The sequence below is a fragment of the Oncorhynchus gorbuscha genome, linkage group LG05, assembly GCF_021184085.1.
Source record: "Oncorhynchus gorbuscha isolate QuinsamMale2020 ecotype Even-year linkage group LG05, OgorEven_v1.0, whole genome shotgun sequence".
NCBI lineage: Eukaryota > Metazoa > Chordata > Actinopteri > Salmoniformes > Salmonidae > Oncorhynchus > Oncorhynchus gorbuscha.
Window position 1 is genome coordinate 60,754,750 of NC_060177.1, and position 144,179 is coordinate 60,898,928.

The 144,179-nt window shown below is 44.2% G+C and overlaps 4 protein-coding genes, 1 long non-coding RNA gene, 1 other non-coding gene and 1 pseudogene across 19 annotated transcripts in view; 3 read left to right on the top strand and 4 right to left on the bottom strand.

Moving 5' to 3' along the window:
- Positions 1-714: 714 nt before the first annotated feature.
- Positions 715-30,735, bottom strand: LOC124036233 (E1A-binding protein p400-like). Of its 9 annotated transcripts, none has more exons than XM_046350524.1 (54): positions 30,647-30,735; positions 28,197-29,550; positions 27,962-28,069; positions 27,718-27,799; positions 27,539-27,598; positions 27,342-27,455; positions 25,211-25,596; positions 24,812-25,111; positions 24,479-24,664; positions 24,237-24,377; positions 24,052-24,130; positions 23,906-23,955; positions 23,758-23,812; positions 22,756-22,845; positions 22,485-22,598; positions 22,135-22,325; positions 21,756-21,933; positions 21,521-21,657; positions 21,099-21,268; positions 20,707-20,881; positions 20,317-20,453; positions 19,920-20,106; positions 19,544-19,713; positions 19,202-19,374; positions 17,732-18,001; positions 14,598-14,771; positions 14,191-14,331; positions 13,995-14,050; positions 13,567-13,856; positions 13,173-13,375; positions 12,851-13,020; positions 11,838-12,034; positions 10,154-10,265; positions 9,204-9,470; positions 7,490-7,564; positions 7,224-7,358; positions 7,061-7,105; positions 6,639-6,792; positions 6,306-6,538; positions 5,926-6,099; positions 5,786-5,833; positions 5,554-5,690; positions 5,290-5,425; positions 4,998-5,177; positions 4,841-4,886; positions 4,633-4,745; positions 4,242-4,443; positions 3,927-4,063; positions 3,451-3,675; positions 3,071-3,245; positions 2,775-2,920; positions 2,424-2,582; positions 2,223-2,300; positions 715-1,924 (listed from the first exon to the last, which is right to left on the bottom strand). In XM_046350524.1, the coding sequence occupies exons 2-54, from the start codon at positions 29,511-29,513 to the stop codon at positions 1,631-1,633; spliced, it is 9,372 nt and encodes a 3,123-aa protein (XP_046206480.1). In that variant the 5' UTR covers positions 29,514-29,550; positions 30,647-30,735; the 3' UTR covers positions 715-1,630. The 9 variants fall into 9 exon arrangements, with proteins under 9 accessions (XP_046206480.1, XP_046206483.1, XP_046206482.1 ...); XM_046350527.1 differs by lacking the exon at positions 30,647-30,735 and adding an exon at positions 30,384-30,536 and having other exon boundaries at positions 14,607-14,771; XM_046350526.1 differs by lacking the exon at positions 30,647-30,735 and adding an exon at positions 30,384-30,536 and having other exon boundaries at positions 6,306-6,535.
- LOC124036797 lies at positions 12,569-12,698 on the bottom strand. The gene has a single exon (XR_006839046.1). It is a non-coding gene; the product is annotated as a small nucleolar RNA SNORA49 (small nucleolar RNA).
- A 3,720-nt stretch (positions 30,736-34,455) lies between the features above and the next one.
- On the bottom strand, positions 34,456-56,795 carry LOC124036235 (serine/threonine-protein kinase ULK1-like). 4 transcript variants are annotated; one of them, XM_046350533.1, is made up of 27 exons: positions 56,226-56,795; positions 56,016-56,108; positions 55,887-55,928; positions 48,606-48,638; positions 48,445-48,481; positions 46,994-47,167; positions 46,602-46,675; positions 46,395-46,496; positions 45,151-45,209; positions 43,371-43,453; positions 41,826-41,876; positions 41,537-41,628; positions 41,244-41,376; positions 40,893-40,953; positions 40,632-40,718; positions 40,149-40,271; positions 39,886-40,040; positions 39,729-39,799; positions 39,483-39,616; positions 39,056-39,171; positions 38,588-38,719; positions 38,243-38,400; positions 37,934-38,118; positions 37,644-37,762; positions 36,722-36,879; positions 36,332-36,467; positions 34,456-36,202 (listed from the first exon to the last, which is right to left on the bottom strand). In XM_046350533.1, the coding sequence occupies exons 1-27, from the start codon at positions 56,313-56,315 to the stop codon at positions 36,144-36,146; spliced, it is 2,757 nt and encodes a 918-aa protein (XP_046206489.1). In that variant the 5' UTR covers positions 56,316-56,795; the 3' UTR covers positions 34,456-36,143. The 4 variants fall into 4 exon arrangements, with proteins under 4 accessions (XP_046206489.1, XP_046206488.1, XP_046206492.1 ...); XM_046350532.1 differs by having other exon boundaries at positions 38,243-38,403; XM_046350536.1 differs by lacking the exon at positions 40,632-40,718 and having other exon boundaries at positions 38,243-38,403.
- A 301-nt stretch (positions 56,796-57,096) lies between these two features.
- LOC124036236 (adhesion G-protein coupled receptor D1-like) lies at positions 57,097-99,756 on the bottom strand. 3 transcript variants are annotated; one of them, XM_046350537.1, is made up of 26 exons: positions 98,723-99,178; positions 98,590-98,629; positions 98,106-98,222; positions 97,254-97,352; positions 96,372-96,494; positions 95,972-96,148; positions 91,990-92,247; positions 90,854-90,921; positions 90,100-90,255; positions 89,916-89,972; positions 89,192-89,321; positions 88,633-88,740; positions 86,956-87,031; positions 85,388-85,529; positions 70,691-70,764; positions 69,835-69,958; positions 61,452-61,555; positions 61,149-61,260; positions 60,821-60,974; positions 60,165-60,231; positions 59,867-59,933; positions 59,623-59,714; positions 59,360-59,486; positions 59,200-59,241; positions 58,980-59,072; positions 57,097-58,873 (listed from the first exon to the last, which is right to left on the bottom strand). In XM_046350537.1, exons 1-26 carry the CDS (start codon positions 98,774-98,776, stop codon positions 58,778-58,780), a joined length of 2,757 nt encoding a protein of 918 aa, XP_046206493.1. In that variant the 5' UTR covers positions 98,777-99,178; the 3' UTR covers positions 57,097-58,777. The 3 variants fall into 3 exon arrangements, with proteins under 3 accessions (XP_046206493.1, XP_046206494.1, XP_046206495.1); XM_046350538.1 differs by lacking the exon at positions 97,254-97,352 and having other exon boundaries at positions 57,098-58,873; XM_046350539.1 differs by lacking the exons at positions 97,254-97,352; positions 98,723-99,178 and adding an exon at positions 99,672-99,756 and having other exon boundaries at positions 57,099-58,873.
- Positions 99,757-102,451: 2,695 nt separating this feature from the next.
- LOC124034913 lies at positions 102,452-107,692 on the top strand (annotated as a pseudogene).
- A 23,346-nt stretch (positions 107,693-131,038) lies between these two features.
- On the top strand, positions 131,039-131,771 carry LOC124036238. Its single transcript, XR_006838892.1, has 3 exons — positions 131,039-131,286; positions 131,415-131,491; positions 131,608-131,771. It is a non-coding gene; the product is annotated as an uncharacterized LOC124036238 (long non-coding RNA).
- Positions 131,772-134,831: 3,060 nt separating this feature from the next.
- LOC124036237 (RIMS-binding protein 2-like) overlaps positions 134,832-144,179 on the top strand; it is a 139,518-nt gene continuing 130,170 nt past the window's right edge. The window contains exon 1 of the mRNA XM_046350540.1: positions 134,832-134,974. The gene's annotated coding sequence lies outside the window, so the exon portion shown is untranslated. The remainder of the gene's footprint in view (positions 134,975-144,179) is intronic.

Here is a 144,179-nt window from a genome sequence, read left to right on the forward strand (position 1 = left end):
AGCGCCCAGCATAGTACCATATGCACTGCCAGAGGATCTCCCCTCCATTTTTCAACAGAAGTCTTGCCAACATCCACTCCAAAGGCCTGTGAAAGCCCTTCCAAACAGTTCTCAAATACCAAGTAACTCAGACCATTTATTGGCCAACTTATTAAAAATCATTCATTGCATGTATTTTCTGTCTTATGTGCTCCCCCGTTAACAAATCAATGACAAAATAACTGGCTTTTTAATGTTAGCAGTGATTGCCACATTAACTATGGTGGTGTTTGTATAGCTAGCTCTTCTGAACAAGGTCTGATCCAGATGGTCTCCTGACACTGGCGTGCTCTCTGAACTATGATCTGAGTGGCTGTAGGCCTGAGCTCTCTCTGCCCTCCTATCTCAATACATTGCCTCTTCAGCATAGGATAACTGTGTGTTGAGAGCTTTGTCTCCCTCACTGCTAAAACACAATTGTTATCTATTGCAGCATATTCAACATGAGTAGTCCCCATTAATTTCAAACGGTCATATAAAAAGTCAACCTATGAAACTGACAGACATCAGCTGGTTGCCGCTATAGATAGCTAGGTTATGCCGGTGCACAATGGTAACACTGCCTGCCATCACTTATCCAGGTGCCAAAGACACAATCAAGACAATATGCTTTCTTGAGCTTCATAGCTTTTAAGAGTCCTACATATCTCACTCATATACTAAGGTCAGCGCAGATAGTGTATAAAAACAAGACAATTTATTACAATTAGGCTGAAAAAAAATCAAATAAACTACTTTACAAGTACAAATGTTTTCCATTGTTATTTACATTTTTTTTTTACATCAATACAAAATGACACGAGAACAAGATACTTAATGTTTACAGTGTTACAATGGACTAAAGGAACGTGCATTATTTTCCATAGAGTATCTGCAAAAATCACATCCAGATTGTATTTTATTTGTGTATTGAGTGGTTTGTTTAACTGCGATACAATGACTATTGGGGCAGTTTGACATGGCAAGCTTAAATGAGCTAACTTTTAAGGACACCTCTTTCAATGTTAAATTGGTACTGTGAATGAGGACTGAAATCCTCACTTATCCTTCTGGTAGGCAATGCAGCTGTAGTACTGATATGTAGTTACATTACTTGATCATGATATGATTGGTATGTTCTATATCTATAAACAACTAGGAAATTACAGACATAAAAGGTAAGCATGAGGACGCCAAGGAGGGCAGTGTATGAATATACAAAACATTCAAATGAACATTCCCCCAAATTAGTGATGCACCAGCCCATAGGCTTCAGCCACGTAGTAACATTAATATATTAATCAATATGAAATGCATGAATATGCTTTTCAGATCTTTATTAGATTGGTGCAGGGGGAGGTTGCCTCCAGGGGTGACCTTCTGAAACAGTTACAAAACTGTTGTAGAAGATTAACACTCTTGAAGACATGCCATTCCTTTACATGGAGCAGTTCCTTTAGCCAGGTTAGATTCAACACAGCCACCTCAGTCAGGACTTCACCACTCTGCCAAAGTGAAAGCATCTCTTCATGTCATTGTGAGTGCATTTACACTGATGATATGGGCTCTTTGGCCTAGCTGAAAGGGGAGTGCTAACTATTCCTGTGGGCTCCTAGCTGCTGCCCCCGCTGGGCTTGACCTGGTTCTTGCCCCTCATGGCCCCTCCGCGAGCCTGGCCCTTGGCTGGCTGCTGTAGTACAGGGGACTCGGCTGCAGCAGGCGCTTGGGCCTGCTGGGCCGGGCTGTGAGGAGAGGTGGTCTGGATCTGAGGCGAGGCGACTGCAGTCACCACCTGCTGCTGGAGAAGCTTCTGCTGAACCACCTGGGATGTGCCTGATGGAATCATCTGGACCTGGGGCTGGGCTGAGGATGCAGTCTGGGTCAAGGGCACAGTCTGGGAGTGGATCTGGTACGACACAAGAGGGTCACATTAGACAGACGACAACGTTACCAGACTATACTGCCCTCTTGGTAGCTATATTCACTGTCATGACATTTCACAAGAGTTTGAAGGGAATGACCGAAATGACAAAACGCACGAAAGCATTGTGCAATTTAAGCAAGCTGACTGGTATTTGAGTCACATGCATGGAAGACGTGAAAGGTCATGACGCACAGTAAGCAAAACCTGTTACTTCTCATTCCTTATGCCTCATAAGAATCCTGTATAATTCTGCCCTTCTGTTGGGGCATAGTGCTCTTACCTGCTGTGGAGGTGATACGATCTGCTGGATGTTGGCGACAGTGGATTGCCCCTGCACTATCTGGGGGAGCTTAGCCACCTAATATACAAGGGAAAACAGTTAGCTTTCCTCACACCTCTGGATAATAGCCCTCTATACATGTATGACCTAGAACCTAAAGGCCAGTGGGTTGAAGTATCTGAGTAGTAGATGAGTGCATACCTGGATTTGCTGGGCCCCAGTGGGTTTTCCAGCCTGGGCGATGGAGGTAGTGAAGAACTGGGTCTTGATGCCAGTTTGGAGCTGGGTGGTGGCAGCATAGGTGACCTTCTGCTGCTGGGCGGCCTGGGGACCCTGCACTGTCACCTGCTGGGTGCCCAACTGAGGGAGAGGACAGAGCAGAACTAGGTTCACAACATGATTCTTCTGACAAAAATGCATGGCAACTATTGACAGACTGGATTGTAGTTTCATAAGCGCCACTTTCAGTTCAGATTAGAAATGCACCTCTGACCAGCCCATACCCTTATGGTAACAACGAGAACACTTAAATATTTGTCTCTTGAGCCGCACCTTCTGCTGCACAGTGGCCGGTCCTTGCTGTGGCTCCACTGCTTTCTGCTGGGCTGCTGCTGCCTGCACGGCTGCCTGCTGCTTCTTCATCTGGAGCAGCTGCTGCACCTGCATCTGGGGGAACGGGGGCGGCAACACCGGCCCACCTACAGGAGCAGAAGAGAAACATAGTGACTCAGGGACAGGACAACCTCAACCAACAGAGGGAGTGTGGGGGTATGTGTTTTTGTGCTAAGAGGAAAATATTCTGAGTGCTTCAGTCTAATCAGTTGCTGAGAATAGGAGGGCTTCCCCACCTGTTTTCTGGGCCTGGCCAATGGCCACACTGATACCAGCCACAGAGACGGGCAGTGTGGTGACGCCAGTGGAGGAGACCACAGCGGGCACAGAGACTACGGGGGGCTTAGTGAGGGTCACCTGGGCCGTCTGCCCTGGCTGGGCCTGGATCTGACCCTGGGTGGGCACCCGCGTCTGGGGTGGCAAAGACAAACACAGTTCTAAACACTGTTTCAATGGATCATTAATTCATCACGGTTAAATGGACACGTCTCAGCAGTGACATTGTGTGGCATTTACCAGTCTGAAAATAATAAATCACAACAGTGGTACTAATCCCCTAGACCAGGCTACATACTGTGGAAAAAAAACAAGAGCAGGGGATAAAGTTGGTCCTCACCAGTCTGGCCAGCTGCAAGTTGGCTACGGTGGAACCAGCCAGCACGGCCCCGGCTCTGGGAGCAGCAGCTACAGCAGCTAGCTGTGGGTTGGCCTGGGCTGCCTGGGGGTTAGCCAGCTGGACCTGGGAGGCCTGTTGGCCTGCCTGCTGCTGGCCCTGGGCTGCTGCCACTGCCACCTGCTGCTGGGACATCTGCATCTTCTGCTTGTGCATCTTCAGCAGCTCCTACAGTCAGAGAACGAGTTAAAGTCAAGTTATATCTCAAGTGCTTTAACATCTTAGAATCTGAAATATAGTGCAGTGTGGTTCGCTGACAGATGAATTTTGCAATCCTACGTGAATCCAATTTAAGTGCATTCACATAGACTTGCAAAGTGTTAAACTTGCACTGCTTTGAGAAGGGGACTGAGCATCAGTAGCAGCTAATGCCAGGAGGCCATGCAGTGAATGAAGGGCTTCTCTGTAGAACACAATACCTGGGGTTTGCCCACAGCCTTAATGCCTTGTGGAGATGAAACCTGCTGTTGTTGCTGCTGCTGGAGCTGCTGCTGGCGGAGCATGTGGAGGTGGGCCTGGGTTATGGGCTTCCCCTGGGACAGCTGCATGCCTGTGGCTGGGGACAAAGAGGGAGAGGGGTCAGATCACAAAACCAGGCAACAGGGCACTTTAATTATGTTGTATGTTTTCTTTGACGGGTTACTTTAAAGTTGGTGTTAATCAACTTTAATATCTAAATTAATTTGATAGATGAATTGATTGTATGTGTTCAGTGTGAATAATGTGTCCAGTACCTGGTGTGACCTGAGTGACCAGGGAGCGGGTCTGAGACTGCACTGGGGTCAGAGTGGTGGACACCACCGCAGAGGCGGTCACCGGGGTAACAGCCCTGACACCCTGACCTGTAGCTATGGCGATCACCTCTCCAGGGGTGGCAGCAGCAGGTACGGCTCTCTGCTGGGAGTGGACCACCTGGGCTCCTGCTGCACCGGCAGGCTGGAAGGGGGACACGAACACAGGACATCATGTTTGACCAACAGTCAACACCTACTAGGACCATTCACTTCAGTCAGCAAGACTGAATATTTCTCAAACAATGGTGATTGTGTGTTATAACAAAAACTGGGAAAGATTCCCTAGGAGTTGAGGGAAACAATAACAGGGTAAATACATAGAGTGACTTACAGACAGTGTGCCTGGTATGACTTGACCTGGTGATGCCAGCCGTTTGTTGGCCTGGAACGGACTTGGAGGAACTCCAGACACTGTGTTCACAATCACGTTCCCCGCTACGGTGCCTGAAAGGGACAAAAAGGAAAGTATTTAAGAAGTGATTATTTCATTACAGACCAAATGTTTTGTAATGATCAATGACTGTGCCATGAAAACCCACCAGTTTGAATGGTCGCCCCCCCAGCAGCATTCTTAATGGCTCCAGCCTGAAATACACAAGCAACGTTCTCGTAAAAACATTTTCTTTCCCCAAAATAAATCTATATAGACAGCTCTTGGTCTGACATTGAAAATGGTCTGGTTTTCCCCATTCTCACCAGGACAGTGGTGTTGGGTACAGCGGTAGCTCCAGTCGCTGCAGGGGCCTGGGGGACTCCCGGGGCCTGGGCTTGGCTTAAAGCAGGAGCCCCAGCCTGGGGTTGGGCAGCACCGGCCACGGCCTGGGGGGCTCCAGCCTGCTGAGCTAGCTGCTGAGTCCTCTGCTGCTCTGCTAGGGCCTGGCAGGACACAGACAGATAGGAATGTTGAAGATCAGAGCGCGAGCACTGTCACACTGCATACTTAGCCATTAATCCAAAACCAGAGAGAATATACAGTAACAGTACACACCTTCTTCTCCTTGGCAATCCTTTCAGCACGTTGTGATGCCACCTGAATGGGAGGGAGGGGCTTGTCGTAGCCGATCCCACTTTCTGCCAGGACGGAGGCATGTTTGGGGTTCTTCTGGAATGGGTTCATCCCCAGACTTTGAGGATGAAGCAAACATTCCATAGAGTTAATTGATAGTTGCACACTAAGCATGTTTATCAAGAGGCTGATAAAACAACATGCATTACTTCATGCTACAGAGGAATGGTCATGTTGAGTGCTTACAGGGGTTTGATGGGGGGACTCCTCTTGCTGGCGATGATCTTCATGAGCTCAAAGCGGCTGTTGTAGAGCTGGATGTGTGTAGCGTTGTCATCCTGGGTGTAGATCTGACAGGTCCGGAGCGGCCGGCTGTTCTTAGACTGGGGAAGGAGAAAGGAGGGAAACTGTCCAATCAAGAGAGCTCTGTGAATCCAACAATATGACCACTGTAAAAGACAAGAGTAGGGCAATGGACCTTGTATATGCTCTTGGTTTTCTTCTTGGGGTTCGCCTCATACACCAACTAAAACGAGTAACAAAAACGGTATGGGTTAATTATCTGAATCCTCAAAACAACCGCTGTCATTCAGGACTTTAGTAGTCATGGCTGCTCACCTTGCCCTCCTCCCGGGGGATGATGACGTTCTCGTAGCGGTTGCGACACTGCTTGGGCGAGCGGTAGATCCGGCTGCAGGAGTTGACCACGTCGCTGACCAGGTCCCAGTTGGGCGTGTGGGCCGGAGACATGATGGTTAGGTTCAGAGGGAGCTCCAGGAGCTGCTTCAAAGCCTGCCGCGGACAGAGAGAGGGGACACTTCACTAACAGAACACATCATACTAACTTAACTACAACACATTTCACCACAATTACAAATAGCTTAGCTTCTAAGTATATTTTAGTTCACCTCATCTGAGAGTACCTAGCAAACGTACATTATGACAGACATTTCCACCGTGGGAAAAACAAGCCATTTCAGTAGCAGCCTTCTCAGTACCTGTAGCAGGGCCCAGTCTTCACTGATGAGCCACTCCGGATTGTCCTGTCCGGCCTCCATGGCAGGTTTGACCAGCGAGGGCAGAGGCTTGGCGAAGGGCGCCTGCTGCTTCAGGGAGAAGTTCTTCTTTTGGTCCTTGCCCTCGCGGCGGACTTTGAGCATGCTGGCCTTCTCAAAGAGGGAACGAGGAGGAATCACTGTCTCCCCATGACCCTTCTTCTTCTTCCTGCCTGCTGCGGAGCACAAGCACATGGGTTAGGACAGAGCTCACACGTGCATCACACACACAATGTACCATACTGTAATGCTTGTTACAGAAATACAAAGCCTTACCCGAGGGGTCCATCTTGAGTCTCTTGTGCTCCTTGCGGATGTAGACAGGAGGCAGTTTGGACTCCGGCATGGGAGCAGAGTCGTACATCAGACAGATGACAGAGTCGATATAGATGTCGTTGTCATCCTGCGGTGGGGTAGGTGGAGTCCACAGCTGCAACCAGAACCATAACATACAGTTGACAGGCTCATGGATCATATGAGGCTTCACTATGACATAACTCAGGTACTGTCATGTCTTGCTCGTTCTGATAAGTCAGTTTTTTGTTGATTATGTGTGTATCGTTATTGTATTGCTAGATATTGCTGCGTTGTTAGAGCTAGAAACATAAGCATTTCAATGCACCTGCGATAACATCTGCAAAACCGTGAACGTGACCAATACCCTTTGATTTGATGTAGACATTGTGTGACTGACTTACCGGCATGATTTCCGTTTGGCCATCTTCTCCATCAAACACATACTCCTGTTGAAACAGAGACAAGAGCTAAGCTCCCATTACCACGGAGTTACAATGAAAACTCCCTAAAGGCTCTGTTCTCATCTCAACACCGTGACCACCAGATGAGAGAGTGAAAGCCTACCATGTTGTAAGCATCCTCTCTGGTGTAGGTGAACAGGTTCTCCTCGTCCTCAATGATCATCCTCTCTGAGTCTTCAGCCTTCAGTTTCTGGAGGTGCTGCATCTCCCAGCCTCTCTTTGCACACAACAGTCGCTCCTGGAATTCACATTAGTCTTGAAATCATTTTCAACGTTGTTTTTAATTGTGGTCTGGTGCTACTTGAGAATGCAAGGTCTTCCGAGTTAGACATCCAGAGGTACTACTGAGAGGACTGTTTTGAGTCTTACCTTGGCAACATGTTCGTCTTCACTGACATGAAGATACTCCAGGTATTGCAGGGCATATTTTTCAATCGGCGTCAGCTGATGGAGTATAAGTTTAAGACAATTCAGCTCTAGTTAAAAATGATGTGTTAGCTCCCTGGTATGTAGTCTACAAGACCATCCAGCTGTAGTTAAAACTGATGTGTTAGCTCCCTGGTATGTAGCCTACAAGACCATCCAGCTGTAGTTAAAACTAATGTGTTAGCTCCCTGGTATGTAGCCTACAAGACCATCCAGCTGTAGTTAAAACTAATGTGTTAGCTCCCTGGTATGTAGTCAACAAGACCATCCAGCTGTAGTTAAAACTAATGTGTTAGCTCCCTGGTATGTAGCCTACAAGATCATCCTGCTCTAGTTAAAACTAATGTGTTAGCTCCCTGGTATGTAGCCTACAAGACCATCCAGCTGTAGTTAAAACTAATGTGTTAGCTCCCTGGTATGTAGCCTACAAGACCATCCAGCTGTAGTTAAAACTAATGTGTTAGCTCCCTGGTATGTATACAAGTCCAGCTGTAGTTAAAACTAAAGACCATCCAGCTGTAGTTAAAACTAATGTGTTAGCTCCCTGGTATGTAGTCAACAAGACCATCCTGCTCTAGTTAAAACTAATGTGTTAGCTCCCTGGTATGTAGCCTACAAGACCATCCAGCTGTAGTTAAAACTAATGTGTTAGCTCCCTGGTATGTAGCCTACAAGACCATCCAGCTGTAGTTAAAACTAATGTGTTAGCTCCCTGGTATGTAGCCTACAAGACCATCCAGCTGTAGTTAAAACTAATGTGTTAGCTCCCTGGTATGTAGCCTACAAGACCATCCAGCTGTAGTTAAAACTAATGTGTTAGCTCCCTGGTATGTAGCCTACAAGACCATCCAGCTCTAGTTAAAACTAATGTGTTAGCTCCCTGGTATGTAGCCTACAAGACAGCTGTAGTTAAAACTAATGTTTTAGCTCCCTGGTATGTAGCCTACAAGACCATCCAGCTGTAGTTAAAACTAATGTGTTAGCTCCCTGGTATGTAGCCTACAAGACCATCCAGCTCTAGTTAAAACTAATGTGTTAGCTCCCTGGTATGTAGCCTACAAGACCATCCAGCTCTAGTTAAAACTAATGTGTTAGCTCCCTGGTATGTAGCCTACAAGACCATCCAGCTCTAGTTAAAACTAATGTGTTAGCTCCCTGGTATGTAGTCAACAAGACCATCCAGCTGTAGTTAAAACTAATGTGTTAGCTCCCTGGTATGTAGCCTACAAGACCATCCAGCTGTAGTTAAAACTAATGTGTTAGCTCCCTGGTATGTAGTCAACAAGACCATCCTGCTCTAGTTAAAACTAATGTGTTAGCTCCCTGGTATGTAGCCTACAAGACCATCCAGCTGTAGTTAAAACTAATGTGTTAGCTCCCTGGTATGTAGCCTACAAGACCATCCAGCTGTAGTTAAAACTAATGTGTTAGCTCCCTGGTATGTAGTCAACAAGACCATCCTGCTCTAGTTAAAACTGATGTTTTAGCTCCCTGGTATGTAGCCTACAAGATCATCCAGCTCTAGTTAAAACTAATGTGTTAGCTCCCTGGTATGTAGTCAACAAGACCATCCTGCTCTAGTTAAAACTGATGTTTTAGCTCCCTGGTATGTAGTCTACAACATACTGTAAGAAGGCACTTAATGACTGTTGATCACCTGGTCCATGACAGCACTGAGCTCCTCCAGCTGAGAGGGCCTTTCTTTGACTTGTGCCTCTTTCTCCAGGTCCTCCTCCTGACCCTCCTCCCCCTGCCACTCTGGTGGTGGGGCATCCAGGCTGATGCTGTGAAGGGCCTGGATGTAGGGCCTGGCCACGCGGGGAGAGATTGCCTCAGAGGGAGACGGCTCCTGGTGCAGAACAACAAACTCCTCAACCTTCTCCCCAGAGCCGGTCTCCACCTCAAACAGGTCCTGGATGGTCCGCTGGACAGAGACACAGCATATGTAATAATATAGTATGTGGTTTTAGTCAGAGTGGGGCTGGTGTTTGGTTGGTGTGAGGGTAAAAATCCTACCTGTGTGAGTGGGGCTGGGGGCTGGTTGGAGTGAGGGTAAAAGATCCTACCTGTGTGAGTGGGGCTGGTTGGTGTGAGGGTAAAAGATCCTACCTGTGTGAGTGGGGCTGATTGGAGTGAGGGTAAAAATCCTACCTGTGTGAGTGGGGCTGGTTGGTGTGAGGGTAAAAGATCCTACCTGGGCTGGTTGGAGTGGGGCTGGTGGGGCTGGGAGTGAGGGTAAAAGATCCTACCTGTGTGAGTGGGGCTGGTTGGAGTGAGGGTAAAAGATCCTACCTGTGTGAGTGGGGCTTGTTGGTGTGAGGGTAAAAGATCCTACCTGTGTGAGTGGGGCTGGTTGGAGTGAGGGTAAAAGATCCTACCTGTGTGAGTGGGGCTGGGGGCTGGTTGGAGTGAGGGTAAAAGATCCTACCTGTGTGAGTGGGGCTGGTTGGAGTGAGGGTAAAAGATCCTACCTGTGTGAGTGGGGCTGGTTGTAGTGAGGGTAAAAGATTCTACCTGTGTGAGTGGGGCTGGTTGGAGTGAGGGTAAAATATTCTACCTGTGTGAGTGGGGCTGGGGGCTGGTTGGAGTGAGGGTAAAAGATCCTACCTGTGTGAGGAATGCCAGGGTGTAGTCAGTCCCCTGGGCAGCCACCTCTCTGATCAGATCCTTGGTGCCGTTCTTCAGCAGCTTCTCTTCAATGGAGTTCCCACTCTCCAGTCTGGGATACAAAATACCAAGTTACCAACTTCAAACTGACTAACATTCCAGATAGTCATCCTGATATGGTATGTAGAGTTACAGTTGAAGTCAGAAGTTTACATACACTTAGGTTGGAGTCATTAAAACTTGTTTTTCAACCACTCCACAAATTATAGTTTTGACAAGTCGGTAAGGACATCTACTTTGTGCATGACACAAGTCATTTTTCCAACAATTGTTTACAGACAGATTGTTTCACTTATAATTCACTGCATCACAATTCCAGTGGGTCAGAAGTTTACATACACTAAGTTGACTGTGCCTTTAAACAGCTTGGAAAAAGCCAGAAAATTATGTCAATGCTTTAGAAGCTTCTGATAGGCTAATTGACATCATTTGAGTCAATTGGAGGTGTACTTGTGGATGTAATTCAAGGCCTACCTTCAAACTCTGTGCCTCTTTGCTTGACATCATGGGAAAATCAAAAGAAATCAGCCAAGATTTCAGAAAAAAATGATAGCCCTCCACAAGTCTGGTTCATCCTTGAGAGTAATTTTCAAACGCCTGAAGGTACCACGTTCATCTGAACAAACAATAGTGCGCAAGGTTAAACACCATGTAACCACGCAGCCGTCATACCGCTCAGGAAGGAGTCTCCTAGAGATGAACGTACTTTGGTGCAAATCAATCCCAGAACAACAGAAAAGGACCTTGTGAAGATGCTGGAGGAAACAGGTACAAAAGTATCTATATCCACAGTAAAACGAGTCCTATATCGACATAACATGAAAGGCCGCTCAGCAAGGAAGAAGTCACCTCTCCAAAACCGCCATAAAAAAGCCAGACTACGGTTTGCAACTGCACATGGGGACAAAGATCGTACTTTTTGGAGAAATGTCCTCCGGACTGATGAAACAAAAATAGAACAGTTTTGCCATAATGACCATCGTAAAGTTTGGAGTAAAAAGGGGGAGGCTTGCAAGCCAAAGAACACCATCCCAACCATGAAGCACGGGGGTGGCAGCATCATGTTGTGGGGGTGCTTTTCTGTAGAAGGAAATGGTGCAGTTCACAAAATAGATGGCTTCATGAGGGAGGGAAATAATGTGGATATATTGAAGCAACATCTCAAGACATCAGTCGGGAAGTTAAAGCTTGGTCGCAAATGGGTCTTCCAAATGGACAATGACCCAAAGCATACTTCCAAAGTTGTGGCAAAATGGCTAAAGGACAACAATCCTATTGAACATTTGTGGGCAGAACTAAAAAAGCGTGTCCGAGCAAGGAGGCCTACAAACCTGACTCAGTTACACCAGCTCTGTTAGGAGGAATGGGCCAAAATTCACGCAACTTATTGTGGGAAGCTTGTGAAAGAAATAAAACCTGAAATAAATAATTATCTCTACTATTATTCTGACATTTCACCTTCTTAAAATAAAGTGTTGATACTAACTGACCTAAGACAGTGAATTTTTACTAGGATTATATGTCAGGAATTGTGAAAAACTGAGTTTCAATGTATTTAGCTAAGGTGTATGTAAACTTCAGACTTCAACTGTATGGCAGAACATGTCTTTAGCCTGTGTGTTACCTATAGATGTGGATGTCCTTGAAGCGTCCGATCTTGTCGCACCACTCCTGGGTGCGGGCGTCCATGCTGGGGTTGAGGTCTGTGTCATAGAATATAATGGTGTCTGCATCGAACACGGTCCCCACGGCCGAGCAGCAGCGGTTAGTCAGAATGCTACAGAATACCTGTCTGTTCCTGTTGAAGGTCTTCATATGCTCCTGATGGGAGGGAGATATCAAGAGAGAGACAGATTAGTCCTACGGAGAGGGCTTCAGAGTTGTATCCTATCCCAATACTCCAATTAAGATAATTGTATAGGTAGCATTACGTCTTGTGACCCTGACCAATACTTGTCTAGCATCTACAAAACACATGGTATAGATGGTTGTATGGTTTATGATAAGAGTATATGCTGCATCAGTGACTGGTGTGCTGAAACTGAGGAGTTCGTCACAACTATACTTTGTCTTTTAGACAAATGAAGACACGCTTCCTCTGCTTCAAATGTTACAAAGGAAAAACACCTCCGGTATAGTTCCCTCAACTAACCGACAGAGAGACGGAAGGAGAATTAAACAAGAGGTCGGTTAGACAAGAGGCAGACACATCTGATTGGACAGCCAAAAAATAAAAATAGCAAGTGTAGCAGAAACAGGTTTTTCTGACAGAAAATGAAACGGCAAGGATAGCAGAAAAGTAAATAGTACAGCACTAAAAAAGCCCAATAGCCCCATAGGTTCTCTAGAGTTGTCACTGTGTGCTTCTCTTAAGGCCCTAGGAGGAACAGAATCCAGTAGGGAGGGAAGAGAGCGTAGTACTCTGTCCCCTTATAGTGCCAGAACACTGCACTGAATCAAGAGGTCCCAGTGTTAGACAGGGAGAAACAGAAAGAGAGGCAGGGCTGTCACTGAGTGAGTGAACTACAATTAACCCTAGTCATGCAACACAATAGAAGTCTCTGTGTGTGAACTCCCTATAACACAGGCACCATAACTGGTGCAGCGGATTACTTCCTTGGTACAAAGGTGTTTTACCTGGCGTTCCTCTGTGGTCAGGCTCTCATCCACGCGGATGTATGTGAGCTGCCGGTGGTCCAGGAAGGCCTCCAGGATGTCCAGCATCTTCACCATCTGTGTGAAGATGAGGACTCGATGATTCTCCGACCTCAGCTTCTGGAGCAGAATGGCCAAGGCCTCAAGTTTACCTTCGGCGGGGGAAAAAAGAAGCTCATTTTTGCGTAATTCGAACAATGTGTGCAGCCCACGCAGCAAATGGACTACCTATGTTGAGCCAGGCTTATAGGAGAGCCTAGAGCCCTGGCACACAAAGCTAAATATAGTCTTCTGCTGAGCTCACCTGAGTCCATCTGCATGAGCTGCAGGTCAGGGAACTGGAGCTGGCGTCCAGAGGCCAGGCGGTGTATCTCTGTGCTGTAGGGGGCTGCAGCCTCCCGAAGCCTGCGACTGATCGACTTCTGCTCCAGGCTGTAGGGAGCTGGGGGATTGGCTGCATACAGGTGAGGGGGAGGAGCTACTGCGACAGGGACAACACATGATAACCTAAAGAGAGGAGAGAGTTTTTAATGACTGTAAGAAATACCAAAGGCTATATGAACTCAAGTAGGCTTTAACTCAATTCACTATACGCAAACATAACTATATTTTGAACCAGGGTGATCACGTCTATCCTGAAATAAAAGTTTAATCTGACAGTGATGTGAGGTGATTGACCATCGTGGGAAGTTGGATACCTGCTGACTAGGTGGCTGCCGGCATCCTGGCGGTGTGTGGAGGAGAGCAGGGCAGACTGGAGGTGTGTGGTGGTGGCCACAGGGGTCCTCTGGGCCCTGAGGCAGCTGTCCCTGCCCACCCACCTCCAGCCCCTGGGGCTCAGGGCAGAGTGAGGAGCCCCTGGGGTCACAGAACAGGCTTGGAGCAGGTCAGCCCCATACAGGACACTGCGGCCACAGCGCCGCTCGTTGGAACTGAACAGGCGGCTCAGACGTTCCTTCAGCAGACGACTCCTCTCCTCTGACGACTCCTTGTACATGACACAGAAGAACGGCATCAGTGACATTTCATCGTGTTGGTGAGAATATGGATCATGGGACTACAGAAATATAGGTATGTAGTTTCGTTTCATTTTCTACTGTGTACTACCGGTGCCAGTTCTACCTACCTGAGGGGCAATAGGAGCAGCAGGAGCTGGCTTGACGCTCACCCCTGAGGCTGAAACTTTACAAGTAAAGGGAGAAAGACCAAGGCCATTACGGCACAACCACTGTCAGAAAGGTGACTAGAGTTGTAAGCCATGACAGTGATGTAATTCTTCAGGCACTATCTGCATTATTCACAGTTGAAGGTGGATGGCTTACCTTGGTGGGTTGGGGGGGATGGGGTGCCAGGTGTGGAGGAGTTGGAGACGGGTACAGCCTGAGGTACCGTCTGCATGAGCATGGAGCCCTGAGGCCGGAGGATCTGCTGACCGGGGGCCGACACTATCTGCAGGATGTTACCTGTACCACCACACAACCAGGCACACAGACAACACGGAAACCTTCAAACAGCTATTTAGGGTAATAACCATTTAATGTCATCACTCTCTAAGTAAAAATGTCTATACATGTAACATTGGTTATCCAACTCTAAATATTTATATGATGGGGATTTGGAATAAATTACATGGCAGAGAGAAAAGTAACATATTTGTTGCAAGTGATTGCAATATATTGAAGGGAAAGAGAGGTAATAAGGAGAGTATGAAATGTTGGGTGTACATTACCGAGTGTACCTTGGAGCTGCAAGGGCTGCCCTGTGGTGAGCTGTCGGAGCTGGCTGGGGGACAGGGTGAACTTGTTGCCCTGGAACTGCAGCGTGACGGGGGTCTCAGGCTGGGAGATCCGGTTCTGACTGCCTGCTATGGACGCCAGCTGGGCTATTTTCACCACATCTCCACCTTCAGGAGGGAAGACACACACACACCTCTAGTCAAATAACACCACAGACCAAAAGAGGACTGCTGTCAGAAACAGTCTAGCAGTGCATCACCAAAAATACAAAATAAAGACGTTTGATATTTCAGTTAGTTGAAGGGTGAGGGGGACTAGACATGCAGAACCAGGGTGGGTTAATGAGTGGGACGAGCGTAGGTAGCTGCACTCTACAACACCAGAACAATTGTGGTTGCTAATCTCTACCAGAACCTGAGGGGGATTTTTTTTTTAAAGAACAAGTCATCTTCAGGTGCCACTGCTTTTTTCAGTTAAAGTGGCTTGCAACAACAACACCTATTGCAGGCATGCAATTACACAATGCACCTTTATCCAAATGATTGCCCAAAAAGACCTGTATGCTCTTTTAAAGATACATTTTTTGGCAATAATAGTTTTAAATGCTATAATTTCTGAGTTGTGTGTTGAGTCACTATTGAAAAGGTAACTGTGTGTTCTGTGTGTGTTCACACTGGGGGTAGGGACTGGCCTGAGGTCAGCAGTATGTGCGACCATTTACACATGCTTAGCAGTGCACACCTTCAGTGTAGAGGTCGACCAATTAATTAGGGTCGATTTCAAGTTTTTATAACAATCGGAAATCGGAATTTTTGGACACCAATTTGGCCGTTTAAAAAAAAACACATTTATTATTTAATCTTTATTTCACTAGGCAAGTCAGTTAAGAACACATTCTTATTTTCAATGACGACCTAGGAACGGTGGGTTAACTGCCTGTTCAGGGGCAGAACGACAGATTTTTATCTTGTCAGCTCGGGGATTGAATCTTGCAACCATACAGTTAACTAGTCAGTTAACTAGCTCTAACCACCTGATTACAATGCACTCCACGAGGAGCCTGCCTGTTACGCGAATGCAGTAAGCCAAGGTAAGTTCCTAGCTAGCATTAAACTTATATAAAAAACAATCAATCAATCATGATCACTAGTTAACTACACATGGTTGATGATATTACTAGTTTATCTAGAGCGGGTCCTAATAGATGCGGTGCGTATTCGTGAAAAAGGACTGTCATTGCTCCAATATGTACCTAACCAAAAACATCAATGCCTTTCTTAAAATCAATACACAGAAGTATATATTTTTAAACATGCACATTTAGCTAAAATAAATCCAGGTTAGCAGGCAATATTAACCAGGTGAAATTGTGTCACTTCTCTTGCGTTCATTGCAGAGTCAGTGTATATGCAACAGTTTGGGCCGCCTAATTTGCCAGAATTTTACGTAATTATGACATAACATTGAAGGTTGTGCAATGTAACAGGAATATTTAGACTTATGGATGCCACCCGTTAGATAAAATACGGAACCGTTCCGTATTTCACTGAAAGAATAAACGTCTTGTTTTCGAGATGATACTTTCCGGATTCGACCATATTAATGAGACCAAAGGCTCCTATTTCTGTGTGTTATTATGTTATAATTAAGTCTATGATTTGATAGAGCAGTCTGACTGAGCGGTGGTAGGCACCAGCAGGCTCGTAAGCATTCATTCAAACAGCACATTCGTGCATTTTGCCAGCAGCTCTTTGTTGTGCTTGAAGCATTGCGCTGTTTATGACTTCAAGCCTATCAACTCCCAAGATTAGGCTGGTGTAACCAATGTGAAATGGCTAGCTAGTTAGCGGGGTGCGCGCTAATAGCATTTCAAACATCACTCGCTCTGAGACTTGGAGTAGTTGTTCCCCTTGCTCTGCATGGGTAACGCTGCTTCGAAGGTGGCTGTTGTCGATGTGTTCCTGGATCGAGCCCAGGTAGGAGCGAGGAGAGAGACGGAAGCTATACTGTTACACTGGCAATACTAAAGTGCCTATAAGAACATCCAATAGTCAAAGGTTAATGAAATACAAATGGTATAGAGAGAAATAGTCCTATAATTCCTATAATAACTACAACCTAAAACTTCTTACCTGGAAATATTGAAGACTCATGTTAAAAGGAACCACCACCACCAGGAACCACCACCACCATATGTTCTCATGTTCTGAGCAAGGAACTTAAACGTTAGCTTTCTTACATAGCACATATTACACTTTTACTTTCTTCTCCAACACTTTGTTTTTGCATTATTTAAACCAAATTGAACATGTTTCATTATTTATTTGAGTCTAAATAGATTTTATTGATGTATTATATTAAGTGAAAATAAGTGTTCATTCAGTATTGTTGTAATTGTCATTATTACAAATAAAATAAAAACATATTTTTTCTAAATGTAAATCGGCCGATTAATCGGTATCGGCTTTTTTTGGGGATCCTCCAATAATCGGTATCGGCGTTGAAAAATCAGTATCGGTCGACCTCTACTTCAGAGTCAAAATAAACCAGAAAAAACGACATCAACAAACAGAGGAACCAAAGATTTAGGATCCCTTCCTGCAGCTGAGCTGATAAGAGGCAAAATATTAGTAAAATGGGAGAACCAATATTTAGGGGTGGGGGAATATAATTTTGGGTTAAAACAGTCTTGTGTGGTCTATCATGGCAGCAGACGTTGGGTTGTGGACATGCAGGTTTCAGAAGAGATACTGAGGGGGCTGTTTGGGGATGCTGCTGACGTGACTGTAGTTCTCATTTTTAAAGTGCTTTTTATCTTCACTCAGTGATACGCTGCAGTAAAATAGGACAATGGAAATGCCATAGCTGTAAACCTGAATATGTTTTCTACCTTTAAAACTATATCAAACAATACTGTTAACATGATAATAATATTATAATACTATAATTCCACAATGACATAGATTTTTGTATTTACACAGAAAGAAGTGCTGTTTCTTTAAAAGCTAAGACCCAAACACACATCAGCAGTGTCCCAGAGAGAGAGAGAGGCCTGTTGTCAGAGCAGCCCTATCTGTTGAGCCGAAAGTGGAGGGAAACGTTGGAGGGAGGGAAGGGGGCCACTTACTAGGCAACCTTGCCTGGGCCTGGGACGTTAGAACCAGCCTCTGTGGAACCAGGCTGGGCTGGATGGCATGGGTGGGGCCTAGGGATGGCCTGTGGACCTGGACAATGCCAGGCAGAGTGGGTTGGGCTGCGCCACACATAGCCTGTCCCAGGGCCACAGTCCCCACCACATGCTGGCCAGTGGCAGCGCTCCCAGAGGAGCCTACAGCAGACCCAGTGGTGCCGGTGGCTGCAGAGGTAGTCTGGGCTTTCTGAATAGCCGTCCCAGCCACTGTGAAGTACAAGGGGGTTTGGAATGGGCTAACTGTTAGGAGGGGACTGAAACAACGTGTCAGTTAATTCAACAGCACAACCCGAGGGTGGTGGGTCCATCACATAGGTTTGGTTTATACCGGTCTGGGATAGATAGGTCCAGAACAGGGATGGGCAACTGGCAGACCCCCCTTTGTAGGCCCGCAGATCAATTTCCAATTATTATAATTTTTTGATTATGGAACTCAGTCGGTGTCTCAACGTACTGTGGAGAGTTAGAATAGTATAATACACAAAGTGCAAGTTTAAAATGTGGTTGTGAATCAGAAGTTTTTATCTTGTTATGTCAGTCACTGACAGTCAAATAAGTAGCCCATGTCAGTAAAATGTGTTGACTTGGAGGAAATTAGCTATAAAACTACACATTTTTCTCTCCGCCATCATGGCAAAATGAATAGAATTGCATGAAATTAGTTATAAAATTGCTAAATCTTCTCTCCGCTCCATAGCAAAATTGCAGCAAACTTTTTTTTTTTTTTAAATGCGTAGATTTGCAGGAAATTGACTATCTCACCTTACCTTTTTTCCCTCTTCACTGTCAAGGAGCCACCTAAAATATGTTGCTTGCAAAATTTCACTTAGTGTCCCCAAACAGTTAGGGCCGGCTCTGACCTCACGTATGCACACCTGCGAGCCACGGCATCCCCTCATGGAGAGTTCCTATTTTTGATGGCCCCCACCCCCATCAAAGTTGCCCATCCCTGGTTTAGAGTCAAAAGAGGATGTCAATATAATAACATATTCACCTTCGACTTCCCTGCTTCAGAATACATTTGGAGCAGTAAAATGTTTTGTAGATTTTTTCCAAAATTACGTTGATGACTCCCATCTTTTAAAGTTACACGTGCATAAACCAGACAATTTCTAAATGTAAATGGTGGTAATGACACAATATGCAGTTAGTTTAATTAACTTCACTAAAATGCAGTTTTTAGTGTCATGACAGACTAAAATCACACATGCCATTACATGGTAGTATCATGCGATTATCTGTGTGATACATACTGCAAAAATACTGTAAATAATCAACTGCAATTATCAAAACACATTAAGATAAATGTTTGATTTAGGTCATCAAGTTGTTCAACTTGAAAACCGTGTGAACCCCTGTGCATACCAAGTTGCACCCTTGTTATAGGGATCTATAGTGAGGTCTTACCCTGTGTGGCGGTAGTGGTGGTGACTGGGGACTTGCCCCTGGTCTGGGCTGACTGAGGGGCAGTGGAGGTGTCGGGGGTAGTGGTGGCTGGAGGACGCTGCTGACCCACAGTACTACTCATGGGCACTAGACGACCCTCTGGCTTGGTACCATACTGCACTGGCTGGAACAACCTGTCAATCAAATCATAGATTCAATGAAAAGGTCAAGCAAGTAAGCCTAGCGCTGTGAGAATTCAAAAATATACTTAATTCGGCATTTTCGTCAGAAACAGAATGTAATCATCCATGTCATGTGGTGTGTATTATAGTTTCCATGTGATTTGAAAGGCAGCGCACAGACCTCATGGGTTTGATCTTGCAGGGCTTGGGCCTGGCCGGTGGGTCCGGGGTTCTGTGGAGCTCCTCGATCAGCTGACGGGTGACTTTGAGTTTAGGTAGAACCTCCTCCGTCTCGTAGCGCGTCAGTCTGTTCTCATTACTGATCAGGTCAAACAGGGACAGGTCCAAGCTCTAGAAAAGGACAAAAGGAAAGCGTGTTCTGAATGTAGGTGGAGACTAAGTTGTCAGATAAAGACCTAGAGATAAATCAAAATCAATCTAATCAATTTCATTGTACGTCATTCAGGTGAGCAGTACTAATGAAATAAAATTATCGGAATAAAAACCCTCGGGAGTTTTTAGCTGTGTGGTACTGGCACCCTCCTAGTCCTACCTACCGTGCGTTGGTCCTCCTGCAGGGCTCCCAGCACCAGGGAAGGGGTGTTGTACTGCAGAGACGAACATACGTAGGAGCTGCTGATCTCCCTGATGTTTACCAGGTCTGGGTGGTTACAGATCCTTTGCAGCTGCAGCAGCACCTGCAGCACACTCACAAAATGACCCGGCTTCAACGCCTCCTGAGCTCTAGGGGCAGACAGAGGACAAGACATTCAGAAACATGGCAAGTGAATTTAACATCTGTGCAACCATGCTCTGTTAATAACCAAAGAATCATCATGCATTTCTACCGTTGAACCTGTGCTCAAATATTCAGTCTACAAGAATAGGACAAAATGCAATCAGGTTGTCCATACATTAGGCTGAGGAACTGTGGTGTCTGGAGGCCCGACTCACCCTGGCTGAGTGAGGATATCTTCATACATGCTCCTCTGTCTGCTGGACAGGCGACACTTGAGGATGTGTTCATACTTCTTAGGGAGCTGCTTCTCCACGTCCCTCTTACAGCGCCTCAGAATGAAGGGTTGGATCATCTGGAGAGGAGAGAGGATGCCAGATCAATTGGTAACTAGGTATGAACAGCTATGCCCTGGTAAATGGGAATCATACTGACCACCAATGTTAAGCGAGATGTCTTCTTTAATGATGAAACACACACATTAGGAATGATAAACAACTTCACACCACAACTAAACTGCCATCGAGATCCATGATATCAGTGACTACTGACAACCTCTAAACACACAAGGATTAGAAAGATGAGTGTTTGGTTGTACCCCTACTGACCCTGTGTAGGCGAATGACCAGTTTGTGGCAGTAGTCCTGGTTCTGGTCTGTGCCTGGCTTGACAGGGAAGTCTGTGTAGGGTCTGGTGATGCCTGGCAGGAGGAAGTGGATCATGGTCCACAGCTCCTTCAGTGTGTTGTGTAGTGGAGTGTTGATCAGGAGGATCCTCTGCTGACTGGAAACACAAACCACAACAACACATCATTAGTTTTAGTTGTTTCTCTTAGTCGCAAACAATTTAAAATGCATGGAAAACCACAAGGTAAAAAAATAACACATTTCAGAGTTTAGCCTTCATTTCATGCTAACTAAGCGGTCACCGAAAAGCTCTCGGCAGACCAGTCTGTGATTGGGTGTAACCACAGAGCTAATCTAAAATAAGAGTTGTTCACCTCTTGAGAGCAAAGATGGTTTCCCAGTGTTTCTCAGACATGTTCTTAATGAGCTGCACCTCATCCAGGACCAGGTGTTTCCACCTCCTTCTCAGGAAGTGGCTCTGGTCCTTCAGCAGCAGCTTGTAGGACGTCACACACACATGGAAGCTATTGGCCTCCGCCCACCACTGGAGACACATCAACAATACGACAAGTTACGGACAGACAAATACAAACGGGTATACAAGGGCATTTGAAATAAGACAAAAAGAGAAGAAAATTTACATCTTTATGGCACTGTATTCATGAGAAGTGTCCATGGTTTACTGTGTCACATTTGGTGCTGCTGTCCTGCCCAAAGTCTCTCTGCTGGAATGGACTCAATCTCATGGGTCTGTCTAATGAAAAAGGTCCTATTGAAACAGATCATTAGTAGTTACCCTTCTCTTTGCTCTGCATTCATGTCTGTTGCCAAGGTAGAGGAGGATCTTGAGGCCAGGACACCAGCGTTTAAACTCCATCTCCCAGCTCAGCATCTTACACGTCCTCACCACAACTAGGTGGGGGCCCCAGATACCTACATTAAAAAAAATGAAAATAAGTCTACATACATGGTTACATACAGAAACATAAAAGAAGCATTGAATAACCTATTTCAGCATTAGGTTAGATTACCCTCTTGACAGGCCAGATGGGCCAGGTAGGCCACAATCTGCACGGTCTTGCCCAGTGCAGTCTCGTCTGCTAGGATGCCGTTGAGGTGTTTCTTGTGGAGGCTGGCTAGCCAGTCCACTCCGATCTGCTGGTACTCACGCAGTGATCCATGCAGCAGGAAAGGAGCCTGGCTGCGGACCTGAGATACATAGCAAAGGGTCATAATGATTCCCTGTTTGTACATAGTAACCCACTAACTGTCCTCTTAACTGTAAATTAAGTTTATAAGCAATTTTGTTATTTAATTAATCTTGCCAAATTCCTCTCATTCTCAAACTGGTTATATGACACCCAACAGTGAACCACTGGGTCAGTGTGAGGCTGAGATGTGAGGACTCACAGAAGAGGTGGTCCTGGCACTGCCCTTGGGTAGGATGAGTTCTGTGGCGGCTGCCACCTCTGCTATGTCCTTCTTAGGCTTCCCGTCAGCACCAGGGGGGCAGGCCTTGTCAGAACCTCGATACTGGTCCACACTGAGCAGAGAGTCTATCACTACAGCCTCATGGGGGCTGTCCACAGAGGACTCCATCTCTGAGATGGAACAATAACCACATCAGCACGACAGAGAGAACACCACCCGTCCACAAATCCTTTTGCTTTGAAACTAATCATCTTGGCATATCAACAATCACACGGCACCGAGCAAGACGGGTACACAGAGATGGAGTTACATGTAGAGTTTAAATGTACCTTCAGTCTCCTCCCGGTCCTCCTCATCACTCGGTGAGACAGGCAGGGGCCAGTCAAAGTTGTCAGTGTAGGCACCAGCATACTGTTTCACCAACGCATCCAGAGGCATCTCAGCTGAGAACGGTACAAGACAGAGAGAAAAGGCTCAGCATAGACAAAACCCAAGGGGCACTTATAAACATGACACGTTTTAAAGAAAACACCATTAAATAAAGGTCATCGGGCTAAATCCATCACTGGTTCTGGTGAGAAAAAGGTGTGTCATGCTGACCATCTTTAGTCAGATCGGCCAACTCTGCCCTCTGATCAGCTGTCACCTCCATCGCTTCCTGCTCCTCTATGGTGCTCTCCTCATCCTGAACTATAAGAGAGAACACAGCCATAGACAAGTTACAGGATAACTTGTGCTCAAACAACTGTTCAATGCAAGAGGGCACCTGTTGGCACCCACCTGCTCAAAGCCTAAACAAAATTACATCTATACTGAACACAGATATAAATGAAACAATTTCAACGATCTTTCTGAGTTACAGTTCATATAAGGAAATCAGTCGATTGAAATAAATTCATTAGGCCCTAATCTATTAATTTTATATGACTGGACAGGCGCACCCACTTGGGAGCCAGGCTCACTCACTGGGAGCCAGACCCAGCCAATCAGAATTAGTTTTTCCCCACAAAAGGGCTTTATTACAGACATAAATACTCCTCAGTTTCATCAACTGTCTGGGTGGCTGGTCTCAGACGATCCCGCAGGTGAAGAAGCCGGATGTGGAGGTCCTGGGCTGGCGTGGTTACACGTGGTCTGCGGTTGTGAAGCCAGTTGGACATACTGCCAAATTCTCTAAAACAACGTTGGAGGCGGCTTATGGTAGAGAAATTAACATTCTATTCTCTGGTAACAGCTATGTTGGACATTCCTGTAGTCAGCATGCCAATTGCACACTCACTCAAAACTTGACACATCTGTGGCATTGTGTTGTGTGACAAAACTGCACATTTTATAGTGGCCTTTATTGTCCCCAGCACAAGGTGCACCTATGTAATGATCATGCTGTTTAATCAGCTCCTTGATATGCCACACCTGTCAGGTGGAAGGATTATTTTGGCAATGTAGAATTGCTCACAAACAGGGATGTAAACACATTTGAGAGAATAAACTTTTTGTGCATATGGACAATTTCTGGGATCTTTTATTTCAGCTCATGAAACATGTGACTAACACTTTACATGTTGGGTTTATATTTTTGTTCAGTATATTTTTGACACATACCTTCTTCAGCCAATGAAGTGCTGGACTTTCGCTTCCTTGATGACATAGTGGGTTCCTGTGAATAAGATACATTTTAAATAAGTGTCATACCACCCCCAAAAAATATTAATAATTTGGACAAGAGCCAGGAAGTCAATGCAGCACCTACGTATTTTTCAGCTTTATCTGCTGTCGACTGAGTAGGTTTAACATCTTGTCCTGTGACACAAGGAACAACCAATATATTCAATAGATATTATATGAAAGTTAGCTTGTAGTAAAACCATTTCAAAAGGCTCTTAAATAAACTCTCACCCTTACTCGATGCTCTCTGCAGGCTGAGCATTTTCAGTCTCTTCTCATAAATCTCAAACTGTAGTTTTATTTCCACAACCTGAGAGAAACCAAATGGAACAAATTAATTAGGATGGACAGAGTGGATCACACTCTTGAAATTAATAAGGACAACAATGGAACAGTTCACATCAAGAGAAACTCACCTGCTCAATGTTGGACCAGAAGAACTCCACCTCTCTAGCGATGGTGCTAGCAATGTGACGAAGCCTCAGTTCTTCCTCTTTCTTGAACTTCGCTTCCATTTTCTTCTGCTCGTCATGGTAACGGGAACAGGTGCGAACCAGCTGGGGAATGGGGAATATGTCATATGCAGTTATGATCGTGTACTGAAATCTTAACGACAGTACTGCAGTAACAGTACACCAAGAGGACTATGGCATCATACCTTCTTGGCAGCAGCCATCTTCCACCTCCTCTCCTGGGCAAAGTCAGCTGCCATCCACTGCATCTCCTCCAGTAGGTAGTCCCAGTGGGACTTGGGCCGAGAGGACTCCATGAGCTTGGGCAGCCTGCTGGCTGACCACTGGCCCTCTTTCCTCAGCTCAGATATACGCTGGTGCACCTGGCTCTCCTGGGGGGGTCAGAGGTCACATCATGAGCTGTCTGAACACTGAAGCACCTGATCAGTCTGAACATAAAAGCACCTGAACAGTATGAAATGCAGTCTGAACACAAAAGCTCTTGCAGAGTCATAGGTTTTTCTGAACCAACTCCTCACCAGTTTGGTCTGCTCAGCTTGTTTGTCCTGTGAGCTCCCTTCTGATGACTGCATACCTGAGCCCTGAACAAAGCCACCCATTTTGATAGTGGAAGTGCTGTTGGGCCCGGCCAGTTTGGACTGTGTGGCAGGGGTGATGTTGGACCCGGGATGGCGGAGGGGGCTAATGGTGTGGGGGGAGGGGAGTGAGTTGGGAACATTGAGGGGGGCAGGAGACATGGAGGGGTTAGACAGGGAGTTGATCATCATTCTTTGGCCAGGTTGGTTGGACTCTGCTCCAGGACGAGCAAGAGCCACAGTCTGATCAAGGGAGGAGAGAGAGAAGGCAAACTGTTGATCTACAAACCGATGAACAAAAACAAAAACATGCAATATTTGGGAGTTATCCTTTGGACTCACCGCCTGTCCTGGCTGCAGCATGGGCTGAGGCTGCTGTAGCTGCTGAGCCTGCATCTGGAGGTGAAGGCCAGACTGCATCTGCTGCTGGAGCTGTGTGTGGTGGTTTACTGGAGCCATGATGGGGCCGGCCCCCTGCACTTTCACCTGGGCCTGAAGCAGGTTGGTGGCCTGGGCAGAGCTCTCCAACAGCTGTGACTGCTGAGAGAGAGCCATGGGAAGGCCTGCCATGGGGAGGGCGCCCTGTGGGAGGCGACCTGGCAGCTGGGGGGGAGGGGTGTGCAGGCTGGCAGCGTTCTGCACCGGAGGCCCTTTAGACGGGTCATAGAGCGGCTGGTTCTGCTTCTGCCCGGGGATCTGAACAGACTGTGGGTTGGGGGGCATCCCGCCTGGTGCACAGTAACCAAGTCATAGGGAAAACAAGGAAAGGAGCAGAGAGAGGGAAAGAATAACAAGGTGTGGCTGTGAGTTACTGTTTCTCTGTCCATACCAATCCTGCTCTCTCTAAAATAATGGCCTGTTAAAAACACTACACTCTGCACTGGACTGAGATTCAGGTGAGCACTAAAGGGGGACTGAGCAGTACTCAGGCCAAAGGGAATTTTGTGCCTCATTCTTAAGCCAATACATTTCAGTACTGACTGAACGTGATCATCTGATTCTAAAACGATAGTGTTTACTGCTCCATCTATGGTACCAGCGACCCAGTACGTCTCAATTGGATGTACTATGAGTCAACAGCAGTGTATTTCTTACTGTTGACGAAGAGAGAACATTCATGAAAATTATAAAGAACAATGGTTACAGAAGAAACAAATCAATGTGATCATCTACATGTCCTACAAATAAAATACTACTTTTGTTAATGCAAAAATAAAAACATTATCTTTAAAATGTTAAGAGAAGAGAATGTGATTAAAACAGCAGAACTAATCATGCATAAACAGTTTCAGCAGAGGGACTGAGAAGAAAGGGTTCAAAATCAAATTAAACAGAAAATATTGAAAATATAAAACAGAGGGGAAGAAAAAATAAAATAAATTGAGCAATCACCATCACAAAAACACCATATGTTCAGCATGCATGAAGCAATGTCATGCCTAGCTGGAATGCTGGCAAATACTTGCCTCTAGTTTTGTGGTCACAGACCATAGCAAAGCAAAGCAAAGGAGTGAGCAGGAGGACACACATGTGATCTGGCAGACAGCAGGGCTGAGCGGAGCTGTGCACACAGACTGAGCAGCACCTGTCTTACCTCCCTGACCATCACTCACATCATCCCCTAGACCACATCAACACCTGGCCCTGACATACACCACGCCAACCTGTGACATGTCATGACTGCATCAAGCTTCCTCCACACGGCTCCCCTCCTTCCTACTACAACTGGGGGAAAGAGGCCAAGTCAAAACGGTATGCCATGGAAACAGATGGGGGAAACCAACAAAGGATGAGCATGATGGAACAAGAAAAGGAAACAACGGATGCTCTTGATGACTGATAACTGAATTTACTTTTGAAATGCATTGTGAATCCATGTTGACAATGCAATGACGGACAACGGAGAGGGAGGGGGGTGCAGGAGACAAAGGGATGAGAATGATGAGTATAAAAAAGGAAGAACAAAAAAGCAATCACCGAATGAGCAAACATGCCCCACTGGAAAGATACATTTGTTTTTTTCCCAGGGTTCCTCCTTTCTTACTTTCCGTGATCCGCTTGCGAATTAGCCAAAGCTCCAACGGCACAGGAAAGTCCGTCCAAACAGACGCTTGAGAAGAACACATTTGACAATAGAATCGGATGGAGACGGATGATCAATAAAACATAAAAGTCAAATCATAAGACATGGCATCTTCCCAGTGAGGCTACTCCTTTCTTCAGACTTGTTTTTTTCTTCTTCCCCATTTTATCCCTTGTTCTAGAGAGAGAGAGGGAGAGTGCTGGGAGAGCTATGCCTGAACTTCCTGGGGTGTCTGTCCAGCGGATGGATGAAGATCGCTTTGTTGATGCTGCTTTGAGGTTTCGTTGGAGACAATGGGACGCTGTTGGAATTCAGTTTGTCTCATAGGATTGATGACACGTCCAGCAGCATTGAACAGAACACATAACGGCCTGGTAGTAGCACTCCTACCTTGCGCTGTCGGCATAAGCTGCTGGAGTGGAACGCCAGGTGATCCTAAAACACCAGGATGCTGGAAAATCATTCTATGGCGACCAACTTCAATCCGGGACCTCTTAGCCTGATCTGGGATTTAAAACACACAATACCCTCATAACGAGAAAAAGACACTCGGCAAACAGCAATTACTTTCTGTACACCATACAGACCACCTCTCCTTCCTCGGGTTAAGACTTCTACACACAGCGCTAGTAGAAGATGCCAAATATCTAAAAGCAGAAGCAATTTGAGGTAAGAAAACAAAACAAAAAACAACAACAAAAAGAACGAAAAGGGGGAGGAAACAAACCAACAAAAAGGCCACGGGAGTGTGCTGTCCTTGCCCTACCTGCGTGTGCCATTGCCTGTTGCCTCTTAAAGGCATCCATGTCCCCTGGGTTTGTCATGCTGCCTGATGCTCCCAGGTGGACCTGAGGAGACATATCCAAGGGTTAACAAGAGCTTGGATACAAGAGATCAAAAATGGTCTTCCAAGATATAAAAAAGGAAACATTTAAAACAACGATAAATCCGTTCCATCCGCTCTGGTTATAGAGGTTGCAGTCACTTGGTGCCCCATCACCGTTCTTCACCTGGAACTGCTGCTGGGAAGAGAATGCTGCTGAAACATTGGGTGGAAGCTGTGTAGCTATGGCAACTGGTGTCCCCGCCTGTCCATCCTTTCCAGTGACAACCTTGACCTGGGAGTGGCACAGAGATTTGAACTAGACTCATGTAGCCTAAACACAAGATAACAAGTCGAGGGGTTCTGAATATAGGACTTTAAGACACAATACAACAAGATATCAATCAATTCTGTAACGGTACCTCGTCATTGATGACCTCTGACTGCTCCTCCTCTTCCGATTCCTCCTCAAGGTCCAGGTCGTTCTGCCTCAGGTAAGTGAAAAGCGGTACGCAGGGCTTCTTCTTGAAAGCCAAATAGTCCATCATGTTCCCCTGGAGGTGCTGGAGGAAGAACAGCTCAATCAGGTAGTCTTTGAAGACCTCCTTCAGACCCTCCATCTTCTTAGTGTGGTGCTCCAGACACTGCTTCCTCAGCTGGGCCACTTCTGGGTTGGAAGGTGCAATCTCCTCCAGCTTTTTGGGTATCTGTTTCTTGATGGAGCCCATGCTCATGCCGGTAGGCGTGAGGGGGGGATTGGGGATGCCTTGGGGAGGGTTAGTGAGGGAAGGGCTGGAAGGAGGAATGGTGGAAGGCATATTGAAAGATGCTGTGCCAGCTGTCCCCACTCCAGCTACCACACCAAGAGTCTTCTCAAATATCATGGGACGCGCCAGCTGCCCCTGGATGATACTGCTGATTTGAGGTGGCAAGTTGGAGGTGGTGATGTGGCCTGGGCTCCCCAGTGTGGGCAGAGCAGTGCCACTGACCACAGGACTCTGAGGTCCAAGGTGGTGGATGGTGCCTCCAGTCTGTAAATGGGGCTGTGACAACCTGCGTTCCCGCACAGAGCCTGGTGCCCCTGGGGAGGACAGTTGCAGCTGCACCTGCCCAGCTGTGGTTGGAGCCAGCTGTGTCAACCCTGTCCCCTCTTGGTAAACAAAGTGGCCACTTCCAGATGGGCTGCCAAGACTGATTTGTCTCACAAGCATGCCAGTATCAACAAAACGTGTTGGGCTCTGTCCACACACACTCAGTCCTGCTCCGGGTGCCCCAGGTCGATGGAGTGGTACTGGGTTGTGCTGGGTGGGACTTTGGGGCTGCATGGATTGGGGCAGGGGTGAGGTGACTTGGATATAGGAGGACGGGGCATGCTCAAACCTCCATTGCGGAGCTGTGTGCTGGAAGCCGGGAGAGCCTGGGTTCTGGAGGGGGAGCGGGGTGAGGGTGATCTGTTGGCTGCCCGTCACCATTTGACTGACATTTTGTAAGGTGATGTTCATGTTCTGGCCTGTGACAGGGCTGCGGCTCATGATTATCTGGTAGTTGGGTGACTTGGGGGCTGAAGGGCTGGCTGCAGATGCAAACGTGGTCACAGGTGATTGTGGGTGGTTGGCTGTTGCCTGCTGTTGAGTAACTGCCATGGTCTGCTGCTGCTGGTCTTCTGCTTCAGATCCAGTGATGGACTTGGATCTCTGAAGTTGCCGTTGCATATGCTGTTGTCCACTCCCATGGTGCATTGCGTAACACTTTATGTTACTTTATGGGAAACAATACCTGCAGCGGGTAGACATTATCATCAAATCATTTAGCCAATATTGGTTTCATAGTTTAATGGTCAAAACTATCCAAATATGTATCATTCAATCAAACATTGACATATTCTTGTATCAATGTCAACTATGAATAATTCTGTACATAATAACTGTAGCTATTTGACGCTGTAACATTACTTTTCATTTTGACAGCTATGGCAAAGATCAGTGAATGGCTTGGCAAAGGTAGCCTTTCATGAATGAGTTCCATCATGCAAGCTAGCTAGTTATATTTGACGTGTTTTATTTGGTAAAGAAATAAAGAAAGACATCCACTGACAGACGCAGTTGAGCATCTAGCTAGCTTACTAACAATGTTGTTTGCAGAATTTAAGACAATGTAACAATGCTATTTGAGCTCGCTAACGTTAGCTAGCTTGGTAATAATAGCTGCCGAGCCATTTCATATTATGCAGCTACATAGTTAACACCACCTTCATAACCAGCAGCATAATAAACAATTAGGCTGCCTATATTTTAAAATGAGCTGTAGCTACAGTAGCTAGCTAAACTATGCTTATGTTTTTGCACGGCCTTGTCCTAACTCAGATGTGATACAGCTAACTATAATGCTACGGTCGAGCATTATATTAGCCAACTATGCAGCGTTGACCATGCATTAATGAAATGTGTATTTACGTTGCTTACAAAAAGCTTTTGAGTCAACTAGCTAAATGTCCAAATACTTGGCACGCGTAAGGCCGATATTCCGCTCCTTCCCTCGGATAGCGTGCTACAAGCTCGCGCTAGCTAATACGTTAGTCTATGGGTAAATAGACGGAACTAGCTACTTACAGCAAATACAACTCACGCTGTAGTGTCATCAACCAAAAAGTATTATTTCAAAATAAAGAAAAATGTATGAAATGTAAATACTGCTATACGAAAATATTACATGTAATGTTTTGGACATATTTCATTCTGAAACATGGCGGTGGCCACCTTAAATTTTTCAAGGATCGTGCTATCTGGTATCCTTGGGACGTCGCGACCCTAAACCTTAACCCCTAACCTTAAACTAACATTTACCATAACCCTTACTTAACCCTAACTCTTACCTCAACGCAGGGATCATCAACTAGATTCAAGCGAGGGACGATTTTTTCCTTAAGCGGCTGGTCCGTGCGGAACACAATTACAATTTTGTAGATTGACCGCAAGGAGCACAAACATACATCATATTTAAAGCTGCGTTTACATTTGTATATCATCATCTGTCTCTCTATTATGTGTGGAAATACTTAAGAATTGTGGAACAGATTTCCACAATTAAAATCACTAGGAGCTTGGGGGCAAATAAAACCGCATTTGGCCTGCGGGCCGCTTGTTGGGGTACCCTAACTTCGTTTTTTTTTAAATATATATATATTTTAAATTATTATTCATAATACAAAAATCAACTTACTACTACTTACTTACTACTAACCTCCTTCAAACATGTCTAACAAAACAAAGCACAGGTATTAACAAGAAAATACTCAAACATACAAAAAGTATCAATGAAATCATTTAAAAAAAGAAACCATTTTAGTGCAAAAAAATCGAATTCTAATGATTCAGGAAGATGTTATTCTAGTTGTTATTTACTAGGGATAATGTCTTAACAAGATAATTAAATTAAATCAAAGAAATGTGTAATTTTGGTATAGAATTTTTGTTTGTGTATAAAGTATTTGGCAACAAGAATTTTAAAAATCACAATCATTTCATTTACATTTACATTTAAGTCATTTAGCAGACGCTCTTATCCAGAGCGACTTACAAATTGGTGCATTCACCTTATGACATCCAGTGGAACAACCACTTTACAATAGTGCATCTAAATATTTTAAGGGGGGGGGGGGGTGAGAAGGATTACTATATCCTATCCTAGGTATTCCTTAAAGAGGTGGGGTTTCAGGTGTCTCCGGAAGGTGGTGATTGACTCCGCTGTCCTGGCGTCGTGAGGGAGTTTGTTCCACCATTGGGGAGCCAGAGCAGCGAACAGTTTTGACTGGGCTGAGCGGGAACTGTACTTCCTCAGTGGTAGGGAGGCGAGCAGGCCAGAGGTGGATGAACGCAGTGCCCTTATTTGGGTGTAGGGCCTGATCAGAGCCTGGAGGTACTGAGGTGCCGTTCCCCTCACAGCTCCGTAGGCAAGCACCATGATCTTGTAGCGGATGCGAGCTTCAACTGGAAGCCAGTGGAGAGAGCGGAGGAGCGGGGTGACGTGAGAGAACTTGGGAAGGTTGAACACTAGACGGGCTGCGGCGTTCTGGATGAGTTGTAGGGGTTTAATGGCACAGGCAGGGAGCCCAGCCAACAGCGAGTTGCAGTAATCCAGACGGGAGATGACAAGTGCCTGGATTAGGACCTGCGCCGCTTCCTGTGTGAGGCAGGGTCGTACTCTGCGGATGTTGTAGAGCATGAACCTACAGGAACGGGCCACCGCCTTGATGTTAGTTGAGAACGACAGGGTGTTGTCCAGGATCACGCCAAGGTTCTTAGCTTTCTGGGAGGAGGACACAATGGAGTTGTCAACCGTGATGGCGAGATCATGGAACGGGCAGTCCTTCCCCGGGAGGAAGAGCAGCTCCGTCTTGCCGAAGTTCAGCTTGAGGTGGTGATCCGTCATCCACACTGATATGTCTGCCAGACATGCAGAGATGCAATTCGCCACCTGGTCATCAGAAGTGGGAAAGGAGAAGATTAATTGTGTGTCGTCTGCATAGCAATGATAGGAGAGACCATGTGAGGTTATGACAGAGCCAAGTGACTTGGTGTATAGCGAGAATAGGAGAGGGCCTAGAACAGAGCCCTGGGGGACACCAGTGGTGAGAGCGCGTGGTGAGGAGACAGATTCTCGCCACGCCACCTGGTAGGAGCGACCTGTCAGGTAGGACGCAATCCAAGCGTGGGCCGCGCCGGAGATGCCCAACTCGGAGAGGGTGGAGAGGAGGATCTGATGGTTCACAGTATCGAAGGCAGCCGATAGGTCGTCCCATTTCAATGGTCTTGTTATCATTGTAATAGTAACATATTATATCTATCATGTCAAAAACATGAGTAGTGTTCATCATGTTAAATAAGTATTTTGCAAGATTTTCCAAAAATTCTGACACAAATCTACATTCAAAGAACAAGTGAGACAGATTCTCACCTTATTTTTCACAGAAAATGCAGATATCATCAATATCCACAAATTTGGATATCATAGAATTACATGGATATATCTTTTGTCAAATTTTAAAGTGCCTTAACTTTGTTTGGTATACAATATTTGTAAGGCCTTAACCATGCATTTTTCTAGACAATGTCAGGAATAAGCATGTTGCAGAAAAATGTTCCTCTTGGTGTAAGTTGGTTTTGTGAATGAAGAATTTGTCTTATATATTTATTATAATAAGATTTCTCAAGTAAGCCCACTTTGTAATCATTACCAAAGCTAAGATGAGTTTTCATTAGTGTAGTTAGACTACTGGGAACGGCTTTGATAACAGAAATAAACTCTCTGAAAGGTATTGGAAACTCTTTCAATGTTATAAATTGTTCATATGTGAGAACATTACCTTTGTTGTTGAAAACATCAAGAACAAAGTCAATATTGCTCTCATGCCAGCTGGGGTAAAACAATGACTTATTCCTTACAGTTATGTCTGAATTATTCCACAAAAGAGCTTTATATGGGGAAGAATTGTGTATGGAACATATTTTCCAGGGCATTAAAGCTTGTTGGTGAAACCTAGCCAATTTAGCAGGAAATCTTTCAGGAATATAATTACATTTCAGTAAAAATTGAAGACCTCCCAACTTATTAAATACATTATTTGGAATGAAATACCATATTGAATCAGTATTGATCAAACATCTTTTCAACCAGTCGATCTTGAAAGTATTATTTATGACAACAAAATCCAACACTTCCAGACCACCTTCAGCTCTTTTATTAGAAAGGACTGACTTTTTTATTTTGTGAGACTTATTTTTCCAGATGAAGTCAAGAAAGGTCTTATTGATCTCTTTACAAGTAGCAGGATTTACACATAAAGATAATGAGGGGTACACAAAACGAGACAGTCCCTCTGCCTTGGACAGAAGTACTCTCCCAAGTATAGGAAGATCTCTTTGTAGCCAATTATTAACTATATTTTAGGTTTTCTTAATTTTAGGAGAGAAATTCAAATGTGGTCTGACTGAGTGTTTTTTGACAAATGTATTCCTAAATATTTAACACAGTCCTTTACAGGAATATTTTCTATTTCTTTATCATCAGAGTCAAATAAACATAAGATTTCACATTTGGGTACCCTGCCTTGGTGTGCCCTGCCACTTCAATGGAGTGACGTCAGGGTTGGCCGCCCCGAGGATCCCTTATAGAAGTTTCCATCTATTCTTTGAAGAACCGGAAACAGTTCCGTTTCAAAGGACCTGAACGACCCTGGACCGAGGTTGATTGACAAGAATTTAAACCAATCAACAGTTTTAAATAAAATACGATCCTCTTTGTACATCAACAGAGAATAGAGGGAGAGTTTCTTAGTAAAGGCGCTTTCTAGTACCTCTATGAGTGATTATTCTTAAGTTCTTTAAAAAAAACTAGCTATAGCCAATTGAGTATCTCTCATGCTTCTTTAAAATATTGAGTGTTTATATTCTTTATTCCCTAAAACCAAGTGTGAAACCTTTCTATGAGTCACACAATAATACTTAGTGATGAGCTATGACTATTCAAAATATCATAGTATATTTTACCTCTATCTCTACCTACTAATGCCTCACATCAAAACATGCCTCCTCTATACTGTAGATCTGCATTTGTTCAAATGTTCTGTGGAGCAGCTGGCGTGTGTAGGCTAGAGGACAACAGAAACATCCCACATAATGTAACATATATTTTAATAATTCTTACACAATATTTACATTTACATTTAAGTCATTTAGCAGACGCTCTTATCCAGAGCTATTCTCATATGAAACTGATTTTGGCAGCTCGGTTTTGGTGAACAAAAATAACATACAGTCAAAATAATTACAATATTTTGCAATATAATTGCAATATAATTATAATTTAATATTCAAAAGGTGCCTAATCAAAAATTAATTCAGAAAACTGATACCATTTTCATTGAATGTAAAAACAGAAATAGGTTCATTCAAATGTATAGCCACAAGGCAGTCATAAAAAAAATGAAATATTAAAACCAACCACTCCACACAAAACAAACCCCCCAGATTTATACAAAATCTTACTAAAAATATAAAATACAGGACATGTTTTCTGTACTGAAGTTTAACCTATTTCAGCCATTTATTTGCCTCATCCACAAGCCTATACATTACTGATCATTCACTAATATTTGTGCAAAAACAGACAAAAAGCATGCAGCTCGATGTGGTGCTCGCTGAGTAAAATGACCATCTTGCTGGGAACACTGGGAAAGAGTGGCTTGAAATTTGACACTCTTTACAGAAGATTAAGATCTCGACAATACAGTAATGACATTCTCTGACAAGTTCCTAACAGTTTATGAATAAGTCTATCATAAATGTATTTGTGCTACAGTGGCTTGTCAAAAACATACACATTGCTAAAAGCAGTTTAAAAAAAAGACAGTAATCCTTTAAAAAAAAGAATCTGCTACAAATTGGCAATACTTGGTCTTCACTTTCTTTTACACAACTTTCCAACTCCCGAAAATAATGCATATTTTTGCCTCCAGTTTAAAGCTGCAATTTGTAACATTTTGGGCGAATACCAAATTCACATAGAAATGTGTGTTATAGATCTGTCTCACATTGTCATTGAAAGCAAGTCTAATACGCAGTAGATCTGTTCTATGTGCGCTATTCAGCCCGTTCTTAAATTTCGTTTTTGTGTCTTTTATTTTTGGTTTTGTACACCAGCCTCAAACAGCTGAAAGTACAATATTTTGGGTTATGGAAAATATATTTCACAGCAGTGTAAATGGTACAATGATTCTCTAGACTATACTTGCTTCTTTTATTCCATAAACTGAAATGGTGGAGCGATTTCTGCATAGTGCATCTTTAAATATAACACCAGCTGGTACCAAAGATATTTACCGAATTCCCTTCTATTATTGAGTGCCACCTTCTGTACATTAAATTACACTCTCAGACATCTATTTACTCTCAAACAACTATTTCAAGTAAAATGAGCTCATTTGAGATGAAAATAATAATTTTGTCCAGTGACACCTGATAAATCCAGTAGATTAACAGTAACATACTATTGGCCTGGCATAACATACTGTAGCATGAAACACAACACACACTGCTCTCAGAGTAGAGTCCGACAGAACCAAACCCACTCTTCTTCTCCTCTCTTCTGGTACTAAAAATGTTTAGTGCTAGGCTGTGGGTTGAGAGCAGCCATATCAGTGGCCTTGTTACTGAGCATGTTCAGTTCAAAGTGCTTATGTGTGTCAACAGTCCAAGGAGCTCCATCTTCACATAGGACAGAGGGACATCAGAGGGACATCAGAGGTCTGGAGGTGCTCTAACCAAGCTCAGAGGTTCAGCTAATATTGTAGCTATAGTCCACAAGCCTTAAGCTCAATCACACTGTGCAGTCTGCAGAGCAGAGAGGAGGCGTCTCTCAATACACTGTTTACCTGAGACCAAAACAAAGGGAGAAACACAGTGAGAGACATTCCTAATTCATATCTTCAAATAGATGTGTGTGTGTGCACATGTTGGCACGTGTGTGTGTGTGTGTGCGTGTGTATCTATAAGCTACTTACATTTACTTATGTTGTCGATGTCTGCCTGCTCTGTGATGGTAAGGGACAAGCCCTCCATGAGCAGAAGGGCTTTATGGTATCTCTGGATGGGCGCCTGGCCACGGTGGAACATCTCATCTAGGGCTGCTGACTGCACCTGGAAAATAGCAACACACACACTCAGCTATTAAAACTGCTCTTACAATATTATAACCACATCATAAATACTGCAGTAAAAGTAATGTCATAAAATGATATTTACTCTATCTAATATTCATCGTATATCATACAATATGCATGTCCAATGAGTATGTTACACAATACTGAAGACCACTAGACAGAGAAAGAATGGGAGCACATAGAGAGCACCGAAATGTACAGTACTGTGCAGTGAGAGAGAGGAGGCCTTACCATGGTCACGGTGTGACTGTAGATGAGTTTCTCTGCAGTGATGTTGCTCATGTGGTCCATCAGTCTCTGCTTGTTGAGGAGGAAGCTCTGCAGGCGGGCGTTGAGGGACCGACAGGACGTCACACTGCTCTTATACAGCTCATTCATCTTCTTCATCACTACATACAGGAGAAATGACTTTCATTTAATACACTTTATAAAGCATGATCATTAGCCTCCTACAGTCTAAACCCTGTCAAAGCTGGGGAATCAAAAGGAAGTTTGTTCTGAGGTGTCTGTCCTATATCTGAGAATTCTAGGACACGATACATTTCTTGGGGGGGCATGTATTTATTAACCCTTTATTTTTGGCACTAAACTATCTCCATAAAAACTGGTACCAGGGGACCTTCAGACAAGTCTTGTGAGGCTTGTTGGCGTCCTAGTGCAAAACAACTGACATGGACGTGTTCGGGAGAGACTCACCTTTCCACAGAAGGTGTGTAGCCCAAATTGTTCGGACACTACAGACAGAAGTTGGAAGATCGGCTGTACCGATTTCAAAAGAATCCCAAGACGCTTGTGGGGGTCGAAGAACAAAACGGAGAAACACCATTGTGATCGTGAGAGTCTCATCTTTCCAATAGTCTGTAGGCCAAACCGTTCGAATGCTACAGACGTTTTCGCAAGAAGACCGATCATCTAGCTCTGCAGATGTGGAAGTGCAACATCTGCAGATGTGTTGGATTGAGACGCATCCAATGCAAAAAACCCCAGATATCTCTAGTTTAAACTGACAGATTTTGATGGGGATTTTTTAAATGATGCTGATTACATTTCCACGGGCCGCGGGGAAATCAAAACTCTCGGGATTAACAGGATTTAATGGCCATTTTTTTTGCACACATCAATGAGAAGAGGAACATATGGTCTCATGTCTCACCTTGCTTGACTGTAGAGGAGGGGAACAGTCTGCCTTCTCCGATGTCCTCCATAGCAGTGTGTAATGCAGACGAAAGATATTCTGCAGCCTTCATGTACAGCACCAACTGCTCTGCATAGCTGTGATAAACACATTGTGAGTACCAATGTTAACTTACACAAAAAGATTACTCCCCAAAATAAAATAAATATATCTTGAAGTACTAAGAATACATCATTACGCTGTGATTTTAAAAATAATTGGTCCAATTTAAAGCTCAGGGAATCAATAACAGAAATGCATCCCCTCACCCCCACTCCCGACTTAGAAGACTGATCTGATCAGCCACCAGGCTTTGCTGCAGGAAAGACACATCTGGAGCGTCCTCACTGGTCTCACTCTCAAGCCCAGTGTCTTTAGAACTGGCTATCTCCATGACACAGTGGACAAAGGCAAGAGTGAAGCGCAGGTTTCTCAGGCCATCCGTATGCCACTGCTGTGAAGGAGAGCCAGAAAGGATTGCATTTTGTCAACAGTCTAGTTTCTGGCAATGTGCAAACTGATGAATCCATTCATGTACAGAGATCTAATATATTATAAAGGAGTGTTTATGTGTTTACCCCCATCAGTGTCTCCTCTGGGAGCTCTGGAGGGTCAAAATCTATGGCCCTGTCTGGGCTGGCTGTCATGGGGTGGGTAATATGCTGGTAGTTAGGTACATCTCTATGGGTTCCTCTGCTGATTGACCAGGATGGGCTGACATAGCTGGGGGAACCCACTGCTAAGAGGAAATATCAAATATGAAAAATGTATTTAATAGGATTCAAAGCATTTCTCCCTCTGCACATCCCATTGCATAGACCCTGATACCATGCTGGAATTCTGAATGTCTAATCAGACTATACTGATCTACTATGAGAACCAAATAAGAAACCCTTCTAAGGTAGTTGAAGATCCCTATGTACCTGAGAACGTCCTGGTGGGATTTGGTGGGGTCCCGGCATTTCCTCTGGATGGAGATCCCCCAATGAACACGACTGAGGTGGGACTGCCTGAGGCTGAGGTTCCTGTAACCCTCAGAGCACCACTAGTTGGAGCTGTAGAGACACATCAGGGGGGGAAATGGTGTCTACTGGCTGAAATGTCATGGACATTAATCATAGACCTCCAATGCAAATGTATGGTCATATACCCACTGACTTGCAGTCAGGAACATTATCAAACATTTACTTTTCTTGTCAAGCCTCACATGGGTTAAGGCTTGTCCAGGATAGATTAAGACCCTACCTAATATATGAAAAGAGTGGGCAGTGGCACAATTACATAACGTCTAACCCAAGGGCAACAACAGGCTTACACAATTAGAAACAAACAATATATTTTTCCACAGCTCAAAATCCAATCCCCTTGGTTTGCCCATGGTGCCCTGGTACCTGTGGTGTCCATGGACCTCTCAGTGGGAAGGCTCTCGTTACTTCCTCCATCCAGAAGCTGAGCTCCAAAAGCAGCCTTTAGCATCATGTCAGACAGACGGTCTGCACTCAGAGACCTAGAGATAGGACACACACACACACACACACACACACACACACACACACACACACACACACACACACACACACACACACACACACACACACACACACACACACACACACACACACACACACACACACACACACACACACACACACACACACACACACACACACACACACACACACACACACACACACACACAGATACCTTCAGAGGGCATCAGCAGACACGTTTAATCATTAATCAATCATACCTTAAGATAGAGCCCACTACCACACTTATGGATATCCGATAGCCAGTATCTGTAGAGCTGGTCTTAACCTTTTGAAGGGGCCCTTCCTCTTCCCTGTGGCCCTGCTGATGTGGCTCAAGTCTGATACTGTCCGTGTTCGGGTGGGAATGATGGGCAAATCCTCAAAGCTGATGGGCCGGGGGAATTCATGTGGAGGCGTGGCCTAAGCAGGAATCAGGAAAATAACAACATGAGAATGTTGTATTACAGAGTAACTACTTTACTCTTGAGCTTGCAGAAGAGACCACTAAATGTGACATTGTTTAGTGGATGACCTGAGGGCTCTGTTGTCCTGTCCAGGTGCTGAAGAGGCCAGTCTGCTCTGGGGTCTCTGGGATAGTGCCCACTGTGGGAAGAGAAGTGAAGAAGCACATGTTACAGTGAGTATTGTAGTAATGCAGTAATGGAGGTGTGAGGGAATTCTTACTGTACCTTGTGGAGAGGGCTGGTAGGGTTTGGCCCCTCCAGCTGACAGCCTGCGGTGGCTGAGCACTGCCCCCCCGGGGCCTGATGGGAGAAGGGAGGCTCCAGTCTTCCTACTCCCTGGGGAACTGCCACTACTACTATCAACACAACAAAGGGTGGCCCTGAAACAGATGTGTAACGTGTCATCAACAATTTCCAGAATACACCCCCACGGTAGAAATGCCCCACAGAGAGAGAAGGGAGAGAGTGAGAGAGATAGAGATATGTACCTGGTTGAGCCATGCAGGCCAGCGTGGTGTAGGTTTTGTTCTATGCGCTGGTAGTTGTGGATCTGTGTTGGGACAGGAATGGGTACAGACTGGCTGTAGTTACTCCCATTGAACTCTGCAGGCCTGCTGCACAGATAAAAAGGGAGGGGTGAGAGGAAAAGGATGAGTACACCTCAGTGATTTGGTAGGATTGAACACAGCGGGGGGTTGAAGGGAAACAAACACAGTAAATGCCTGTAAAAACACTACTTGTTCCCTCATAGATTTGTATCTATAAGTTAGGACAGGTCCATTCTCCCACAATGTTTGTAGTATGACAAACACTAAAGGATGTTATGATTTGATACCTATCAGTTAAACAGGAGTGTGCTTTATACTAAAGTCTGGTCAGATTAAATGAGGGTGAGATGGACAAATGCTGTGAAACTTCTAATAGCCCAGGTTTACTCCCCATCTGTCCCCCTCAGTCAGCCCTGCTCTTACCTAACAGGATTAGGGGGGCAAAGGGGTGAAGAGGGGGGTGGTGTCCTGCCTAGACTCCCAAGTACCCCAGCAGCCAACAGAGAGCTCCTTTATCATCAAGACAAAGGTACAGGACAGAGTCAGTCAGTGTTACCCACTATCTACTTGCTGCTATAAGGACCTCTCATAACCATCTCCATTGTACAGATTTCTACAGTAGGACTATACATTTCCTGATATTAAATACAACAGAGTTATATCATTCTCCTGTGCCCAACTTACCCACTGTACAACATGCTGCCCTGGACAGGTGACCCATCTCCCATGTCACATGTGATCTCACCTGGTGGTAACAAAACAGGATCCAGGGACATATCAGTCACATGCGTTTACAGCATTAATCAAACCCATATCAAGAACACAATGCTGGTAATGTCAGAGCTAGAGAGACAAAGAGAGAGAGAGAGACAGAGACAGACAGACAGACAGACAGACAGACAGACAGACAGACAGACAGACAGACAGACAGACAGACAGACAGACAGACAGACAGACAGACAGACAGACAGACAGACAGACAGACAGACAGACAGACAGACAGACAGACAGAGAGCGATAGATAGGGTGTCTTACTGGGGAACTGGGCAGGCACCATGACAAAGTCATCCATCTCAGAGGAGGTGTTCCTGCTGTAGTGGAGGGCTGTGTACCGGGAAGGGGTGGGCTCGGCCTTGGGCTGGAGTCTCTGCAGCACCGCATCGGAATGCTGAAGGGGAAAATATCTAATATTAGACCCTAGGTGACTGGTATTGGTAGCAGATCATTTCCCCTTCACATTATAAAGCATTGGGCTGAGCACTTGGAAAAGTGCTATATAAATCCTACTCATCATCGTTATCACTCCCCAGAGAGGAGGGGGGACTCACTTGAGGGGAGGAGGCCAGGTGAAAGGTGGAGGAGCTGCTAGAGGAGCTGGCAGACCCAGAGCTGGGGAAGGAGGGCATGGGCACCGGAGAGGCTGGAATGATGAAGGACACGGTCACTGTGGTACTAATCCCAACCTCATACTGGGGGCATGCCATGGCTTTGGTACTCTTTATTTCGGTACTAAATAACTTTAGTTGTACATTAGAACTCATTAATAATTCACACCTGTCTAAAATGCAGTTCCAATCCACAGAGCAATTTGCCTGTATGGCCTATAGGGATACTCACATTTCTTTGTGGATGAATTTGACTCCAGGAAAGAGTGATGGAAAAACTCATCTGTGTGGGTAAACAATGTCAAATAAATTGAAATAAGACTGACATTGCGAGGACTGATTGCAGTTCCATTCCAGTGAAAAAGGCATCATATCAGACAGGGCCACAGTGTCTCCCAACCCCTCCTCTCTCAGCCTCCAGTATTTATGCTGCAATAGTTTACAGTGAGGGGGAAAATTATTTGATCCCCTGCTGATTTTGTACATTTGCCCACTGACAAAGAAATGATCAGTCTATCATTTGAATGGTAGGTTTATTTGAACAGTGAGACAGAATAACAACAAAATAATCCAGAAAAACGCATGTCAAAAAATTTATAAATTGATTTGCATTTTAATGAGGGAAATAAGTATTTGACCCCCTCAATCAGAAAGATTTCTGGCTCCCATGTGTCTTTTGTACAGGTAACGAGCTGAGATTAGGAGCACACTGTTAAAGGGAGTGCTCCTAATCTCAGTTTGTTATCTGTATAAAAGACACCTGTTCACAGAAGAAATCAATCAATCAGATTCCAACCTCTCCACCATGGCCAAGACCAAAGAGCTCTTCAAGGATGTCAGGGACAAGATTGTAGACCTACACAAGGCTGGAATGGACTACAAGAACATCGCCAATCAGCTTGGTGAGTAGGTGACAACAGTTGGTGCGATTATTCGCAAATGGAAGAAACACAAAAGAACTGGAGTATTTCTCCTGTCTTAGCCGGTGTCCTGTGTGAATTTAAGTATGCTCCCTCTAATTCGCTCTCGTTTCTCTCTTTCTCCTCTGTCTTTCTTTCTCTCTTCTCTCGGAGGACCTGAGCCCTAGGACCATGCCTCAGGACTACCTGGCCTGATGACTCCTTGTTGTCCCCAGTCCACCTGGTCATGCTGCTGCTCCACTTTCAACTGTTCTGCCGGCGGCTATGGAACCCTGACCTGTTCACCGGACGTGCTACCTTGTCCCGGACCTGCTGTTTTCGACTCTCTCTCTCTCTCTCTCTCTCTCTCTCTCTCTCTCTCTCTCTCTCTCTCTCTCTCTCTCTCTCTCTCTCTCTCTCTCTCTCTCTCTCTCTCTCTCTCTCTCTCTCTCTCTCTCTCTCTCTCTCTCTCTCTCTACCGCACCTGCTGTCTCTTAACTCTGAATGATCGGCTATGAAAAGCCAACTGACATTTACTCCTGAGGTGCTGACCTGTTGCACCCTCAACAACCACTGTGATTATTATGACATCTTGGCCATGTTCTGTTATAATCTCCACCAGGTACAGCCAGAAGAGAACTGGCCACCCCTCAGAGCCTGGTTCCTCTCTAGGTTCTTCCTAGGTTCTGGCCTTTCTATGGAGTTTTTCCTAGCCACCGTGCTTCTACATCTGCATTGCTTGCTGTTTGGGGTTTCAGGCTGGGTTTCTGTACAGCACTTTGTGACATCGGCTGACGTAAAAAGGGCTTTATAAATACATTTGATTGATTGAAACAGCAGTGCAAATGTTAGTGAGTGAGAGAGTGAGTGAGGCTAACCAAAGTCCATGCGCTCCTTATGGTTCCTTTGCAGCAGGCCCAGGAGCAGGTGTCTCAGGTGGACTGACGTCTCCCGTGGAATGCTGGGAGAAACACAGGTTTACAGGTTTCACTTTGAAAACATATATCTTTAATGACCTTAAGACAAAACAAGCTGTGTGTTCAACAAGGACACAGAGTAATATCACACATTGGACTGTTTTGTGTTTGTGTGTATTGACTATTTATAAGATTATGTTTTGAGATAGTTTATAATAGCAATAAGGCCCGGGGGTTGTGGTATATGGCCAATATACCACGGCTAAGGGCTGTTCTTAAGCACGACGCAATGGGGAGTGCCTGGATACAGCCCTTAGCCGTGCTATGCTGGCCATATACCACAAACCCCTGAAATGCCTTATTGCTATTATAAACTGGTTACCAATGTAATCAAAGCAGTAAAAATAAATGGTTTGTCGTACCCGTAGTATACGGTTTGATATACTAACGCTGTCAGCCAATCAGCATTCAGGGCTCGAACCACCCAGTTTCTAACGTGTCGTGGAACACACCTTCCACGTCATGCATTATTTTCCACAGAACGCATAGCCCTCATTGATTATCCCTTACTAAGCAATGTATCAGGTTGTTATGACACCCTGAGCTGTAATGTGGTGTGTGGTTGTGTTTTCCTAGCACTAAGAGCAAGACTGTGGGGTATGATACTGACTGAGTGTGGCCGTGTGCCTGTGTTTATGTTTGAGTGACTCTGGGAATTTTGACACCCTGACCCTTACAATAAAAGGTTGCCGTTTTGAAACTGCAGTGTAAGTGCAGTAACTGCAGTCGACTGTGGTATTTTGGACGCAGTATTTGCAGCATACTGCAGTTAGACTGCACTCTGAACGCAATCTTTTTTTGTAAGGGGAGCCGTGTGTGTGTGTGTGTGTGTGTGTGTGTGTGTGTGTGTGTGTGTGTGTGTGTGTGTGTGTGTGTGTGTGTGTGTGTGTGTGTGTGTGTGTGTGTGTGTGTGTGTGTGTGTGTGTGTGTGTGTGTGTGTGTGTGTGTGTGTGTGTGTGTGTGTGTGTGTGTGTGTGTGTGTGTGTGTGTGTGTGATATATCTGGGTCATGTGGAAAGTGATAGCGGTGCAGTAGCAGGCAGCTAACAGCTGTTATAAATAGTGAAAAGCAAATACTAACCCACACAAACATCCACATCACAGGCTTTATCAGAGACTAAACTGGTATTCCCCTGAGTGACACAAATACACAAGCTCACAAAGTAAAAGATTAAAATATAACAAATGCATATGGCTGTTTTGCACTTCAAAGGGGATGGATAGGGGGATAATATTTGTGACCCTGAATAAGAGATACACAATTCTACAGCTGCACCATCAAGAGAATCTTGACCGGTTGCATCACTGCTTAGTATGGCAACTACACCGACGTCAATCGCATGGCACTACAGAGGATGGAGCGGACAGCCCAGTTGGTTGGGAATGTTGGCGAGGTGTACGTTTGGACTGTGCATCCCCCACAGATGGTGGTCTGAGAGCCGAGCTTACAATATAGCTCGGTGTTTGAATTATTTATTTTATACAGTCTTTTTTGCTCATCTTTATCAAGGGGGCCAATCATTTTGGAGGTGACTGGACATTATAGGGTTACCTAAAGTAATCTGCCAGTAAGCTGATTAGACACATAAGACAGATCTGCCTGTTTATGCTATCCTCACACCTAATCCTGTGTGTGTGTGTTTCGACTCTCATAGCAGAGGCCTGCAGGTCTCACTACTAACCTGGGCTGGAGCTCCCTGTTTCTCTCATAGAAGAGACGCAGCTCCTGGGGGCTACTGGCCTGCATGACGAACACACAACACAGGACACACACACACATCCTGTCTGTAACTGTCTGTTACAGCTGGAATACACACCTACCTGTTCACTTACAATCACATGCAATCACTTTATTTATGAAATGTTTAACGCTTTGCCGCAAAATGAAATGATGAATGAAAAACAATTTGCAATAAAGAAAATCAACTGTGATTTTACACTTTGGGTCAAAGGACATACAAGTTGTCATTTTATTAGTTCTCTTTTGTGGTTGATTATACACTGGATGTTTAGGACTTGTAAACTAAAACCAGGTGACATGGACAGTCTAAGTGAACACTACACCATCACATGATCACCCTGCCACTGACCCTGTCTGCTCTGAACTCACTGGCCTGTGCTGGCATGCTTCTCTCTGGGTAATTGCTATTCAAATAATTTAATGCAGGAATAGCCCTATACCAAGTACAAAGGTTCAAATCTTCGAATTTCAGACAGCTTCAACCTAAAGCTAAATCATTGCTGACTTCCTAATAAACAGGCAGATCACTTAGCCTTTCAAGGAAACATGAACATAAGTCAAACTATTCTTGCTTGGCAAACTTGCTGACAGCTCTCTAGAACTCTCTCAAAACATGATTCAGCACAGCATCAATCAACCCTAACCACATATGCCACAGTCCACCGCATAGAGTGGCCTCCTAGATGGTAGGGTGATAAACCCCCTGCCTGCCCTGGCTGTTGTGAAACAATGTTTACCCTGGTCTCAGCCATTTCCTCATCCACCTGGCAGCTTGGCTGTTTGTAAACAGGGATCTTTCGGAACAAGTGGACACACTGTTCAGACCCCCAGGGGTAACATAACAGCAGGGGAACACACAGAGAGGCACACAGTGTGCTGTGTGTGTGTGAACATGCTGTTTATCACAGGCTCGTGATGTGTTCTCGTACTTTATGCGAACAGCTGTCTTTCATATGATCTATGGTCAGTTCTTTCATAATATAACATGAACCACGGTAGTCAGCCTGTTCCAAAAGGCATTAGCAATCATAAAAGACCTATTAGAAGTTTCTTATGCAAGAGCATTCAGAGATTTTAGAAAACATTTTAGATTAGCATGAGTAAGTCATGTAACTATAAAGAAAACTATATGTTTCCTAACATTCTTGTTTCCTAAAATTGTGAGAGTGTGTGTTTATCACTCACCTGAAAGGGAGCTTTCCCAGTTAAACACTGGTACACTATGGTTCCTATGCTCCACAGGTCGGCCTTGGCATCATAGTTCTGGGACATGATCACCTCCGGGGCCTGTGCACAGACAGACACAACACAGTGGGTTAGGGTCACATGTACAGTATTTGACCATAAGGTGGGTTAGGATGTGTATGTGTATGGGCAATAGGAGTTTCTCACCATATACATTGGGGAGCCACACAGAGTGGCTGCCATGGTGTTACACTGGAGGTGACGTGCAAAGCCAAAATCAGCTGGAGAGAGGGCAAAATCATCAGCCAAAAACACATCTCAAAACACATGTTTTCACTTATTTTCATTCTCTAAACCCACGATGAGAAATGTTTCTTTCTTTCAGAAGGGAAAACTGGAGCATAAATGATGGACTCTTTCCAAGTGAATAACTTAAGAGACTAGGGTAGCTGTATCCTTTAAGTGGCAATATGACAACTAACCGTCATTGATCAACAAACAAATCAGTTCCCGACCACACCCTGCAGCAAAAACTGTCCAGCTTCTCTTTTGTGTACTTAATGTACAGTATATTACCCAAAACATCCCAAAACACAAACCTATCTTGATGCAGGTGTTGTTAGGGCTGGACTTGCGTCCCTCGGGGTGACAGAGGAGGATGTTCTGAGGTTTGAGGTCTCTGTGGAGGATGCCCTTTTCTTTCAGCACCTTCATGGCCCCAGCTATCTGCTGGAGGAAGATCCGGATGGTGTCCTCACTCAGAGTAGCCTTAGCTGCAGTCACGTCAGAGGCCAAACAGGAGAACATACATGGGAAATAAAGTTATTAGGACAAGGGTCATGAGATCTGACAGTAGTACGGTTACGAATATATAGCTAGCTGTAGGAACTTCTTCCAAAATGTGTAAAGGACAGGAATAACTAACTGACACCATAATCCCTCAAGCACCTCTGCTGTATTTTTAGCCTCTGTGTTTTTCCACCCTAGGAGAGGAGATAAGTCAGCGACAGATGGATGAGGTCATGTTGGTACTACAGGAGCCTTGCAAGGCGTGTCTGGGTGTTGGATGTGCCAACCTAATGGCAAGGGCGAGCAGGCACAGGAGATGCAGGCAAATGTCTTGTCTACAAAACAAGACAGCTTGCACGAAAGCAAAATCACGCCACAACAGGCCTTCGATCTTTAAATAGACTCATCGACCTACGCACACATGGTAAATTTAGTCAATGAGACATCTGCATGCCCTCGGTCTAGTCACTGTTTCTGAAGGGGAGAGAGTGCAATAGAAGGAGGAGATTGTCCGTTGATATTCTGCTAAGAGTATGAGAGGAGAGAATGTTTTATTCTGTTGATTTATGATGGTGTCAGTGGGACGATTATTATCCATTTTGGCTATGAGAGAGCAGGCAAAATAGGGAGGTATATTCATTGCTCAATATTGTTATGTTACTCTAGGTCTGTGTGTGAAGGAGAGATATATCTTCAGTGGCCTTGTGTTTCTTCAGTGAGTGTAGGGAACCATTCATTTAGGTGTTAATCACAAAGAAATCCTGTTCTCTATGTTGGGCTTAATTTGGGCCAAGCATTTGTTGTACAGGCCTAGGCATTGTGTCAGCATGTAACCCACATCTAAATGATATGTCACATTGTTTTTCCCAAAGATGATTATGGGTCTACTTTTCATGATCTTTCAAAATAAAATGATTACAAGTACTCAACAAAGGCCGCAACGAAGTCCCCAACAAAGTCTCTGGCAGATTGTATTACTATAACAACAATAGCTTATCACAATAACCTGCAACCAAATCTTTGTTAGGTTGGTCTTTCGTTTGACCCTGTTTCACACTAGCCAATGGTGTTTGGTTCTTCACTCTAAGCAATACAAATGGGTATTAATACAGGCACCTGAAACCCCTACAGTACAATCACAACGAAGGTGCTAGAATGATTAAGATGTTAAGATGTTTCAATTCCTTTTGAAGTTCAAACATGAGTTAAGAGGAGAGACACATTTGTCAAAGCTCTGATTGTGAGGTGACAGTATACTCACAGTGGAGGTATTCTGCCAAATCTCCTCCATTGCAGTACTGGGAGCAGAAAATAATGGAACATTTCATTAGATATAATTGAATTGTTTCTTTCTACAACCACTATTAATCCACATACTGTATACAGTAGCCTATACATAAAGCAAAGCCGACTTCATCTTACCTCCATGACCAGATACACACACCCAGCCATTTCCTGTTGGAGAAAACATCAAAATCATTGATTGTGGTGACATAATATATCCATATAGATTTTTAAGATCGTAAACGTTGACTAAAACTGTGTATGTTCAAAATACATTTACCCGGCAACAAGGGGAAAAAAACCTACAGCCTTTGCAATATATAATTATTACTTTTGTTCTGTTCATTTTCCCCCCAAGGCAAATTAATTCCATCCACGGTTGTTTTCAGTTAGATATGCACTACAGTCCCAAGTGGGATGGGCACATGTAGTAGGTTTGAATAATGCATAAATGTAGAGACTACCCCATAAGAAACAAACGACACCACTTCATAATTTAGAGTGGGCTGGCTCCCATTTGGCCGATCATGCAGGGTTGAGCTGGCAGCGAGGAAGGTGAGAGGGTTAGGCTGTCAGTCCAAGCTGACTGCTATTGAATGTATTATAAGGGTGTGACTGGGAGGGGAGGGAAGAAGTGGATTCAGGTTCCACTTGAATTTAAAAGGTTTTAGTAGAAACCAGTATCCTTTATCCCCACTGGGTACAGACATCAATTCAACATCTATTCCATTATGTTTCAATGTAATTTCATTGAAATGACATGGAAACAACATTGATTCAACCAGTGTGTGCCCAGTGGGTCTTTTAATAATTAAACAAATATTGCTCAGTTACTCAGCAATTGGTCCCATTTAGAGATACAATACATCGTATCAATCAAATGTCACCCAAACAAAATGGAACTGAGATAAAAATGGGCTGAGTAAATGTTAGATACATTACATGACAGCTAGCGACATTACAGTAGGACAAAAGCCCTTCCTTTCATGTCTCCATATCACCTAGCAGGTGTCAGGTCATTAATGATCATTACTCATTAAGTTGCTGAAGACTGTTCCTGGGGAGATTTCTGCTGACTGAGCTCCTTGTCTGTTGTCTTAAGCCATTATTTAGCTTGCAGGCCGGCTGCACCCTGCCATCTGTTTAAGACCAGTGAACCCAAACAGATCAGCAAACCATCTAATGTCTGTCTGGTGACGGGATCATTTTACAACCACATAGGGCCTTTAAGGGAGGACAGACAAATACAGCTGCAGCTGAAGCCCCATACAATACCTGAGATGGGAACATTGAGATACTCACCTACACGCAAAGTTTATTCATTAACCAGATGCCAACTGACAGTAACGGATATGTTATAACAATGTATCAGATTAGATGTCTCCCATTTACTGGGATTGGATTGGCTAGTAAAGAAATATATAGATTGATTGTTCTGGTCCAACAGCTGGCTTCAGCAACAGCTCTTCTTCTAAGGCCAGCTGCAACTTGGGACAAGAAAGTCTTACCTAGTGTACGGTACTGTAGCACTCAGCCATAAACTGGTCTACACGTGAAAGTTGTTCTTCTGCTTCACATGGGAATATTTTTTACAGAAACCTCTAGGCCCCTCAAACTCAACTCTGGACCTCAAAGCCAGTTCCACTGTGTTTTTTTCAATGTTCCCCTCTAATCAGGGACTGATTTAGACCTGGGAAACAAGGTGTGTGCAATTAATTATCAGGTAGAACAGAAAACCATCAGGCTCTGGACCTCGTAGGGCAGGGATCATCAACTAGATTCAGCCGTGGGAAGATTTTTTCTTCAGTGGATGGTCAGGGGCGGAACATAATTACAAATAATTGTAGATTGCAAATTGACTGCAAGAAGCCCAAACAGATACAATATTTCAAACCTTGCTTACATTTGTATATCCCTTCTCTCGATAATGCGTGGGAATACTTGGGAACAGATTTCCAAAAGGAAAATCACTTGGAGATGATTTCCTGGTGTTTTTACAATATTTTATGTCCAAGAATAAATATACACTGCTCCAAAAAATAAAGGGAACACTTAAACAACACAATGTAACTCCAAGTCAATCACACTTCTGTGAAATAAAACTGTCGACTTAGGAAGCAACACTGATTGACAATAAATTTCACATGCAGTTGTGCAAATGGAATAGACAAACAGGTGGAAATTATAGGCAATTAGCAAGACACCCCCAATAAAGGAGTGGTTCTGCAGGTGGTGACCACAGACCACTTCTCAGTTCCTATGCTTCCTGGCTGATGTTTTGGTCACTTTTGAATGCTGGCGGTGCGTTCACTCTAGTGGTAGCATGAGATGGAGTCTACAACCCACACAAGTGGCTCAGGTAGTGCAGCTCATCCAGGATGGCACATCAATGTGAGCTGTGGCAAGAAGGTTTTCTGTGTCTGTCAGTGTAGTGTCCAGAGTATGGAGGCGCTACCAGGAGACAGGCCAGTACATCAGGAGACGTGGAGGAGGCCATAAGAGGGCAACAACCCAGCAGCAGGACCGCTACCTCCGCCTTTGTGCAAGGAGGAGCAGGAGGAGCACTGCCAGAGCCCTGCAAAATGACCTCCAGCAGGCCATAAATGTGCATGCATCTGCTCAAACTGTCAGAAACAGACTCCATGAGGGTGGTATGAGGGCCTGACGTCCACAAATGGGGGTTGTGCTTACAGCCCAACACCGTGCAGGACGTTTGGCATTTGCCAGAGAACACCAAGCTTGGCAAATTCGCCACTGGCGCCCTGTGCTCTTCACAGGTGAAAGCAGGTTCACACTGAGCACATGTGACAGACGTGACAGAGTCTGGAGACGCCGTGGAGAACATTCTGCTGCCTGCAACATCCTCCAGCATGACCGGTTTGGCGGTGGGTCAGTCATGGTGTGGGGTGGCATTTCTTTGGGGGGCCGCACAGCCCTCCATGTGCTCGCCAGAGGTAGCCTGACTGCCATTAGGTACCGAGATGAGATCCTCACACCCCTTGTGAGACCATATGCTTTTGCAGTTGGCCCTGGGTTCCTCCTAATACAAGACAATGCTAGACCTCATGTGGCTAGAGTGTGTCAGCAGTTCCTGCAAGAGGAAGGCATTGATGCTATGGACTGGCCCGCCCGTTCCCCAGACCTGAATCCAATTGAACACATCTGGGACATCATGTCTCGCTCCATCCACCAACGCTACGTTGCACTACAGACTGTCCAGGAGTTGGCGGATGCTTTAGTTCAGGTCTGGGAGGAGATCCCTCAGGAGACCATCCACCACCTCATCAGGAGCATGCCCAGGCATTGTAGGGAGGTCATACAGGCACGTGGAGGCCACACACACCACTGAGCCTCCTTTTGACTTGTTTTAAGGACATTACATCAAAGTTGGATCAGCCTGTAGTGTTGTTTTCCACTTTAATTTTGAGTGTGACTCTAAATCCAGACCTCCATGGGTTGCTAAATTTGATTTCCATTGATAACTTTTGTGTAATTTTGTTGTCATTACATTCAACTATGTAAAGAAAAAAGTATTTAATAAGAATATTTCATTCATTCAGATCTAGGATGTGTTATTTTAGTGTTCCCTTTATTTTTTTGAGCAGTGTATTATATATAATAATACTAATTTGTAGACTGCAAATTGACTGCAAAAAGCCTAAACATATATAATATTTGACTAAAACAATCATTTCAAACCTTGTTTACATTTGAATATGATCACATGTATCTCTCTATTATGCATGAGAATACTTGGGAACAGATTTCCAAAATTAAAATCACTTGGAGCTGATTTCCTGGTGTTTTTACAGTCTTTCATATCCAACAATGAATTATTATTATTATTAGAATTATTTTTGCTCAGGAAACATGGGAGGACAAATTGGCCCACTGGCCTCCAGTTGGGGAACCACTGTCACGCCCTGACCGTAGATTGCTTTGTTTGTTTCTATTTTTAGTTTGGTCATTGTGTGGTGGGTGGGTATTCTATGTTGTAGGTCTAGGTTTTCTTTTTCTATGTGTTTGGCCTGGTATGGTTCTCAATCAGAGGCAGCTGTCTGTTGTTGTCTCTGATTGAGAGCCATACTTAGGTAGCCTGCTTTCCCATTTTGAGTTGTGGGTGATTATTTTCCGTTTCAGTGTTTTCACCATACGGGACTGTTTCGCTTTTCCTTTATTATTTTGTTAGTTTGTATTCAGTGTTCAGTTTATTAAAATAATGATGAACACGTACCACACTGCATCTTGGACCTCACCTTCTTCCACCAACGGTCGTTACAGAACTACCCACCACCAAAGGACCAAGCAGCGTGATGAGGAGCAGCAGAGCTATCTGGAGAAATGGACATGGGAGGAGATACTGGAAGGCAAGGGACCCTGGGCACAGGCTGGGGAGTATCGCCGTCCGCAGGAGGATTTGGAGGCAGCTAAGGCTGAGCGGAGACAGTATGAGTTAACACTGCTGGCAAGGAAGCCCGAGAGGCAGCCCCAAAAATGTCTTGGGGGGGCACACGGGGGAGTGTGGCTAAGTTAGGTAGGAGACCTGAGCCAACTCCCAGTGCTTACCGGGGCGAGAGGTTGACCGGGCAGGCACCGTGTTATGCGGGGGGGGGGGCGCACGGTGTCCCCAGCGTTCACGCATAGCCCGATCCGCTACATCGCAGCTCCTCGTATCGGCCGGGCTAGAGTGGGCATCGAGCCAGGAGGAATGAAGCCGGCTCAGAGCATCTGGTCACCAGTGCGTCTCCTCGGCCCAGGTTATATGGCACCAGCCCTACGCACGGTGTCCCCGGTTTGCCAGCACAGCCCAGTGTGGTCTGTTCCACCCTGCCACGCTTGCCGGGCTACAGGGGGTATCCAGCCAGGACAGGTTGTGCAGGCTCGGTGCTCGAGACCTCCAGTGCGCCTCCATGGTCCGGTCCATCCGGTGCCTCCTCCACGCACCAGGCCTCCTGTGGCAGCCCCACGCACCAGGCTATCTCTCCATCTCCTCCCTCCAGGTGCTCTCTCCTGTCCGGAGCTTCCAGAGCCTTCCTCCTATCCGGAGCTGCCGGAGCCACCTATGTTTCTATTTTTAGTTTGGTCAGGGTGTGGGTATTCTATGTTGTGTCTATGTGTTTGGCCTGGTATGGTTCTCAATCGTTGTCTCTGAGAGGCCAGTGTTTTCCTTTATTCTTTGTTCGTTTGTATTCAGTTTCCAGTCAGGACACGCTGCAACCACGCTGCGCTTTGGTCTACTCCTTCTTCCACCAACGCAAAACCACGTTGTCACGTTCTGACTATAGTTCTGTTATTTTATTCTTTGTTTTAGTATGGTCAGGGTGTGAGTTTTCCCATTTTGAGTTGTGGGGGCAGTGTCTGTTTGTTTTTCTTTATGTTGTATTCAGTGTTCAGTTTATTTCATGAGTTCTTTGGCCTTCCACCAACGCAAAACCACGTTGTACGTTCTGACTATAGTTCTGTTATTTTATTCTTTGTTTTAGTATCAGAAGTCTGTTTGTTTTTCAGCTGTCAATCAGAAGCAGCTGTCAATCGTTGTCCCTGATTGAGAATCATAGTTATGTAGCCTGGGCACTTTTGGTTTGTTCACATCGTTTATTGTTTTGTATTTCAGTGTTCAGTTCGTTTTGAATAAATCATCATGAACACTTACCACGCTGCGCTTTGGTCCGATCCTTCTTCCACCTCTGAATGCTGTTACACACGTTGCAGGGTAAGAGTTGAACAGCCCTGCTCTAAGCCAAAAGTATTCTCTGGATCTTGTAGTTTGTGGACATAGGGTACGAGGGGGTAACGAACCCCCCCCCCCCCTAAGAACAATTTCTAATTGCTGACACAAAAAGCAATGTTTTGAAAGAAATGGTATGTGGATCAAGGTCATGCTAAGGCGACTAAACTATAAAGGGAAATAAATGCTACATTAGACTTTTTTTTGTTATTTCATGAAATGTTGTTTTTAGAAAAGGGGCTTTTTTAAAGTCCCGGGGTAATTGGGGGTGCCAGTTACCCGAGTAGAGGATTATGGCATAGGGTTTCACACAAGTGTGTTAAAATCCATTTAATCAGTTTTATTTAGAAATGTCTTTAGTTGTCTAATTGTAATTATTAAAATATGGTGGGGGGGAGGGGGTGTTGCACATATGACCATTAATATCTGCACTATGAGATTTGATGTAGTCCCTCTTAACTCACCTGCACATTCATTTCCTTTGTTCTTTGTTGTTCATTTTCCATACAATCCATTATGTACAATTGCACTAAATATTATTTGAACAACGCAGGATTTTTAATCCCAGCAGTCTTTAAAATGACATTCAGGAGCAAAAAGTTTTCAATAGCTGTTTTTAATATAATATTGGAATAGAATATAACATGAAATAACATTGGAGTGTAACATTGATGTGGCAACTCTCTTATGCTCTGCTATTGCATGATTCTAATCTGTACGTAGGCCACAAAAAAAGCTATCCCCAGTAAAATTGGAGCACAACTCACTAGCCCACCGACTGCACTGCTCACACCTACAGTAATTCCACCTGTGACTGAAAATAGGGAGAGATGCTCATTTAAAAGCTCCCTCATAAAAACGTAGCTAGCTATCCAGCAGTATGACATAAAATGCTGTGTAAAATAGCTAAAAGGCTATAAAGTAACATTAACTGTAAAGCTATCAGCCACTAGTGGAAACATTTACAACTGCAATTAAGTTACGTTATCTTTTATAATGTATTTTACCTCAGACGATCTGGTAGTAAGGTTGCCCCAACACACTCATCCAACATATTAATACTTAAAAAGTAAATACATTTTTCTCTCTAAACAGGTGGATTATTTATCTTAAGGCTTTCCTAATTGTATATATTTTTTAAACTTGGTGACATCTTGTGGTCTATATGTGAATTACAGGGGGGGGGGGGCAGCTACTCCAGGGGGCTAGTTACCCCCTAGTACCCTACGTGTTATCTATATCAGTTCTTAATAACATACACGCCTATCAACAGAGTATGAGCGAATGAGATGCAATGTTCTGCACATCGAATGTCAACAATTGCGCACGTGACAGCAGGTTTAGGAAAAGCTGTTAGTCAGCTTATTGTGTAGAACTAGAACAGTGTGTGATGATACCGACATGTACAGGTAGGCTCCATGTGTGTCAATAATACATAACGATGTTGAAAATCGACGCATATGTAACGGATGTGAAACGGCTAGCTTAGTTAGCGGTGCGCGCTAAATAACGTTTCAATCGGTTACGTCACTTGCTCTGAGACCTTGAAGTAGTAGTTCCCCTTGCTCTGCAAGAGCCGCGGCTTTTGTGGATGCTTCGTGGGTGACTGTTGTCGATGTGTGCAGAGGGTCCCTGGTTCGCGCCCGGGTATGGGCGAGGGGACGGACGTAAAGTTATTCTGTTACACATACCTGGAAGTCAAGTAGTCCAACGATATTCTCATGTTTCAGTTCCTGTGTAGGGGAACAACAATTGAATGGTTTATTTGTCTAGGTCTGGATTTACAATAATTGAATAACGTTTCGTCGTCAAATTATTACCTTTAATATTTTAATCTCTTTTCCTAACAGGGAATGGGATTTTGCCAAGTTCTTCTTGTTAATACATTTCACAGCTACTTCCATGTCATGCCTCTGAAAAAGGCAAAGGGAAAGACAGAAGATGAACGGTTATACAATCTCTCAATACAAAATGTATATAGGACTTATCTCACCCTGGTTATAACATATGTATAATAGCATACAAATTACCTCCTTATGTCTCCCTTTGAACACCACGGCAAAGGCACCATGTCCAATCAGGTCTTTCCTGTTGAACTCGAATTTCCCAATAGTCTCCATACTGTTCAATAATAATAACAACAGGTGCTGTGTATATCCAGGTGGAATCAGGATGTTGAGGTTACCACCGGAACAATTTGGAAGTCGCCACAGTTCAACTCCAGACAGCAAGAAAGGTGTCTAGATCCTTCAAGTCTCTCCCCGATTAAAAACCCGAACACTTCTTGAATCATGACGGTTTCATTTAAAATATCAATATCCTATATTAGAAGTTGGTGTCACCATTATGCCTTTATATAAAAAGCAAAATGACAGATCTCATATAGAACAGACCAAAAACTGTTTACAAAAGAGAAGAGTCAATTTCCCGTCGTTAGTTGGATATAAGCTCTAAAGTAGTCTATATGAATTCTCAAAACGTACGTTTTCTTTACACATACAGATAAGTCACCTTTATACAGACACTGTAGGCTATATTGGTTACATTTGTTGCGAGTCTTCACCTATCACGAACAAACGATCCCACTGTAGTTATTCATATCCCTGGGTGTGAGCATGCGCAACAGGAGTTGTAGCAGTGTTCACCTAGTCAGAAACATGAGTGCCACTGACGCGCAATAATAACTTGTCTAATCATCATGGCCACAGGTTGCTTAACCCAACGCAACGTAATATCAGTGTATGTGTATATGTCATTTTCACACATTAAATAATGCCTTGTCTACCACATCCTTTTCTTTATTTTAGCATTGCCACTTCTTAGGCCTACTGCAGTTTCAATACTTCCAATAGATAGCGCAGGTGAGACGGTATTCTTTTTATTCATTTTAACATACAGTAGGAAGGATACTGGGGTCTGTTGTGAGAGGAATTACATACAATACGTTTTCATGTTTGTCTTTTTATTCAACAAACTTGAACACAGAAAGTACCTTAGAAAACAAGCAAAAGACAGGCCATAAGATGATGGTCTGTTCTGAAATACTGAAAAAAGACAAGTAATGGGAAGTGTTTTTAAATGATTTCATACAGCAAATCCTATTGTAGGAGACTAAGTGTTGGTACAGTGTCAGAACCATCAACATCTCATCAGACATTTCTCTCCAATCTCACAGTGAAACTCAACAAAAGAAAATTTGTTGTGCTCAATTCAAAGTCCCACTCTTGTGTTTGAAAGACATGAATATGCTAGCCTATAACTATGTATCCTCTACTCAAAGATAAAGCATAAAACATCTAACGATCTACGTAATTTGAAAAGTTAAATGGAACACTGATAAAAAAATTCACAGAATTGTGTCTAACACAATTAATAATTCTCGATTTTTAAAAAAAAAGCATGAAATACTGCAGCTTACAGAGACATGATGTACATGATGAAATACCATTGTCAACTCATCTTCATCGTGAGAAGAAACAACACGCAAAGAAAACATCAAAAGAGAGACAGGTATCAAACATTGTGAGTATTTTGAGTGACTTTGCAAAAAAAATTAAGAATCACAAAATCCATAAATAAATACATTAAACTGTGTTTTTTTCTTCTTCATTTGATTACACTTTTTACATTAGTGAAAGTATTATTTATTGTATCAACTATCCCTACACTAAGGCACATGTTTATTTGGGGCTAGATTTAATGTTCTGCACTTTCTGGAAATTAAATATTTCAAACAGAAAATAATTGTAATTTATTATTTTCATTGGTTCAACACATAATGTTTAGTGTGCCATGCAGCCAGGAGCCTGTGATAATCATGTATTAGAATAACTATTCTGAACCAGAAGTAACCGATTACCAGGCAGCTATTAGCCTCTTTGTCATAACCATAATACATACCGAAAGTAACGATAGCACTCAAAAAAGTAAAAGCTACACTATGTTTACATATCACAAAATATACCAATGCAAAACATTGGATAGCCTCTGGTCAAATGGATCATTATTCATCAAAAATACTTGGGTAGAAACATTTCAAGACATTATACACAATATGGTGGACAAAAAAACAGTTAATGGCATGCTTTAAATCCTCAAGGTTAACAGCCAATATAATCTCACTCTGTTCCCTAACCATGGGTCCCCTCAGAATTCCCTTCTCTAAATGGGTCTGGCCAGCTGTCTTTTATAAGAGAAAGGCACAGTCTGAGTCTGTTTGTCATCAGGGGGAGATTACATTATGTTCCATTTGGGGTTACAGCATTACATCAAATCATTGTATAGTGGAGGAGTAAGGGAGCGGGAGGCTGTGGGCTATGGAAGCTAAGCTCAGAGATGCCTGTAAGAATGGATACTCACTGTCATTGTGTATAGAGGTCTGAATGAAGACACATGACATCCTGACTATGCAGCTGAACCACAGCATACCCCCTTATCTTTTCCTTCTGAGTCATATATCACATATAACAGTGCACAACAGCACAATGCTTTAGCCAGTGTCTGTCAATTAATCTACACTAGTCAACCTCTGGTTGGCATGGCATCCTATTTCCGCCCTTACTCGAAGTGATACCCTCCAGTTTTAGACAGCAGAGAGGTCGATCCGATTGGCTGAGTTGGTGCTTTTGTCCCATGTGTTCATCTTTGTGGGGCTCGCCCCTCCCCTGTTCCCATTCATCTAAAAGAGAAAAAGGAGAGCACACACTTGATCTCACGATCAAAGTTATAAGTTTAATTCACTTCATTCTTCTTAGCCAACTAGACACCTCTATATTGGTACTCACAACGTCAGAATTGAAGGGTTTCACATTGATGTTGCGAATGGAGCTGCTGGTTAGAGACCACACCTTGGTTTTGTGCTTAAAGGCAGCTCTGACCTACCGCAAAACAGCACAACCATGAGTAGGACCAATAACAGATGCAATGTTTCATAAACCTCCCCAGACATATTAGAAACAAAACAAACTATATCAACACTATAACAACATGAGGGGTGTGCCTTACCTCAGAGTTGAGAAGGCAATGGAACAGGAAGATAAAGAATCCCTTTAGAGAGAAAAATCCACATGATTGTATTCAATTACTGTAAATAAAGGCTATTGTGAAAGATATTTTATGAAATGTATTATATTGCATAATGGCACATTTACAGTACGCTACTTACCTGTAATGAGTTGAAAACAGCAAACATGTACTGGAACATCAGTGCGTGATCGTTGATGGCCAGTACCCCAAAGATCCAGGAGATGCCCAGAATAGGAAGGAGCACAGCCACTGCCTTTGCAGTCAGCCTATACACACAGAGAGACACAGAAACACTAAATGTCAGCATTCTATAGTGTATTAATGTCAGTCTGACTGAGTCAGAGTTTGGATAGCATCATCACCATGATGGTTTCAGCCCTAAGAACAGAGATGATGACTCACTTGACTGCGTTGGCATCGCCATGAACCTTGTAATTCTCTGAACTAATACGAGAGATGATCCTCGTTACAGATATAAGAATCACAATATTCACCTAAGTAAGAGAGAAACAACACATATCAGTTAATGTCTTTATCACTTTCATGAACAAAAAAGCTTGAGCTCCAGTGATTAATTCGCTGTAAATTGTAAAGTAAAAAACGTAAATAAACAAACAGTTAGTGGTGATTTCTTCAGTTCTCTTACCACAATGACAAACAGTGCTGGTGCCACAAATGCCCAAATAGCCCCATTCTTCAAGGACAGCCAACAGCTGAGGGAGGGAGGAGAGAGATAACAAGCTTGGTCGACATCTCTCACATTATACTTCCCATCTCCGTTTACTCTGTAAACTACTTATACATAAATATGCTTAGATACATATCTCTTAACTCATGGCAGTTTCATGGCACCAGTATTGATATTTTAACTATATCCAATGGCACAAAGTGCTGCCAAGGGGTTTTGAATGTCCAGGTTGGAGTGTGTTGACTCAGTGACTTACTTCCCAACCTCTCCATAGCTGTCCAAGGCTGATGTCATAGAGACCACACATATCACCAATGGAGACCCTAGGAGAAGAGAGGACATGTTAGTTACAAGATAAAAATATATCACACACATCATGACATCTCTAACATTACATTGTTTAGTATATGCTTCCTTATACAGTATTGACTTCAGTCTAATGTTTTCTAAATCAGGTTTGGCAAGGAGTATGAGATGAAAGTTAGCAAGACCGACAGTAGAGGACACCGGATGTATTTTAATTCCCACCAACATCGTTCTAGTCTTGCTCATGCTTTCATCTGTTTTAATGAGTTGCTAAGTCCACAGCGATTTACAGACTTCCCCAGCAAAGAACAATTCAACTGTTACGCTAAAGGAGGAAATGAAGAATTAAGGGTCAGGAGCCTGATTTCACTGCTAACAACAGGAGCTGTAAATGACCAAATGGCAGTGTTAAAAAAAACTTAAGCTGGACACATCTACACTCCTTAATTTGCTGTTGGCCACAAATCGCAGCATTACTTTAACCAACAAACATAGGAAATGATAAAAATGGAAACCCGATTGATCCAGTTTGAGATGAATAAAAACATGTGGATCATTAAGACATTTGTGCCTAAAAAGGACCATTGATACAGTTACAAGATGTACCCCAGCCAATCCCGTAGTAGTAGAAATGCTTGCTGCCCTCTGAGCCGAAAACCTTGATGACCATGCTGTAGAGGTGCAGGCCCTCCACCAGCATCCAGGCAAACGCACTCAGGAAGAAGAAGTGGAGCAACACAGCCATCACCTTACAGGGCAGCTGGGAGATGAGAGGGGTTAAAGGTTAAAACTAGGGCACAGTGTGCATCATTATCTCTGTTGGCACGCTCTGCCTCCTCTTCTTTATCATCACCATCATCATCATACAGTAAGTGCAAATCACTTCCTGGTTCTAGCCAATGAGATCCTCTGACTCTGGTTATGAGGTGCTTACCGTGCCTGGGTCAAAGCAGAAGCTGATGAGCAGCAGGATCTGGGCCACTAGGATGGCAAAGGACAGGTTGGCATGGATGTGGTAGCGTTGGTTACGGATAGTGCTCACTGACCTGCAAGGCCAAACACAAATAGAAACATTGAATATTGCAAGAAATGTATAACATAAGTTTGATATAACATTTCATCATAATGGGGCGAATACCACTCACAAAGAGCATGTGTGACACACAGCACATGTGAGGTGGATTGATACGTTTATTTTGATTGAGTCAGTGAACAATAAAGATGGAGGGATACTCACGACAAGATTGCAAATGTCACCAGTGTGATGGTCAGACAGAAGATAGATATAGAGCAGCCAATGTAACTGATGGTTGATAACGCCACCTGGTGGGCCTTGGTTAGCTGTGCAAACGTGAGAATCATCACAATTCAGTAAAACATTCCAGACACAAGTTTGATGTTTAGATTCATGTTCGGGCTGATTCATTTCAAAAGGATACAGACCAGAATACATTGCATTGAACACATTACTAGAGAAATAATGTAAAGCTGAACTGAGAAGAGCATTAAAACAAAGTAGTGATTCTCTAGAAGGGACACTGTGTTTAAACTGAGCTGAGTTTCACTATGAACCAACACTGCCCTCTGTGGGATATTTATGGTAAGTAGCCAAGTTTGTGGTCATACACACATCCTTTAAAAACATAGGTGCTAATAAAGAATACTTGTGAAGAACAGGAAAACCCGCACACTGTTTATGCTCCCAATTCACCGCTTTATTGACGACGTTTCAATCCAAAACTGATCTTTTTCAGGTCTAAAAGACGGAGCTCTGTTATACACATTTCACCTCACATGACCATTATGCACATGATGGACGTGTGGAAACAATTCAATTAACTTTTGTGCACAGTCAATCATAATTAATCACGGAGGTACATATGGTCATAAGGGATTATATACATACAAATTGGTCCGTGTTAAAAGCTAGGCAAAGGTTACAAAAATATTACATTGGAAACTTTTGGAATACCATTACGCGCAGCACACGCGGTAGCCGGAGATATAAATACAGTGACCTATTTCAAAACAACTTGTGTACCTCTAATAATTTAATATCAATGAGATGGGCACATGTATTAGTTCCAGAAAATCTAATACATGCATATGTACAAAATTAACAAGTGGCGAACTGCATGTCAAGACTATTCAAGACATATCCATGTAATAAATGGAGACATGATGGACAAACGGTGAATCCAATACAATTATATTTTCAGTGGAAGATTATCAGTATCTCCCTTTCCTAAGAGCCTTGACGTGTTCGATAACAGCGTATCCCAGAGAGATGATGTTGTGACTAGCCTCCATGAAATGCGCAGCCCTGAAATGACTCCTGTGTTCTGCTATCCTTGTTTTCAGAGCATAGCATAGACCACAAATACACTTGATCAGGTATACCATTTATTCTGTAGAACACGTAATGATGCCTTTGCCCGTGATGGGGTGATTGGACGTTGTGCATGTGTTCGTAAAGTTACAATGGGTACATCTGCCACATATGTATTTACCTTCCGGCACATTGTCGGAAGGTAACATTGTTACCGGCACATTGTGCGCGTCTGAAGACTACCCGCGGGTCAGTGATCATGATGTGAGAGTGTTTTTGAATGATATGGAGTTACACCGAGGTCTTCTGGAGGAATTCCAGACATTGGCAGAACGCCATGACTCTGCCCTGAATACATTGCTGGAGCAATTCCAGAGGATTATCTGTGAGGCCGCCGGCCATGACAGGAACCTCCCAGCCCCCCAGTAACACCGCTGTCAGGAGTGCGTCTCTCCAGGGCACCCAGGCTTCCCAAGAACCCCGCTTACCTCCTCCGGAACGCTTCGCTGGAGGTTCAGGAACCTGTCAGGCATTTCTCTCTCAGTGTTCCTTTATCTTCGAGCTGCAGCCCTCGTCTTTCCCCTCGGACTATTTGAAGATAGTGTATCTCATAACGCTAATGTCCGGGAGGGCTCTCGCCTGGGCTACAGCAGTGTGGTAACCACAATCTGCCATGTGTTTCAGTTTGGAGGAGTTCGTGGCTGAGGTGAAAAAGGTTTTGGATTCTTCGTTGTCCGCGAGAGAGGCTGCCCGGAAGTTACTTAAGCTTCGCCAAGACTCCCTACAGTGTGGCGGCCTATACAGTTGATATCTGCACATTGGCTGCCAAGAATGCCTGGAACCCGGAATCCCTGTTTGACACATTCCTTCATGGATTATCGGAGGAGGTTAAGGATGAGCTCGCAGCCCGGGAGCTGCCTACGGCTCTCGATTTGCTCATCGCCTTGACCATCTGGATCGATGGGCGGCTACAGGAACGTAGGAGGGAGAGGTCTGATTCTGGTTCCAATCGCTCGCCAAAGGATCCCACCTTGCCTCGGAGGTCTGCCGACTCTCCTTTTTTGGAGCCAATGCAACTCAGCAGCACTAGGCTGTCACCCGCCGAGCTCTTACGCAGACATACCACCCAGAGCTATCTGTATTGCGGAACTGCCGGTCATTGTGTCTACCTGTCCTTTAAAGAGGCCAGGCTCATCAGTAGGTATGAGTACTCTGGTGGGCCTCCCCTTACTTGCACCCCTCTTCATGTCATCCTGCTGTGGGGCGACCAGTCTAAATCTCTCCGGGTTCTCGTTGACTCTGGGGCTGACAAGAGTTTCATGGATGCCACCCTGGTGTCTGAGCTGGGCATCCCCACTCAGCCCCTCTCCAGTTTCCTGGACGTTAGAGCCCTGGATGGACGCTCTATAGGCAGGGTTACCCACAATACTACTCTTATCTACTGGCGTGTGTCTGGGAACCACAGTGAGTCTATGTAGTTTATGCTCATCAAGTGTCCTCAGGTCCCAGTGGTATTGGGGTTGTCTTGGGTCCAGTTCCACAATCCCCTTATCAACTGGGCTGCTGGTACTATCGTGGACTGGAGCCCGTTCTGCCACGCCCATTGCCTGAAGTTCTCCCGGGCACTACACCACCCCGGGGACGGTTGTATTCACTGTCGGGTCTGGAGGCCAAGGCTATGGAGCAGTACATCGAGGACTCCCTGGCTGCAGGGGGTATCCGTCCATCTGCCTCCCCCACCGGTGCAGCATTCTTCTATGTGGAGAAGAAGGACAAAACTCTACGCCTGTGCATCGACTACTTGGGGCCTCAATGACGTCATGTTTAAGAACCGCTATCCGCTACCACTCATCTCCTCGGCTTTCGAGCCTCTCCAGGGGGGCACTATCTTCTAAGTTTGACCTGTGGAATGCCTACAACCTGGTACGGATACGGGAAGGTGACGCCTATTCATCTTTCCCTGCTCAGCCACTGGGCTCTCGTCCTTCGAGTGCTCCATGGGTTACAGTCCCCCGCTCTTCCCAGAGGAGGTCAACATACCCTCTGCCCAGATGTTCGTCCGCCACTGTTGGCGTACCTGGAAGAGAGCTCGGTCCGCTCTTCTCAAGACCACCTCCAGATATCGTTGACAGGTGGATCACCCCCGGATGCCGGCTCCCCGCTTTTGTCTTGGGCAGAGGGCATGGCTGTCTACTCGGGATCTGCCCGTTTGGGTAGAGTCCCGCAAGCTTTATCGACCCTTTCCCTCTGCTGTTGCCGGCACCCTCCGTATACATACCACATTTCATGTATCAAAGATTAAACCTCTGACTCACTGCACAATGTTTCCTCTTTCCAGGCCCACCCCTCCCCCGTCTCATCTCCTGAGTGTTCGACCTCGGAGTTGGGCATTCTAGCAACTGGTTGACTGGTAGGGTTATGGTTCAGAGGAGAGGTGCAGGGTCCCCGCTAGGAACATCCTGGACCCAGCCCTCATCGCTGAGTTCCACCGCTAGCATCCCGATCAACCAGGTATGTGCCCGGGTAGGATGCCACACCCTGATCTGTTTCACCTGTCTTGTGCTTGTTTCCACCCCCTCCAGGTGTTGCTCATTTTCCCCATTATCCCATGTGCATTTATACATGTGTTTTCTGTTTGTCTGTTGCCAGTTCGCCTTGTCCCGTCAAGCCCAAAACCTTTTTTTCCCGTACTCCCGTTTTTCTCTCTAGTTCCTGTTTGGACCATTCTGCATGCCCTGACCCTGCCGTTCTATACCTTGTGACACTACCCTGGATTACTGACCTCTGGCTGCCCTTGACCTGTCGTTTACCTGCCCCGTTTTTGTAATGCACTTTTACTTCGAACGGTCTGCATCTGGGTTTTATCCTGAGGTCTGATAGATGTTGAATCCCTTCATACAAACATCACCCATCTAATTTATATCAAATAATTATTAGAGGTACACAAGTTGTCTTCAAAATAGGTCAATGTAATTATACTGAAGAGAAAAATAACATACAACATTTCACAGTTCATATAAGGAAATCATTAAATTTAAATAAATTCATTAATCTATGGATTTCACATGACTGGGCACCCCCACGGGTGATGAAGCCAGATGTGGAGGTCCTGGGCTGGCATGGTTACAAGTGTTGAGGCCAGCTGGATGTACTGCCAAATTCTCTAAAATTACATTGGATGCGGCTTATGGTAGAGAAATTAACATAAAATTATCTGGCAACAAGCTCTGATGGACATTCCTGCAGTTAGCATGCCAATTGCACACTCCCTCAACTTGAGACATCTGTGGCACTGTGTTGCGACAACTTTTTAGTGCCCTTTTATTGTCCCCAGCACTTGGTGCACCTCTGTAATGATCATGCTGTTTAATCAGCTACTTGATATGCCACACCTGCATGCATTCTTAGCACAGGATAAATGCTCACTAATAGCGATATAAACATGTGTGGACAAAATCTGAGAGAAATAAGTTTTTGTGTGCGTATGTAACATTTCTGGGATCTTTCATTTCCGCTCAGGAAACATGGGACCAACAATTTACATATTGAGGTTCCATTTTTGTTCAGTATAGATCTACAGCCAACGCGCGTCCTGGATGTAATGGGAGTGTATTCCAACAGTTTTTTAAGTTTTTTTTTACTGTTGCCTATGTTTTACCGATTTTGTATGTACAGTATACAATCCTTTATGTCCATATGTACCTCTGTGATTAATTATGATTGACTTTGCACAAAAGTATCTCTACTTGCACATCATCTTCTGCTCATTTATCACTCCAGTGTTAATCTGCTAAATTGTAATTATTCGCTCCTATAGCCTATTTATTGCCTACCTCGTCATGCCTTCTGCACACACTGTATATAGACTTGATTTTTTTCTACTGTGCCACTGACTTGTTTATTGTGTTATTGGCTTGTTTATGGTTTATTCCATGTTATTCCATGTGTAACTCTGTTGGTGTCTGTGTTGCACTGCTTTGCTTGATCTTGGCCAGGTCGCAGTTGTAAATGAGAACTTGTTCTCAACTAGCCCACCTGGTTAAATAAAGGTGAAATAAATAAAACATTTGTTTCCACACCCACCATGCGTCGTGTGTGTGTGTATGTGTGTATATGGTCATGTGAGGTGAAATGTGTATATTTTGGGATGTGAGAACTCGAAAATCCGTTTCGGATCGAAACGTTGTAATAAAAAAAACAATGTGAAGGCCTTCTTGTTCTTTACATGTTCATGGTAAGTGACATAGTTACATTTAAAAATAAACGTCAGACACTCAGAAGATCCTGAGCGGCGCAGTGGTCTAAGGCACTGCATCTCAGTGCAAGAGGTGTCACTTACAGTCCCTGGTTTGAATCCAGGCTGAATCACATCTGGCTGTGATTGGGAGTCCCATAGTTGGTGCACAGTTGGCCGGGGTAGGCCGTCATTGTAAATGAGAATTTGTTCTTAACTGACTAGTTAAATAATAATAAAATATCTTGCCCATACTTCTGATCATGCCACTCTTTTGAATGTCATTTTATGGCTTTTATTGCATGGCTCTACGGCAGGAAGTTACTTCAATATGTCTGACCTCCTTAGTGCTTAGTGTCCTGTCCAACCTCCCTGGCCAGTGCCAGTCCCAGTGCCAGCCAGTAGAGTGGTGTGATGTCAAGTGCTGGGCTTTAACAGGGATCAGTGACCCTCATTACTAGTGTTCTCACTGGAGGACCTCTGTGCTGGACTGGACTGGGTAACACTATCACCATTTTAAAGCTGCTGTGGCATGGTAAAGAGAATACCCCTGACCTGAATCTCAATGAGGTCCACTCTCAAACTATGGTGCTGCACATATGTCTTGTCCTTGACAATTGTATATCAAGGATGATTCCCCTTTTCTCTTCCTCTGTGTGTGTGTGTGTGTGTCTAGTTACAGGTACAGTAACTGCCAAAATAATGGAAACGCTTGAGCAAATGAGGGATACAATGTACTGTATATTGAAAGTAGGGGCTTCCACAATGGTGTGGTTCCTGAGATAATTAAGGAATCAACTAATAGGATGAGAATGCCCCCATCCACAGGGCACAAGTGGTCACGGAATGGATTGATGAGCATGAAAGTGATGTAAACTAAATGCCATGGCTGTCTCAGTCACCAGACCTCAACCCAACCCACTTATGGGAGATTCTTGAGCAGCACCTGAGCCAGCATTTACCACCACCATCAACAAAACACATAATTATGGAATTTCTCAAGGAGGAATGGCGTCGCATCCCTCCAATATAGTTCCACAAACTTGTAGAGTCTATGCCAAGGTGCATTGATGCTGTTCTGGCTCATGGTGGCCCAACACCCTATCAAGACACTTTATGTTGGTGTTTCCCTTATTTTGTCAGTTACATGTATATGACTGTGTGTGTGTTGTACGGCATGTTTCTGTTTTTTTTATAGCTGAGGTTATTTCTAGACATTGAGGTTTGATTCTCCATTAACTGCAGCGTGTGCCTTGTCATTTGGCCAGTGGAACAGTCACAGCCTTCCAGAATAGAGATGCGTGGGATGTTCCCATCCAGCTGAGGGATAAGGCTGCTGCCCACTAATTAGAGAGGGACTTGAGGAAAGTATAGCATCAAGGAGACGACTGCCTCAATACATTACTGAGTAACGCAACAAAAAGGATGGTTATCCTTTTCTATTTTGGGAATCTATTCAGGATGGATGGTCAGTCACCACACTCACAGGGTGAATATTGCTGGCCTTTTGATAACAGAGGAGGGTTATTGTCTCTGGACTATTGCCTTGGTTACCATTTAGGAGAATACAATGCACTAATGGTGATGAACTGTGATGTGATCTGGACTGTGTTCCAATAAAAGTTTGGGGTACAGGTTTATGAAGAAAGGGAGATTGTGGACTTCATGGTATGATATTGACATGTAGTTGGTTAAGTAGTGTGCATACATCTATTACAAAGAGGGAGGTATACACTCACCGGATAGTTTATTAGGTACCTAAAAGGTGTTGGAAACATTTGTAGCGCGTTGGCATCAAGGGACCTAACGTGTGGCAGGAAAACATTCCCCGCACCAGTACACCAACACCACCAGCCTGTACCAGACCGGATAGGTCCATGGACTCGTGCTGCTTACGCCAAATCCTGACTCTGTCATCATCATCATCATGATGCAACAGAAACCGGGATTCGTCGGACCAGGCAATGTTTTCCCACTCCTCAATTGTCCAGTGTTGGGGATCGTGTAAACACTGGAGCCGCTTCTTTTGAGTTTTTAGCTGATAGGAGTGGAACCTGGTGTTATCGTCTGCTGCAATAGCCCATCCGTGACAAGGAACGACAAGTTGTGCGCTCCGAGATGCCGTTCTGCATACCAATGTTGTACTGGAGCTGTTATTTGTCTGCCTGTTAGCTTGCACGATTCTTGCCATTCTTCTTCGACCTCTCTTATGAACGAGATGTTTTTGCCCACCTGGTCTGCCACTGGCTGGATATTTTTTGTTTGTAGCACCATTCTCGGGAAAACTCTATCGACACTGTCATGTGTGAAAATCCCAGGAGGGCAGCCATTTCTGAGATACTGGATCCGGAGCGCCTGGCACCGACGATCATACCAAGTCCCTTAGATCACTAGTTTTGCCCATTCTAACGATCAATCGAATAGTAACTGAATGCCTCAATGCCTGTCTGCCTGCTTTATATAGCAAGCCATGGACACGTGACTCACTGTCTGTAGGAGCGACCCATTTTCGTGAACGGGGTGGTGTACCTAATAAACTGGCCAGTGAGTGTAGCTTGAGAATCCCTGAGCCAAACAGACTGTGGGAATAGATGGTCTTTGAGGCATGGACCATTGCCTCATGTCGAGACCCAAAGAAACCACACCTAATCATGGTAGTCTGCAGCAATGCCCTATTAAATCACTACAGAAAACAACGTTGTTACTTAGGTATGCTGAAAATTCTAGCAGAACCAGGACCTCTGGATGGGGAAAAGTTACTGTGTGGTGAACCACAGACCCCTGTGCAAATATACTCACATAAATCACTGGTGCACTGATGGATAAACACACACACACACACACACACACACACACACACACACACACACACACACACACACACACACACACACACACACACACACACACACACACACACACACACACACACACACACACACACACACACACACACACACACACACACACACACACACACACACACACACACACACACACACACAGCAAGGTTCTGCATGGGACTGCGTGTTGTGGAGGAGAGGAAAGGGATCTTACCTCCATGGGAACCACCTGCATGAGAATGGCAAAGTTGGTGAGATGGTTACACAGACACACCGAGTAGGACATGTTCCCTCCGGACCGCACACAGCCCTCATTGGACCAAACACCCACCTTTGAACTGATGGAGGATAGACAGACAGACAGACAGACAGACAGACAGACAGACAGACAGACAGACAGACAGACAGACAGACAGACAGACAGACAGACAGACAGACAGACAGACAGACAGACAGACAGACAGACAGACAGACAGACAGACAGACAGACAGACAGACAGACAGACAGACAGACAGACAGGAGACAGACAGACAACAGACAGACAGAGGACAGACACACAGGAGACAGCCAGAGACACAGGAGTTGAGACAGAGAGATTGTCAGACACATATGCAAGCACACACATAAACATGCCTGTCAAAATAGCAGGGATGAATCTACAATGGCACATACTCCCTAAACCAGATTATATTCTAGGTAAAACGATTATGTGGGAGGCCCTTTAACACATATGTTTTGCAGAATTAGATTTTTAATAGGGCTGTCAAATATTTCATTTTTTTTCATGAACCACAGAAGGAAGGGGACAGGAAGCATAATGAGTCCAAGTAAAACAGTCACAATTCACAATGATTTATAGCATTTAAACAGCCAAAACATTGGCTTATCAGATGGCAGTGTTTTTACTGAAGGTTGTACACTCCCTCCCTCAATATATATACTGTACCAAATGTATTGATGCTATGTATCAAGGATGTACTGTATATGATGATGATGATTCGGGCCAAATGAGTTATTTCAGTGATAGACATGAAATAGACATATTTCAGTGTGCATATGTAAACCCAACCTGTAGTCGAGGAAGGCACAGTAGAGGAACACTTTGTTGCTCTGGTTTAAGGCTTGACCCTGCTGATCCCTGTTCTGAAAAAAGAAAACAATGTCCTAATTTCACAGTTACAGCTCTACTTCACAAACCTCTATTGTGAGATGGGCATGTGTGACATGTTGATATTCTTTGGCATTTGTATCTTGTCAAAATCAAATCCCAAAGAAGACCTCATTTTATATTTCTGAACAGAATTCAGTTGATGAACCAGAAGTCCAGGTCTCCCTTGAAAAATGGGTTGTTTTACCTCAAGGAGACAACCTGGTAAAATAAATAATTAAATAGAAAACAATTGACTTGATTGTATTGGTGAGTTGGAGTGATGGCCAACCCTGGCTTTTGTTTACTCCCATAAACCAGAGCAACCTGTTAGGAAAGTTACTGTAATCACCATGAGAGGGGCATGGGATCATTTGGAAGCTTTGGAAATGAGCAGCTCTCTCGAAGACGGCTTTCCATGACTCCAGTTGGCTCTCTCTTCATAAAATCAGCTTAACAACACCATTAGAGCTGGCTCGATGCGCTCCAAAAGTAGCAATCTCTTTTGAATTTGGAAGAATGAACCACCTTTTTTCTTTTTCTTTTGTGAAATCAAATAACAATGTCCCCTTCACTGGTGTTGAGAGACCAATAAACATCTGAAGAAGACATCAGCTTAACAAGCTAGAGCAGAGGTGTCAAACAAATTTTGCCCCGGGGGCCGCATTTGGTCTTCAATCAGGTCCGGAGGGCTGCATTGAAAATTGGTAACATTTTCTTGTGCTAAAAATAGTCCTCTATCCATCGTTTCAGGAACTGTTGATGCTCCCTGACTGTCTAGCTGGACACAGTCAAGAAACTGTATGAATGCATGTACATTCTCATATCTACACAGTTTAGATTTGGTTTTAGCCATTTTAAAGTACAGTTGAAGTCAAAAGTTTACATACTGTACACCGTAGCCAAATATATTTAAACTCAGTTTTTCCCAATTCCTGACATTTAATCCTAATAAAAAGTCCCTTTCTTGGTCAGTTAGGATCACCAATTTATTTTAAGAATGTGAAATGTCAGAATAATAGTAGAGAGAATGATTCATTTCAGCTTGATTTCTTTCATCACATTCCCAGTGGGTCAGAAGTTTACATACATTCAATTAGTATTTGGTAGCATTGCCTTTAAATTGTTTAACTTGGGTCAAACATTTCAGGTAGCCTTCCACAAGCTTCCCACAATAAGTTGGGTGAATTTTGGCCCATTTCTCCTGACAGAGCTGGTGTAACTGAGTCAGGTTTGTATGCTCACACATGCTTTTTCAGTTCTGCCCACACATTTTCTATGGGATTGAGGTCAGGGCTTTGTGATGGAGATGGTTGAAAGTCTGTGTTGCCCAGCAACAGCCCCAAAACATCACTGCTCTAGAGGAGATCTGCATGGAGGAATGGGCCAAAATACCAGCAACAGTGTATTAAAACCTTGTGAAGACTTACAGAAAACATTTGACCTCTGTCACTGCCAACAAAGGGTATATAACAAAGTATTGAGATAAACGTTTGTTATTGACCAAATACTTATTTTCCACCATAATTTGCAAATAAATTCATAAAAAATCCTACAATGTGATTTTCTGGATTTCTTTTCTCATTTTGTCTGTCATAGTTGAAGTGTACCTATGATGAAAATTACAGGCCTCTCTCATCTTTTTAAGTGGGAGAACTTGCACAATTGGTGGCTGACTAAATACTTTTTTGTCTCACTGTATATTATTTTACATTATGATGAAGTGAAAACATGTTTTTAGACATTTTTGCAAATATTCACACACCTGAGTCAATACTTTGTAGAAGCACCGTTGGCAGCGATTACAGCTGTGAGTCTTTCTGGGTAAGTCTCTGAGATTTCCACATCTGGATTGTGCAACATTTGCCCATTATTATTTTCTAAATTCTTCAAGCTCTGTCACATTGAATGTTGATCATTGCTAGACAACCATTTTAAGTTCTTGCCATAGATTTTCAAGTAGATTCAAGTCAAAACTGTCACTGGCCACTCAGGAACATTCACTGTCTTCTTGGTAAGCAACTCCAGTGTAGATTTGGCCTTGTGTTTTAGGTTATTGTTATTGTTATTGTTACTGAAAGGTGACTTAACCTCCCAGTGTCTGGTGGAAAGCAGACTGAACCATGTTTTCCTCTAGGATTTTGCCTGTGCTTGGCTCCATTCCATGTATTTTTTTTATCCAGAAAAACTCCCCAGTCCTTAATGATTACAAGCATACCTATAACTTGATCCAGTCACTACTATGCTTGAAAATATCAAGAGTGGTACTCATTAATGTGTTGTATTGGATTTGCCCCAAACATTACACTTTGTATTCAGGACAAAAAGTGACTTGCTTTGCCACATTTATTGCAGTATTACTTTAGTGCCGTGTTGCAAACAGGATGCATGTTTTTGATTATTTTTTATTCTGTACAGACTTTTTTCACTCTGTCAATTAGGTTAGTATCGTGGAGTAACTACAATGTTATTGATCCATCCTCAGGTTTCTCCTGTCACAGTCTTCAAACTGTAACTGTTTCAAAGTCACCATTGGTCTCATTGTGAAATCCCAGAGCGGCTTTCTTCCTCTCCGGAAACTGAGTTTGGAAGGACGCCTGTATCTTGTAGTGACTGGGTGTATTCATACACCATCCAAAGTGTAATTAATAACTTCACCATGCTCAAAGGGATATTCAATGTCTGCTTTATTATATTTACCCATCTACCAATAGGTGCCCTTTTTGTGAGTCATTGGATAACCTCCCTGGTCTTTGTGGTTGAATCTGTGTTTGAAATTCACTGCTTTACTGAGGACCTTACAGATACTTGTATGTGTGGGGGACAGAGATGAGGTAGTCATTCAAAAGTCATGTTAAACACTTTAATTGCACACAGAGCAACTTATTATGTGACTTGTTAAGCACATTTGTACTCCTGAACTTATTCAGGCTTGCCATAACAAAGGGGTTGAGTACTTATTGATTCACGAAATTTCAGATTTTAATTTTTAATCCATTTGTAAAACATAAAAAAAAAGAATTCCACTTTGACATTATGGGGTATAATTCTTACCCAAACCACCCAGGCCGTATTGGACACCGTGACTGACGGGTTTGACACCCCCGCGCTAGATCATAACAAAGGCTCAACCCCGCAGCAAAGGTGATTATTACATTGTGTGAGACTCCTTTACTGTCATTTTATTTGATTATAACTCACTTTTTTACATATAATTCCTTTAATCAGATTTAAATGGAGTCCCCAGAGACAGTGACCTAATGGTTGAAGGAATGTGGTAATTCGGGCCTGGCTACGGTTTCAGGTTCACCCTAACGCTCCATCCAATCTTTCCTCAACACAAAAAAAAACCTATTCATAGGCTGGCATGGTGTAACATCTACAGCAGACCCACCTCTCCTTATTCCCTGGGCCTTAATGGAGAAATTAGATCAGAGTGTTGAGATGAACTGTCTCTATTCCCTTCTGGAAAAAGTGAGTGAGCGGGAGAGTGAATCTGACAGTGAGGCACGATGCCTTTATGCATGTGTCTGTTTCCTGACCCTACCATACACTCTCTGTTTCATATCACCTTATAATGTTAGCTATGGGCCAAACTCTTGCCTTCATAGTATATATATTTTGTGTGTGATTTTCACCTTACTCACACAATAGCTAAGTCTGTACTTTGATCAACCTGTGTAGAGCAGTGTGCTGCTGACCTGCACATTGTGCTTTATGTACAGAAAGGACTCATGCGTAGGACTGTGTGCCCCATAGACAGGCCTTGAAAGCAGCACACATGCAGCCCATCAGCATGGGAAACGTCTGTCTTTGACGAGGTGCGAGAGACCCTCTGGGAGAGTTTACAGGGCCCTGTGGGGTTTAATAACTCACTGGTTCTTGGTGGGTGTAAATAGAAGCAGATGGGAGGGTGAGGTACAACTAGGATCCATTCACAGTCCAGGAAGAGAAAGAACAATTATACACTGCCATCAGGCATTCCTTTACTCTGGAACATTTGTTCTCTTCTATCGCTGAAACTTTGATGCTATTATGTTAATGAGAAAACTAGGGGACTAACTTTCCACATTGAGTGATTACGGAGAGGGAAAATGTTACAAGCTCTGACATGGACCAGACCCACGATGAAAAGCACACTGATGAAACGGACAGTCACAGATGGGAGATGTGGTATTATTCAGTCACAATGTCTCTGTGGTGACACAGTGGTTGTTGTTCTGACATGTCCGTTGGGTGTTTCTGAACCCATATCTGGGAAGAGCGAGAGTAGGGAGAGTGATGTGGAGTTGAGTCTCTCCTCAGTGTTAGAATGCAGAAAGAGAGCGAGAGAGAGAGAGAGAGAGATGTCATCTGGTCTGTGTGTGTGTGTGTGTGTCTGTGTGTGTTTCTGTGTGTGTGTGTGTGTCTGTGCGTGTGTCTGTGTGTGTGTCTGTGCGTGTGTCTGTGTGTGCGCGTGTGTCTATGCGTGTGTGTCTGTGTCTGTGTGTGTCTGTCTGTGTGTGTCTGTGTGTGCGCGTGTGTCTATGCGCGTGTGTGTGTCTGTCTGTGTGTGTCTGTGTGTGCGTGTGTGTCTATGCGTGTGTGTGTCTGTCTGTGTGTGTCTGTGTGTCTGTTTGTGTGTGCGCGTGTGTCTATGCTCGCGTGTGTGTGTGTGTCTGTCTGTGTGTGTCTGTGTGTGCGCGTGTGTCTATGCGTGTGTGTGTGTCTGTCTGTGTGTGTCTGTGTGTGCGCGTGTGTCTATGCGTGTGTGTGTGTCTGTCTGTGTGTGTCTGTGTGTGTCTGTGTGTGCGCGTGTGTCTATGCGTGTGTGTGTGTCTGTCTGTGTGTGCGCGTGTGTCTATGCGTGTGTGTGTGTCTGTCTGTGTGTGTCTGTGTGTGTGCGCCTGCCACTGCTCCCTCGTCTCCCTGGTGCCCTGCAGCCTCACCGTCTGCCAGGAAAGAGAGCTCCGCTCCATCAATTTATTAACAACAGAGGGCTAGCAAAATTAGCCTTGGAAATCACTTCAAACCTCATCTAAGGGAGAGAAAGAGAGCGGAGAGAGAAAGAGAGCGGAGAGAGAAAGACAGCGACAGAGAAACAGTCAGAGAGAAAGAGACAGAGAACGGAGGAGAGAGAGAAAGACAGAGACAGAGACTGGAAGGCAGATTGAGGGAAAAAAAGAAGAGAATGAGACTGCCAGAGGAAGGCAGAGAATAAGTGACAGAGAGTGAGAGAAAGGGAGTAAGAGACACAGATAGTAGTAAACTACTGTAGTTCCCCTCTCTCTTTCCTCAGAGATCATTAAATGAGTAGCGAAGAAAGCAGTTTGTCTCAACTGTTCTGTCAGCCCACTAGGCCTACATCACAAACAATGAGAGACCAGCGACATCCATCTAATCATTGAATCAGGGCATACAATAGAGTATGGATGGAGAATCCTGCAGCTCAGTAAGGAGTATAGTTAATGATTATGCAACTCTTTAAGGGTGAACGGGGTATTTTTCAGCTGCCATGACATCAAGACAACACGCCTATCATGTGGCAGCGTGTTGCATAACAACATTTGGGGGAGATTCGTAGGGAGTATTATGCTTCAGGGATGAGTGGCATATGCTGGTGATTAACGAATAGCCCCCCCCCATCTGTCGTCATGGTGAAAGAATGGCCTTCCACGTCTGCCCTGCCAACAGGATAAATACCGGCTACATTCTGATATGTCTATTCTGGTCATATGAACAAATGTTGTGCTTTAGCTAGTTAATGTCAATGCAAAGCTTGACGTCTTTGAAGACAATCTCACAATATCCATGGACAGAATGACAAGGTAAAAATACAAACTCTCACACATAACATCTGCATATAAGCCCCCCCCCCCCTACACGACATACCCGCCAAACTCTTCGACCTCCCATGATTGCCAGAGGTGGATGTCAAGCCCTCTCTGTGGTTGAACTCACCTCCCCAACCACTGACAGGACACGCCTTCTCAAATCCAAAGACATCAGACTATTCCAGGCCAAATTGAATACTAGCTTTTGACAGCTGGTTCTAAGACAGAAAGAATAAAGTGGAAAAGAAGAGGGAAGGGGCGTATGGATGGTGGCTCACTCTCATGTGCACCTCTTGTAGGCTTCAATGCAGTGATTCTGACACATTGATACAGGAATAGTGTATATACTGTACAGCAACCATGACACTACCTATCCATCAAAACTAAGCCCAATACCACCATATGTTCTTTAACGTACAGCCAAATAGCGGACTAACACACAACCTCCCTCTGCACACTGTCCAGCTCTACCACACTAACCCACATTCTCTGGGCTGGCATTGCTACTCTGTAGTAAAGACTTATTTCAAATGCAATGCAGTCTATATAAATATTATGGACAATACATTTACAGCCATTTTTGAATCTCAATATCAAATCATTTCTGGGTAACAATTAAGTACCTTACTGTGATTGTTTTAAATGAAAATGGTCACAGGCAAAGAACAATTTCTCAATATATAATTTTGCTAGGACTGTCTGAGAGTGGTCTGAGTGGGGCGGGGAAATCTAAAACTAGCTGTTGTTAGCAGAGAGGTTTGAAACTCTCTTTCTTACTGGTCTATTAACTAATTTACCACCTGGTGATGTCACCAGGCAGGCCAAAACTCCATCCCACAAAAACAGGCTGAAATTTCAGGCGGTCTTATCAAACAGTTCTTACACTATAAGGACAACATCATTTTCAAAATGTTCACAGAATTATTCCAAAATCATAGTGGGGAAATATATATAAAACACAGAAAAATCACATTTTTGACAGCACTGAGCCTTGACATTTGTGTCTTATGTAAAACACAATTAATAATAATAAATATATTTTCAATTTCCCCACGTTTCGACATAGCAATCTAATTGAGGGCATGGAGAGAGACAGGGTGTAGTTAAGAATTACTCTGAGGTGTGTGGTGTGGGACAGATACAATCGTCAGCCACTGAAAACTAGTCTAACAGCACAACCGTCTGCAGAGACAAGGAGAGCATTGAAACTCAAACTACATCAGCTACACCATTATACCAAATACACATGAATGAACTTCCTTTGTTGCCTTAGTATTTTAATAAACAGGAGAGTTCAGGTAGAGCTAAACCCGGTGTCTGGTTCCACTATATAACACGTAGAAAGTGCAAACATATGCATCTCCCCATGGCAACACTTACTGTAGTTAAAATTAGCCACAAAAGGAAGCACTTTATTGCTCTAAGTCTGGGACAGGCACACAGAGGTGCAGTGAAACACTATCCAGTCCAGCAGGCACAATGGACCAAAGCACTCAGCACAGCAGGTTAGGATCACAGCAGAGCTTTAGTCACACATCACTGACTTGGGATCTGTTATGATATTATTTCAGACTGGGATCCACTTTTAATTGGTGGGTCTGAGCTAACCCCAGGGCAGTTTGGGCTTAATAAACCGGTAATATTGCTATGATATAAAGCTCCATGGTGTCAGACACACCAACTCATTTAGAGGATGTGGAGGAACGGTTAGAGCCGGTTAAACCCTAACCCCTACCATTACCCTAACCCCTACACTAAACCCTAACCTTAACCCCTACCATTACCCTAAACCCTAACCCCTACCATTACCCTAACCCCTACCCTAAACCCTAACCCTACTCTAACCATAACCTTAACCATTTTAAATGTCAACTTCAATGTGGTAGGGATGTCCCAAGGAGCCCGGATAGCAAGGACAGCGGAGGAAACATCTGAGCATAGCTTCACAGCACAACTGGCCCAGAGCAGAGTGAGGTCATGATATCAGGGGAAATGTAAGGCTTGCAGCTGTGGTCTGAGTTGAGCCTCCAAGGTATACACACAAAACAACTATGTAAGTGTTGATAAGTGTGAAGAAAATGTGAAGCCAATTAAATGCTGGAAGTTGCCATTTTGTTTTGATAAGGCAGGAGGCCAAGATCTGGAAGTCTAACAATCTCATTCGCGTTATATTGCAATATCCTTGATTGCAAAATAATATGGCATTTTGTTGAAATTATATGCTGGCCTTGCTGGGATAACACAATCACACTACACCAAGCTTAATCTGAGATATGGGTATTTTCATTGAGTTGTGTTAATATGGGAGAATGTTACTTAAAGGAAAGATTCAGACATTGTCAATGTTATATAGTTTTGTGCATTTCTGAGCGATGTTCTATCGATTCCCTGGGCCATTTCATGTGTTGCATCATGCAAAACTCATCATACTGGTTGTATTTCTGCCTGCTTGAACAGCAATAGGTTAGATACACATGGAAACACAAAATTCCCCCTGTAATCCATAGAACATCGCACAGAGATGCACAAAAACGATATAACATTGAAAATGGGTGTATCTTTCCTTGAAATATGCGCCACACTGTCACTTTCTCTTTTGCCCCAGGAAATGAAAAGGAAGTTCCATTTGAGTAACTTTGGGAAAGGGGAACAGCGCAAGGGGGAGAGAGAGAGAGAACATAGGGCGGGGGAAAGAGAGACCCTCAATGCAAAGCTCCTGGCAAGAGGAGGATAGCAATCGCCAGACCTCCATCTGCGATTGATCAGCGAGCTGGCCCAAATCTGTAAGCAAGTCTGTGTGTGAGGGAGGGAGGGAGAGTGAGAGAAAGGGAAAAGAGAGAGAAAGAAAGAAAGAAGAAAAGGAGAGAGAGAGAAAGAAAGAGAGAGACTCACCCACAGGGTTTGGGTTGGATGTGTACTGGGAGCTATAAAAACTGGCAATAAAGACTGCTTGTGGCAGAGACGACTGATACCATCTTTGGCTTACTTGTTTAAAAAATATTGGGTATCAGGGTTCTTAAAAAAGGTTTCGGTGGGTTTATTTTCTCCGTTTTTGATTAATAATTAATTCCACCCTTATTTGGAAGCTCCTGAAAGTCTACTAGACTTGCAATCCCTAGCCTGATCTCCCCTTCAAACACTCTCTCATCCTCACACCCCTTTTTTGTTTTTATTAAGCAGACACACAGCAGATGGATAAAAATCGGATCAATTACAGGGCAAAAGCAAGCTCTATAAAGTGAAGTCAATATGACACCGAGCATTCATACTCGCTCTTTCATTCCAGCACCTGATAAAAGTGGCTGCTGCAGTACAGTATGAATGTGAGGGTCAGTTCTGGGAGAGATGGACAGAGGCCACCAGCGCTCCTACACTACTTCCTGTCCATTCCTCCACTCCCCACAGTCTCTCTCATGGAGCTGCCGCCGCCACTCCGAAACACAGTTTTATTGGCCTGTAAACTCAAGTCCTGCTTGTCAAAACCTTTTTTTAATCCTTTCAATTTTGACACTGAGCAACACCGGCATTCGGTGAAATCACACTTTCCATTTCTTCACCTCATACCATCAGTGTGATGCTTTGAGCGAAGAGGAGGAGTGGGGTTTTTATGTATGTATTAATGTTTAACTACAGACCGCAGTGCCCCTCTCTCCTCTCCGCTGACCCTCCCACGCCAGACCCACATCGGACAGAGCTAATAAATCACGGTTGGAGCCAAGGCCCAATCAGCAACGGCGCAGAATAGCGTGAGAAAGCTCATGGGTTTCTGGCAGACCTGATAACACCTTCACTCCATATCGGAGCTGCTCCCCAAAACCCTGTTGGCTGGCGTGGCGTCACCTTGGACCAGACAGATACGACACAGCCAGTTAGCTCTGGAATGACATGACCTCGCTAGATGTTTGATGAGGCTCTGAGCTCACAGGTTATCAATCATGGATGCAAGGTCAAATTCACTGGCCATCCGCTCCGACCTGTTTGGACTCCCTTGTGAACGATGCTAACAGCCATAACACAAGGTCATTATAGATCATTACGACTGGTCAGTGACACTGTCAATTAATTGCATATAGTTTTAGTCATTCACAGCAATAGGTTTCATGAAGTCACTTTTTCAGCCCATAAGACAGTTGTCCTCCATGTGAAATAAAGGATGTGGACACACACAGAGATGCATACAAAGCTCTCCCCCACCCTCCATTTGGCAAATCTGACCATAATTCTATCCTCCTGATTCATGCTTCCAAGCCAAGGAAGTATCAGTGACTCACTCAATACGGAAGTGGTCAGATGCGGACGCTAAGCTCCAGGACTGTTTTGCTAGCACAGACTGGAATATGTTCCAGGATTCATCCAATGGCATTGAGGAGTACACCACCTCAGTCATCGGCTTCATCAATAAGTGCATCGACGATGTCGTCCCCACAGTGACCGTACGTACATATCCCAACCAGAAGCCATGGATTATAGGCAACATCCGCATTGAGCTAAAGGCTAAATCTGCCGTTTTCTAGGAGTCCCTGTGCCCAAGGTAGCGAAGGTAACCTGCCTAAATGTTTTACCACCCGTAGCACCCACGTCGATAGCCATGAAGCGCTTTGAAAGGCTGGTCATGGCACATCAACAGCATCCTCCCGGACACCCTAGACCCACTACAATTCGCATATCACCCCAACAGATCCACAGATGACGCAATCTCAATCGCACTCCACACTGCCCTTTCTCACCTGGACAAAAGGAACATGTGAGAATGCTGTTCATTGACTACAGCTCAGCGTTCAACACCATAGTGCCCTCAAAGCTCATCACTAAGCTAAGGAACCTGGGACTAAACACCACCCTCTGCAACTGGATCCTGGATTTCCTGACGGGCCACCCCCAGGTGGTATGTGTAGGCAACAACAAGTCTGCCACGCTGATACTCAACACTGGGGACCCTTAGGGGTGTGTACTTAGTCCCCTCCTGTACTCCCTTTTCATCCATGACTGCGTGGCCAAACACGACTCGAAGACCATCATTGAGTTTGCTGACAACACAAAAGTGGGAGGCCTGATCACCGACAACGATGAGAAAGCATATAGGGAGGAAGTCAGAGAACTGGCAGTGTGGTGCCAGGGCAACAACCACACCGTCAACGTGAGAAAGACAAAGGATCGTGGAACTCAGGATAAGGCGGGCCGAACAGGCCCCCATTAATATCGATGGGGCTGTAGTGGAGCGGGTCGAGAGTTTCAAGTTCCTTGGTGTCCACATCACCAATGAACTATCATGGTCCAAACACACCAAGACAGTTGTGAAGAGGGCACAACAAAACCTGTTCCCCCTCAGGAGACTGAAAAGATTTGGCATGGGTCCCCAGATCCTCAAAGACTTTTACAGCTGCACCCTCGAGAGCATCCTGACCGGTTGCATCACCGACTGGTATGGCAACTGCTCGGCATCTGACCGTAAGGCGCTACAGAGGGTAGTGCGTATGGTCCATGGCCCAGTACATTACTGGGGCCAAGCTTCCTGCCATCCAGGACCTATATAATAGGCGGTGTCAGAGGAAAGCCCGTAAAATTGTCAGAGACTCCAGTCACCCAGTCATAGACTGTTCTCTCTGCTACCACACGACAAGCTGTATAGGACCAAAAGGCTCCTTAACAGCTTCTATCCCCAAGCCATAAGAGCCATGAACAATTAATCAAATGATCATCAGACTATTTACATTGACACTCCTCCACTCCTCCATTTGTTTTGCACACTGCTGCTACTCGCTGTTTATTATCTATGCATAGTCACTTCACCCCTACCTACATGTACAAATTACCTCGACTAAGCTGTACCCCCGCACATTGACTCGGTACCGGTACCCCCTGTATATAGCCTTGTTATTGTTGTTTTATTGTGCTACTTTTGATTCTTTTTTGGTTTATTTGGTAAATATTTTCTTAACTCTTCTTGAACTGTCCTTCTGTAGCTCAGTTGGTAGAGCATGGCGCTTGTAACGCCAGGGTAGTGGGTTCGATCCCCGGGACCACCCATACGTAGAATGTATGCACACATGACTGTAAGTCGCTTTGGATTAAAGCATCTGCTAAATGGCATATATTATTATTATTATAACTGCACTGTTGGTTAAGGGCTTGTAAGTAAGCGTTTCATGGTAAGGTCTACACTGTTGGTTAAGGGCTTGTAAGTAAGCGTTTCACGGTAAGGTCTACACTTGTTGGTTAAGGGCTTGTAAGTAAGCGTTTCACGGTAAGGTCTACACTTGTTGGTTAAGGGCTTGTAAGTAAGCGTTTCACGGTAAGGTCTACACTGTTGGTTAAGGGCTTGTAAGTAAGCGTTTCACGGTAAGGTCTACACTTGTTGTATTTGGCGCATGTTACAAATAACGTCTGTTTTGATTTGAAACATGAGGTGATGGTGGAGGATGAATGGCACGGCGATGGGCCTCAGGATCTCAGGATCTCGTCACGGTATCTCTGTGCATTCACATTTACATTGATAAAATTCTGTTTGTCGCCTGCAGCTTATGCCTTCCCTTCCCATACCATAACCCTACAGCCACCATGAGGCACTCTGTTCACAACACTGACATCAGCAAACCACTTGCCCACACAAAGCACTACAAAGAGACGTGATCGTATACAAATGTAAGCAAGGTTTGAAATGATTATGATTTAGTCAAATATTATACCTGTTTGGACTTCTTGCAGTCCATTTTTAATTTACAAATGATTTGTAATTATGTTCCAGCCCCTAACAAAAATCGGCCCGCGGCTGAATCTAGTTGATGATCCCTGTACTACAGTGTTACTAATACACAGGACCTGTTGTTACCATGGCACCATGACCAGGATGGGGAAATATGGTGGAGCTGACAGGACTATGCTGCTGCTGACACAATTACCCTGCTCAGACTTTAATAAAGTGACTAGATGTCTCTCTCTCTCCTCTTGCTGGCTAAAAGCGTTGGGAAAACAGAAGGGTCCATCACAAATCATTAAGCGACCCCTGAGCAATGGAGGCACGCCACGGGAAGTCATTAGGGAGTGGACTTGGGACAGGCAGTAAAAAGCGGAGTGAACAATGACGGGAAAGGTCTTCCACATAGTGGGTGAGCAGTTCTCCCTCTTTCCTAGTTCAGAGGGTGATAAGTATCCACCAGCTCGCAGAGACATAAAAATTCCCAAAATAGTCAGTCACTTTTGGCCTGAATCTATCCTCCGGCTCACAACAGACCAGTAATAGCATATGTATGTTTTTTTTCTGGTTTAGGTTACAGCCAAAAAGTGATGTGTGAGGTATGCAACTTCCAAACATAAGTCTCAGCTATTGTCTTACGTTAGGTGTTGGCACTTGGGAGTTCCCAAGTCAAAAACCAAAATCACATACTGTACGGTAATTTGTCATAAAATATTTGGTGTCACTGGAGTTGAGGTCCAAACTACTCCCGTCACATGACCAATGGTCATTTCTGTGAAAACCATTGCTTTATCACTACTTTATCTTGTCACCATAACAACAAGCGGTAAGGCAGTGTAAGTGAGTGTAAATAGAAACACCTTGAATCAAGATGAAAGAGCACTGAAATGCATCTCCAGCACTTCATAATACAGGAGACTCTCCCTCTCTCGTGGTGTCTGCTAAAATCATGTCACAGGAACCCGGTCAGATCCTTGCAGCATAAACATTTATTTCCATGGGAAAATGGAGGCAAACAAAGCCCATTGCCATGGTTTCACAAAGCCGCATGGTTTTAATTTGTGCTCTTAAGAGAGACGGAAGGAAAAAAATACCTTTGATGGTGATTCACTTTAATAGCAAGTGAATATTTTCAACTGAGCAGCTCACATGGCAGGGGAAGCACATTCTCTACAAGTAAAATGGACTGGGGCTACTTATGTTAGCTGATGGAAAAATATCCCATCTTATTTTTGGTAAAAAATGATTGGATAAAATTACTATTGGAAGATATCTTGTGGAGTTCATTTTGCCCTCCTCCAACTATTGAGTGTTTATGGAAAAGTGTTTGACTTGAAGTGGGTGATTGAAGATCACTCTATGGATGGACTTTCGAGCTCTCCATTGCATTTCTGCATTTACAGTAGGACTAACAATTGCCATACACGTTTTCTAAGTTAACTTTCATTATGCGTTTCAAATGCCATGGGAGAGGTCTAAAGAAGCTGGCAACACTTTCTCCACTAAATCCCTGCCACAAAGCAGAAAGGCAAAAAATATGTTGTTCATAAACTCAAATGGTTGTTCCTTTCAAAGTGCACAAAGCTTACAGTTCAAATGTTGATAATCACTTTTCTTTTGGGAAGAATCATGCTTTGTTAAGGAAAATGAAGAGGTTGGGACCAATGGAAACAAAAATAAATATCCTTTGTCTTTGTGAGTACTGAGCATTTACAATCCACTGTTCACAAGAAACAGTTCTTTTCACATACTGTGAGGGAAAACAGGGGGGGGGGGGTATTTTTGAGTGCCTTTGGAATGATATAGATCAGGGATGGGAGCTTTGATGGGGGTGGGGGCCACAAAAAGAGTGACTAACCAAATCAATGGGGGACCCCAGTTGGTAATTCGACCATGATTACTAGGTTAGATAGCAGGCTAGACTAACTTACCAATCAAAAAAGAAATAGCTGACATGGACTAATTGAGTGACTGTCCCCTACTGAGCCCAATTTTTCAAGTCCCTCACTCATAACAGAGATGGTTTCTTATGGCCAGTAAAATGGTAATCCATCGTTATGGCTTGGTAATTCAATACACTCCTGGGCGGTGTGTGTTGGTATGTACTCTTACCAGGATGTGTGTGAGGACGATCTTGATAAGCGGAGCCCCAGACAGGTTGACGGACAGGGCAGGCGATGGCTCCACCTTCAGTGAGATGAGGAAACTAGCCACCTGGATCTTATGGTCTTTGAAGTCAGCTGCCTCATTGATCCTGAGAGAGAAGGTTTGTCACTAACACCAATGAGAGGTGTTTTATGTACACAGTAGTGTCACAGAGGGCTCAGAACAGTAGCAGGAGAGTGGGACTCTGAAACACCTGTCATGTCATCAATCACAGTGAAAACACAGCATTACGTCAGGAGCTTTTGGAGGTCAACAGGTAAGTGACGGTAGGTTGTAGAGGCAACACCCCCATATCATTATACAGACGGACATTCTCACCCACTGGGGAGTGAAACACAACCATTGGGAACTAACCTAATCATCAAATGTGGAGTAAATAAGTTATGCCTTCTAAAATGGTGGCTTACTTACACCAATTGGAATTTCCTGAATAAACTGCTTTTCTACTTTGTAAACATGGGTGTTTATTATTGTCATCCAGTTTTACTGAGAAACCCGTTTAGAAGAAAGCATATTGTAGCAGAAGCTGATTGATCCTAAGTGCCGTATCACTTACACATGGTACTTTTAGGCTGTGTTTACACAGTTTGCATAATTGTAATCTTTTGCCATTCATTGGTCTTTCAACCAATTAGAACAGATCTTTTGCCAATAATTGGGCAAAATATCAGAATTGAGCTGCCTGTGTAAATGGTGCAAACGCTGCTTTAGATTCTGGATTTCTGCAGAGGCAGTCAAAACTATTTGCTGTACTGAGGGCCACAACAGTCAGTCCAACTCCTTGAGCATAATAAGCTGTATTTCTAGACGCAATTATGCTATTGATGATGTCTGCCAGTAATTACATGTTAATCAAACAAGATTGTTTACGCTTAGACCACCAAATTACTTTAATCAAACTCATGTAAAATATTTATTTCACAGGATTATCGTAATATGCTTCCCCTATTACTGGGAAAAGAAGTGTGTGGCCAAGTTCCTGTATGAAGTTAACGGCAGGATGTATCAGCCAGTGGTGGTTAAGTGGTCAGATGAGAGATCGCCTGGTGGGAGGCTGATAAGGAATGGCCCCAGGCATGATCTGTTACGGACAACAGGAAACAGGGGCGCCACTCCGCCAGGGGACCACAGCAGACACACAGGAAGTGATCCTGGCTGATGCTCAGAGCACTTATCGCCATAACATCCCTTAGATCCTCTGAGATCACTTCTTCTCAATGACTGTAATTCTTAATTGCAAGGCGTGCAAAGTAAACTATTTAGTTTATTGCGTACTTTTCTGATTGGTCCCCAAAGAGATGCTTTGACAACCTCAAGCGTCTTCTGAATGCTTGTAAATGAGAATATTATATTACTTTCTGCAGGCTCTAAACTTACTTTAAACAGTGCTGTCTACTGTACTGTATTTGGTCAGGATAACTTTATATCACACATTTAAGTGAATCATAATTCCTACATAGAGAGCATTTCTATTTGGTATGATCAGGGCTTATGTGTCCTCCCATCCCCCTTACCTGGTCCTGAGTGGGCTGATCTCTCTGTAGTAGTTGTGCATGTTGTGGTAGAAAAGACCCACGATTGTGGTTTGGGCTGAGGTGGAAAGAGGGAGGGAGGGAGGGAGGGAGGAGAGAGGGAGGAGGGAGAGAGAGAGAGAGAGAGAGAGAGAGAGAGAGGGAGAGAGAGAGAGAGAGAGAGAGAGAGAGAGAGAGAGAGGGAGAGAGAGAGAGAGAGAGAGAGAGTGGTCAAAGGTGAAACAGACTCATAGCAGGGTTGAGAATGTGATGAGGAGTTGCTAAAATGCTCACAGTGAGGGGAACTTAATTAAGCAGCTTCGCTGCCTCAAGTTGGCACTCCCTGACTAATTGGAGAGCTGTATGCTCACACACGGGTGAGATGGAGGGGGACCACGGACCACGTGTGTGTTGGGAAATTATGCAAGTCACAGTGCCATGACTGAAACAGTACAGCAGGAGGCCTGTGCCCAACTCTTATACACTCTCACCACCACATAGGCAATCTACAACATGGTAACTACTAGAGAGGGATCTGAAACGCTTGACGGTGAAAGTAGCGCTTTCATGAAATCAAATCTACCTCAATGAGTAAGAAAACAAACACTGGTGTTGAAAATGCATTGTGTATGAAATAATCTGAGTTCATATCACAAGTCAAGGTTTTGAATCTAATGAACTTTGAATGTAATGACTGTAATGCCCCCTACTAGACCTTTGTAGGGATCAGTTGGTGGCCAGTTTGCCTATAAAGCTTTTCTAAGGAAGAAAGAAAATAATAGAAAAAGGCATAATCTGCATCTTTTTATGAATACTTGGAAGTATCTCAGTCCAAGAGAATTTAAAAAAATCTGTAACACTTTCTCTGCGCTTAATTGGCTTATAAAAGCGCCACTTGGTGCCTTTAATACAGTATGCCATGTGTCAGGACACACAACGCTACATTAACTAAATCTAGGAGCTAAGTTGCCAGCAGTAACATTTATATTCAATTTCTGATAATGAGGTTTTAACAGATTATTAAAATGGTTTATTTAAAAGTTAGTGTAGCAACGCAGTGTGTTTGGGGGCCAGGTGGCGCCAAATGGATCTGACCCTAACACAAGTCTAACAAACACAGTTTTAATACTGCCGTAATTTCTGCCAAACCAGCATTCACAGCGCCGCTAAGAATGGGCTAAGTAAATCAATTAGTTCACCGTGAGTGGAGGGGCTTCTTTTGAATGGAGAGTAAAGTGGATGAAACAGATCCCTCTCTCTGTCTGTGGTACATTGCCTCTCTGCATAGAAGTCATACAGTACTGGAGCTGTAATCCTGCACTTTAAAGTCTCACAAGCAGTTTAATGGTGGCTCTCTCACACACTACCATTGCTATGTTAAAGGTCTTTAAACATATCATCATAATAAACTTCTGCCCAATAGCAAGACCTTACTGGTTAGGCAAATGTATCTTAGCAGAAACAGAGTGCAGAAACAATGGCCAGTATTTATTCACATTCAAGCCAATGAAGCTATGTGCTGAGGAGGAGTAAGAGCCAGACACAAAAGAAAGATGAGCATATGCTACATTCGAGCAGTGTAATACACACACAAATATACAAATTGCTGTGAGAGAGTGAGTAGTTCAATGTATTGTATGTTTTTAAAACATAGAGTGAAATGGGATGTAGGACACTCACACTGCATGGTGAACGCCTCGCCGGGCACTGAGATGTAGTTCTTTCCTTGCATGGGGAAGCGGTAATGGGGAAGATTGTAGTTCTGTGGAATCTTCATCAGAGAGTAATCTATTGGGGTCGGGGGTTGGAAACAGAGAGAGAGGGAGCACTGTGAGTGGTTAACTAACTCCAACACCAGGCCTGGAGGGGTTCTGACAGGGAGCCAAAAGCACAGTGTTATCTGCTGGTGGTGATGATTCATGGGCGGATCAAAGATTTGACTGAGCCCCTGGGAGAGAGACAACGCAGGCTTGTCCACAGGAAAACAAAATATTGTGCCAAACTAACCCCTACCAGAGGGAAATTAGTTGCATGGAAAGGGCCATGGTTATCTAAGCTTGGTCAGATCTCTATCTTCTGAGGGAAACATACTGTATGTAGCCAGTTAGTTCAAAACTCTCCTTGAACTTCCTTCTTAGAACTTCCTTCTTAGTACAGTAACTCTCAACCCTAACTTAACCCCACAGTCTGTGAGTCATACAGTACAGTCAGGAGAGAGTTGCGTCGTCACGGTACTGACCTGCTACAAAGGACTTTCCTCCCAGTGAGATGAGAGATCGGGGGCTGGGGCTGGACTCCAGGCTGGACACCATCTGGACCATCACGTTGTCCACTGTCTCAATCAGCCCACTGACCACTGGGGTGGACTCCTGCTCCAAACGGTCCAATAACAACATTCACACTCATAGAGACACACTGGCAACTTACTGTATCTACTGTATTTTGAGAGTTGGTAAAACTGTCCCTGATAGACCATAAAACCAAGTAGTAGCATGCGTTAAGAGTCTTATCACTGTATTACTGTAAATACCATCTGACTTCCTTTTGATGGTGCTCTCCATGTCCAAGTCCAAAGTTTTCATGCACTAAGAACGTCTGGTTCAGCTTGCTCACGTGAAAACAAGCACGCCTGTTCAGTGTGTATAGAAATTGTAACGACAAACTCGCTCGAAATGTCTCTCTGCTCAGGAATTCCTGTGATCTCACGTGTGAGGGCGCTGAACTTGAGCCTGAACGAATGTGATCACATTCACAGTTCACTATCATATAGCTAGTTTGCTGTAATCCCACACAGTGACTTCACAGAGATATCATGAACTCGATATATTTCATATTTATTTATTTCTAATGTGTTCTTGTTCTACCGTGTGTTATTTTTTTTTTGATTAGTGGGTTTAGAGCTGACAAGAAAGGCATTTCACTGTACTTGTGCACGTGACATTAAAAACTTGAAACGTACTTACCTCATCTTCCCTGGCCACTTCAGAAGACAACACCTCCTCCACACTCTTCAGAAAAGCCTGGGCGGGACACAACAACACATCATGTCTGTGATCTGAAACAAACTATTACATCCTACTGTGGTGTGTGTGTTCGTGTGTGTGCCTTCGTGCGCACTCGCATGTATATATCCTTGTGTTCCTGCACCTGTGTGAAGTTGTTGGCAGTGTCGTGGGGGATGGTCTTGTTGGGCAGGCTGAATGGCAGAGACTCCAGGAAGCCAAACATGGGCACGTGGTCCTGAGAGCTGTGGATCTCCTCACTCAGCTTGTTGATGATAGAATAGGACACATATGCGACTCCCTGAGGGAACAAAACACCAGGCATTACTCTCCACAGAAACTCTCCAAAGACCAGAATGGGACCAATATAGACAGGAACACATTATGGTGACCATTACCTTTAGTAAGAACTCTTTCTGCATAGAAGTCTGCTGTAAAAGACTGCTGGTGTTTTTCCAGCGTCATGCCCTACAGGGACCCATTTTGTGCTGTGTTGCACAGCTGTCTCTACTTTCTTCACTCTACGCCCACAACTGCCATTTAATAGACAGGAGAGGTCTATTCACTTGTGTTCTCAATATCCCCCTTTCCAATTCCTCAGTCTTAAAGGGAAGAAAATGGTTCCAGAAGAAATGAATTGTTTGTGTTTATTGCGGTTCAACCACCAGCCTTCTACCTAATTTCCTGCGAGGCTGCTGTGTGTCTGTTCTAGTAGTAAAACACTGAAAACGGTTTAAAATATCCACTTTCACATGGTAAGAGGTCAATCTGTATAAATCACCAAATTTCAAATCAAGTCAAATCGTACTGGTCACATACACATGTTTAGCAGATGTTATTGCGGATGTAGCAAAATGCTAATGACTAGACCCCATTGGGTTGAGAAGTTGAGAACTCACCAGTGTTTGCATCGTAGAGGAGACTTCTTTAGGAACGCTTGTTGTGGAAGGGTAAGTCAAAGTATCACCTAGTTGGAGAAATACAAGAGTCCCATTAGCAGTGCTCTTCCACCGGTCATCAATAGCAACACTAGCTAGATGCCAAATAGAACGCTTAGAGAAGTGCTGGAATTGTTCAGGCCACAACGATTCCTGATTCCTTGGTACATGTCTGATGATGGTGGACCTTCCCCCAGCCGGGGATAGATGAAAAGAAGTGCTGTGCAATTGTACCTGCTCTTTAGATAATCAACCGCCAGATACATCACTGAGGTACTGTACAAGCCAAAGAGATGTTAGAAGGAAGTCATGACATCATGCTGTCTGTAAATAACACACCAATTAGTGCACTTAGCAACAATAAATTGTCCCCCAATAAAATGTCCCTTCCAACAGTCTGCTCTTCTTTAGTCCCATTCATTATCTACAGGTATAACATATTAAAACACTTTCCGTAACCATAACAACCTTCTTGTTCATGTCTGTTATGTCTGAGAAAATGAAGGCTACGCCTTCATGCAACATGACCCCCTGAGTCCTTCACAATGGGGTCTAGTCATTAGACAAAAACTCAGGGAATGGGTGTCCAGACCCAAATTATTCCTATATTCCATAAGCATGACAAGTGATTCATCCCTTTTTACTATCTTATACACATTTCACCATGCTCTGAATAACATTTCTCGGACCATACAGAGGACATTGTCCATTTCTTATGAGTTTCCGAATAATTCTAGACCACACAAGATAAATCAAAGCAGCAATGAAAAAGGTCATTATGGTTTAAAATAACTTCAGTCACTCGGTTTAACGTCCGTTGAGTCCTCGAATGTGAAACCAAACTTTTATGGTGTGTGTGATGTGAGTATGTGAGATGACGTTAAGATGAGGAGGTTTTGCACGGTTTAATATCTTGTTGTGTATTCCATGCGTCAGTACTGTGCACGGAATGTCAATGGCAATGACCAAGATGGAAATAGCTTTTTAACCCCAATCTCCTCACATAAATCAAGGGGAAAGAGTGAACATAGTGAACATTTCACATCACGGAATAAAAGAGTGGTCCATTCCAGAATGACGGTGACATCTGACATTACCTGTGGCAGCTTTGTAGTACATGAGGATCTCCTCTGGTGACAGGGCCCTCTCCCAGATGACAAACTCATCAAAGGCTCCTGTCACGTAGTGTCCATAGGACTGCTCATTTCCTGTCCCAATGACCAGGTCAGGGTAAGGGTCCCCATAGTTCATGGACACGTTGCCAGTGGGGTCGCTGGTGTTGAATGTCCCGTTGATGTAGATGTTGAGACCGTCCGTCAGGGTCCAAGTGAACAGAATGTGGGTCCAGAAGGGCCCTGAAAGGGAAGAGAGAGGAGAAATCATAATCAGGACTTCACCTTCCCTTCACCTAAAGTATTTATCTACTCACACAAATTTCAATTGTGCTTTTCCACTATATCCACCCAATATGTCCCCATGTTCCACTCCAACCATTCAGTCAGCATCTCCATTCTATTCCTTCAAACGTTTCCGATAGACTTCTCCAAAGACGAAATAACATCTTCAGTTCCTCTGAGGTAAACGGACAATAAAGAGAATCCCAAAAGACAATATATTCAGTGTGAACACTTCCACCAGAAGAGGCAGGTTCAGAGTGTTAAAACACAGCTATCCTATTGGGATTGGCTTAAACACAAACCAACAACTTCCCCATTCACACTTTCAATCTCTCTTTCCTTTTAATCTCTCCCGCTATTTTAGCTAGAAATGTTTCTGTTGCAGGTTAGGCTGGGACACATTGTGACAGGGTCTACTGAACCAGTCATGTCTCCTGGTACTGGTACAGGTCTCATAAGAGCAGGTTCAGTCATAGATCTGTTATGAGCCTAAGGATAAACAACTGCATGGTGAAATGGTGACATATCAACATGTCAAATTATAAGAACCAGATGTTTGATATCCTGTAAGTAATAATCAAATAAATCAAAAGTACACATGAAGTCCTAACGCCTCATGTTCATAACCTTAATTAATTGGAACAAAAACAAGACGACGGAGGACATTTGAGAATGTAAACATCGTTTTCCTCTAAAAAACAATGACTGGCAAATGTTTCTTTCTTATTCAAAGAACCTGCAGTGCACAGAGCGACATGATATGTTTTCCTCCATAAATAGCAGATCAGAGATTGTAAGGGATGGAGAAATAGTTTTGCCCATGTAGAATGTTTATGTTATTTCAATTACTTAATTTAGAGTCTATTTGGACCTGTGAATTTGAAAAACAGTGCATTTGGAAAGTATTCAGACCCCTTGCATTTTTCAACATTTTGTTACCTTACAGCCTTATTCTAAAATGGATTAAATAACAAATGTTCCTCATCAATCTACATACAATACCTCATAATGACAAAGCAAAAGCATTTTATTTTTTAAATGTTTGCAAATGTATTAAAAATGAAAAGCATAAATACTTTATTTACATAAGTATGCAGACCCTTTGCTATGAGATTTGAAATTGAGCTCAGGTGCATCCTGTTTCCATTGATCATCCTTGAGATGTTTCTGCAGCTTGATTGTAGTCCACCTGTGGTAAATTCAATCGATTGGACATTATTTGGAAAGGCACACACCTGTCTATATAAGGTCCCACAGTGCATGTCAGAGCAAAAACAATAACAGCCATGAGGTCAAAAGAATTGTCTGTAGAGCTCCAAGACAGGATTATGTCGAGGCACAGATCTGGGGAAGTGTACCAAAAAATGTCTGCAGCATTGAAGGTCCCAAAGAACACAATGGCTTCCATCATTCTTAAATGTCAGAAGTTTGGAACCACCAAGACTCTTCCTTGAAACTACCAGAAGGACAACCACCTCTGCAGCACTCCACTAATCAGGCCTTTATTGTAGAGTGGCCAGACGGAAGCCACTGCTCCGTAAAAGGCACATGACAGCCCGCTTGGAGTTTGCCAAAAGGCACCTAAAGGACTCTCAGACCATGAGAAATAAGATTCTCTGGTCTGATGAAACCAAGATTGAACTATTTGGCATGAATGCTAAGCGTCACGTCTGGAAGAAACCTGGAACCATCCCTACGGTGAAGCATGGTGGTGGCAGCATCATGCTGTGGGGATGTTTTTCAGCGGCAGGGACTGGGAGACAAGGGAAATATGAACGGAGCAAAGTTCAGAGAGATCCTTGAAAACCTGCTCCAGAACGCTCAGGACCTCAGACTGGGGTGAAGGTTTACCTTCCAACAGGACAACGACCCTAAGCACACAGCCAAGACAAAGCAGAAGTGGCTTCGGGACAAGTCTCTGAATGTGCTTAAGTGGCCCAGCCAGAGCCCGGGCTTGAACCCAATTTAACATCTCTGGAGAGACCTGAAAATAGCTGTGCTGCAACGCTCCCCATCCAACCTGACAGAGCTTGAAAAGATCTGCAGAGAAGACTGTTAGAAACTTGCCAAATACAGGTGTGCCAAGCTTGTAGCGTCATACCCAAGAAGACTTGAGTCGGTAATCGCTGCCAGAGTGCTTCAATAAATTACCGAGTAAAGGGTCTGAATACATATGTAAATGTAATATTTACAAAAATGTCTAAAAACCTGTTTTTGCTTTGGCATTATGTGTGTAAATTGATGAGGGAAAAAAAATGAATGAATCTATTATAGAACAAGGCTGTAACGTAACAAATGGTGAAGTGTGGTGAAGTGTGATTCATCCCTCCAGGGAACGCGTTTCCACTGCTCCAGAGTCCAATGGCGGCGAGCTTTACACAACTCCAGCCGACGCTTGGCATTGCGCATAGTGATCTAAGGCTTGTGTGCGGCTGCTCGGCCATGGATCCCCATTTCATGAAGCTCCCAAAGAACAGTTATTGTGCTGACGTTGCATCCAGAGGCAGTTTTAAACTCAGTGGTGAGTGCAACCGAGGACAGACAACTTTTCGCACTACACGCTTCAGCACTCGATGGGCCCCTTCTGTGAGCTTGTGTGGCCTACCTCTTGGTGGCTGAGCCGTTGTTGTTCCTAGACGTTTCTACTTCACGATAACAGCATTTACACTTGACCGGGGCAGCTCTAGCATGGCAGAAATTTGACGATCTGACTTGTTGGAAAGGTGGCATCCTATGACGGTGCCACATTTAAAGTCACTCAGTAAGGCCATTCTACTGCCAATGTTTGTCTATAAAGTTTGCATGGCTGTGTGCTCAATTTTATACACCTGCCAGCAACGGGTGTGGCTGAAACAGCCGAATCCACTCATTTGAAGGGGTGTCGACATACTTTTGTATATATAGTGTACATATGCAGTATTTAGAATGCTGTTCAGTATTTACTGTAGTTACACAACAATATGGAAACAGGCTTGCCAGTAAAAAGTAACACATTTATAAAATGTAAATGTAGTTTTAGATAAAGAATTAATTGAGTCCATTATTGAATCCATTATTGAATCCATAAAATCTCTCTGGGACCAACAGTATCTGCTGATGATTGTAGCTCCATCTACATACAATCAACCAAAACATTTACATTTATGGTTAAAAATGAAAACATTATTGAAAATCACAATACATTCCTCATGCATTCATATAAGAATATGTATAAAAATCCCCCAAAATATATATATTTTTTTCATTTTTCCTCCCACCACCCACATCGGAGGCCAGGAAGTCTATATAAAAAAGGTTTTAATTATTGTTTAGTATCATAATGAATTTGATCAACTTTTTCACCTTAATGGTTTTTCTTTTTTTAAAGGGATACTTTGGGATTTTGGCAGTGAAGCCGTTTATCTCCTTACCCAGAGTCAGATGAATTTGTGGATACCATTTGTATGTTTCTGTGTCCAGTATGAAGGTAGTTAGAGGTAGTTTCAAGAGCCAATGCTAACAAGCGTTAGCGCAATGGCTGGAAGTCTATGGGTATCTGTTAGCATTAGCGCAATGACTGGAGGTGCTAAAGCAAGCTAACAACTGAAAGCAGACATAAAAATGGAATCCATGAGTTCATCTGACTCTGTGGAAGTAGATAAAGGGCCTCTTTACCAAAATCCCAAAGTATCCCTTTAAATACCTGGTATATTGATGTTAGCCCTCCACCTCTTCGAGTTGCCTCGTGTGTAGAACTCTACGTATCCAGCGTAGGCATTGGCATAGACAGAGAAGCCATTGGAGATGACTTTCCCTCCAGAGGCTATTGCAAAACGTGACTCTGCCTCCTGGTTCTTCCAAAAGAAGGAAAATGTAATCCCTGAAAAACATGAACATAGATTTATTAAAGATTTAAAAATAGGGGAAATTGTTTCAGACCACAAATCATGCTAATTATAATACATTTAGATCTACATTAAATGCCATAAATTAGATTTATGTGAGTTACCCCATTAGATAGTCACTTATGATTTGTGAAAATATTACTGTATATCTACTGTGTAGAATGTTGTGTAGATGAGATCGAGGGAGGCAGAACTCACCCTCAGGACCACACAGAGTGGGGTCACTAATGCAGGAGTTCTGGTAGTTCCCAAAGTGGAGAAAGGTGCCGCCATTATCTCCATTCAGATAGATGCCCTTGTTGACCATCCCTTCAACTATGTCTACAGGAGGATGAAATAACAACATTATTTTGCCTGATGAGAAAAAGAGGTAGATTTGTCTCTGAAGTAGGCTTTTTATAGGCAAACAATTAGGCAAACCAGTATCATCGATTTATGAACAGATTCTCTGAATTGCACCAAATGTTGGGTGTTTCCACTGCATAATGATCTACCATTTCTGAATGGTAGCCAGATACGACCCAAGGATTTATCTTTGATGTTCTCCTGCCTTAAATTGTGTTATCAGACAAAATGAAATTGTCCTGATGTATTGAGGTTCAAAAGTCAAGCTCAACTTTACAGCACTCTAGAAACAGATCTGATAACCTCCATACTCAAAGCTTGTCTAATCACGATTTACACACTGCAGTCTCTGCTCTTTTTCCAGTGAAGAAAACAACTGTCTCTCCCTGACTACACACACCGTCTTACACACACACACACACACACACACACACACACACACACACACACACACACACACACACACACACACACACACACACACACACACACACACACACACACACACACACACACACACACACACACACACACACACACACACACACACACACACACACACACACACTAGCAGTGTGTGGCACACTCATGGCAACTATTGGGCTGGTACACAATTTACAGAACAATGGCCACTGAATAACCTTAACATGATAGATAGCACTACAGTAACACCAACAGAACAGGGTGACTGACTATACACACAAATTAATTTCAGTGAGCAGTGATTTTCCTCACCTACTGTTGCAGAAATGTTAGTGTAGGCAGAGTCATTGGTATACACAGAGGAAGAGTTATGGGAGGAAGGGAGCACAGTGTGCTTGTGGATTTGGAGAGCTGGATGAAACATAGAAAACAAACAGACAAGGGAGAAAAAGGTGATTCACATACATACACATGAATAACACAAAACAACCAGAGGACACACCAGACCAGTGAGAGTCAAACGCAGACACTAGGCATTGTGAGGGATGTGGTGCGTGAGCAGGGATGAGATTAAGTGTGATGTTGGGCTCAGTAAACAGTGCTCAAGGAGGAACAGATCAATCATTCCCCCCTTTTTTTTAGGATCAAAGCACATTTTGTGTGGAAATATTCCAAAACCGTTCTAGACCTGATGCTTCACAATTATTGTCCCATTTAGGAATGTTATTGGTGCTTTCATAGTTAAAATAATACAGTAAGGTTTTTGGAAATCAGTTTAGCAAACAAGACAGTTCATTTAATAGTCTTAGCATTAATCTGGAAAGTCTGCATCAAATATACCTGGGGGTGAAGGCTTTTTATCCCATTTGGTTTATTATAACACCAGAGTGCTTTGATGTACATTAGCAAGGGTTAACAGAGGTGTAAGGTAGCCTTCAGACTTCTTCTCTTCACTCTCTACTTTGTTCATTTGTTTTTGCAAATGTGACTGTAATCAAATTTGAGCACTGCACACAGCTGCACCTTTTAAAGCAAGGACTTGGTGGCTGCAAGACAGACAAAAAGGTGAATTGAAAGTAGGAGTGAATAACAGCTGTAGACCATGCAGACAAAGAACATACAAGACTGGGTATTCTACTCCTAAGTATAGGACTATGCACATACTTATATCACTTCCATTAACATGACCTGGTCTGTTTCCAATCTGGTCCCACAGTCCATGGATCCCGTCCACCGAATCCAGCGGCCAATAGTGTGAGGCCGTGGCCAAGACCTGCAGGCCTGGATGGAGAGTTCATGGGTGAACAAAGCTCCAGATGGGACTTCTCCCTAATCATGCTATTTCAATTAGTTATGTTCCTGGCGTTGCTCAGTGTGTCTTTTAGGATTAAAAAGATAAACGATACAGCTCAACTGTTGATGTTTGGGTATCTCATTCAATAAACCCATTTTGTATGGCTTAATAAACCACCATTACCATAAGTTACACTTATGGTAAACCATAACCAATAATTAATCATCCCAACATTATATATATTCAGCTAAATTACCAATAATACTCATCATATGCTGTAGGTTAATTTCAGACACAATATAGAACATCAAGCTAAGGGAATCCACATTTAACATGAAGTATAATTCGATTTACCTGGATGCTTGGATGGATTTGGCTTTACTTCACCATTAACCTGTAAATAAATCAAATGAACTCAACATTGCAACATTGCAGTAGTCTTCCTACACATAATGGTGAAGGACATTAAAAAAACTGTTTAAATTACCCGAATCAACGTGACAAAAGTAGTTACAAACAGAATTTCGAATAATAGTTCCATGGCTTGATTACAACTACAACAAGATTTTATATATATACATATATATATAATGATTATTGTTGTTTAAATCCCCAATGAACGATCGATCCAGAAAGCATAAATCATTATTCCAAGATGCTGGGGAAAAAAGCAATCTTCTTCTCTGGGTATTTATTAGTCCACGTCTCCAATAAAGAAAACTTTCTCCCAAAACTTAACATTTTGTAAAACTGCAATAAAACTAAGCGGTGGACATCATAATTATAAAGTGCGTGTCCATTCACAATTTCCCCAAAAGTTGGTATTCCATGTCTCTCAATACCGAATAAGAAATATTGCACTATTTCAGCGACGGATTTGGGTACTTGTTGCTTGATGCGCTCTGCTGTCTGTCTATACTAGGTTTGCACTGAGTGGAGGAATTCTCCGGGCTGTTCGATTGGATGTGGGAATACAAAACGTGATGTCATTTTTTAGAGCATTGGAACCCAAGGTGGGGCCTAGTGTGAGTAAATAGCAAATATCAAGTGCGTAGCCTAATTAGAGATAATGGAGTGCGCATAGGCCTACTGTCCAAAATCTATTTTAAAAAAAACATATAAAAACCAATACAGATTTAATCTACAAAATTACAGAGCTGTGTCCTTTTGACTTGGCAGAACATAACGGACAGTGATGCTGATGGACATGGATGGATGCCGACTGTGTTTTAGGCTATTTATTTGGACTGTCACCTTTATGAAGGGAATAGAACAGGCACATATTCAGGTGCACTGATGTAAGCAGGTATGAAGCCCAATCGAATTCCTTAGATATACCTCAATTGGATTGAGTGAATTGAAAGTAGACATTCTCAGGAAAATCGACGTGAATTAGTCTAGTAACTTACTGGCAGGCCTATCTACTGTACTCATACCTGAATTCAAATCCATCGCTGTAGGATGCAGGATGCCTTCATCTAATTGTGACTCCTGTTTCATGTTCTTTATCCTCTGGGCCTATTGTAGACTAATGGCCTGAACATAGAAATGTAATTACTACAACTACAACCTAGTCTAAAATAAACTATTCTTACATGTTGGAAATTGGCCGGTAGATTTGGAATCATCTGCGTCCAGATGAATCATGGCGGGAAAAGGAAAGGAGATAACCTTACACTATACAGTATGTTATTAAACATCGCCACTGTGTGGCCAATAACTTGAACAACAACTGCAGTCACAGGAGTAGTGCTGGGTGCGAGCCTCCTCTGGGAGAGGAGAGGCGTTTCCCATTCCGACAAGCTTGTAGGAGCATCATGCGAATTATGTTGTCTGCCACAACCAGAATAGTTAGCTAGCAAACGTGGACTACGTTTCCTTAGCTAATGATTGAAAGAGAATAAACTTTCCCCATGTCATGCCAAATCGAAATGGATGTTTGTTGAACTCAGACCAAGCAAGCAACGTTAGCTAGCCACTTGTACCAGAGCAAGATACGATGGAGTTGATAAGTGCTTGCATTACTTAACTAACGTCGGCCAGTCAAAAACGCATCGAACATAGCGATGAAGGGCCGGTTGGGTGAATTAACCGCAATAAGTACATGTAGCCTACTAATATGATGTCACTGATCTAATCAGGCATTAATGTAGCCTTCTATTGTATTATTTTATATTCTCTCGGTCTAGGGAATGCAACCCTGGTTGACATCACGTGAGTCGCGTCAGCCAGGCTAATAATATGCCATGTCATTATAATATCATTGTCTTCAATATCTTGTCAACTTACTTGCCTCACATTTATGGGCAGTTTGCAAGAGGCTTTACTCCCTAACAATGGACTGTGTTTTCACACTTTTGTCTTGACAGAGCAGAACACAAGCAGAGGAGGATGTCATTCAGAAGGGCAAGTCAGTGCTGTTTGTTTTCAGATGAGCTAGACGATTACTGTAAAATATTGCAAGTGTCTGTACATTGAAATAAGGCTGAAAATACTGTATGTGCATGACTCAGGTGGAAGAGGTTAGGGGGCAGATTGATAAGATATATTCTGAAGTGGATGAGGTGAGGAAGAGGCACAGCATGATCCTGTCTGCACCCAATCCAGATCAGAGTAAGATGATCATCAATTAAAACCCTCTGTCAGACAGGCCTGCTGAGTGGCGCAGTGGTGTGCCACTAGAGATTCTGGGTTCGAGTCCAGGCTCTGTCGCAGCCAGGCCGTGACCGGGAGACCCATGGGGGGCGCACAATTGGCCCAGCGTTGTGTGGGTTAGTGGAGAGTTTGGCGGCAGGGATGTCCTTGTCCCATCGCGCACTAATAACTCCTGTGGCAGACTGGGCGGAGTGCATGGTGACACGGTCGCCAGGTGTATGGTGTTTCCTCCGGTCGCCAGGTGTATGGTGTTTCCTCCGGTCGCCAGGTGTATGGTGTTTCCTCCGGTCGCCAGGTGTATGGTGTTTCCTCCGGTCGCCAGGTGTATGGTGTTTCCTCCGGTCGCCAGGTGTATGGTGTTTCCTCCGACACATTGGTGCAGCTGGCAACCGGGTTAAGTGGGCATTGTGTCAAGAAGCACTGCGGATTGGTTGGGTTGTGTTTCGGAGGAGGCACGGCTCTCGACCTTCGCCTCTCCTGAGTCCGTACGTGAGTAGCAGTGATGAGGTCAATTGGATACCATTAAATAAATAAAGTGTATTAGGCTATTCCGCCACGTTCCCAAAGTGAAGAGGGTTTGAGATCTAGCTATGTTGTTGCTCCTCCCCTATTTGTTTTCAACATTTATTTTCTCTGTACTACTAAAGTATGCAATTTAAAGTGTTGAATTCAAAACTTTTGCATGACAAAATATAGGCCTTGGTATTTGCATGGTGACTTCTAAAGTCATAATAACAAAAATAAACAAACGTTCTTACTTCCTCTAACATCATTGCCCTCCTTCCGGAAGAAACACGTGACTCAATACAAATAGATGGCTCGGTGTCTGGAAGCCTGTATAGAAATCAATGCCATGGCCCAGCCTTCGTAGACCAATCTGTGGGTGGGCTTTGGCTGACCTCTCTAGCAGCAGCAGGGCCATTTTACTGAGGGCTTGGACAAGTTACGCTGTGCTTGTTCAGAGTTGATCCACTGTGGAGACTGAATAGGCATGAGGAGCTAATCAAGGTCTGCATGGACAAAGGCCCTCAGTTGACTCTATAATGCAACACAGCAGCATCAGTATTACCAGCAGAGTAAAACAGTATCAACCATCTGCTACACAATAATACTGACTGGGAATGTTAGTCATTTCAATGTAATTATGTTGAACCAACATGGAACAGTCATTGGAATTGACTTCTGCCCAGTGGGTGGTAGGTGTAGTCTTTCTTATCCATATAAATATGAAGAATAGGTTACTATTGTTATAGAAGCGTTGCCAGGTGATATGATTAATGCTAATATTTTTCCAGGACAATTTTGGAAATGTGCAATAATGCATTTATTTTCTGTCGCTGATATTTCCTAAAGAGAAGAAAGATGAACTTGACCGGTTGACCAATGAGATCACGAGCAATGCCAACTCTGTGAGAGTTAATCTAAAATAAAACCACCACCACGTACAGCACATTTAAACACATATTTTTTGATTTTTAGATTTAGAAAGGTAGATGTGGGAGATTTGTCTGAGGTGTTGTTATAGCTACTGTAATCACTGTTCTTTCTCTTCTCTGCTGCTATGGAGCAGAGCCTGCCCAAGGATGATGTTTCTAACAGGGCCTCAGTTGATTTCCGCATTCAAAAAACCCAGGTCAGGAAACAGTCTTCCTGAGACTCATTCTTCACATTTTTGCGAATTCTAAAAGGTTGTGATTAAGGGCAGAGAGATTCTTGGAGGCTAACGTACCTGTATACCATGTCTGCCACTAGGGCTGGGCGATATGTCGATATATATCATGTAAATATATTGTTTGATATTATGCTTTATTCTTTATTTCGTTGTGTCACAAATCACACTATTTATGGCAATATTTTTTGTCAATTGGATGTCGCTTTGCGTTCACACGTGCCGTGTGGAAGGACATTTGCAACACAAACAAACATGGAGGAGAGTGAACATGACACAGAGCACAGAGACCGTACCTAAAATAGGGGCTACTTCGGTCGCATGGACGTGGTTTGGGTATGAAAAATTCTGACACAGACATCTGCAAAAAATGCCGCAAGCCGGTCCTGACAACAGGCTCAAACACCACTAACCTCTTTTACCACCTACGCAAGAATCATGTAAAACATTACAGAGAGAGTCTACGGATGACATTTACATTTACATTTAAGTCATTTAGCAGACGCTCTTATCCAGAGCGACTTACAAATTGGTGCATTCACCTTATGACATCCAGTGGGACAGTCACTTACAATAGTGCATCTAAAACTTAGGGGGGGGGTGGGGTGAGAGGGATTACTTAACCTATCCTAGGTATTCCTTAAAGAGGTGGGGTTTCAGGTGTCTCCGGAAGGTGGTGATTGACTCCGCTGTCCTGGCGTCGTGAGGGAGTTTGTTCCACCATTGGGGGGCCAGGGCAGCGAACAGTTTTGACTGGGCTGAGCGGGAGCTGTACTTCCTCAGTGGTAGGGAGGCGAGCAGGCCAGAGGTGGATGAACGCAGTGCCCTTGTTTGGGTGTAGGGCCTGATCAGAGCCTGGAGGTACTGAGGTGCCGTTCCCCTCACAGCTCCGTAGGCAAGCACCATGGTCTTGTAGCGGATGCGAGCTTCAACTGGAAGCCAGTGGAGAGAACGGAGGAGCGGGGTGACGTGAGAGAACTTGGGAAGGTTGAACACCAGACGGGCTGCGGCGTTCTGGATGAGTTGAAGGGGTTTAATGGCACAGGCAGGGAGCCCAGCCAACAGCGAGTTGCAGTAATCCAGACGGGAGATGACAAGTGCCTGGATTAGGACCTGCGCCGCTTCCTGTGTGAGGCAGGGTCGTACTCTGCGGATGTTGTAGAGCATGAACCTACAGGAACGGGCCACCGCCTTGATGTTAGTTGAGAACGACAGGGTGTTGTCCAGGATCACGCCAAGGTTCTTGGCGCTCTGGGAGGAGGACACAATGGAGTTGTCAACCGTGATGGCGAGATCATGGAACGGGCAGTCCTTCCCCGGGAGGAAGAGCAGCTCCGTCTTGCCGAGGTTCAGCTTGAGGTGGTGATCCGTCATCCACACACATCCACACTGATATGTCTGCCAGACATGCAGAGATGCGATTCGCCACCTGGTCATCAGATGATGAGACCCAATACAGTACAGTCGAGAGCTCAAAACAAACCCACGACTCAGACGTTGCAAGAGGCTTTTGCCCGCGACACAGCATATGGCAAAGAATCAGGAAGATGGAAGAGATAACAGCTGCAGTTACAACTTACATCTGCAAAGACAAAGACATGGCCCCAATTTACACGGTTGAGAAACAGGGGTTTTGTGAGTTGGTGCCAACACTCGAACCAAGGTACCAAATGGCAATTTGTTGAGTATAATTCAAAATGTAATAAAAAATAGGCCTTTACATGTGGTCATTTTATGTAAACTATTTATTCATTGAATTTACAGAAAATGTGTATATCGTGATACGTTCACGTTATCGTGAAGTGAAATGACCTACATTTGAAGTCGGAAGTTTACATACACCTTAGCCAAATACATTTAACTCAGTTTTTCACAATTCCTGACATTTAATCCTAGTAAAGTTCCCTGTCTTAGGTCAGTTAGGATCACCACTTTATTTTAAGAATGTGAAATGTCAGAATATAATAGTAGAGAGAATGATTTATTTAAGCTTTTATTTCTTTCATCACATTCCCAGTGGGACAGAGGTTTACATACACTCAATTAGTATTTGGTAGCATTGCCTTTAAATAGTTTAACATGGGTCAAATGTTTCGGGGATCTTTCCACAAGCATACCACAATAAGTTGTGTGAATTTTGGCCCATTCCCCCTGACAGAGTTGGTGTAACTGAGTCAGGTTTGTAGGCCTCCTTGCTTGCACACGCTTTTTCAGTTCTGCCCACAAATGTTCTATGGGATTGAGGTCAGGGCTTTGTGATGGCCACTCCAATACCTTGACTTTGATGTCCTTAAGCCATATTGCCACATCTTTGGAAGTATGCGTGGGGTCAATGTCCATTTGGAAGACCCATTTGCGACCAAGCTTTAACTTCCTGCCTGATGTCTTCAATATATCCACATAATTTTCCTACCTTATGATGCCATCTATTTTGTGAAGTGCACCAGTCCCTGCTGCAGAAAAGCACCCCCACAACATGATGCTGCCACCCCCGTGCTCCACGGTTGGGATGGTGTTCTTCGGCTTGCCAGCCTCCCCCTTTTTCCTCCAAACATAACGATGGTCATTATGGCCAAACAATTCTATTTTTGTTTCATCAGACCAGAGGACATTTCTCCAAAAAGTACGATCTTTGTCCCCATGTGCAGTTGCAAACCGTAGTCTGGCTTTTTTATGGCGGTTTTTGCAGTGGCTTCTTCCTTTCAGGTTATGTCGACATAGGACTCGTAGATAGATACTTTTGTACCTGTTTCCTCCAGCATCTTCACAAGGTCCTTTGCTGTTGTTCTGGGATTGATTTGCACTTTTTTCACCAAAGTATGTTCATCTCTAGGAGACAGAACGCGTTTCCTTCCTGAGCGGTATGACGGCTGCGTGGTACCATGGTGTTTATACTTGCATACTATTGTTTGTACAGATGAAAGTGGTACCTTCAGGCATTTGGAAATTGCTCCCAAGGAAGAACCAGACCTGTGGAGGTCTACAATTTTTCTTCTGAGGTCTTGGCTGATTTCTTTTAATTTTCCCATGATGTCAAGCAAAGATGCACTGAGTTTGAAGGTAGGCCTTGAAATACATCCACAGGTACACCTCCAATTGACTCAAATGATGTCAATTAGCCTATCAGAAGCTTCTAAAGACATGACATCATTTTCTGGAATTTTCCAAGCTGTTTAGAATAGTCAGTAAACTTCTGACCCACTGGAATTGTGAATTATAAATGAACTAAACAATTGTTGGAAAAATGACTTGTGTCATGCACAAAGTAGATGTCCTAACCGACTTGCCAAAACTACAGTTTGTTAACAAGGAATTTGTGGAGTGTTTGAAAAAGGAGTGTTAATCACTCCAACCTAAGTGATTGTAAAACTTCCGACTTCAACTGTATATGTATATGAGAGTTTGACCATATCGCCCAGCCCTATCTGCCACCATATTTTGACATGGCTGTTTGACAGCTCACCCTTTCAAAAGTTTGAGCCTTTATCCGCTTTACTGTTGCTAGTGGTTGAAGCTCTCTTTCCTCTATCCTCTCCTTACCTTACCCCCTCTAACCCCACAGCACACGGTGCTCTCCAGGAAGTTTGTGGATGTCATGACTCAGTACAACGAGAAACAATTGAAGGATCCAGAGACAGCTGGAGATAAGTGAGTCACAAACTGGGCCAGCAGCAGGGCAGACAGGAACACGGAAAGGAAACCCGATCACACCAAGCAGCTTTCTTCCCCACGAATAATAACACATCGGCTACAGTGTTCACAATTCCAATCAAACTATCATATGATTGCCTATTGCCTATCGTCAGATAGCACAACGATTCCGGTTCCACTCTATGTTATTGTTTATTGTCATGGTATGGATAATGAGGCCATTAGACCAATCAGACTACGGCCACATAAAATATAGGATGATAGTCAAGGATTTGGCTTGAGATGCTAAAGAGACTAGCTGTAAAGAAACCATGGCAGAAACATATGTATTGTTCATATGGAGTATTTGTCTTGAATGAGAATAATTGATGATGACAAAAATAGATAACCTCTCCAGTCCCTTAGGATACTCCTAATGAAAATCTCTACTACTGCAGACTCCAGATGGAAGAGAAGTGTGTTAGTGTTGTCTCTACACCTGTCTATAGAGAATCTGCTCACATGGCCGGTGGTGGGCTCATGGCTGTGATTTATAGTAATCATTGATCATAGGTTATATACATAGTGTATTCACTGGGGTGGAAGGGCTTACATGATCCCGGGTTGTTTGTAAGCCACTGTGGGGTTGACCATGTTAGGCAGTGAGGGTTGATTCCCTCTGAGGAATAGCCGCCATGGTCATAACACAGTGGTTATGACTACAGAGACTATTCTCCCCATTGAAAAGAGAGAATATGTTTTTTTGTTTTCTGCTGATGCTTTAGCACCTGTCTGGTGAAAGTATTTTCTTTCCTGGATCTAGCTGGGAGAGGGACTAGCAATGAGGAACTGGACAACATGCTGGAGAGTGGAAACTCAATCTGGAGGAGGAACCTCAATCTCCAGCTTTTGTTGGGTGCTACTTCCTCATTTCCATTATTTTCTTAGGACAAATCAGACAACTACCAACACTATCTAGTATACCAAGATAACTCAGGTGGTGGTTTGAACGTATTCCAAAACAAATAATATTCTATGTAAATGCAACACCAATCATCCCATATGTATGTATTTGAATGAATTATGCTGTCGTCCTGTCTCCCAACCCCTCCCTCAGATTATTTTGGACTCTCAGATCACGCGGCAGGCCGAGAATGAGATTGAGTCACGGCACCAGGGTATCATCAACCTGGAGTCCAGCATCAGGGAGCTCCATACCATGTTCATGGACATGGCCATGCTGGTGGAGAATCAGGTATTGTAGCGTAGTACTGTAAAGCTTTCCAGAATATTATTCGTTCTGTTTTTTGTCAAAACTATATGGAACTCATGTGGTGTCTAAAAGGGGGATATGGTCAACAACAAGAGAAGAATGTCTCCAACGCAGCCGAGTACATAGGCCGTGCCAAAGAGGAGACCAAAAAAGCTGTGAGATACTAGAAAAAATCCCAGAGGGTAAGTCTCCATTTCCCCAAACGGAAGGTCACATGGTGTATCTTGTAATAATACTATATAATAGTGATCAAGTTAAGACTCTTTTAACCAATGCAATAGCTCTGAATGGTTTGGTCAGAAGAATAATATTATTTCAGTATTATATACTGATAAGATTTAATGCATTGGTTATACATGCCATATTTACTAGGGCTGGGAATTGCCAAGGACCTCACGATGTGACGATATTATCTTGATACTTAGGTGCCGATATGATATTTGTGTCAGGCTTGGAAGAGTGATGGGTGTGGAGTCAGGCGCAGAGAGCAGAGGATTCGGAAAAAACACTTTATTCCGTACAATCACAGTGCACAAAGAGGGTGACGCCGAACACAGGCGTAAAACACTCCAAAATGTGGTACATACGCTGTACAGCGGAAAATCCAAAAGACAGGAACACTCCTGGACCAAAGACAGCAAACAAGCCCGAACACAGACAGGCTAACTGAACTTAAATAACCCCAACCCAAAACCCCAAACAAGCCCGAACACAGGCAGGCTAACTGAACTTAAATAACCTCAACCCAAAAGCCCAAACACGCACGAACACAGGCGGGCTAACTGAATTTAAATAACCCCAGCCCAAAACCGCAAACAAGGAACAGGTGAAACCAATTAGACCAAGGAAAAGGGATCGGTAGCAGCTAGTAGACCGGCAACGATGACTGCCGAGCGCCACCTGAACGGGACGGGGAGCCACCTTCGGTAATATTCGTGACAATTTGTGATTCAATACTATGATTTTATTGCTCACTATATACACGTAATAATACCCTGATATGTAACTATCAATTTTTTCCCCCCATCACTAATATCTAATGTCTAAATTGAATGTCAAAATGTCTCCATGTCCCAAATCCACAGGCATTGACAGAATATTGTTTTCACTAAAATCAGTGTAGTGTTTTGGGTCATGCACTATCAACCTAATCTAACCACTTTGTTTCTGTCCTTGGCAGAAACTCTTCATCTTTGGCTTTGTTCTATTGATACTGCACACTGTCATTGCACTAATCGTTGGGCTGTCTGTTGGACTAACCAATCCCCTGTATGAGTCCTGTCCTGCTATCTGTCTGAGGTAACTGCTTCTGTAAATTTCATCAACATCACATTCAACACCTTTCATTTACTTTTTTTAACACAATGAGGTACTGTACTTGATAGAAGTTGATGTTAGGCTTGGGCAGTATCCAGATTTTAATATTATCATACCGTCCTTCTCTTATCCTGGCATTTACGGTATTACAGGCATAGCACACAAGGATTTGCTAAAAATGCAAGAAAGGCCTATTGGACCTGTATTACCAGAATGCTAACACAATTAGCACAAACTAATAGCAAAATCACAATGACACTGTGCTAACAAACTAATTGCAAAGACAGGCAAATCTGGCTCATAAAGTTATAAATTGTGCAAATAAACAAAGTTGTGATGAATGCTTTTCTGAAGGAAGAGCAGCATGTGTAGCAGAATAATGAGAACAAAAACTAGAAGGAAGCACAGGGATAAAATGAGCTCTTCCAGAGGCATTTGACTTCTGGCAGAAAGTAATTCTAAGATATCTGATGGCAAACATTTAGTAGTGAATTGCATACAAGTTTAACTTCATCACCTCATGTGCTCTGCACAACAGAGACTCGCCGATTGATATAGAATGCTATGGACTCACCAGCTCCCGCTTTCTCCCGTTGTGCTATTTATAAACAAACACATGGCTGGCTCAACTGTACTGGGGAACTACGGAAACTTCATCATGTAAAATAATGTGACAGGTGATATGAAGAACGCAATCTTCTTTATATCCTAACGTATTGCACAAGTTGACTGCAGGTGTTAGCTTAAAAAGTAGCAACAAATATTCAAATTTATTGAAAAACTTTTAATAAATAGTTTTGACGGTATTAAAAAACCATCCCAGGTATATACGGTATACTTGTCACGGATCCCCCCCGGTACTGCTGCTCATTCTGTTCACCAGTTCCGGAGGTCTACGTCACCGGCTTTCTAGGCTTCACTGAACGGGATTCATTATCATCAACCCCGGTCTTGTCTGATTACACACACCTGGTTCCCATTTCCCCTGATTAGTATGTTATATATGTGCCCTCTGTTCCCTCTGTCGGTTATTGTTCCCATGTCCGTTGGTGGTGTGAGTACCTATGCGTTGGTGCAGCTGTTATGCGGCGTGCTTTATATATTGTGTATTACGGGTATCGTCCCGTGTCGTTCAACAAGGTTTACCCTCGCTCTTTTGTTTGTGTACAAACCAGTGTTTTTGTATATGTGTTTGTTTTGGGTTCATTCAAAATCCCTGCGCCTGTCTCCAAATCCTTTATACCAGCGCGACAATACTGCCCAAGCCTAGTTGATGTTGAATCACAGTAATGGGTCAGTTTCCCAAGTAAGCACTAATTGCCTACTACTAATTGGTTGATGATGACATTGGAAACACTTATCTTCCACAATTTGTTTTTACTACAAAACATAGAAACGTGCCGTTTTCACATACTGTATGTTGATGTTGGGGTAGTTCTGGAGAGGATGAATAAGTAGGAAGTAGGAAATTGCATGGATTTTGACCATTACAGAGTAGGTGGGCATTTCTCAAAAAAGGCTTTTCATATTTCATGGCTTTTAGAAAGGGCTCACAGAGCTTGTTTTTCCACTCACTGCTGTCTCTCAGTATTAGTTATGAAGATGAGAATGTTATTGAAGAATTACAGACCAAATTGAAGTGTCTTGAGTTTTGTTTGCATGTTCTACAGTCTTGTAAAGATAGGGGGTGACTGTGACAGGCAATGTAACATCCATAAGGTTTTACATTTGGGGGGGGTAGAAATTGCACCTTTACATCAGATCATCTTGAAACTTTCTCTGTAAAGTACAATTTCATCAAGGTTTTATATTGTCTATAATTGGTTTCTCTCTTTTTGTCAGTGTCCTTTTTTCAGCGTTATATCTCTAATATCCATAACGGTTGTGGATGTGATGGATAGTGATGTATCATAACTTAGCTTCTTAGCTATCTTGTTTTCTGATGTATTCTTTGGACTTTTATTGAAGCAATTGTTGATATCTTGAGAAATGATGTGTTCTAGCTAAGATTCTCTTGGAAAATATATGTTGAAAGGCATTTCTCCTATATGGCAGTACTGTTTCTTTTAGAACTGTGAATAGTCCTGGAGTGTATTTTTTTTTCAAATGAAGGCCAGCATCCCGGAGTTGCCTCTTCACTGTTGACGTTGAGACTGGTGATTTGCGGGTACTATTTAATGAAGCTGCCAGTTGAGGACTTGTGAGGTGTCTGTTTCTCAAACTAGACACTCTAATGTACTTATCCTCTTGCTCAGTTGTACACCGGGTCCTCACACTCTTTCTATTCTGGTTAGAGCCAGTTTGCTCTGTTTTGTGAAGGGAGTAATACACAGGGGTGTACGAGATCTTCAGTTTCTTGTCAGGTTTTCACATGAAATAGCCTTCATTTCTCAGAACAAGAATAGATTGACGAGTTTCAGAAGAAAGTCTTTATTTCTGGCCATTTTGAGCCTGTAATCGAACCCACAAATGCTGATGATCCAGATACTCAACTAGTCTAAAGAAGGCCAGTTTTATTGCTTCAGAGCAACAGTTTTCAGCTTTGCTAACATAATTGGAAAAGGGTTTTCTAATGATCAATTAGCCTTTTAAAATAATAAACTTGGATTAGCTAACACAACGTGCCATTGGAATGTAGGAGTGACGGTTGCTGATAATGGGCCTCTGTACGCCTATGTAGATATTCCATAAAAAAATGGTAGTTTCCAGCTACAATAGTCATTTACAACATTAACAATGTCTACACTGTATTTCTGATCAATTTGTTGTTATTTTAAGGGGCAATTGTTTTTGCTTTTCTTTCAAAAACAAGGACAATTGTAAGTGACCCCAAAATTCTGAACGGTAGCGTATATATTTTTGAAAATAATCTTTGGGATGGTAAAATGTTTTCAAGGCCAACCTAAACAACTAAAACCAAATATAAAGGTAATGTAGCTATATCTTTTTCAAATAAGATCAGCTTTGAGAACTAACAATCACTAGAATAAAAACTAGACTGTCCCTGACTATCTAAAATTCCCCAAGTGTCATGGCATGGGGCCCCCATGTTTGAGTCATTCAGATACAATAAGAACCCGGCAAAAGCCATGGAAAAAAGTGTGGAATTAACTTTAATACTGTAGAATTATATCTCTGCCCATGGAAAATTGTGTATAATCCAAGGGATTTTATGCTATGATATTTAAACCAAATACCATTACCCTATTGGATTTATAACCTGCCCTCGATTATGAAAAACTGTGTTTCTATTATGGAACTTGTTTATTTTCCATTTACGGAGGAAACAAAAACTGTTGAAAATGCAAATTGCTGAAGAGAAAATGGAGAGAAAAGGATGTGATGTTTACTTCTGGCTTAATGAGCAGTCTGCACAAAGTGCTTGACTTTTGTGTCATCAGGCAAACAGGATTAGTGGAGGCAGGTCCCCAGAGGGTTTATACTTTTAAATGGGTAAAGGGAAACTTCAGAGGTGGAACCAAAGCCAAATGTCATTGAACTTCTACACAAGCTAAAGTATACAAATGCCATACACCAGATGTGGTTGCCAGTTTATTGAAATGAGAAGTGATCTTATGAACTCTAAAGATGGTCTGTTTGACCATCTATTTTTTTACATTCACAGTATGTCAATCAGATTCGTTAGACTGCACCTTGTAGATGTCCTTTGGTACAGGAACAATCTGAATCATACTTTTCTTGTGTTCAGAAAACTAAACACTTAGTTGCCACATCTCACTTACTCAAAGATGCTTATTGGGTAGAATATTGTATTTTGCCATCCCCTCATACCTGCTCTCTGTTCATGTGGAATTGCGATGAAATAATGAAACAAATATTGAACTCACCAAGAGCAATTCAACTACCTGTGACAAAGTCGGGGAAGGTGCAGAGACTTGCACAAGGGCCTTCGTATGCTAGACAAGGAGAATGTGAATGTGTCTGTCACGTTTGCTGGAATAATGATCGGACCAACGTGCAGTATGATCTGGGTTCCACATCTTTATTCAGTGAAACGCACAAAACAATAAAGCAAGAACGAAACGTGACGACAATGAAGTGCTGACATATAACTACCCATAAACAATATCCCCAAAGGTGCGGACCCCGACCGCAAAACCTGAAACCAAAAGGGAGGGTTAGGGGTGGTGTCTAGTGTCGGTGGCGGCTCTTTTGCAGGACGAAGAACCCTCTCATCCTGCGGATCCGGCAGCATCGGGGGTGGCTCTGGTGCGGGCCGAAGAACCCGCTCACCATGCGGATCCAGCCATGGACCCAGGCTGAACACTGTGCGTGGACTGGACCGAGGAAGGTTCCTGCCATGGAGCGGGACTGGACACCGGCTCTGGCCTGGACATCGATGCAGAGGAAGACTCCTGCCATGGAGCGGGACTGGACGCCGTGCTTGGACTGGGCATCGGCGCAGAGGAAGTCTCCTGACCTAGAGCTGGAGGTTCTGGACCGTGGACTGTCGCAGGAGGTTACAGACAGTGGACCGTCGCAGGAGATTCCGGACCGTGGACTGTCTCAGGAAGCTCTGGACTGGAGACCGTCGCCGGAAGCTCTGGACTGGGGACCGTCGCCGGAAGCTCTGGACTGGGGACCGTCGCCGGAAGCTCTAGACTGGGGACCGTCGCCGGAAGCTCTAGACTGGGGACCGTCGCCGGAAGCTCTGGACTGGGGACCGTCGCCGGAAGCTCTGGACTGGGGACCGTCGCCGGAAGCTCTGGACTGGAGACCGTCGCCGGAAGCTCTAGACTGGGGACCGTCGCCGGAAGCTCTGGACTGAGGACCGTCGCCGGAAGCTCTGGACTGGGGACCGTCGCCTGAAGCTCTGGACTGGGGACCGTCGCCGGAAGCTCTGGACTGGGGACCGTCGCCGGAAGCTCTGGACTGGGGACCGTCGCCTGAAGCTCTGGACTGGGGGCCGTCGCCTGAAGCTCTGGACTGGGGATCGTCGCCTGAAGCTCTGGACTGGGGAAGCGCACTGGAGGCCTAATGCGTGGGGCCGGCACAGGTGGCACCGGACTGGTGACACGCACCTCAGAGCGAGTGCGAGGAGCAGGCACAGGACGTACCGGACTGGGAAGGCACACTTGAGGGAGAGTGCGAGGAGCAGGCACAGGACGTACCGGACTGGGGACACGCACTTCAGGGAGAGTGCGAGGAGCAGGCACATAACGTACGGATGATGAGCAGAACACACTTGAACAACATCTCTCTAATCTTACTCTCTCCCAACTTCGCCATTGTCTCTCTGACAGTCTCTGGCTCTTCCCTCTGCTCATCCGCCAGCTCCATGTGCCTCCCCCAAAAGAACTTGGGGTTGTCCTTGGGCTTTCTGTAGCCGCGAACCCTGTTATCGTCGCTCTCCTCCATTATCTCCTTCCGTCTGTTGCCAAGGAAGGGTTTCACATCTCCCCATCACTTCTTCCCATGTCCTTCCCTCTTTAGGCACGCTGCTTGGTCCTGGTTTGATGGGATATTCTGTTACGTTCGCTGGAATAATGATCTGGGTTCCACATCTTTATTTAGTGGAATGCACAAAACAATAAAGCAAGAACGAAACGTGACGACAATGGAGTGCTGACATATAACTACCTATAAACAATATCCCACAAAACACAGGTGGAAATATGCTACTTAAATATGATCCCCAATTAGAGACAACGATAGCCAGTTGCCTCTAATTGGGAATCATACCTAATACCAACATAGAAAACAAAACTAGAACCCCACATAGAAAATATAAACTAGACTAACCCCCCAGTCACCCTGACATAGAAAATAAGGACTCTCTGGTCAGGATGTGACAGTGTCCGTGCTGTTGAGAAACTTAATGGTTTCTTTATTGTGCCTTTATTGTGCCTTTTTCTGATGTTTTTCTTGCCAAGGATTGAAGAGGGTGAACATGAGAAACACAACATTCAGAATTTAATGGCAATAGCCAAAGGGGAAAGTTACATAATGCAGAAGGCCATTGTGCCAGGAGGAGCAGAACAGCAACTGGAAGAAACCAAATGCACCTGACCTATGACTATATGCAACTGAAGATGAGACCAGAAAGCACTGGGCATTTCAATATGACAAGTCATAAGGTACGTTTCAGATAACAATCTGGATTGTAATGAGGGAAAATACTTAAAAGTCAGATTGGAGGTGGCCTGTAATGTGCATTGTAATGACCAGGTGTGAGTCTGCCTGCAGCTCAATCAATTCTTCTCCGTCATCGCCACGGCCGTTTACATCCAACCTCAACCCGAAACCTCGACGGCCCTCAAAGAACTTCACTGGACTTTATGCAAACTGGAAACCACACATCCTGAGGGTGCATTTATTGTAGCTGGGGATTTTAACAAAGCAAATCTGAGGACTAGGCTGCCGAAATTCTATCAACATATTGACTGTTCCACTCGCGCTACTATGACTCTCGACCATTGCTATTCAAACTTCTGGGATGCTTACAAGGCCCTCCCCCGCCCTCCTTTCGGAAAATCTGACCACGATTTCATCTTGCTCCTCCGGTCCTATAGGCAGAAACTCAAACAGGAAGTGCCCGAGCTTCGTACTATTCAACGCTGGTCTGACCAATCGGAATCCACGCTTCAGGATTGTTTTGATCACATGGACTGAGATATGTTCTTGGTAGAGTGGTCGAAAATAATCTAGACGCATACATGGATACTGTGACTGAGTTTATCAGGAAGTGTATAGGAGATGTAGTACCCACTGTAACTATTAAAACCTACCCTAACCAGAAACTGTGGATAGATGGTAGCATTCGTGCGAAACTGAAAGAACCACCGCATTTAAGAATGGCAAGGCGACTGGTAATATGGCAGAATATAAACAGTGTAGTTATTCACTTCGCAAGGCAATCAAACTAGCTAAACGTCACTATAGAGAAGATAAATTGGAGTCGCAATTCAACGGCTCAGAGACGTACAGTATTGTGCAAAAGTTTTAGGCAGGTGTGAAAAAATGCTGTAAAGTAAGAATTATTTTGAAAATATACATGTTAATAGTTTGGATTTATCAATTAATAAAATGCAAAGTCTACATCAAATCAATATTTGGTGTGACCACCCTTTGCCTTCAAAGCAGCATCAATTCTGCGAGGTTCACTTGCACACAGTTTTTGAAGGAACTCGGCACGTATGTTGGCCCAAACATCTTGGAGAACTAATCACCGTTCTTCTTTGGATTTAGGCAGCCTCAGAAGCTTCTCTCTCTTCATGTAATCCTAAACAGACTCGATGATGTTGAGATCAGGGCTCTGTGGGGGCCGTACCATCACTCCCAGGACTCCTTGTTCTTCTTTACGCTGAATTTAGTTCCTTTAAATAAAACAAATAAAAAATCACCTTTATTTAACCAGGTAGGCAAGTTGAGAACAAGTTCTCATTTACAATTGCGACCTGGCCAAGATAAAGCAAAGCGGTTCGACACATACAACAACACAGAGTTACACATGGAGTAAAACAAACATACAGTCAATAATACAGTAGAAACAAGTCTATATATGATGTGAGCAAATGAGGTTAGATAAGGGAGGTAAAGGCAAAAAAAAGGCCATGGTGGCAAAGTAAATACAATATAGCAAGTAAAACACTGGAATGGTAGATTTGCAGTGGAAGAATGTGCAAAGTAGAAATAAAAATAATGGGGTGCAAAGGAGCTAGCTAAATAAATAAATAAATAAATAAATAAATAAAATAAAATAAATACAGTAGGGAAAGAGGTAGTTGTTTGGGCTAAATTATAGGTGGGCTTATGTACAGGTGCAGTAATCTGTGAGCTGCTCTGACAGCTGGTGCTTAAAGCTAGTGAGGGAGATAAGTGTTTCCAGTTTCAGAGATTTTTCCTAATGACTTTCATTGTATGTTTGGGGTCATTGTCATGCTGCAGAATACATTTGGGGCCAATCAGATGCCTCCCTGATGGTATTGCACGATGGATAAGTATCTGCCTGTACTTCTCAGCATTGAGGAGACCAATAATTCTGCTCTATTTGCAGAAATGCAGCCCCAAACTTGCAAGGAACTTCCACCATGCTTCACTGTGCCTGCAGACACTCATTTGTGTACCGCTCTCCAGCCCTTCGGTGAACAAACTGACTTCTGCTACAGGCAAATATTTCAAATTTTGACTCATCAGCCAGAGCACTTGCTGCCATTTTTCTGAACCCCAATTCCTGTGTTTTCGTGCATAGTTGAGTCCAGGGTCCCACTGTTTTCTGCCAATAATTTTTGGCTTTCCTGTGACATCGGGTGCTGTAGGTGTCATGGAGGGCAGGTAGTTTGCCCCCGGTGATGCTTTGTGCAGACCGCACCACCCTCTGTAGAGCCTTGCGGTTGAGTGCGGTGCAGTTGCCGTACCAGGCGGTGAGACAGCCCAACAGGATCAAAGGAGGGACCGAGAGACTGAAAAACAGCTTCTATGTCAAGGACATCAGACTGTTAAACAGCCATCACTAACACGTTAGAGGCTACTGCCAATAGGCATAGACTAGGAATCACTCGACACTAAGGAATGGGACACTAGTCACTTTAATAATGTTTCCATATCTGGCATAACTCATCTCATATGTATATACTGTATACTATTCTACGGTATCTTAGTCACTTAATGTTTACATCTGGCATTACTCATCTCATGTGTATTATAAACAAATGTGAACCTTTATTTTACTAGGCAAGTCAGTTAAGAACAAATTCTTATTTTCAATGACGGCCTAGGAACAGTGGGTTAACTGCCTGTTCAGGGGCAGAACGTCAGCTCGGAGATTCGATCTTGCAACCTTTTGGTTACTAGTCCAACACTCTTAACAGCTAGGCTATCTGCTGCCCCATATATATACTGTTATATATACTTATAGTATATTATATATACTGTTTTCTATACTATTCTATGGTATCTCATTCACTTAATAATGCTTACATATCTTGCATTACTCATTTCAAATGATATATACTGTTTTTCTATACTATTCTACTGTATCTTAGTCTGTTCCGCTCTGACATCGCTCATCCATATGTACAGTATATAGTCTTAATTCATTCCTACTTTGTTGTGTCATTTGTTAGATATGACTTGTTAGATATTACTGCACTGTCGGAGCTAGAAGCATTTTGCTACACCCGAAATAACATCTGCTAATCACGTGTATGTGACCAATGAAATTTGATTCGTTCATGTGTGAGGTCATAGTGCCAGAGCGTTAAGCAGCAGTTGTGCAATGGAGACTGTCAATTGGGAATGCAGAGAGGGTCCTGCTAGAGGAAGGGTGGGAGGGCACTAAACAGAGAAAAAGAGCTGCTGTGGTTGCTAGGCAGCCGAGCAGAGGAGAGAGAGAGCATATCTATCTGTTTTGGGCTCTGTTCATTCCCTCCCTTCCCCTCTAGTGCGCAGTACCATAGTCAGCCAGAGGTGGCAGCTTCAGCATGTGTTTTCTCCTCCTCTTCCCTCTTTCTCCCAATAGGGGAAGAACCCAGGACGGCACAAATAATCTCCTTTAATACCCTCCTGCGCTTGATTTCCCCATCTGGGATTGGATGGTAATGTTCTTGCTGTTGTTTGGGGTAGCCGATTGGTCGTGTCCGCTGTGCAGTGAGAGAGTGTTTGCCTGGTTGGGGCTTGGGGTATCCTCTTTAGAATAATGACCCATGAGGTGCCTGGGCAGAGTCTGTGCCTGGGCAGAGTCTCAGTGTCAGTTTACAAAACAAATTATGGAGAAAGACGGCAACAGAGCAGGGAGGAATGAGCAGGGGGAGGCCACAGCCAAACAGAACCTCATTTGACCTTGTCACCTTCAATCATGGCTTCTCATCAGCTGTGGGGAGATTGGCTGGCTGTGGGGGGGGGTGCTAAAAGGACATATGGACATATCCACTCTCTGTAATTGGAGAGAGTAAAGAGGAAGAGAGAGAAATGACAGTGATTCAAGGCAGCGACTGAGAGCCATCCTAGAGAGAGTCCTGCTGTGTACTGCACTGCCTCTGCACCCCTGCGTGCCTGTGTCTGTGTGAGTAAGCGTGTGTGTGTGAGAGAGCAAGAGGAGAGAGGGAGCGAGGGGGGGGGGGCGTGTAGATGTGTGTGCTCTGCTGCACAGCCACGGTAGTGTGAGCCGAATGATGCTCTCTGGCTGTCTCTCTCCATGCTGCCTGGCTGTGCCGCTCTCTGCTGCCGCGCAGCGCTGATGAAACATTTTAAGCTGCAGCGGACACACACAGCCTGACCAACCACCCGCTTCCCTGCCACGGCCATCGTCTTGGTTCTACCACCTGCTGATGGTCTGACACAGTAGGACACTGCTGCCTCTGCTCCTACAACAGGCCAATAAAGCGACAGGACTGCAGCTCGTGAGGTACTGTCAAGCCCCCTCTGTTTTTCTCTACAGGCTGCACTGTACTGGCGTTTTTTCTACTGCTGCTGATGTTGCTGCAGAAGCACTGTGCTGCTGGGGGAATGATGATCATAACATGCCTCTGTGTCACGGCTCAGCTGCTCTGCAGTGCTCTACATGGATCTCTGCTATATCTAGACCCAAGAAGAAGGATGCAGAGTATTCCAGCAGGACCAAATAGAATGCTAGCAGTCAGAGGATGTACTGTAGACTAGCTTTAGCATGTTCGGAGAGGATCTGGAGGGATGTTCTATACGATTCCTGTGCTCTGGAGTTGAAATGATTGGAGGACACTAGTGTTTGTGTAGTGTGGTAGTGAAGACTTTAGGGACTGTAGTGTTCGTGCTAGTAGTGTTTGGTGCTAATATGCAAGGGAAGACACATTGTGTTCGTGTGCTGGGGAAGTTGATTAGGAGACTGTGTGTATTAGATGTGTTTTTTTTGTAGGGGATGATATGAATGGGAAACAGTCTAAGTGACAATTAGAGGAAAGCCTATTGGTCAGTTTTAGTGGATTTAGAAATGCTTGTTTTATTAGTGGTCAATGTGTTAGTGTTCATCACTTGTGAGAAATTAGAGGACTCCTGGTATTACAGTTTGTGGTAAAGGGGTTGAATAATTAGCGGTTTGACGTTTGTCATGAATCTTTCCCTGGAGGCTGCAGAAGTGGGCGATTCCCGCTACATGTTCCGGGTGCAAATATGAATGAAAAGGAAAAGGTATATTTTGGTCTTAATTTAAGGTTAGCAGTGTGGTTAAGGTTAGGATAAGGTTTAAAATTGTGGCTGTGCCAGCTAGTGAACACTCTGCAGAGATGCCTCCAGAACAATATTCATGACAATAAATACCACCCTGCGAATAATTAAGGGGTATGATGTCAGTGTTTCATTTGTACTTACTGAATTAGGGTACAACCTCGTTTGGTTGGTAAGTTGATTTTTAGGGGACATAGCTTTAATGGGGTGGCACTGTGGCTGGCATTGGTCCCACTGGGCACACACGTAATTTCAATGAATTTATGTTGAGCCAACGTGGAATAGATGTGGGGTGTGTCTTCTCAGGGATTCATTCAGCGTCGAGCAGCACTTTTTTTTTGAGCGATAGCAGAGATGAGAGAAAAAGAAAAGAACAACTGTATTTTAGTGTGTGTGCGATAGAGAGAATGTGCGTGTTTGTGTGAATGAGTTCTGTCTGCCTCCCAAGGTCGCTTCTCTGAAGAGGTCCCATAATTAGGGATGTCACTCTCCACCAATCACCTGGGGTGTGAGAGAGTAGTCCTCCACCCCTCAGCCTCATTCACAGCTCCACCTGCCCACTTTGACAAGGAAACATGATCATTTATCATCTCAGTTACTGTCCCTAAAATGCTATCAAGCTTGTTTTCATCACAGTGCATTCAGAAAGTATTCAGACCCCTTGACTTTTCTACATTTTGTTACATTACAGCCTTATTCTGAAATTGATTAAATAATATTTATTTCTCATCAATTTACACACAATACCCCATAAGGACAAAGTGAAATATAAAATATTTAAACAGAAATACCTTATTTACATAAGTATTCAGAAACTTTGGTGTGAGACTCAAAATTGAGCTCGGGTGCATCCTGTTTCCATAAATCATCCTTGAGATGTTTCTACAACTTAATTGGAGTCCACCTGTGGTACATTCAATTGATTGGACATGATTTGGAAAGGTAAGTACAGAGAGATCCTTGATGAAAATTTACTCCAGAGTGCTCAGGACCTCAGACTGGGGCAAAGGTTCACCTTCCAACAGGCCAACAACCCTAAGCACACAGCCAAGACAATGCAGGAGTGGCTTCGGGACAAGTCTCTGAATGTAAATGACAGAAAGGACTTGTGATTTACAAATAGACTCAAATAGAATTTTCCAGTTCCGTTCACAACAAATGAGAATTTATGCCAACAACATGACATTGATTCAATGATCATTTTGTGGGAAGGGTTTTCCTAGCTTCAATCATATTAAAATGTTTAATATGCCCCTCTTTCAGTGTTGAAATGACTGCATCGCTAGAGGCACGGTGGTGCTTCCAAGCTGACTGAAATAAAATGATTGACCGTGCCAGACCTATATCATGCAGCCTAATGCAGCCGGTGAAGCCAGCAGTGGTACAGCAGTACGTGTAGAGGTTTTGTCCTGCTTCCTTCTTAGCGGTAGATGCATTATGTAAGCGGGTCAGTGCTCCTCCTGCACTGACGAGGATGCGGTGGTGGTGTGGTGTGCGGTAGTAACAGCTGGAGCAGTGCTGAGTGAGGCTGAGACTGATGCGGAGGCATGGGTCAGGACTGGCCCCTCAGTAGAGGAGAAAGGATGGGTTATGCAAGAGGAGCGGAGCGTGGCCCTATGCACTAAATGCTCACTCTCGTGACAGAGCTGAGGCTGTAGTAACAGCTGGATCCTTCTATTACTGCTGCTGCTGTGAGGGGCTGGCCTGTACTGGCTGCAGCACGTGACCAGCGCTAGCTACCACGGTGGGAGGTATCAGTGATATGAACAGCAGGGTCTGTGTCCAGGATTACGCAACAGCATCTTCTCTGCCTGGGAAGGCAGGTCTGTAAAGATGCCAGTAGTAGACGGCCCAGTGACAGTGCGTCATCATCACCCCCGTCATTGTTGCCGTGAGCCTGTCCGGTGCATAAGACAAGCATGTGATTCTTCTCTTCCCTTCCGCCTGCTGCTGAAAAGCGATGTGTTACAGGGCTTTTCCAAAGTATGCGAGCAGATTTAGTTGTACCATATATTTGCAAACCCAGTTCATCCATAATTTGTAATTCCTCTCTACACACTCGATCCTAAGCTTCCAGATACACAAGTGTGTCTGTTTGTACATTTACATATCACAGTGCACACACACATTTGCGTTATGCTCTAGCTCCCCCGAGCATACAGCGTGTGTATTATTCATTTTTATCGAACCTTTATTTAACTAGGCAAGTCAGTTAAGAACAAACTCTTATTTACAATGACGGCCTACCCCGGCCAAACCCTCCCCTAACCCGGACAATACTGGGCCAATTGTGCACCGCCCTATGGGACTCCCGATCACGGCCGGTTGTGATCCAGACCAGGATCGAACCCGAGTCGGTAGTGACGCCACTCAGGATCCATCATGTAAATGGAATGTCAGTGGAAATGTTGTGCCAGCTGTAGGTCGTTGTAGCCACAGGGCTGCTGGGTTTGTGTGTGTGTGTGTTTGTGTGTTTGCTGCAGGCTCGAGGAGAGGCGGGGAGAGCCGCTAGTAAACTACCTCAGGGATTTGGCCTGAGCCCATTCATAATGGATTCGTTTGGAGTTAATCTGGGGGTATCCACTCAGTCAGAGGGCTACACTGATTGTGCTGTTGGGACAGACAATCTGATGGATGCTCTGTAAACTTCACGTGGAGGGTCATTTGTGTTACTTTACCCAGTAATCAGGGGTCCTATTCAATCAAACCTGGTCTGGAATAAGTCAAATAACATCATTATTGTATTGCTAGAATGTGTTTAGATGCATATACTAAAAAAAGGTTAACAGACCAGTGTGATAGAAAAAGACAATCAAATGCATATCACTCATGTCTTCTACAAAGTCAGTATTGGGTTGAATTGTTTGGGCTGGTCTGTGGTGGTGTGGTTTGGCTGCACACAGAGGCTGCTACTGATGCTGCTCTATCGCTGGCACTATGTCCTAATTGTCAGGTAATTGATTGTCAGGTAATTGATTGTCTTAATTTGGGGTGGCAGGTAGCCTAGTGGTTAGAGCGTTGGGCCAGTAACTGAAAGGTTGCTGGATCGAGTCCCCGAGCTGGTAAAAAAAAGTAAAAATCTGTTGTTCTGCCCCTGAACAAGGCAGTTAACCCACCGTTCCTAGGCCGTCATTGTAAATAAGACTTTGTTCTTAACTGACTTGCCTAGTTAAATAAAAAGAAAACATTTTAAATGAATGAGGAGATGGGTGGAGAAGAGACTTCCTGGGAAGGAGAGGGCTCCTGAGGCAAGGCTGTGTAATGGATGCAAGGGACCACTGTGGTGAACAAGGGTTCAGTCAGAGGGAAAGCACAGGCAGCATTAGTAAGATATACAGTATATGAAAATCAAATTTAAATTGAAGATAGGGTGACTACAAACCAACATTTTGGTAATAGCACCAGCTTCGTTGGTGCTTGTCAAAGTGCAGGTGATCTTTTTTGTTTAAAGGTTGGGGTTCAGTTCCAAAGAGCTTCTCTCAGTCTGCAGTGTCGGCTGCAGTGTCAGTGCCCTTAACTTTCAACAGATTAGTGAAGATTGTCACTGGTTGGAGAAGTCGGGTCTATCTGCTGGTCCGGTATGTCTGTCCAGGTCTCCAGTCACAACATACAGGATGAATGGGACAGCCTTAGTTTGGGCAGCCTGTCAGTGTTCACTAGAGATGGCACATCACTCCAGTCCAGATCAGGGGAGGTGCATGATTACGTTGGTCTCTAGGGTCTGGCAAAAATCCAGCGGAGGCATCGGCGATTAGAGCCAGGATTTGCATTGTAATGAAAAAGCTTATCTCTGCAGGTTCAATCTCTATCTCTGTCCCCGGCCAGCTCGGTTTGGTGTATATTCTCCCTGATCTGATCACCCTCTGCTATGGTGTACTGTGTTAGAGCAACTATGAATGAAGTGGATCTGCATTTCTAACAGCGTCAAGTTAGCTTGGCATGTTTTCCTAGGCCTTTCTGATATGCATCCTGTATAACAATGTCTTGTTGGATGTTGCTTCCATATGCTTAGTTTCATATGCGTACAGTTATCTACACATCCACCAGACAGGTGCTTCCAATTTATTTTTGCAGGGGTCTGAATTCAGAAAGAATCTCTCAGATCCTTCTTCTAATACCTGCGGTACGAGACTGTAAGATTGGCCAGTGGAATCGATTGATATACCACTGTCTGCTTCCAATGGAAACCCACAAGAACATGATACACTAGACTAGAGCAAGTAAGGACATGTGTGACGTGAGAGACATAGGATCCAGTGTGTGCTATAGTTCTTCTGTCCATAGTGACATGCTGCAGCTCCTCTCAGTGTACGCTGTCCACCCTCCCCTGTCTGTCTGAGGTTAATGGGAGTAACTGGCCGCTGATTACAGCATGGTATTGGCGGGAAGCAGAGCAGACACACACTGCCAGTCTGCTGCTCATGGCACGCTGGCTGTCTGGCTGGTTCCACAGCATTTTAAAATTCTGACTAGAATTAATGGATTGCTAATGTGCAGTGGTGTTAAATGCTTTGTGTTTGTGTGGGGGAATTACTTCGTAGGCCCTGATCAAGTGGAGTTTCACACATTACGAGGAATAGCTTTTTTCCCTCACTATGATCATTCTCATTTCTTAGGGATTCATCTTAAAGTAACTGTCCAGTCAAAATCTCCCTTTTAAAAGTACATATTATATTAACTCACCCAAATAATGTTGTTCACTCTTGATATACTCGTGGATAAAAACATAACTTGTAGGAAAAACACACAAAAAGACACCTCAAACTTGTGTCTAAAAGAGACCATTGCAAAAATGCTTGCTATTTCCTCATAGAGGATGATGTCATTAGGATGAGCTGGCCAATTAGAAGTCTACTCGTATGAATATTTTTAATGAGCGGTATACGACCACACCATTGTAAGGGGTGCGTAACTGGTGGCAGGGAAGTCAAACGCAGGAGAGCAGGATTTGGTGAATAGCCGGAGCAGTTTAATATACACTGCTCAAAAAAATAAAGGGAACACTAAAATAACACATCCTAGATCTGAATAAATGAAATATTCTTATTAAATACTTTTTTCTTTACATAGTTGAATATGCTGACAACAAAATCACACAAAAATGATCAATGGAAATCAAATTTATCAACCCATGGAGGTCTGGATTTGGAGTCACTCAAAATTTAAAGTGGAAAACCACACTACAAGCTGATCCAACTTTGATGTAATGTCCTTAAAACAAGTCAAAATGAGGCTCAGACAAAAGCATCCGACTAAAGCATCCTGGACTAAAGCATCCGCCAACTCCTGGACAGTCTGTGGTGCAACGTGGCGTTGGTGGATGGAGCGAGACATGATGTCCCAGATGTGCTCAATTGGATTCAGGTCTGGGGAACGGGCGGGCCAGTCCATAGCATCAATGCCTTCCTCTTGCAGGAACTGCTGACATACTCCAGCCACATGAGGTCTAGCATTGTTTTGCATTAGGAGGAACCCAAGGCCAACCGCACCAGCATATGGTCTCACAAGGGGTCTGAGGATCTCATCTCGGTACCTAATGGCAGTCAGGCTACCTCTGGCGAGCACATGGAGGGCTGTGCGGCCCCCCAAAGAAATGCCACACCACACCATGACACCCACCTGGAGGATGTTGCAGGCAGCAGAACGTTCTCCACGGCGTCTCCAGACTGTCACGTCTGTCACATGTGCTCAGTGTGAACATGCTTTCACCTGTGAAGAGCACAGGGCGCCAGTGGCGAATTTGCCGATCTTGGTGTTCTCTGGCAAATGCCAAACATCCTGCACGGTGTTGGGCTGTAAGCACAACCCCCACCTGTGGACGTCGGGCCCTCATACCACCCTCATGGAGTCTGTTTCTGACCGTTTGATGAGACACATGCACATTTGTGGCCTGCTGGAGGTCATTTTGCAGGGCTCTGGCAGTGCTCCTCCTGCTCCTCCTTGCACAAAGGCGGAGGTAGCGGTCCTGCTGCTGGGTTGTTGCCCTCCTATGGCCTCCTCCACGTCTCCTGATGTACTGGCCTGTCTCCTGGTAGCGCCTCCATGCTCTGGACACTACGCTGACAGACACAGCAAACCTTCTTGCCACAGCTCGCATTGATGTGCCATCCTGGATGAGCTGCACTACCTGAGCCACTTGTGTGGGTTGTAGACTCTGTTTCATGCTACCACTAGAGTGAAAGCACCTCCTGCATTCAAAAGTGACCAAAACATCAGCCAGGAAGCATAGGAACTGAGAAGTGGTCTGTGGTGACCACCTGCAGAACCACTCCTTTATTGGGGGTGTCTTGCTAATTGCCTATAATTTCCACCTGTTGTCTATTCCATTTGCACAACAGCATGTGAAATTTATTGTCAATCAGTGTTGCTTCCTAAGTCGACAGTTTGATTTCACAGTGTGATTGACTTGGAGTTACATTGTGTTGTTTAAGTGTTCCCTTCATGTTTTTGAGCAGTGTATAAAACTAACGGCATACAAAACAACAAACACATGGGTACAAAACCCGTAGCGCACCAGTAACACATGGCACGAGTACATACAAAATAAACAATTCCCGACAAGGACATGGGGGAAACAGAGGGAAAATATACAATATGTAATTAGGGATTTGAAACCAGGTGTGTGTGAAAACAAGACAAAACAAATGGAACATGAAAAATGGATTGGCGATGGCTAGAAGACCGGTGACATCGACCGCCCGAACAAGGAGAGGAACCGACTTCGGCAGAAGTCGTGACAGTACCCACCCCTTGATGCAAGGCTCCAGCAGCGCGCCGACACCGGCCTCGGGGGCGACCCGGAGGGCGAGGTGCAGGGCGATCCTGATGGAGACGGTGGAAATCCCGCAGCATAGGAGGGTCCAACACGTCCTCATCTAGAACCCAGCATCTCCCCTCCGTACCGTACCCCTCCCAGTCCACCAGGTACTGAAGGCCCCTCGCCCGACGTCTCGAATCCAGGATGGATCGAACGGAATATGCCGGGGCCCCCTCGATGTCCAGAGGGGGTGGAGGAACATCCCGCACCTCAAATTCCTGGAGCGGGCCAGCCACCACCGGCCTGAGGAGAGACGCATGGAACGAGCGGTTAATGCGGTAATCGCGGGGGAAGCTGTAACCTATAACATACCTCGTTCACTCTCCTCAGGACTTTAAATGGCCCCACAAACCGCAGACCCAGCTTCCGACAGGGCAGGCGGAGGGGCAGCTTTCGGGTCGAGAGCCATACCCGGTCCCCCGGTGCGAACACCGGGACCTTGCTGCGGTGACGGTCTGCGCCAACTTTCTGATGTACATGGGCGGTGTCCATGGACATGGGCGGCTTCCAATGTTTCCTCCACGCGCCGGAACCAGTCATCCACCGCAGGAGCCTCGGTCTGACTCTGATGCCAATGAGCCAGAACCAGCTGATACCCCAATACACACTGGAAAGGAGAGAGGTTAGTGGAGGAGTAGAGGAGTGGCGGAGTGGCAGAGCGAGTTCTGGGCCATCTCTGATCAGGGCACAAACGCTGCCCACTCCCCCAGCCGGTCCTGGCAATAAGACCTCAGAAACCTACCCACATTCTGGTTAACTCTGTCCACCTGCCCATTTCTCTCGGGGTGAAAACCTGAGTTAAGGCTGACCGAGACCCACAGATGTTCCATGATCGCCCTCCAGACCCTTGACGTGAACTTGGGACCCCGATCAGACACTATATCCTCAGGCACCCCATAGTGCCAGAAGACGTGAGTAAACAGGGCCTCCGCAGTCTGTAGGGCCGTAGGGAGACCCGGCAAAGGGAGGAGACGACAGGACTTAGAAAAACTATCCACAACAACCAGGATCGGGGTGTTACCCTGTGCAGGTTGGTTATGAAATCCACCGACAGGTGCGACCACGGCCGTTGTGGAACGGGTAAGGGTTGTATGTAACTTACCTCTGAGCAGGTGCCTAGGAGCCTTAAACTGGACGCACACAGAGCAGGAGGAAACATAAACCCTCACATCCTTAGCCAAAGTGGGCCACCAGTACTTTCCACTAAGACAGCGCACCGTCCGACCGATCCCAGGATGACCAGAGGAGGGTGACATGTGGGCCCAATAGATCAGCCAGTCGCAGACGGAATGTACAGACGCCCAGCTGGACACTGAGGGTGAGCGGGTTCTGCACGTGACGCCCGCTCAATGTCCGCGTCCAGCTCCCACACTACCGGCGCCACCAAGCAAGAGGCGGGGAGTATGGGAGTGGGATCCATGGGCCGCTCCTCTGTCATACTGCCGGGACAGTGCGTCTGCCTTAACATTCTGGGAACCTGGTCTGTACGAAAGGGTGAAAACAAAAATGGTGAAAAACATGGCCCACCTTGCCTGGCGAGGGTTCAGTCTCCTCGCTGCCTGGATGTACTCAAGATTGTGGTGGTCAGTCCAGATGAGAAAAGGGTGTTTCGCCCCCTCAAGCCAATGTCTCCACGCCTTCAAGGCCTTGACTACAGCCAACAGCTCCCGTCCACCTCCACTATCAACACCAAAGAGGGATCCGGATGGGCCAGCACGGGCGCCGAGATAAACAGAGCCCTTAGTTGCCCAAAAGCCCTGTCCGCCTCAACTGACCACTGCAGACATACAGGACCCCCCTTCAGCAGTGAGGTAATGGGAGCAGCCACCTGACCAAAACCCAGGATAAATCCCCGGTAGTAATTGGCAAACCCTAAAAATCGCTGCACCTCCTTTACCGTGGTGGGAGTCAGCCAATTACGTACGGCTTAAATGCGGTCACTCTCCATCTCCACCCCTGATATGGAAATACGATACCCTAGGAAGGAGACGGCCTGCTGAAAGAACAGGCATTTCTCAGCCTTGACGTACAGGTCATGCTCCAACAGTCATCCAAGCACCCTGCACACCAAAGACACATGCTCGGCGCGTGTAGCGGAGTATATCAGAATGTCATCGATATACACCACTACACCCTGCCCATGCAGGTCTTCCTGACAAAAAATCTCTGGACTAAAGCATCCGCCAACTCCTGGAAGACTGATTGGAAGACTGATGGAGCATTCATCAACCCATACGGCATGACGAGGTACTCATAATGCCCTGAGGTGGTACTAAACGGCATCTTCCACTCGTCTCCCTCCCGGATACGCACCAGGTGGTATGCGCTCATGAGACCCAGTTTTGTGAAGAAGCGCGCCCAGTGCATTGACTCAATCGGCGTGGCGATAAGAGGTAGCGGATAACTCTACCTCACTGTGATTTGATTGAGACCTTGACAATTAATGCACGGGCGCAGACCTCCATCCTTCTTCTTCACAAAAAAGAAACTCTAAGAGACGGGTAAAGTGGAGGACCGAATGTACCCCTGACGCAGGGTTTCTGAGACATATGTCTCCATAGCCACCGTCTTCGCTTGCGACGGGATACACATGACTCCTGGGAAGTGCAGGGTCTTCCAGGAGATTTATCGACGGTGGTAATTGAGTCGCCTTCTTTTTACAGTAGACGAGCAAAATCTGCATATTCAGGGGATGCGCACAGTGGAGACCTGGTCTGGACTTTCCACCGTAGTAGCACAAACTAAAACCCCTACACACCTCCACGAGCACTCTCGCGACCACCCCGTGAGAGCCCTCTGTTGCCATGAAATGGTGGGGTCATAACGAGCCAACCAGGGAAGGCCCAGGACCATGGGAAACGCAGGAGAGTCAATGAGAAAGAAACAGATTCTCTCCTCGTGACTCCCCTGCATCACCATGGCCAGGGAGTTAGTGACTTCCCTGATTAGCCCGGACCCCAATGGTCGACTATCCAGAGCATGTACGGGGAAAGGTCTAACCACAGGAATAATGGGGATGGCTAAACTAAGAGCGAGCGCTCTGTCAATAAAATTCCCATCATACTCCCCGGGAAGGGCAAGACGCATCCCACTGGGACCGGTTGCAGGAGGAGTGAGTAGTGGAGGTTCGGGTTGCGTTGTTGAAGGCGCTGGAGGACCTCCCCGTCTCTCCCAACGGTCCAGGTTCTGGATAACTTGATCCATGATGGCGCCGAGATGGTGGATTAATTTCGCTTGCTTCTGGATGCCCTCCTCGACCCCTATACCAGGGGCACCTGTTCCTGCTGACTCCATAAGTGGTCGGGAATTCTGTAAGGGGTGCGTAACTGGTGGCAGGGAAGTCAAACGCAGGAGAGCAGGACTTGGTGAATAGCCGGAGCAGTTTAATATACTGTATAAAACTAACTGCATACAAAACAACAAACACATGGGTACAAACCACACCCTTCCAACCCTTCACTCATATTGTCATTAATTACAAGTCATAGAAATCTGTAAACACTGGACAGTTACTTTAACCATTTGTTTGGTAGGCTCTCTTCAGGGATGCAGTGTCTGTAATGTGGAGTCTATGGGTTGGGTATAAGCCTCCTCTCCTGTCTCCAGTCTCCATGCACAAGTCACAATGAGCAGGGGCACAGGGTAATTTCATAAAGAATCTCTAATAAGATGGATTGAATCAGCCTTGTTCTGGCTAAAATGAATTAAAGATAGACATGATATACAGACTCCTAAATTGAGTCATTATACCTGCTGAACTCGAGCTAAATATGACGTGTTCCTATTTCAACAAGTAAATATTTACTAACCCTGGGCCACAGTCCAGGTTGAGCTCTGTACAAATGGTCCTCCACTGGAAATCAAATGGAGAATTTGATTGAGCCTGCCTGAGCCAGAAATGCATATACAGTGCTGCGTTAAAGTAGAATTTTTAAACGTTTTTACCATGAAATCTTCATCTAATCAGAACCAGTCTTTTTGATCTGACATAACAGGTTTATATTTACTAATACCATGTTGGTATAGAGGAAATCGTGTTTGTAGTATAATTAAGTATAATCATGTTTGTAGTAAAATAAATAAAGGAGTTAGTGCAGGTGCAAAAATAAGTGAACCCCAAGTTGCGTTGGTTAAATCAAGTAGGTAGGTAGAATCAGGTGGGTAAATAATTGGGTACCAAATGAACCAATCAAAGGAGAGATCGTTAGGAAAGTGTTTGGGCGGGACTCTGATAAATAGAGATAAGAAACCTGGTTAGTTTGGTGTGACCCATCCATGTGAATACAAAGCACACCATGCTGAGAGGAAAGGAGATCTCAGGGGACATCAGGACAGCACACCAGTAGTGAGAGCACACCAGTAGTGAGAGCACATCAGTCTGGGGAGGCTATACAATAATCTCAAAAGGATTTAATCTCCATCAGTCCACTGTGAGGCAAATCATTTACATTTAACATGACAGCAACTTGGCCTGGAAGTGGACGCCCTTCCAAAATATCCCCAAGAACCACAAGAGCAAAAATAATTCAGGTAAAAGCCAACCCAAACATAACATCTAGAGATTTGCAGTCCTCCCTTGCTGTACCTCAGGTAAGTGTGCATGCTTCAACAACAATAACAACACTGAATCGAAATGCCATTCATGTGAGGGTTGCTAGGAAGAAGCCTCTGCTGTCAAAGAAGAACCAAACTGCCCATCTTAACTTTGCGAGAGACCACCTGGACAAACCTGAAGGTTTGTGGAAGTCTATTCTCTGTAGTCCAATAATGACCTTTTTGATCACAATCAACACTGCTATTTTTGGCGAAAACCCAGCACTGCCTACCACCATAATAACCTTTTCCCAACAGTCAAGCATGGTGATGGAAATGACAAGATCTGGGGCTGCTTTTCCTCCTCTGGACCTGGACGACTCCACATCATTAAGGGAACCATACATTCTGAGGTACACCAGGTGCTTCTTGAACAGAACGTCAGGCCGTAAGTCAAGGAGCTAAAGCTGGGGATGAAAATGGGTCTTCCAACAAGACAACGACCCAAAAGATTTCCGTGAATGTGGCTACTGTCAAGCGTAAGTATCTGATGAAAAAACACAAGTCTGTGTTGCTCAAATGTATGGAGCATTTATAGAGCAGAAATATTTCATCTCAAGGCTATTGGACAGGGGCATGCGGCGGGGTAAGAACAACCTGGGTCCAGATGTCCGTTTGTGTTACGGAGGTAGGCGAGCTGCCTCCTGCCAAAAGAAACCAACACTAATTGCCCGTTGGCCTCTGATTGGAGATGTGCAGCTGGGGACGAGTGGTAAACATATCCCTGCCTGTTCCATACCCATGAGCGGCAGGCAGGCATACAGCACCATTGCATTTGTTTGCTGTGCCAGAGGATGGCACCAGCACAGACCTCTTCCGGCCATTTCCACAAATGTCAGGGCAGAGGAGGGAGCGACACCAACACTGGGGCCGGTAACTTGCCAGAAACCCCTTAGGGTGAGCTGCTCCATATGGACTGGCCTACTGAACCATCGTCCTCTAAACACTGGGAGGGAATGTCACATATAAACAGCAAAGCTGCTGGTGTCATGACACGGTAGTGTTGTGTTTCTGTCCCCAGCTAGCTAAAGCCAGGCTGTGTTCCCATGATGCAGGCATTTCCCCCTCTCCCATGCAGAGATGGCCTTCCCCGGCTGGCCTGCCCTGGCTGAGTCGAGTTACAGCTCTTTCTCTAGTCTATGACACAGAAGCAGCATCTGGTTCCACCTGACTGAAATCATGAATTATTCAAGAGGGCATTATTATTTTGAGCTAGCTTCACTGGCTTGGCAATAATAAGTAGTTTAGCTACTGCTATCATCACCGCCTGCTAAGTGGTCCAACATGGAGAGAGGATGTTATTTTACCACGTCGTTGGCAACTTATACTTGTGTGGGTTTGTAAGAATTAGGTTGAGTGAGTGTTGCGGTGCTTTGTTACCTAGATATATAGATGTTTCCTTTGCCTGGTGTTGGAATGGAAGGAATTGTATGTCAACAGTCTTGGGCCATCTGTGTGTTTGCTTTCCTACCTTCATATCTCTGTCCCTGAGCTCAGTATTGTACAGTATGTTTCAGTTTATGTTTCATGGACAATATCTGCATGATGTTCCAAGCATGTTACAGACATGACCTAGTATTATCCATGATCAACAAATATGATTTTTTTCTTAGCCTGCAGTAGACTTACATCTATGTAGATTATGACTTCCTGGATAATTGCTTGCTATTTCTCCTTTAGTGAGCTTTTGCTTGTCTCTGTGTGTGTGTGTGTGTGTGTGTGTGTGTGTGTGTGTGTGTGTGTGTGTGTGTGTGTGTGTGTGTGTGTGTGTGTGTGTGTGTGTGTGTGTGTGTGTGTGTGTGTGTGTGTGTGTTAGCATGTATAGTCCGATCTCTTTAGAGCTGTATGTTTGCTCAAGGCAACAGATGTGCAGCTGGTCTAGTCTACACTCAACCCTTTGTATCCTGTAACTGGAGCCTTACTGGAGCATCAGGGGAAAAAGTGCTCATAATTAACCCAGCATCAGCAGCAGGACAGGTTGTTTTTTCCACTCAGACCACCTGCTAGTCCTGTTCTGAGTTACTCTATAACCCACTGGGCGGACACAGGGAAACTAACATGGTGAATAGTGTAGCTATATGTCAGCAACACTCGACTGTAACATCTTAGAAAAAGAACAGGAACTTGGCATGAATATGAACAGTGTAGGTGTAGCGGATGTGAAACGGCTAGCTTAGTTAGCGGTGCACGCTTAATAGCATTTCAATTGGTGACGTCACTTGCTCTGAGACCTTGAAGTAGTAGTTCCCCTTGCTCTGCAAGAGCCGCGGCTTTTGTGGATGCTTCGAAGGTGACTGTTGTTGATGTGTGCAGAGGGTCCCTGGTTCGCGCCCGGGTATGGGCGAGGGGACGGTCTAACGTTATACTGTTACATAGGCTATACTAAAATAGGGTAAAAACGACAATACATTTTGAACAGATTATGATAAAGACATTAGGTTTGGACCATTGGTTTTCTTCGGGTGTTATCTATCTACCCTATTGGTCAATAGATGTGTTTTTGACTGGACACCTTAAACATTAGCAACGTTTTGTGTGTAAGTCACTCTGGATAAGAGCGTCTGCTAAATGACTTAAATGTAAATGTAAATGTAAGTTGAATAGATGCTTATAGGCAGGTCATAACCTAGCTGAGGAACGCTCAACTCCGTTACCTTTTATTAATTAAGGTGGGGGTGAGTATTGATAACTGGCCGCACAATTTGCTACCAACAACATTGAATCACCATCAGTCGATAAAAATGTCAATTCTGAAAACTTTTACCAGTACATATGTTTGTCCTGTACATCTCTGGGCCTTCCACAGGGCTCTGAAATTCATACTTTTAATAAAATGTATAGAATACAACCACAAACTTTTTCCTAATTTTGTTGCTCAACTGGAGACGTTCTACAGCAGGGGGGAAACTCCTTCCATGGAGGGCCTAGTGTCTGCAAGTTTTTGTTTTGAACTTTTAACTAAGCCCTAGACAACCAGGTGTGTGGAGTTACTTACTAATTAGTGACCTTAATTCATCAATAAAGTACAAGTGAGGAGCTAAAACCTGCAGACACTCCGTGGAATGAGTTTGACAGCTGTGTTCTACAATATGTAAACTGAGATTCAATTGGTACAAGCGCATTTGCGCTGAGTTGAGCAACACAAATGAGGAAAAAGTCAGTAGTATTTGAAAAAGGTTTGTGGAACACCCTGTGGAAGGACCGCAGTTACAAAGGGACAGGTTAGCGGTTTCGGATTATTATTATTATTTTTACAAGTATCAACTGATGGTGACTAAATGTTGTTGCTAGTAAATCGCGCGACCAGTTAATATAAAATATTATTCATATTAAAACTTTGTCTCAAAGTAAGAGAATGGAGTTGAGCGTTCCTCAGCTAGTCATAACCATTTCAGGTCATTGATAATGACTCGCTGAAATAATTCAGATTACCATGAAAGCATTTTTTAAAATTTATCTCGTGTTTACTCCACAGTTGAGAAAGGAAGTTGTGCCCCTCCACTTCCCAGACGTAGCGGCCCAGTGTCAGCGGGGGGAGAGACTACGTCTTCTAGAGGACAACAATAGAGCCCTGAAACTGAAGCCTGGGGCTTTCAACCAACACAAGCTACAACATATACTGCTGGTGAGTCATTGACTCTCTATCTCGATCTATCTGAGGCTGTAGTGGTGGATATTATTTTCAGTGGCAAGAGGCTGGAGTCTTCTTGGAAAGGTAAGGCCGTCAGAAGCTGTATTTTCCCCCTTTTGTTTCCCTGCTCTGGACTGTGAACCATAAATAATTGTTTCTACAGCTAGACTGCTAAAGATTGAAATAAGTTGACTGTCTGTTCAGTTGTCTGTTTGGAGTAGTAGGCTGATGGATGAATTGGGGACTGTTTGAATAGTTACTGGTGATGTCACTGCTGCTGATGGACACAGCTTTAAGATGTTGTGGCTCCAGACCCAACCTCTGAAGCCGAATAAAAATCCTCTAGGCAAAAACTAGTCTCAAGAAAGTGAAGGCTAAAGATCTGTTTGGAAGCCACAGTCTACTACTCTCCTTATTTAGCCAACAGTTTCCAGCCCTGACAAGTGGGAGCTGCAGTAGCTGACTACGCTAGCCATGCTACTGGCCTGGTATGCAGCAGGACAATGGCATTGGGACTAAACAGGTTGTTGGAGGGGGGCAGGCATGTTATATGTCCTCAGGCTGATCCCAAGCTGTGTCTTCACAGCGGAGACTGCTTGTAATTCCCCAGGCTTCCCCTGATGTCTTCATGTTGTTTAATATGAATGAGCTACATCGATTAGCTCTCAGGGCACTGCTTGTGTTGAGGGGATGGGAATTAGCTGTGTGTGTGTGCACGTGTGTGTGATTTTATAATTGGCTGTACTGTTACTTTGAAATCTTGAACGATAGCTAGATTGGTGTATAACCGTTTCTTGTCAGTGGATGTTTGTACTATCAGTTTGATTTCTCTGTTTGTAAGATTCCACCAATTGCGTGTGCTGAATGGAAATAGAGAAAAGGTCTAAACAGCTTTCAAGGTTATTCACAAACTTGAATAGTGTTGAGATATAATGAGATATTGTTGTGGCAGCTACAGTCTAAGGGTGTGAGGTCGGTGGTTCTGTGTGTTGTTTGCAAAGATAAGAAGGTGTTAAATTGTATTTTTCAATTCTCAGCTATGTGATACTTAGCCTTCAAAGAAATAGTCTGCCGTTTCACCATTCTTCTGTCAGCTATTTAATCCCACTGCCGAATCAAACTCAATTATTTTGAACACATTCTTGGCCCAAGACTCATGTAATATTCAGTTGAAACCTCATTCTCCTAGAGCTTCTAACGAGCAATGTAAATTTGGTCAAAACATGACTTTTACCCACAATATATAGCGCTAGAGAAAGCTGTCCAGCAGGCTATTAGCCGCCAGCCAGGTGTTGTCTTAATTTGTTCTGTGATTGTCCTGTTTCGGTGACATGGTTAGACGAGCTCTGGTCACACAAACCCAAGCCCCCTCTACCTGGAAGTTTCTATGAAACGAGTGCTTCTGAAGTCAACTTACATCCTATAATTTAATGAACCTGTTTTGCATTTCTCAGTCAACAGAGAAATGGGATGGGAGGAACAGGAAAGAGACAAGGGGAGGGATGTTAGTCCCCTGAAGAGAGAGAACTGCAGATTATGGTTTCTGAAATGATTGTCGTGGCATCGGTAATTACTGATACTGGATGCTCCCATGGAAGACTGAGTGAAGTGGTAATGAAAAACTAACAGAGCGTGAGGTACTTCAGTAGCAAGCCCCATTAGCCTCCAACTCTGTTATCTTCTAATGGAGATACAATCAGCAAAGCCACAGACATGTTAGCAAAGGTACCACTTTTCATGTACATGGCTGTCTGCTGACATTAACATGTGACCACCACAAAACATTCCTGTCATGTTTAATGCTAGCTCGATAAGGAAGGATGTCTTGTGTATATATATTATTTTTATATATATATATTTTTAAATTGTATATTTATATTTATATTTATTATTTATTTATATTTATTTATTACATAGACAAAAACAATAGACATTTACATACATACATTTCCAGCAACATGAATGACATCACACTTGCTTACACCCACATGTTCCCACCGTATTCACACCCAATGTTATTTTTAATGCTTGTAAGACTGCCCCATATGATTTTTTTTTCAATATTTAAATTAAGCATTTGATTCTTCCATTCTCCACTCCAACGTTTAACTTCCAGTATTTAAGTAATAGCTTCTTTAATATTGTCCAACCCATTGCCATGTCTGGAAATAGACAGATTAAAGAATGTCTTTGGTGGGGTAATTGGTATTTACAAAAATAAACATTTGGGAGCCATTTCATTCTAAAGAGATGTATTCTACCTGGAAGATTTATGGGGAGATTGTTTCATTTTGTTAGATCTGCTTTCATGTTGTTGAGTAATGGGAGAAAGTTATCTTAACATGTTTGTCACTTATTAAGCATCCTGTGTATTTCATCTTTTTTTGTGGTCCACTTAAAGGATTGCTGTAGATCAAGTGTCAAACTCATTCCACGGAGGCCAAGTGGCTGTGGGTTTTCGCTCCACCCTTGTACTTGATTGAGGAATTAAAGTCACTAATTACTAAGGAACTCCCCTCACCTGGTTGTCTAAGTCTTAATTGAAAGGTAAAGATAAATAATAAATAAAACCTGCGGACGCTAAGCCCTCCATGGTATGAGGTTGGCACCCCTGTTGTAGATCATGAGTTATTTGTGTTCTTCCCATTGCCATCACATTCATTTTATATCCTGAGATAAGAGAGTATTCACAAAATATTTTTAACAAGGGGGGCATTGGGTTTTCTATTTTAGACGCTTGACGTGCTGTAAGCGCTCATTGGTTTTTATGAGCATACTAACCCACATGGGTGATTGAAAGATGAACAAAGTTCACACTCCAGTCCAGTTGGTGGCAGTAATGCACGTTAAAGTTGGTTGCCAACTGCCATATAAAATCCACAGATGAAGAAGAAGCAGGATGACCTAGGAGAGATGAATAAAAGAGATGAATGAAAGAAAACTAACTAAAACGTGGTCAAAGGACCACATTTGGGAAACCCTGAACTAGCTAGCTAGGTAGCTGTTTGGCTTTCAAGCATATTCACTCATTTGTTTTGTAAACAGTTAACTAGGTAGTTAGCTACCAAATGTTCTTGACAAACTGTCAACAGAGTAGCTGGCAAACAACAAGATATACCAAATAATGGTTAAAAACCACTTCAGGATAAATAAATCAGATTTGACCGTTCAGACAAGTCGCATGGCCAGGAATCAGATTTGTACCTGACTTCAAACCACCTACAAAGGTGGCTGGAAATGTGGCTTGAAAGATCTGATTTGAATCGGATATACCACAAATTGGATTTGAGTCACAACTGGCATTGTGAACAAGGCATAAGAGCATGTCAGTCTCACAGTAATCACACTACTACTACTGCTCACAATCATGTCCATCATCAACCTCTGAATAACTCCCCATGATAAAGCAACAGTTAGGAATGCAAAGGAAGGAGGATTCCTGTCTGAAAGGCACCCTGTTGTCTACAGTGGTTGTGTTTTAGAACAGGAGAACAGGGGATGGTGAAAGCGCTGACACCACTACTCCACTCAAGCAGTGACTCAGCCTGAAAGTGTGTGTGTTTCTGCTCTTCCTGTTCCACGCTCCTCTGCATTTATTCCCTCTGATCTCTCTTTATTGCGGCATCAGAACTCGAACAAACACACACAGGAATATTCAGAATGGGGGGTAGGGTGATGATGCTACACAATCCTCACAAAAACTGTGTGTGTGATGCAGCAGGGCAGGCTGCTGTACTGGGGGCTGCTTCCCCATGCCCATGTTTACTTGAGTAGTAATGAAATTAGAGCGGCGTGGAGCCGACACTACAGGCCTCCACCGCTGCCGTAATTCAATTAGCCGTCTTATTAACGCTCTGGAGCAGCCGGCCAAACCCAGCCAACCCGGGACCCAGGACTATACTGCTGCTCTGTGTCTGAAGATAAACACACCATTCACTCCTTAGTACTCCTCACTGACTCTAGAACCTTTACATTCACAACATTCTTTTTCACTCTAGAATGTTCAGAATAGCGACTGCTTTGTATTCAGAACTGCCCTTGTATTCATTAATGCTTTGTGCTGTACTGGGCAGTATTAGCTGGTACTTTATGACTTTGGTTGGAACAAGGCCCATTCTTGTGTTGTAACAGGTTAAGTGCATTGCAGGAGTTGACATGTGTGCCATACTTGTACTGTACAGGGAGATAAAAGGAGAGGTTGGAGTTGAGCCAGATAAAGAAAACACACATGTACACACACACACACACACACACACTCAAACACACACACACACTCAAACACACACACACAGCTAGTGCAAGAGCCTTTACCTGATTACAGTGAAGATGCTGAGATAACACTCCCCCAGGATCAGGTTCAGTTCGGCTGTGAAAGCCAACTGACATTTACTCCTGAGGTGCTGAACTGTTGCACCCTCTACAACCACTGTGGTTATTATTTAACCCTGCTGATCTTCTATGAACATTTGAACATCTTGAAGAACGATCTGGCCTTAAATGGCCATGTAGTCTTATAATCTCAACCCGGCACAGCTAGAAGAGGACTACCCCTCAGAGCCTGGTTCCTCTCTAGATTTCTTCCTAGGTTCCTGCCTTTCTAGGGTGTTTTCCTAGCCACCATGCATTTACATTGCTCTTTGCTCTTTGTGGTTTTAGGCCGGGTTTCTGTATAAGCACTTTGTGACAACTGCTGATGTAAAAATGGCTTTATAAATACATTTGAGTTAATTCCAGCCTGCTCATACTACAACGCTGTCATGACCATACCTGAATCATTAGCTATCTGATAAAACGTACAATACTATCTATGTGGTAAAATCAGTGGACGTATCAACGGTTCATGTAAAAAATCTTTGGCTTTTATTTGCCTTGTGTGTGTATTAGTTCTAGAGAGAGTGGACAAAGACACCACAGTGCTCATATAACTGGGTGGTAGAGTTAAAGCTCTGCTAAGTTTCTCAATCACTGTATTGAGGTTATTAAAATTCCAATCTGCTGGAGGCTCCCTTTCTTGCCTTCTCAGAATGAATGTGCCCTTTTAATAATGTAACTGGTTTTAACAAGATCGTATAACGTTCATCTAACTTTCATAAGCCTGTTAGCCCAGTGACGAATTCATGCCATGGCATCCGAGGCTATTACGGTGCCACACTTCCACAGAGAAGAGCAATGAGTAAGAGTGAGAAGCCCCTATGGAGGCTGGAGAGTTGTACTGTACATACTGTAGCGGTTTCAGGGGTTGCGTTGTGGATATGTGCCTGCGAGGTTTCTTTGTTTTTGGTTGCCAGGACCACGGACAGCAATGCGAAGTATTCCCCAGAGGCAGGACCACGGACAGCTCAGGGGAAACTTCTAGCCAAACTGATATATCAGGAATGCTGCCAAAGCCTGATAATGATGATAATAATAATAAACAGGTTTAACCCTTTACTCAGACTGGTGTTGTGTGGCTGTATGTGTAAAACCTGCCTTACAAAGAACCCGGTACTGAAAACCCTACATTGGTGGAGAATGTGGGCAAGGCAGTGAGGATAATCACGCACCATTTTTTTTTTTGTAACAAGCGGAAACCAATCGCTTTTTATTGAAGAAACAAAGGGAGTGTCAACTGCAGATGAATATGGACATGCTGAAATCACTGTGGTGAAAATTGCTCAACAGACCGCTGGTTTACCAATCATGGCCACTCGGTATCTGCAGAGAATTATGCCAAATGATGACGTTGAGAGCGCACGGCAGAATGAGCGGCATGGCCACAGATAAAGTGGGTAGGAAAACTGGCTCCATTTCTTTGTGAGGAAGCACAACAGGTGTGGTCTGATCTGGCAGCAATAGAAGCCAATGACTATGACACACTGAAGAAAGAAATATGAGCACGGTTGGGAGTCACTGTCTCTTTGAGGGCACAGTGGTTCCATACTTGGAAGTATAAACCCGAGAAGGCACCCAGGTCACAGATGTTTGACCTGGTCCACCTAGCAAAAACAATGTCTGGAGCCTGCGACCCTCAGTACTGGGGCCATCGTGGAAAGAATAGTGATTGACCACTACATCCGGTGCTTACCTTACAAGCTAAAGAAGGTTGTCAGCCAGGGCAGTCCCACCACAGTGGATGGAGTGGTGGACCTCGTTGAGAGATGTCGAGCAACTGAGGAACTGCTCAAACCCAGCCGCCTGGACAGAATCACCCAGGAAAAGGGAAGCCTCAAAGAAGGAGGAAGAAAGACATCCCAACTACAGACTCCCCAGGTTTGGAAAGAAAGAACCCAAAGGGCGGAGGGGGAACGTGGACGCCCGGACCATGTTTTCCAACCTGAAGCATAGATTAGAAATAGAGGGGTTGATATTGACACCCGGGAGTGCTACCGCTGTGGTGAAATAAGACACATCGCATGGAACTGTCCCAAGAAGGAGGAACCCATGAAGGTTCGACATTTCCAATATACACCCCTGCCATGTAATTTCTGCCCATGTCCAAGCCCACCGCCACCCACCGCACCTGTTGGGTACAGGTCCAAGGGAAAGAAGTAGATGCTCTTTTAGACTCCGGGAGCATGGTCTCCCTCATCATGCCTTCACTACTAACCAAGCTGAGGAAAGAGTGCCGCTCCAACCATGGACATCACCTGTGTACATAGGGGCACCGAAACGTGTCCAACTGCAGATGTAGAGAGGTAACCTACTGTAGGGTTGATTGAAAATCTGCCGTGCAAGTGGGTCACGACTGTCCATATTTTCAAGAATTGTGGAAAAGACTTACAGGACAAAAGGAGATGGCTGTGCCAGTAATAGGACATGCCAGGCACCATTTACATTTTCTAGTGATAAGAAAATGAAACCGCTACCAAAGAACTCCCTGTCCTATGAAAGGAAAATTAACAAATTGGTACATACCTGCCCAACTTCCGTAGCCGACATTCGAGTTCTCCTGGGAGAAGAAGGGGAAGGAAATGACAAAGAGACAGGAAACCCAGAAGAGATAAATGGAAGAGGAGGAACAGGAAGAGCAGGGCAAGGGGCCTGGAAATTCCTCCTGAGTTAACAGTATATGGGAAAGTTTGGTACTGCTCAGCTGAAAGAGCCCACACTACAGAACGCAAGACAGAATGTAGATGGTAAGTCCTGCTAATATAGTCACCTTTCCTCATTTTTCCAAGATAAAAAATTGACCAGGTCACGAAGTTGAATGACATGACAGTGGAGCAGCTGTTGGTTCCAACTCTGTTTCGGCAAACAGTGCTGAGCCGGGCCCATAGCCATTTGTTGGGAGGACATATACGGAGAGAAAAAACACAATAGGTGTTAAAATGTTTATTCTGGCTGGGGGTACAGTTTTATGCGGGTATGCAGTTTTGGTAAGGTATTGCCAGGGGTGTCCTGACTGCCAGAGAACCTCATCCCTTCCTGAAATCCATTAATCCCGTTGCCAGTGATAGACATGCCATTCGATAGAATTGCTATGGATTTAATTGGACCATTACCACAGTCTGCGAAAGGCTTTCAACATATATTGGTTGTGGTACATTATGCCACTAGGTATCCCGAGGCCATTCCCCTGCGCAGTGCTAACACCAAGAGCCTCGCCAGAGAGCTGCTACAGATGCTCTCCCAGGTACCCCTAGAAATCCTGATGGACTAAGGTATGGTGTTCATGTCCAAGGTGTTGGGGACTGGTCTGTTGTTCCCAGTTCTCCTTTGTCACATCTAACAATCCCCTGAGCCTGTGGGAAAACAATAGCTCAAATGGTGAAAAACCAGTGGTTGGGGTCTGAGCAGATTATTTGTTGCAATTGCAAACGTAATAAAATGGTGGTCCGATAGTCCAGGATTGTGAGGAAAAACATTAAGATCCACAACATTTATTCCACAGGACAAAACTAGGTCCAGAGTATGACTGTGGCAGTAGGTCTGGAGACATGTTGGACAAGACCCAGAGTAGATGATGGCTCCGACAGCCTTTTGAGTGGGTCTGTGGACTTTTCCATGTGAATATTAAAGTCACCAAAAATTATAATATTATCTGCTATGACTACAAGGTCCGATAGGAATTCAGGGAACTCAATGAGGAAGGCTGTATATGGCCCAGGAGGCCTGTAAACAGTAGCTATAAAAAGTGATTGTGTAGGCTGCATAGATTTCATGACTAGAAGCTCAAAAGATGAATACGTCTTCTTTTTTTTGTAAATTGAAATTTCCTCCGCCTTTGCGGGATGCATGGGGGATATGGTCACTCATGTAACTAGGAGGTGAGGCCTCATTTAACACAGTAAATTCATCAGGCTTAAGCCATGTTTCAGTCAGGCCAATCACATCAAGATTATGATCAGGCTTCACTGATAGCATTCCACTGAACTCTCCCCCTCTCCTCTGCCTCATCTATACTGAACGAAAATATCCACGCGACATGCAACAATTGAAAAGATTTTTAAACATATTATACTTTCACATGCCTGGGCAGGGGTGCAGCCATAGGTGGGCTTGGGAGCCAGGCCCAGCCAATCAGAATGAGTTTTTCCCCACTAAAGGGCTTGATTACTGACATAAATACTTCTCAGCACCCCACCCCTTCCTCAGACGTTTCAGCAGGTGAAGAAACCGGATGTGGAGGTCCTGGGTTGGCATGGTTACACAGTAGAGAAATTAACATTACATTCTCTGGCAATAGCTCTGGTGGACATTCCTACAGTCAGCCATGCTCCCTCAACTTGACACATCTGTGGCATTGTGTTGTGACAAAACTGCACATTTTTTAAGTGGCCTTTTATTGTCCCCAGGACAAGGTGCACCTGTGTAATTATCATGCTGTTTAATCAGCTTCTTGATATGCCACACTTGTCAGGGGGATGGATTGTCTTGGCAAAGGAGAAATGCTCACTACAGGGATGTAAACAAATTTGTGCACAAAACTTGACAGAAATAAACTTTTTGTGCGTATGTCAAATTTTGGGGATTTTTTTTTATTTCAGCTCATTAAACATGGGACCAACACTTTACATGTTCCATTTAGATTTTTGTTCAGTCAGTGTATAATGCACATGTGTTACACAGGGATCAACCCTGAAAAATTTTGCTTAAGCATGGCAAGAGGGCCCATCATGTTAGGTAAAGTCTATTTGTGGCTGGTTTTTACACATTTAGATTGGTGGTAGAGCATCAGTGTGGGTTGAATGGAGCTGGGGCTGGGCCAATGTAGGGGCAG

What these genes read in the sequence shown, in the direction of transcription:
- LOC124036233 (XM_046350524.1), bottom strand. Translation starts at nt 29,513, where the DNA reads ATGCACCATGGGAGTGGACAACAGCATATGCAACGGCAACTTCAGAGA. An exon ending in CCATCTGGCCTGTCAAGAGG is followed by an intron (nt 21,658 to 21,755) that starts GTAATCTAACCT and finishes TTTTTAATGTAG; the next exon opens with GTATCTGGGGCCCCCACCTA. An exon ending in AAGACTGGGCCCTGCTACAG is followed by an intron (nt 6,100 to 6,305) that starts GTACTGAGAAGG and finishes TGTCCGCGGCAG; the next exon opens with GCTTTGAAGCAGCTCCTGGA.
- LOC124036236 (XM_046350537.1), bottom strand. Translation starts at nt 98,776, where the DNA reads ATGGAACTATTATTCGAAATTCTGTTTGTAACTACTTTTGTCACGTTG. An exon ending in AGGAAAGTCCTTTGTAGCAG is followed by an intron (nt 88,741 to 89,191) that starts GTCAGTACCGTG and finishes CGACCCCAATAG; the next exon opens with ATTACTCTCTGATGAAGATT. An exon ending in AGCTATGGAGAGGTTGGGAA is followed by an intron (nt 59,934 to 60,164) that starts GTAAGTCACTGA and finishes TCCCTCCCTCAG; the next exon opens with CTGTTGGCTGTCCTTGAAGA.
- LOC124036235 (XM_046350532.1), bottom strand. Translation starts at nt 56,315, where the DNA reads ATGGAGACTATTGGGAAATTCGAGTTCAACAGGAAAGACCTGATTGGA. An exon ending in AAATTCATCCACAAAGAAAT is followed by an intron (nt 41,629 to 41,825) that starts GTGAGTATCCCT and finishes TCATCATTCCAG; the next exon opens with CCTCTCCGGTGCCCATGCCC. An exon ending in CATCGACAACATAAGTAAAT is followed by an intron (nt 36,203 to 36,331) that starts GTAAGTAGCTTA and finishes TTTTGGTCTCAG; the next exon opens with GTAAACAGTGTATTGAGAGA.